The sequence below is a fragment of the Populus trichocarpa genome, chromosome 16 (genome assembly GCF_000002775.5).
Source record: "Populus trichocarpa isolate Nisqually-1 chromosome 16, P.trichocarpa_v4.1, whole genome shotgun sequence".
NCBI lineage: Eukaryota > Viridiplantae > Streptophyta > Magnoliopsida > Malpighiales > Salicaceae > Populus > Populus trichocarpa.
This window is the reverse complement of record NC_037300.2, coordinates 3592415-3733577: the sequence shown is the minus strand read 5'-3', so window position 1 is coordinate 3733577 and position 141163 is coordinate 3592415. Positions and strand designations below refer to the sequence as shown.

The 141163-nt window shown below is 33.9% G+C and overlaps 15 protein-coding genes and 1 long non-coding RNA gene across 27 annotated transcripts; 4 read left to right on the top strand and 12 right to left on the bottom strand.

The window, feature by feature from the left end:
- Positions 1-3483: 3483 nt before the first annotated feature.
- Positions 3484-5130, bottom strand: LOC7484016 (protein DUF642 L-GALACTONO-1,4-LACTONE-RESPONSIVE GENE 2). Its single transcript, XM_002322683.4, has 3 exons — positions 4963-5130; positions 4357-4854; positions 3484-4238 (listed from the first exon to the last, which is right to left on the bottom strand). Exons 1-3 carry the CDS (start codon positions 5051-5053, stop codon positions 3718-3720), a joined length of 1110 nt encoding a protein of 369 aa, XP_002322719.2. The 5' UTR covers positions 5054-5130; the 3' UTR covers positions 3484-3717.
- Positions 5131-6750: 1620 nt separating this feature from the next.
- Positions 6751-10509, top strand: LOC18106161 (cycloartenol-C-24-methyltransferase). The gene is given in 15 exon segments (XM_052448135.1): positions 6751-6833; positions 6933-6993; positions 7073-7081; positions 7211-7275; positions 7401-7470; positions 7591-7646; positions 8062-8116; positions 8301-8348; positions 8510-8593; positions 8725-8841; positions 8919-8941; positions 8943-8979; positions 9117-9242; positions 9471-9569; positions 10253-10509. Coding segments are annotated over 15 exon segments (987 nt in total). The 3' UTR covers positions 10307-10509.
- A 6511-nt stretch (positions 10510-17020) lies between these two features.
- On the bottom strand, positions 17021-17938 carry LOC127904419 (uncharacterized). Its single transcript, XR_008057588.1, has 2 exons — positions 17335-17938; positions 17021-17203 (listed from the first exon to the last, which is right to left on the bottom strand). It is a non-coding gene; the product is annotated as an uncharacterized LOC127904419 (long non-coding RNA).
- Positions 17939-22736: 4798 nt separating this feature from the next.
- Positions 22737-27432, top strand: LOC7468983 (probable glycosyltransferase STELLO1). The gene is made up of 3 exons (XM_002323282.4): positions 22737-24941; positions 26196-26322; positions 26659-27432. The coding sequence occupies exons 1-3, from the start codon at positions 23221-23223 to the stop codon at positions 27124-27126; spliced, it is 2316 nt and encodes a 771-aa protein (XP_002323318.3). The 5' UTR covers positions 22737-23220; the 3' UTR covers positions 27127-27432.
- Positions 27433-27994: 562 nt separating this feature from the next.
- Positions 27995-33605, bottom strand: LOC7484014 (uncharacterized). 5 transcript variants are annotated; one of them, XM_024587237.2, is made up of 9 exons: positions 33438-33605; positions 32599-32817; positions 32444-32493; positions 32288-32357; positions 32062-32167; positions 31782-31848; positions 31357-31432; positions 29806-30104; positions 27995-29373 (listed from the first exon to the last, which is right to left on the bottom strand). In XM_024587237.2, exons 2-9 carry the CDS (start codon positions 32756-32758, stop codon positions 29290-29292), a joined length of 912 nt encoding a protein of 303 aa, XP_024443005.2. In that variant the 5' UTR covers positions 32759-32817; positions 33438-33605; the 3' UTR covers positions 27995-29289. The 5 variants fall into 5 exon arrangements, with proteins under 5 accessions (XP_024443005.2, XP_024443007.2, XP_024443006.2 ...); XM_024587239.2 differs by having other exon boundaries at positions 33407-33588; XM_024587238.2 differs by having other exon boundaries at positions 33423-33588.
- LOC112324545 (magnesium-chelatase subunit ChlH, chloroplastic-like) lies at positions 28054-29037 on the bottom strand. Its single transcript, XM_024587992.2, has 2 exons — positions 28932-29037; positions 28054-28418 (listed from the first exon to the last, which is right to left on the bottom strand). The coding sequence occupies exons 1-2, from the start codon at positions 29035-29037 to the stop codon at positions 28054-28056; spliced, it is 471 nt and encodes a 156-aa protein (XP_024443760.2).
- Positions 33606-34698: 1093 nt separating the features above from the next.
- On the top strand, positions 34699-35669 carry LOC7484013 (NAC transcription factor 25). The gene is made up of 3 exons (XM_024587991.1): positions 34699-34918; positions 35051-35242; positions 35377-35669. The coding sequence occupies exons 1-3, from the start codon at positions 34699-34701 to the stop codon at positions 35667-35669; spliced, it is 705 nt and encodes a 234-aa protein (XP_024443759.1).
- Positions 35670-47252: 11583 nt separating this feature from the next.
- Positions 47253-51503, top strand: LOC7468982 (leucine-rich repeat receptor-like tyrosine-protein kinase PXC3). The gene is made up of 2 exons (XM_002323280.4): positions 47253-50335; positions 50775-51503. The coding sequence occupies exons 1-2, from the start codon at positions 47995-47997 to the stop codon at positions 51098-51100; spliced, it is 2667 nt and encodes an 888-aa protein (XP_002323316.4). The 5' UTR covers positions 47253-47994; the 3' UTR covers positions 51101-51503.
- A 5218-nt stretch (positions 51504-56721) lies between these two features.
- On the bottom strand, positions 56722-59722 carry LOC7468980 (accelerated cell death 11). 2 transcript variants are annotated; one of them, XM_006373719.3, is made up of 4 exons: positions 59279-59712; positions 59010-59182; positions 57251-57396; positions 56722-57028 (listed from the first exon to the last, which is right to left on the bottom strand). In XM_006373719.3, exons 1-4 carry the CDS (start codon positions 59468-59470, stop codon positions 56922-56924), a joined length of 618 nt encoding a protein of 205 aa, XP_006373781.1. In that variant the 5' UTR covers positions 59471-59712; the 3' UTR covers positions 56722-56921. The 2 variants fall into 2 exon arrangements, with proteins under 2 accessions (XP_006373781.1, XP_052303737.1); XM_052447777.1 differs by having other exon boundaries at positions 56958-57396; positions 59279-59722.
- Positions 59723-71802: 12080 nt separating this feature from the next.
- Positions 71803-74657, bottom strand: LOC7468979 (uncharacterized). The gene is made up of 3 exons (XM_002322679.4): positions 74492-74657; positions 72246-72346; positions 71803-72167 (listed from the first exon to the last, which is right to left on the bottom strand). The coding sequence occupies exons 2-3, from the start codon at positions 72337-72339 to the stop codon at positions 72022-72024; spliced, it is 240 nt and encodes a 79-aa protein (XP_002322715.4). The 5' UTR covers positions 72340-72346; positions 74492-74657; the 3' UTR covers positions 71803-72021.
- A 586-nt stretch (positions 74658-75243) lies between these two features.
- Positions 75244-86455, bottom strand: LOC7468978 (protein SEMI-ROLLED LEAF 2). Of its 3 annotated transcripts, none has more exons than XM_024587130.2 (20): positions 86287-86455; positions 85715-86000; positions 84603-84677; positions 83870-83985; positions 83381-83495; positions 83131-83259; positions 82756-82803; positions 81877-82079; positions 81585-81781; positions 81132-81424; positions 80806-80955; positions 80306-80713; positions 79563-79712; positions 79044-79119; positions 77806-77933; positions 77293-77493; positions 77065-77202; positions 76821-76943; positions 76339-76533; positions 75244-76092 (listed from the first exon to the last, which is right to left on the bottom strand). In XM_024587130.2, the coding sequence occupies exons 2-20, from the start codon at positions 85859-85861 to the stop codon at positions 75928-75930; spliced, it is 3057 nt and encodes a 1018-aa protein (XP_024442898.2). In that variant the 5' UTR covers positions 85862-86000; positions 86287-86455; the 3' UTR covers positions 75244-75927. The 3 variants fall into 3 exon arrangements, with proteins under 3 accessions (XP_024442898.2, XP_024442901.2, XP_052304122.1); XM_024587133.2 differs by having other exon boundaries at positions 83131-83205; XM_052448162.1 differs by lacking the exons at positions 85715-86000; positions 86287-86455 and adding an exon at positions 85090-85107.
- A 1279-nt stretch (positions 86456-87734) lies between these two features.
- On the bottom strand, positions 87735-89667 carry LOC7468977 (40S ribosomal protein S2-3). Its single transcript, XM_002322677.4, has 2 exons — positions 88917-89667; positions 87735-88080 (listed from the first exon to the last, which is right to left on the bottom strand). The coding sequence occupies exons 1-2, from the start codon at positions 89592-89594 to the stop codon at positions 87928-87930; spliced, it is 831 nt and encodes a 276-aa protein (XP_002322713.1). The 5' UTR covers positions 89595-89667; the 3' UTR covers positions 87735-87927.
- Positions 89668-94734: 5067 nt separating this feature from the next.
- Positions 94735-101327, bottom strand: LOC7468976 (cellulose synthase A catalytic subunit 3 [UDP-forming]). 2 transcript variants are annotated; one of them, XM_006373718.3, is made up of 14 exons: positions 101024-101327; positions 100174-100354; positions 99866-100086; positions 99712-99781; positions 99439-99640; positions 98930-99196; positions 98483-98828; positions 98254-98391; positions 97765-97890; positions 97483-97695; positions 97069-97330; positions 96501-96703; positions 95917-96267; positions 94735-95647 (listed from the first exon to the last, which is right to left on the bottom strand). In XM_006373718.3, the coding sequence occupies exons 1-14, from the start codon at positions 101051-101053 to the stop codon at positions 95063-95065; spliced, it is 3195 nt and encodes a 1064-aa protein (XP_006373780.1). In that variant the 5' UTR covers positions 101054-101327; the 3' UTR covers positions 94735-95062. The 2 variants fall into 2 exon arrangements, with proteins under 2 accessions (XP_006373780.1, XP_052303908.1); XM_052447948.1 differs by lacking the exon at positions 101024-101327 and having other exon boundaries at positions 100174-100411.
- Positions 101328-103174: 1847 nt separating this feature from the next.
- LOC7468975 (polygalacturonase) lies at positions 103175-106538 on the bottom strand. Its single transcript, XM_024587568.2, has 10 exons — positions 105943-106538; positions 105285-105413; positions 105018-105185; positions 104869-104889; positions 104483-104690; positions 104318-104399; positions 104045-104153; positions 103825-103941; positions 103465-103727; positions 103175-103376 (listed from the first exon to the last, which is right to left on the bottom strand). Exons 1-9 carry the CDS (start codon positions 106249-106251, stop codon positions 103509-103511), a joined length of 1362 nt encoding a protein of 453 aa, XP_024443336.2. The 5' UTR covers positions 106252-106538; the 3' UTR covers positions 103175-103376; positions 103465-103508.
- Positions 106539-114775: 8237 nt separating this feature from the next.
- On the bottom strand, positions 114776-121517 carry LOC7468974 (probable galactinol--sucrose galactosyltransferase 2). 3 transcript variants are annotated; one of them, XM_002322674.4, is made up of 14 exons: positions 121313-121517; positions 119658-119871; positions 119163-119410; positions 118675-118765; positions 118536-118584; positions 118333-118424; positions 118107-118217; positions 117362-117484; positions 116583-117135; positions 116377-116444; positions 116135-116269; positions 115828-116045; positions 115455-115543; positions 114776-115358 (listed from the first exon to the last, which is right to left on the bottom strand). In XM_002322674.4, exons 2-14 carry the CDS (start codon positions 119846-119848, stop codon positions 114996-114998), a joined length of 2331 nt encoding a protein of 776 aa, XP_002322710.1. In that variant the 5' UTR covers positions 119849-119871; positions 121313-121517; the 3' UTR covers positions 114776-114995. The 3 variants fall into 3 exon arrangements, with proteins under 3 accessions (XP_002322710.1, XP_024443572.1, XP_024443573.1); XM_024587804.2 differs by lacking the exon at positions 121313-121517 and adding an exon at positions 119972-121296; XM_024587805.2 differs by lacking the exon at positions 121313-121517 and adding an exon at positions 119976-120111.
- Positions 121518-135438: 13921 nt separating this feature from the next.
- Positions 135439-139658, bottom strand: LOC7468973 (calcium-dependent protein kinase 32). Of its 2 annotated transcripts, XM_002322673.4 has the most exons (8): positions 138603-139656; positions 137701-137824; positions 137404-137547; positions 137105-137257; positions 136841-136956; positions 136499-136666; positions 136148-136378; positions 135439-135852 (listed from the first exon to the last, which is right to left on the bottom strand). In XM_002322673.4, the coding sequence occupies exons 1-8, from the start codon at positions 139107-139109 to the stop codon at positions 135697-135699; spliced, it is 1599 nt and encodes a 532-aa protein (XP_002322709.1). In that variant the 5' UTR covers positions 139110-139656; the 3' UTR covers positions 135439-135696. The 2 variants fall into 2 exon arrangements, with proteins under 2 accessions (XP_002322709.1, XP_024443541.1); XM_024587773.2 differs by lacking the exon at positions 137404-137547 and having other exon boundaries at positions 138603-139658.
- Between the last annotated feature and the right edge of the window lie 1505 nt (positions 139659-141163).

Genomic DNA, 141163 nt, shown 5'->3' with positions numbered 1-141163 from the left:
AAAAATCTTGAGATGTTAACCCGAGTTTCTTAATCTGTGACTTAACCTTGTCTCGAGTCTGTTCCGGATGAATTTTATGACCATGGTTGAACCAATGGAGCATGAGGAACAACGAGACTCCTAGAATGGGATCAGACTCAGTATAAAAGTCTTGAGTTCAATCTAAGTTCAACTTTTCTGGGCCTACGATTGTCTTAGCTAGCTAGCTCATGGGTTGGTAGAGTACAAGACTAACGAACGAGACCCAAAAAGGTTATTTTCTTAATGAGCTGGTTCGAGAATTGTTCCCATTGTTGAGGAGAGTGTCCTCTTGGATGTCAGTGGGCTAACTCCTAGTTTGATTTCTTCTTTATCCACCCCAATTCACTCCAAACTATCCTTATTTTTTATATATTTAAAATGATGGCTGTTTTTTTAAAATATTTTTTTTATTAAAATAAAAAATTTTTATTTTTAATACCAGCACATTAAAATAATTCAAAACATAAAATATTTAATTTTAAATAAAAAAAATTAAATTTCTAAAAAATAAGGCTTCAACCTACAATCACTTGATCTGGACTTAAATCCAAAGGGATGTTAAAAAACAAAGTCTTCACAGACATACAAGTTTAGATAATTTGTCTTACTATTATTGATGAAGAAAGATATAATTTTTCTATTAAAATTAACCCGAAAGCACCTAATAAGCATTGTTATTAAACCCGGACTGGCCTAGCAGGTCGACTTGATGGCTGGACTGGTCCAGGTAAGATAAAAGATCGGCCAGTGTAATAACCTGACAAAACCCGATCTACCCGACGAGTCAACCCATGACCCGAGCGACCTGGATGAGACCCGATGTTTTTTTTTTCAAATGTGATTTTTGTTCTATACCTCTCTTTTTCATATATATTTTTAATCGATTATTAACATATTTTAAAGTTCACTATATAAATACTAGAAAAATATGGGATTTGAAACCCTTTAATATATATATATTCTATATTCTCAAGAAAAAAAATATTTTTTCAATGTGGGATTTGGAGTCCTTTCGTATATACACTCTATGTTCACAAGAAAAAAGTTAAGTTTTTTCAATATGGAATAAAAAACTTTTTGATTTAAATACTTCAACTTCAAAAGATAACATAATATCTTTTCAATACGAGATTTGAAATCCTTTAATATACATACTCTATGTTCATAAGAAAAAAGTTATGTTTTTTAAATGTGGAATAAAAAAAATTAGTTTAAATACTTCAACTTAAAATGATAACATACTTCTTTTCAATGTGAGATAAAAAAAATTTTATATATTCTTTTAAACTTCATTATTTACAACATATATAATCTATATTCACATGAATTGTTTCTTAATTTTTTCATATAAAATATTAAAACTTTAAATTTTTTTTTTAATTTTTTGCAGGTTAACTCATGAAACTTGGGACCGGGTCCCTTGACTGGATCAAACCCTAGATCATGTTTGATAACTATACTTATAAAAAAAAAATTGTTTTGAAAAATTTAGATAATTATTAAACTTTACAAGTGATACGATTCATAAAACTCGGCAGTCGAGAATGGTAATGAGAACAAAGAATACCATTCTTTCTTCTTAAAAATCTTATATTAATATATAAGATTTACTATGAGTATTTAGAAAAATATATTTTTCTGAAATATAAATTAATATATAAAAACATGTTATTAAAATCAATTTTTTTATTTACTACTTATTAAAACACAGAAGTTATAGTAAAATCACGCAAGCAGGTAATCAGCCCACCTAGATACCTAGATAAATTCTATGCTGAAAAGACAAATAGTAGCAATTAGCATATGCACAATCAATTCAAGTCAACCTTGTACTAAATCGCTACCTCCTTGGTCTTGTTTAATCACTTGCATGGGTAGACATAAACATAACGAGTTTTTGTTATTTAAAAATGCTTATAAAATGGTTATTTTTTTTAAAAAATTAATTATTTTAGTGTTTTTAAATATTTTGATATGTTAATATCAAAAATAAATTTTAAAAAATAAAAAATATTATTTTAATATATATATATATTAAAAAATAATCATTAGAAAATAGAAAGAATAGTTCTGCAAGTCACGGTAAGGGACGGGGAGCCCACTTGGGAAATTGTGACTTAGATTTTGAAAATACAAGGATAGACAGACACATCACGCGGCTGATTTGGTGCTACTTTGGCGTTATTTTCCTTTCTTTTCCCATCTTCTTGGTATCCATGCCCGGGAATCATTCATACACGAAGGAATGCGAAACAATCAAGGATCCCTTATCCATTGGTAATGAAATTACAATAAATTTCTAGCCACTCTGAGTTGCTACCCTCCTCGTGGACAGATTGAGATCGAAATTAATTTCATTGCACGTGCTTCGACTATGTTTCTTGTTCAAGATCTTACAGTAGATGCTCCCTGTCATACCATTTTTTGGTTAGATTCGAGAGCAAGTCTAGCAGACACAAATTAGAGATTAGTTTCATTGTTTCTTTGCTTTGATAGTTTCTTAAGTAGAACCTTAACTTGCAGCAAGCAAACCATTTCATTTGGCAATGGCATGCAAGGCGTGATAAGAGGATGATGGGCTGCTAGCTTTTTGGCCATTTCCCAACAACATTGAATCATGTATAGTGTGGAGGACAACTTTTTTCTGGAGCTTATCCATATCTTCTCGATCTCGTGTAAAGCGTGCCTTGTTTTGCCTTTTGTCAAGGAGTACTGGATGTACCTTCCATTTTTATCTTGGCCCAATATTGTTCAAGCGGAAATCTTGTTCTATTTGCTTCAAAAAGCATAGTCAGGAGCTGGTCCATGTAAAGTGTAGTCTTTGATGACTGTTGTTCCCTTTTCATTTTTCTATTTCATGACTTTTAGATAGTGGAAACACCATTTCCTCTTGTTTTTTACTACAAGCAAATGCTAGAAGCAAAGAAGACAAAAAAGGTAGTTCAAACACTCTGTATTTCCCTGAATTTCTGTTGGAAAAACAAGGTCTAGGGGGGCTGATTGCTTGCAGGTTATTGTTTACTCTGGCCTCCTATTGCAAAGCTAAAGGGTGGGAATGTTCCGATCCATCTTCTGACTGTCAACAACAAAGAGTATTCCTTGCAAGAAAAGGGAGCCGTCTACAATGCCTTAAATAGAAAATCTTTGCAATAGGTATTGAGAAATATTGAAGAACACTTGCAAAACTTTGAAATTTGTTGAAAGGAATTCATTTGAATATTGCAACATCCAGAACCCACTATGATTCATACAGCTGTGGACAGTGAGGTCAACCAAATGTTGTTTAATTTTTCTTTGTAGAGCTCTAGATCACGAAATGACATGCTATAGATCCAATGCCAGAGAATAATGGCATTCAAGAAAATGCCTTACTGTCATTTGATTAACCAAAATAGAAAAAAAAACATATCATGCATGTGTAGAACAAGCACAAATACGATCATCCAAAGTAAATGGCTGAAGTTTATAGATAGTAGTATCACTTTTATTTGTTCTGTTTAAAAAGCTTTAAGAAAGCTAATAAGCTTGCAACTCAACTAGCATCCATGTCCTCTCAAGTGTCTCTTTGGTAAAAAAAGAAAAAAAACTAACACCCATTTCACTTTAATAAACTCTTTCTCACGGACAATTACAAACCTCTAATTACCTATAGAATTTACTCATGACAATTTTGGGTTACCACCAAACTTTAACTCGTCAGTGAGTTGGAAACACCCTAACATCATCCAAGACAGGGCCACACATATGACCATAATCGTGCATCTTGTTGTGATAGTATGAACTGTAAAATGTAATCCTTGTCCTTTCTGAAATTGCCTGGAACCTTAAACTTGCAGTCTTGGATCCACCCTTTCCCTGAGAAACATAGGGTGCTTTGACAGTTTCCTTGGCAGCAAAAGCCTCAACCATCATAGATCCATGGCAAGCATTCTTTGCATCTCCAATTGTAAATGTGAGGTTATAAAATTTGTTAGGAATTGTCCTAATGACTTGTGCTATGGCACTCTCTCTCCCAGCTACCATCTCAATCGCGGCAAATCCTGAGGGAACAAAGAAGTGCTTCTTGTCAATGTATTTTACAGGTTTGAGAGATTCAACGATCCAGCCGGGGAGTGGTGAGATTAGATCTTGTTGTTTGGCAGGGATCAAGATTCCAGTTGAGAAGTTCTTGAACACATGTGGACCAACTTCAAAGCCACTATTTTTAACCAGGTTGCCTGTATACAATTAAATGAAAATACAAACAATCACTTCGGTTGTCTAAAGAGAGCACATATATAAAACAACAAATGACTTCAGCAAATTCTAAGAATCCTGTAAAAGCTAGGATCTTACCAATAGTACGCTTGAGAGGTGGCAGCTCCTTGATTGCAATAGCATCCAATAGAGGTCCACAAGAGGGGTCCTCTTGAACACCAGGGTTATGAAATGTGACCTTGACAGCTTTAGAAGTAGCTTTCCAAGCCAAGGAATAAGTGTCACCACCATCACTGCTATACAAGGTCTGAAGAGGGAGGTCGCTTGACTGGCCAGGGACTGAGACCCTTAGCACTTCATCTTGAGCACAGGTTCTGGTGGCTCCAAATGTGAGTGCATAGACTGAGCCTGGTTTGACAGTAAGAATTTGAGAGATAGAGGCCTCATTGCCCAGCCTCACTGCATGGACCCCCCGAGGAATGGCTAGGAAGAATCCCCCTGGTTGTGGCCCACCTGAGACATACTCTACTAAGCCATTGATTTCCCATTTTGGGAGTGAGTGTTTTCCTATGATCACTGTTTTCTTGAGGTTTGATTTTGCTGGTGCCTCTTCAAAATCCCCATTTTCAACAAGTCCTGCAAAATATTTCCATATTACATAAGGTCATATATGATCATCCATATCACAAGAGCTGTAAGAATATCTTACATAAACTATAATAAAAAAGCGAGGCTATTGCTTACCATCAAGAGGTGGAGGTGGAATGGCAGCATTAGCTAAGCCATGGCAAAAGGAGAAAAGGAGAGCAACGCAAATAGAGAGGAACAAAGCCATTGTGTGTGCTTTGCTTTTCAAGAAGTGGCTCCCTAAATAGGGAAGGAAAAGTCCCGAGGTGGGTCTGAAAAATGGAAAAAATCTATTTATATATTCATAATACAAAAAAAAAAAAAAAAAAAAAAGTTGGATGCATCGAAGAAAGGTAAATAACAGTAGAAAACAACCCATGTTAAAGGGGCACCAAATTAGCCGTGCGATGTGTCGGGCTGTCCCTCTATTTTTAAAATCAAAGTCCCAAGTTTCCATGAACCTTCTTGATTCATGTGGATCCTTCATTGGTTGCCGTGATTTGCTCTCTCCTAGGACTTCTTCGATGACTAGATGTCTGATCTCTTCCTAATCTTGACTCCTTTGTTTCATGTCTACACAAGCCGGTGATTATGCAAGTTTGATGCTTGATTTTGCCAAGGAAGTACCAGTTTCGTACATCTTTAACTCCAATTGATCTTGCTCTTCCTCACAAGCATCTGCCTTCCCCACGTCCTATGATTTGTGTTGGTGGGCAGAATGGCAGATGGTATTATTTCACAGAAACAAAAGGGCATGTGTGAAATCCTGAAGGTGACATTATCTATTGCATTTCTTCTAGTAATTAGGGCCATTAAAATGGGTTGGTAAAAATTAATGACGTTGTTTGCTGCCGTTAGCATCCTTAGGGATTTTATGAAGCTTGGTTCTTGTATTACTAATAATTTGAATTTCTAGTCCACCTACAAAATTATAAAACCTAGCCAGGTTGGCCTGGTTTAGGCTGATTTATTTATATAAAAATAACTTAGAGTCAACTTGATTGATCTAGCAATCTAATAATTTATTTTTTTAAAAAAATTATTTCAAAACAATATCATTGTGAATTTTTTTAATACAAATTGAAGCTATGTTAACAAGTTAATCCATTCAACCGTGATGAATTCCTAAACCGAGCGTAGCACCTGGTCTCAATTCTAGAATAACTCTGCTCATGTAGAACTCACAAGGGCATCATGTGTGCATAAGAGACCTGAATTGGGCTCTATGATAGAAAATGTTTAACTGGGATTCAGTCTACTACCAATCCTAACATGATACTCTCCCCAGCTTAGGCAGAGAAACAATTTTGGGTTTTGTGAATCTTCTTATAAGTATTTTGGGCCATGCTCAGTGTTTCTTTAAACCGGAAGGAATTAGGAAAGATATTTATTTTGAGACAATGATTTTTGTTTCGAGTATTTTAAGTTTTTAACTGGGAAAAGAAGATAAGGGAAATGAGAAGAAATTGAAATAAGTTGGGTTTTTAGATTTCTTTTATAGAATTAATCTTCATTAATGTACAAATTGGTATGAGAATATCCCTTGGAGGTCTAATGAAAAAACTGAGAATAATCTCCTAATCTATTAAGAAAAGAAATTATTAATTAAAGGTTTACTTGAAAAATTTCTGGTAAAAATAAAAAACCATAAAATACTAATTTCATTGCTTATCTAATGCACTTGCATGGCACCTTGTCTCCTTTCTATTTCATTTCCTTCACATAATTTTCTTTCCGATCTTTAAACTACCATTAGGCACAAGCTACTATTTCCGTGCAGAAAGGTGGTTTTAGTTGCCTAACGATGATTTTTAGTTGCTGCCCTCCTTGAGGGAGCTTCTTTCTTTCTGTCAAAGAGGTAAAACTCAAACTTAAACAGTGAACTCGTATTGTTTTGGTTGCAAGATGTCAAATTGTGGGGCATTTTATCTAGCTTCCAACGTTGGAGGGAAAATTGAGAAAACCCAAGTGAAATCTGCTGTCAAAAAGCAAGTTCTTTCTCTGTCTCATTTACTTTTATCACATTTCCTTTCTGGGTTTGTCATGTTTTATGATTTGTTACTGAACTATATAGTGTTAAAATGTAGATATGAGAAGTACCATGTTGGGGGAGATGATGAGGAAAGAGAAGCTAATTACACTGACATGGTAAGGCCTTGTAAAACTATTGGCTCTAGTCATTCAATTATGCTCTTGCTCATGTTTAGTTTACTTGGATTTTTGTCAGGGGTTATTGGTAAATGATTTGTATAACGATTTTTGTTGATAGTAGTTGGTTTTGATAAATAGTGATATAATGCCTTGTGGGTTTTCAGGTTAACAAGTTGTTACGTGTGAAAAACTCAGTGATCGGTGTTAACACAAGTACTATGACCTTGTGACAAGCTTCTATGAATATGGTTGGGGTGAATCTTTCCATTTTGCTCCTAGGTGAGGACCGAGGAGTGATTGCCAATGTGAAACTTTTGAATCTTCTATTAGGGATGTAAGCATGGAGTTTTGGTGGGGTTCCCATGTTGGAGTGATGATAGATGATGTTATTTATGTATTCATAGGTGGAAGTGGGAGTCTCTTCGTGAGAGCATCAAGAGACATGGGCAGTTAGGTTTGCAGAAAGGACAGAAGGTGATTTCTTAGTATCATTTATTTGTTGTAATGTGATAAAATCTTGGTGAAATTGGACATTTTTTTAAAGCTTTCTTACCAAACTATTTAATTAATTGAACTTGTATTTCTCAAACTCAGGTGTTAGATGTTGGTTGTGGAATTGGAGGGCCATTAAGAGAAATTGCTAGATTCAGGTAATCGAAAAGGATAAGGGAACTCTTCATTATCGAAGTTTTAGTATCTTCGTTCTCTTAGCTATGCATTTATTAAGTAGTGGATCAAAACCTTTCTTCTTTGTGGGATATAGGAATTCATCAGAAAATAGTTTGAATAGCTCACTACTTGGGCTGTACACTGTAACACCATAACTTCTTTGAATAGCTGCTCCAAACAGCATACTATGTTTTCATTGTTTGCAGTATCTTTAACATGTGATAAGAGTTTGATGTCATTGATAGTGCTTGACTCTTTTCCTAGCTGAGTAATCGCTGTATTTTCTTCTATTATGTTGATTGGAAAAGTGGAAAATTCTGGTACTTTTATGTTGAGTTTGATGCTTAATTTCTAATTAATTTAATCAATGGCCATGATTTTGATGAGATTTTGCAGTGGAACGTTGATAACAGGGGTAAACAACAACGAATATCAAATATCAAGAGGAGAGGTATGTGATTTTGCTATGTGATAAAATGCATGTGGACATTACTTATTTATGAAAAGTTTCAAAGTTCCATAATATTGTGGGGTTTTCAAATTGGGAGTTCATTGGAACTTTTCCATTTCTGCAACCAGAGAAAGTGTCAAATTATTTTTTCAACCATATCTTCAAGATTTTCCTTCTTTATTAGGAGTTAAATCGCATGGCGGGAGTGGACAAAACTTGCAACTATGTGAAGGTTGGATAAATTGTATCTCATGCAAATGTCATCAGTTTCAGCTGTGAATCTCTGTTGTGCTGAGATGTTAATTTGTTCGACACTTCAATTGCTTTATGCCCTCCACATCTGCTTTTGTCTATGTTGGAGCCCTTCACGCCTCATGTTTTATGACGATGCAGGCTGATTTCATGAAAATGCCATTTTCTGACAACACGTTTGATGCAATATTTGCAATAGAAGCCACTTGCCATGCACCGGATGTGGTATGTCATACTCCAAACTTGAATGAACTCTCAATGTGACAAGTTATGATATAGCCTTCATTGCATATGCTTCAATTGTAGACAATCCTTTTTATCTGAAGTTATTTTACTCTGTTTTTTGGATGAAATAGCGTGATTGCTATAAAGAGATTTACAGAGTGTTGAAACCTGGCCAGTGTTTTGCTGCTTATGAATGGTGCATAACTGAATCATTTGACCCTCTGAACCAAGAACACCAAAGGATTAAGGTTTCCTGCATAAACTCGCCCCTTATTCTGATGTTTGCGCGTAGGGTGCGGTAAATCAATTATGCTTTTGGAAACAGGGAGAAGTTGAGCTTGGCAATGGGAGAATGTCTTGAAGCTCTGCAACTTGCAGGTTTCGAGGTTAGTGACATTGTGTTGGTTGAACTATTCCATGAACTCTACTTGTATAGTTTTAAGTTAAGAAAAATATACGGAGTCCATGCTCTGGAAAACATCCTCTACTCTCCTATATGTTTTTCTATTCTCTTGTTTTTTAGGTTGTATGGGAGAAGGATGTTGCTGTGGCTTCACCTCTACCTTGGTATTTTCCTCTTGACAAAAATCAGTTCACACTAAGCAGTTTCCGTGTAACAGCTGTTGGACGATTCATCACTAGGAACATGGTACAAGTATTTTGGTGCTTTCTTTTAAACCAGAAGTTCTTACAATCATATTGGCTTCTCTTCTTTTTTGTTGTTGGCTAAAATATGGAGAGAATGAGATGAGGTTAAGAGTTGCGAGGATGAATAAGATCAATAAATTTCTTTTATGCTTTCAAATCAATCAAATGTAGTTCTATCCCTAACTCCTTGCAAATTAATCCGTAAGTCAAATATTTATTGCTCATTTAGGTCAAAACCTTAGAGTTCTTGCACCTTGCACCAGAGGGTAGCCAAAGAGTTCAGGCTTTCTTGGAGAAAGCAGCAGATGCACTTGTTGAAGGCGGAAGGTAAATCCTCTCCTAATAGTTCAACTGCATCTCTAACTCATTGTGGGCTTACCATTCGTATATCATTTTTAAAAATGGAACTCAAAATATTTCTTTAATTCTCATAACAAATCTTATTCTGCAGGCAGCATGCATACAAAAAATCTTTAAGCACTAAAATTCCGAGTCTTTAGAAAGGATGAATTCTTTACCCTTTTACTTCTCTTGCATCGCTGGCTTCACAGCCTTTTAACATTGCCCCTACCCACCTCCAACCCCCCATTGGCTGATAGATACATGGAAAGAACAAGGTTGGAAATTATGAAGGAACCTCCTCTGTTTCAGGTGAGAAGGAGAAATAGAAGAAGTAGAAAAGGAGAGGAATTTAGTTTTGGTAATCAGGATTTATCCTTAACTTGCTTTCAGTTCCTGTTCTTCATTGATAAACCAGGAAGGCTCTTTCCAGTGATATATAATAACAGGAAATGACAGACTGGTAAAATGTTAGCCTGGCCATTGGATCCAATACATTAAAACACAAACTAGATATCCTGAATGCTTGCATAACTCACCCTTCTAGTCTCATTAAGTTTACTCAGCTGGGTCACAGGTCGATTTGCACATTCAATCTGGTTTAAACAGCAAAGTTTTTTCTTAGCATGCATGCTCTCACTGTATGATCATTCTGCCCTTGATTCATGCATGATGGGAATCTTCACACCTATGTACTTTTTCCTCGCTCGGAAGCCTCTTTTGTAGGCCAAATAAAACCTACAAGATGCTTCCAAGGTTTTTTCACATTTCCCCTGATTCTTGAAAAATAATTCTGGTGCACATTCGCTGCTTGGAAACCAGAGGTGAGAATTGCCTATGCATATTGGACTCAAATTCAGTTAATGTGTCTACTTAACTACGTGCTATTTTTTATTTAATAAAAAAAGGTAATACACATTGGACTCGAATTCTTGCATACTTCTCTTAGCTGTAACCTTGCAAATGCCATGTCAGTTCGAATTTCACAGCTGCAGTATCTTTGATGTTTAATTTTACTGCTATGTATCTGGATGAAGAACAGCAGAAAGATTAGCAGGTTTGGGTTGGAGCTGAGTTTAGGATTTAGATGAAAAATTATAAATGAATATGCTAGAGGATCGTGTATGCGATTAGCATTCGGATTAAAAAATGAAAATTTGACCTGGGGATGGTATTGCCTGACTAGTTCTGATAAAGGTATTATCTTAATAATGCTTTCTCTCGGCGGACAAACGAAGATGTGTTTGTTTTTGAGGTAGATTTTGTGCACAAACTGGTTGAAGAAAATTGAAAATGCAGCGAAGCAACCAAATGGTAGCCTTAGCCGAAGCATAGCAATAAAACAAAAATTCTCCAAGTGATTTTCATGGCTTGGGCACTATTTCCTGCTTATCACTATTGTTAGATGCCCACTTTCTCGTTGCTTTTCGGCTGTCAATTATAGCTTTGGACTAGCTATTTAACCAACGTTTTGCTGTGGTCGGATTTGTTTTTCTTAAACAAAAATATATAGGTTTTTTTAATGTATTTTTTTTTATATAAAAAAGTTAGAAATCAAAAAATTTATGTATATATCTAATAAAATAAATTGAGAACTATTTATATTAATAAATAAATAAAAACTTATTAACGATAAATAAAGATGAAAATTAAAAATAATTAAGAGTCAGATATAGATCAAGATATTTAACCTCACAACTCGGATTTTCGACATGATTGTATTTAACGACTTTGTTAAGAAAAATAGACACATATAAAATTGATTAAATAAAATAAAAGGTAAGAAAATATTATACAAAGTGACGCATATTAAAAATATTATTTGAAAATAGATTTCTTGAACATACAGTCTTTTTCAATATGTTTTTTTTACATAAAAAAATATCAAGTGTAAATAAAAAAAAGCTTCTAGAAGCATCTCTAATTAAATAAATTGAGAATAATTTTCATAAATAAATTAAAAACAAATCATTAATAATAATTAAATACGTATTTGAAAAAGTCGAGAGACGAATGTAGATCAAGATCTTTGATACCATAACATAGATCATTTATCCGATTGTGTTGAATGACTATGTTTATTAAAATTTAATAAAACAATAGTAGAAATAAACACACATAAAATTGTTTGAATGAAATCTAAGGGAAAAAAATATCTCGTAATGTTGCATTTATTAGAAATACTTTTAAAAAATAAATAATTTTTATTTCTAAAAATAAAGTTCAATTATATATAACATAAAAAAATTATATATGAATTAAAATAACTTCTTTAAAAATTAAAAACACACAAAATAAATAAATAGATCACACACCGTTGAACTTGGCCCTTTAAAGGAAGGGCCCGTGTGCTGACTTGTAAGAGCAGGCCAGGCGTGGGCTCAATGTAATTGCATTGCCCCATTATTTTTTGAAAACTCCTAGACAATGTGTCGTCTACTAAGATAGATAATGTGTCGTTTGGGATTCCCCAGGTTCTAGCTATTGTGGTAGCCGAAAAAATAAGTTATATGTTTTTTTATTTAAAAATTTATTTTTAACCTAAAACATTTATAAAAGAGCATAAACACCTTTATAAACTCATAAATGACCTTATAAAAAAAAACCACCCCAAAAAACGAAACAAAACATCTTCTTAAGCCTGGATCTGAATTTTTAGGCCATTTCAAATTTAAAAATATATAAATGATATTTTTTTTTATCAAATGAAACTCTTTAATATCAAGATCGATAATTTTTATAGTTGGAATTAGTGAAATCATTGTAAAGTTCAAGAACCATAGTAAATATTTTATATGAACTTTGAAACTATCACCAGTAGTTTTTTCTATTTTATGTGTGCATAATACTTAGCCCACACGTGTTAGATTATAGGTAATTGCAACTTATATGAACTTGTTTCTTCGCATTGCGCATGAAAGACTGATGTATTTCTAGATACATTTCGTTTCTTAACCGGTAAAACTTAACCTAAGAGCTGGTTAAAAACTTAAAATAGAAAAATGTATTTAATTTTAGACAAAAAATAATCAAGGGAGAACTATCGCTTGTTAAATAAAATAGTGTTGTTGAACATTAAAAAAATATGACAAGAAAAAGCTATAGGTAGATCCTATCTTCAGATTAGAATTCAAGGATATGTGTATTTTTGAAGAAAAAAATTATTATATTTTCTTAATGTTTAACATTTAAGTTATATTCGGAATGATTTTTGCAAATTAATTCAACCTTTTTTATATTTAACTTTTGATTGAAAAAGAAAGTCATAAATATATTTGTTTAGCAATAGTTTTTTACTTAAATAAAAAATTGTTAAAATCTTATTTTAATAGAAAGTTAAAGTTTCCAACGATTATTCTAACTTAGTTACTCTGAGGTGTTTTTTATTGAATATATAATTCTATAACTTTTTTAAAATAATTATTAATTAAGATAATTTTACAGTCAAAAAGTCAGTTTTCAGTAATGATAAACCAAACCTTATTTACGGAATCATTACAGCGATTAGCCAAATAAATAAATTATATGTGTGAGCTACGGCTACCATTAATGCTTTGGTTTGCGCAGTTGAATTCATGCGAGCTGGAGACCTCTGCCCACTTGATTGATCACTGGCTGGTGTTAAAAGCAGCCGTGCCTGTCGCTGTTCGTGGCATGTTTTGGTAGGAGCCACCAGCAAACATGGGCCAACGATGGCGCCGGTGCATCAGGCGGACGCTGTTCCTAGTAGTCATCACTCCTCCATCCTCGGTTACTTTACTCGTGTATTCAGCGGTTATTTTTTAATATTTAATAATTAAAACGAAATAAAAATATTTATATAATCAAAGAATATGTCAAAATTCTATTGAAGCTTTCCAATAAATGGAAGGAAGAACCAATCAATACATCGATCCATCGGTCAAAAATTTGTCTCTCTTTTTAAATCTTTTACATGACTGAATAGAAGGCTAAGTCAGTAGTACCAAAACCCGTAGCCGCCTTGACTCCACAACTGGCCACCCGGGTAGAGTCTTGAGTCGTCGCTTGACTCCCACTGCCGCCGTTGTGGCCATGATGGTGGTGGTGGTGGAGATCCTCGGAGTTAGAGGGAGGATGGTAGTACATGCGAGCAGTTTGTGGACAATGAGAGTAAAATCTTCCAGCTATTCTCACCCCAGCATCTAACAATTCCACGTACTTCCCCATGTCTCTACAAGAAACTCTCCTCCTCCTTTTCTCGGAGTGAGAACTTGAAAGAGCGACAGAAAGAGCGGCTTTAGAAGATGTGTGAGCCTCTGTATGGAAGATGTTGTTAGCAGACTTGATGCAAGAAAGAGGAGGAGACTCTTGCTTTATATAGGGATCCTCTCCTCTCCAATAATTCTGGCTTTTGACTTTCCTAGCTTCCCTTCGATTTCCTGTTCTTTTTTTTCCTGTTAGTCCTTGTAGGAAGTTATATTGTCATTGTACCCCATATTAATTATGCCCCTCTACATATTATTTTATTTTCCATGCCCTCTCGTAAATGGATGCTTTTTTTCTGGCCTTTAGTAGCTGTGAAAGTCTACAGCTGTTTTTTTTTTCGATCAATCTACTTGTTTCTGTGTTATTAATTTTTTTAAAAAATATATTAAAAAAATATTTTTTTATTTTTTAAAATTTATTTTTTACCACAACATATCTAAACAATCTAGAAATAAAAAAAATTAATTTAAAATAAAAAAATATTTTTTTAAAACACGGTCACACCGTTTTGCCAAAGAGGCTCCGAGAAACATACCAATTAGAATTGAGGTTTAGAAAGAAAGATCATAGAGAATTAAACAATGTATTGGATACAAATAAATATATTTTCTTTTCCATGAATTAAATGAAAAAAATTGGATGATTAAGTGTATTAGACACAAGTATCATAAAGTGTTCTTGTTTTATTGTTAGAACCTGAAATTCTTCAAAAATTTAACTATCATTATCATACTTTAATATATATTGCGTATTGCTAAAGGTGACAATCATTAAACCATAAAAAAACCATCTTTACATTCAACGTCTAAGGTAATTTATTTTCTTACACATTTATTTAAATCTTGATTTGAACGTGAATCCCATGCTAATATGCTTATTCCCTCGATTCCTAAACTAGTGTGTACTAATTGTGTTCACCGAATTTCTCAGAATAAAAAAAATTGATTAATAATTTTTATTCATTAATAATTTGCGACTCAGCCTCTCTTTAAAGGTCAAAGAAATGAATGTAGCTCTTGGCTATTTGGGATTTTGACAAGTCTTTTTTTTTCCCCCATGGGTGGACGTATTCAAAGAAGGCACAAATAATAGGGGCTCACATCGAGCGTGCGAAATTAAAGAACTATAAAGGTGAAGGAGCACAGTCTCACGATGCCTTCTTTTTTTTCCTACTTTACCTTTTCTATTCAAAGGTGGTTCAGACGTTATAGTACATTCTCGACCGCGTCAAGCTTCGGCGTTACGCGTTGAATAAGTGCATTCGCCAAGTGGTTGGTTTTGACGGCGTTGTCTAAGACTTGTCACTTCGTATGCCTCTTTTTCTTCTTGTTTTAAAGAACTCTTGACTAAAAGTTTTTAAGAGCTCCCTTGCCTCATGGCCCAAACTACGGAGAATTTCCTCACCTAACTTACTTAAATACTCGAATTGCTAGCCATTTGTTTTTCCTGATTACGGACTATTTGTTTTTATATTTAAAAAAAAACTTGAATTTTTTTTTATTTTTAATTAATATTTTTTGATATTTTTAAATTATTTTAATCGAATGATGTTAGAAATAATTTTTTTAAAAAAAAATATTTTAATATATTTTTAAATAAAAATTACGTTAAAAACCAATTAATCCTATATTTTTAAACAGATAAACTTAATTGAGGTATTACCCGCGAAGAAAAGAAGGATTCGGTAGTGCAAACCAAGAGGCCAAGAATAAAAGGTGAAAAAGAAAAGCAAACAGGTGTTGTAGTTTGTTTTATATTCAACAGTTTTTCCACATTTGTTTTTGAAAAATAATTTTTTGTATTTGTTCTCATAATTTTTTTTACAAGAAAACTAATTAATAAAAAATATTTTAGAGTTAATTTTTAAATTTAGTTCATCTACTAAAAAGTATTTTAAGTTCATAAAATCCGTTAAATATTTTACAAATAACAATCTATTTATAATATTATTTTACTATTTTAACTATCATCTCTATTTCGTTTTTTATCTTTTTTTTTTCATTATCATGACTATTTTCGTCACCATCATTATCATAATCTCACCACTATTTTTTTTTATTATTATTATCACTATAACCACCATACAATCACTGTTATTATCACCATCATTTCATCACTATTTTTTTTACCATTGTTATTAAAAAATATTTTACACAAAATAGTTTTTATTTATAAAATATTTTAAGCAAAACAGTCTGACATGATTTGAAGTTTACTTTGATGCAATTGGGCTGCTGGCATAAGATTTCTAGCTTATTATAAAAAAAAATATATATATATATATATATATATATATATATAAAAATAGATTATGTACATCGTCTAACAAATCACAAACCCCATAGCTGGCCATTCTAATAAACAAAATGCCGGCAGATCGCAGCCCAACAACTGTTCGGTAAGGTTCTTTCCTTGGTGCAAAAAGAATATTGAGGCGAAGAAATGTTTTAAAATACAATTAAAGGCAAAGAGAAGAAGATAATATAAAAACCATCAACAATTGTGGGGAAAAAAAACCATCCTCAGATATATGATTAAATTAAAAGAAGGCGTCAAGAGAGACAGGAAACGAGTTTAGGTTGATTCTAGGATGTGAAGTGTCAGCTGTTCTTTATTCTTTATTCTTAAAAAGAAAGAAACGCGATTATTCTGGCATTCTGCCCAGTCCTCACATCTCAAAACTATCTTAACAACAATTCAAGGGGCATAGATGGCTAGGGCCCCCTCCAATAGTTATCAGTTTAAGCTGAAGCTATGCTCTCAATCTATTAACTCAAGGTATGAACAAAGCATTCTAAAAAATGTACATGAACAAGGCCCCTCTCTAGGCACAGTAAGAAAAACAATGCAACGTATCAACATATAGGGAAAATTCAGTTCACTATAATGTATATATGGATCATGGAGAGGCACTGCCACTGTCATCCTAATGTATTTAGTGTTATAATAGTGTCACACGGTTCCTTGTTTTCACATCTTTACGCGGCAATCTTATGCAGAAAACGCTACAAAGGCAAGACTGTTGCTCTATGTCATGCTACCAGCCTAATTAATCATATACCAACTTTCCCATTTCACTTATATGTTTATATATAGTGTATCGGCTGACCAAACTTTCTCGTTAGTGGGATGGATAAACACTAGATAGATGAGTTATTTCTCATGCCATATGCAAAAAGATAGATCACTAATTACAGTTATAACACATAGCGGTAACTTTTTATGGACTAATTTCATAAATTAATCATTTCAGTGGACTGGGAAAGCAGTAAAATATTTATGAGAAGAGCCCGTTACCGTATAAATGGTCATGACTCCCTCCTTCACCAGATCTTTTCACCGCCTTTTGCTTTAACAGCCTGACATTACACCACAGCAGGTGAAATTCACCGTATTCTATTGACAACAAAACGAACAGGGTTAAAAATTTTCCAAGTAGGGAATGAAATTTACAGATGCATTACTGTAACGCTATTAGATCTAACACATTCCACGTGCCAATCATGTGAGCGACTTCACTCACTCACTTTCTCAAAGCTTTGCTTGTGCTAGGAGTACTGTCGCCAAGCACTCGACGAATCCTCATTTCGGAGAAACAACCACTTGACAGCAGCCTCCATGTTGCTTCGGCTCGGCCGCTCATGTAACGCGAGCCAAAGCCAGATCTGATCCTCTTCGTCTCCTCCTGATCATCACGAGCCGGCCGGCTTCATCATCAATCCGTTCGTCTTCATAAAGTGGCTTTTGCTTGCTTGAAGCCGCGCTGGAACCACTTGAAAAAGCTCAAGCTCAAGCTCAAGCTCTCCTCTTCACTACTGCTCTTTCGCAGATTTCTTCTCTCCATCAACACCGAGCCTCAAAAAAACAACCAAAACGAAATCGTTGGTTGAAATCCGAGAAGAAATTAACAAAAGAAAGCGAGTTTTGATCGATCAAGTAAGTACTTTGAAGGAGGGGGAGAAAGAGGTGTGGTAGTGGAGAGGAGAGCAGAGGCGACAGTGGGTTCAATAGGAGAAGGAAACGAAAGCATTTTTGTCGTTTTGAGCAAAAAGAAACGAAACGATTTTGTGTGTGGGTGGCGGGAAGATTCAAAATATTGGAGTTTTTTACGTTTTTGCTTGGTTTCTGTTACTGCTATTTTGGGGCGCGCTCTCTTTGAAAAAAGAGGAACTGATATGAAAAAGTTGCGAACATGAACATAAGTGGCAGAACATAAATTTCATAGAAGAATATGCATTTTGGTCCTTGAAAATTACGTAAATTATATAATTTTAATTTTGACACAAAATTTTATTTTTTTTTATTTTTTAGTCTTGAGTTGAGAGATGCGAGAGAAATCACCGAATTCCAACAATAAATAAAAAAAAGTATCATTAATACCGATTTAAACCACTAAAACAGATTATATTTGTGTCAAATAATTCATTTTATTAGGAAAGTTCATATTAGGTATTGTTGTACCTTTAAGGTTCGTGAAAAAATATATCTGAGTTTAGGTTGATTTTTGGATTAAGGTTGATTACGATTTTAGGGGTGGTTTTTAGATTATAAATAGGTTTATAACGGTTCCTATGAAAAAACAAAGGATGCTTCAATAGTAAAAAAACCAGGGATAATGTTGAAATATTGAAATGAAAATGAAAAAAAAAAGATTAGAAATTTAAAAAAAAAGGAAAAAAATACTATTGCAGTTAATAGTGTTATGCGTTTTTTTTAATATGAAATAACAATCTAATAATATAAAAATTTAATAGAGAAAACAGCAATTTCATAGAGTAATCCTGCTTTTGTATGCTTTGACCAACACAAAAACGTGTGAGCAAAATTGTTGTGTAGGAAGATCTCGCACTTTTAACAGAACCTATGACAAAACCCAGATGAGTTCTTGGAATCGCAAGCAGAATTTCACTTCTTCTATAAAAATATATAATTTTTTTAAAAAAAAACAATAGCTGATGAGTCAATAATTTTTAACTAAAATTTTATAAATTGAGAAGGACTTAAAACAACATGGGTATAAAGAATGTGTGAGATCCAAAATATTTGGGTTTGACAATCAACTAAATTCAAGGTAATATGAGTTTGGTAAACGTGTCAAACCCAAAATACTTTATTTTAATGATCAGTCAAGTTCAAGGCAAACATTAGTCTAGCAAAACATTCAAAAACCAAAACACTTGAATTCAAAGACTATTATGTTCTACAACTATATGCCGGACCTAAGATAATCTCCTCGATTAAAAAAATTGAAGACATAATAAATCATTATGTCTCTTTATCTAAAACAGTTCTATGAGCCATTCATATATGAGGTAATGATTTTCCTACACTTATAGTTGTGCAAAAAAAGTCTTTTAAGAGATTTATTATACTTATTATTTCATTAATGATATGTAAGCGATATTTGTTTCTTATTAATGTCATCAAAAGCAAAAGACTTTTCAGTCTTTTTCTTCTCTAAAAATGATAAGATTCTGAGGTATAAATACCCATAAACTATCTAGGTAAAGAGTTCATAACTTTTCATCTCTTAAAAAAAAAAAATTGCATATATTTTAGGGTATTAATCATCTTAATTTTTAAAATCCAAGAACGAATATTTTTATTCCTTAAATTTAAAGCTTTTTTAAGTTATTTATTGTCATTCCCATAAAGATATTGACTTTATCATTTAAACATCTTTAAATCTTCTAATTGAAATTATTTTTACATATACTTAAACTTTTATCTTGGTGTAAAGCATCTAAAAAAACAAAGTCAATTATCTAGATAATTGATCATTTTCTCACATGCTAAACAATTGTGAATTTAAAAAAATCATCATTAGCATTTAAATCAAAGTGGTTGACAATATTAGAAGAATAATAAATATAATTACAGGTAGCTCTAACTCGGCATCCTCTAATACATTGATGTTGTTCGCAAATCCACAAATCTACACTCAATCACGAGCAGGTCCACTCTATTTCTCTCTTTCCATCCCCACTTCATTGTCTTCCATTGTCTCTCTTTTCAATGACGATTTTTAATATATAAATAAACTAATAAATTATTTTTATCCTTTTAAATGCATTTATTGGTAAAATAATTAGGCTAAAATCACAATATAACACGACCAAAATAATAACATAAGTTCTTGTAAATAATATTTCCCCTTGTACCATGGTAAATGGCCTTCGTTTATTTCAAAAAACAAGTTAAATTCAACTTTCACGAACTCTTTTTTTTATTGATTTAAAAACGATGATGAATCTTTTATTTCTTTCCTAGATTTTCAAAGTCGTCCCAGCATGTTCAAATCTCGTTCTTCCACTAAAGTTTTTTCTTCTCTTTTTTTCCCTTGATGTATTCAAATCGGCCATGTTAATCTAGCCCATGTTCGAAACCCTTATGCCCACTTCAATTCGGAGGCCCAAAGATTTGTGTTTTAATTTTAGGGCCTGTTTGACAATGCGTTTGAAAAGTATTTTCAAAAAAATTTGAATTTTATTTTACTTTAAATTAATATATTTTTGATGTGCTGATCTCAAAAATAATTTTTTAAAAATAAAAAATATTATTAGCATACTTTTCTGAATGAAAAACACTTTGAAAAACAACCACAACGACACTTTCAAACACACGGCTAAAGAATGATGATGATGAAAAACAAGAAAAATAACAAATTATAATGGTAAATTTCGGAACAAATTGCAAAATTTCATTTACTAATATCTTAGGCTCATTCTTTTTCTTTCTCATCTTAGAATCACTTTATTTTTTGAAGGTGTTAATTTATAATACCTTCTGAACTATTAGATATCTGCGCTTACTTTTATTATAAATTAATTTTCATTAAAGTAATTATCAAAAAATAAATAAATCTCATTATGGTGTATGCAAATTAAAAATAGCCAGCACCTAGAAAACAAATGTATTACTAACATGATTCAATGTAGATCACAGGTACCACAATCTAATACTTTTTTTTATATATATATTTTCTTACTTCGTTTTCAACATCTGCTTGACAAAGAGAGTTGTTAAGATAATAGAAGCAAGAAAGCCCATAAGCCCCCATTGACCTCATTGCCGGGTTTTCAATCAAACCCCTTCGTAATTTGTAGCAAAAGCAAAAAACAGGTGTTTTATAATTCTAACAAATTTTAATAAAAGTTTTGAAAAATAACAAATATTAAAAAAATTTAGAAAAATAATATTGTTTGAACATGACCGCTACTATTGAAAATAACTATTGAACACAACTATCATAGAAAATAATAATTATTTAAAAAATCATGCCTCTTTCTATTTAATCAACATGTATAAAAAGTCAACTTAAAACTCTATAAAAATCCAATGACCAAGAAAAAATAGGTTACTAAGAAACTTCAAAACTTTGTTTTTATATAATCAATATCGTTAAAAAGATCTCGACGAGACAATTCTAACCACATCTTAAAAGACCATCAGATGTTATCGTAATTTGTGATTGATTTGTTTGAGGTTAATTATAATCTTATTTGGTGTTTTTTCAGGGTATAGTTGAAATTTTTTTGTCAAGATCTTTTTTCATGGTACTAGATGTGTAGAAAGCAGAGCTCTAATATGTTTCTATTAACTCTTTTTTTTTCTTTTATTTCTCTCTCATGCCACCTCATTTTATTTCTTTATTTTATTTTAGCAATTAGATCTTGAATCTTATCCTTCGATTATTTTTATAAAATTTTGGGTTGACTTTTATTTAGGTTAATTAATATATAAAATGAATATGTTTTGAAACATAACTAAAAAACTATTATTTGAAATAATGATTATGTATAAAAGTATATTTTAAAACGAGATCATTATTTCAAATATCAATCATATATTATAAAATATGGTATTATTTTTTAAATATTTTTTCAACATGTTTTTGTAACAAAACTTTTAACAAGCTATATTATTTTTTTAAAAAGAAAAATCCGCAAAAAAACATAAAAAGCATTTCGTTTAGCAATGTCCCAAGCTAGCAGAATCTGCCGTACCCGCACAGACTCAAATGGCCATAGCCAAACAAGTTGCTTCCCTTGCCGGCAACTACCGCAACAACACATGGACATTTCTTTCTTCTTCTTTTTTTCTACTCACTGGCCCCCACATGACAGATAAGCAAAACACTCTTTTTTTTTTTCTCAAAAAATCACAATTACAGCTTTAAGTTATTGATTGAGACTGAAGATCAAATCTTACCATTTCAATGGAGGAGAGAAATAAATTTCTAAATGACTTGCTCACAATTAGATCTAGGAGTGATCTAGTTCTTCATACATTAAATTTGCTCACGATTTGTTTTTAAATCTAATTTGAGAGAAAATCATGATACATAAGCAAGATACTTGCGGATTAATATTAAAAATAATAAAAAAAAACAAATCATATTAGCTAACATATTATTAAATTGTTGAGTTAGTTTAACATCAGTATACAATTATTTTTTATAAAAAACATTATTTTGTTTTTTAAATTTTTTAATATTAATTTAATTATATTTTTATTAAATTATGTGTTTTTCGTAAGTTAACGTTTAAGAATACGGTTGAAATCATATTTTTTTTTAAAAAATAAATTTGTTTTTCAAGATTAATTTTTTTATATTTCTAAATCATTTTGATGTATTAATATTATAAATATTTTTTTTTAAAAAATATTATTTTAATATATTTTTAAATAAAAAACACTTTAAAAATAATTATTTTCACATTTTAAAATACCTTTAAATATTTTAATGATAATAAAATAAAAAATAATAAAATAAATTTAAAATCAATCAAGCCGACATGATTAATTGCAGCAGATTGGGAATCTGAAATCATCCAATGACCCAAGCAAAAAAAAAAAAAAAAAAAAATGATTGAAGAGAGAAAAACTAAACAGAGACACTGACACCCCACCCCACTTCAACAAGAGGTAGCAGGTACGTTACATTACACAACATTCAAGCCTAAGCAACCCCGTACCCAACCCTTACCTCGTCGGCAGCCAACAACAAACTTCTTTCCTTTCTTTGTTAGCTGCTAACAAGCAGTCTTCTGTATCATTTCTAGACAGAGAAAGAAGGATAGGAGACGTTATTGTTGTAACTTACTTCTAGAGAGAGACACTGAAAAAAAAACAAGCAGAGTGAGAGAGAGGAGGAGAGTGTGTACTGTGTTGTGTTTAGAAGAGAGACGAGGAAATCAAGAAAACATTTTGACAGTGAGAGTCAATGTTATATTGAATAAGAGAGACTCAAAAAGATTGAATCTTTCAAGTTCAATCAATAACTCGAAGAAACACAGAGGATTGAAACTTTGATCTTCAATTTCTTCAAAATCTAACAATTTCACCACACAATTGAAGCTCAATCTCTTCGAAAAAACCGAAATCAAGAAGTACCCATTTTACTTTTACCAATGTTGGTCCAAGGCCGAGTAACAACAAACCCAAATCCAAAATCTCCCAAATCCCAAATCAGACCCACCATCAACCACAACCACCACGACCTCCACCAGCGCTTCTCAGAGTCAAAATCTTTAGATTTCTCAACATGGGTATCTGAGAATTTCTACAAAATCATCACAATCACAGTGCTGATCGCCACTGTCGCCGCCATCTTCTTCCTCCGGAGCACTGGTGACACCGCCGCTTTTCTCTACCTTCAATCACAAGCACAACCTCTAGACAAAACCCATCATTTCCCTCGCATAGATTGGAACAATATCCCAGCAATCACTGACAAGTCTTCGCCTTATGCGAATTTCCGGTCAGAGAAATGGATTGTTGTTAGTGTCTCTCATTACCCTTCCGATTCGCTTAAGAAGCTTGATAGAATTAAAGGTTGGCAATTGCTTGCAATTGGGAATTCAAGGACACCAAATGATTGGTCCTTGAAGGGTGCAATTTACTTGTCTTTAGAACAACAAGCGAGTTTAGGGTTTCGAGTTTTGGGTTATGTACCTTATGATTCTTATTTACGGAAGAGTGTGGGGTATTTGTTCGCGATCCAACATGGGGCAAAGAAAATTTTTGATGCTGATGATCGTGGAGAGGTTATTGATGGTGATTTAGGGAAGCATTTTGATGTGGAGTTAATAGGGGAGGGGGCTAGGCAGGAGACTATATTGCAATATAGTCATGAGAATGAGAATAGGAGTGTAGTGAATCCTTACGTTCATTTTGGTCAAAGGACAGTTTGGCCAAGAGGGTTACCATTAGAGAATGTGGGTGAACTTGGTCATGAAGAGTTTTACACTGAGGTTTATGGTGGGAAACAGTTTATACAACAAGGGATATCGAATGGATTGCCTGATGTTGATTCTGTGTTTTATTATACTAGGAAAACGGGTTTGGAAGCTTTCGATATTAGGTTTGATGAGCGTGCCCCGAAAGTGGCATTGCCTCAAGGGGTAATGGTGCCAGTTAATTCGTTTAATACGATTTACCATTCATCGGCTTTCTGGGGTTTGATGCTTCCAGTTTCAGTTAGTAATATGGCTTCTGATGTTTTGAGAGGCTACTGGGGTCAAAGGCTTCTATGGGAGATTGGTGGGTATGTTGTGGTTTATCCACCTACTGTGCATAGATATGATACAGTTGGGGGGTACCCTTTTTCTGAAGAGAAGGATCTTCATGTTAATGTTGGGAGGCTTGTTAAGTTCTTGGTTGCATGGAGGTCGAGTGAGCATAGGTTGTTTGAGAAGATTTTAGAGTTGAGTTTTGCTATGGCAGAGGGGGGGTTTTGGAGTGAGCAGGATGTGAAGTTTACTGCTGCTTGGCTTCAGGACTTGCTTGCTGTAGGGTATCGGCAGCCTAGGTTAATGTCATTTGAATTGGATCGGCCACGTCCGACTATAGGTCATGGGGATCGAAAGGAGTTTGTTCCTCGGAAGTTTCCGTCTGTGCATCTTGGAGTGGAGGAAACAGGAACTGTGAATTATGAGATCGCCAATTTAATTCGATGGAGGAAGAATTTTGGGAATGTTGTGCTTATTATGTTTTGCAATGGGCCTGTCGAACGCACTGCCTTGGAATGGAGATTGCTTTATGGGAGAATATTCAAAACTGTGATTATCTTGTCGTGGCAGAAGAATGAGGATCTTGCTGTTGAAGCAGGCCATTTGGATCATATATACAAGTAAATTATCTATATGATAGAAATATTTATTTTGCTTGTTTTGTTACCATAATTTAAATCTAGATTCTTATGCAAACCATCGCCTTGGATATCTGATTTCAATTCATATGTTAGATAGAAAAATCTACATAACTAGAACTAAAACTGTCTCTTATAGAGGCTGGGGAGCTGGCGTGGTGGGAAGTTGTGGCACTCTTGTAAAATGAAAGAGATTTTTTCTAATTAAGTCTGAGGTTAAAGTTATGGGTAGCAAGGGTGCATGGAGAGAGTTTTCATGGAATTGGTTTTATTACTTACATTTAGTTCAAGATCTTTTTGATTATCTAGGATTGATCTCTCTTAGATTGTGGGATCCATTTAATGTATAGATTTTTGCTTATGCCCTATAGTCACAGTATTGAACTTGTGCATTTGGACATTAAAGTTGGAATTTGGATGGCTGTTGGAGTTGCATAAAATAAGGCAGTCAATGTAAACATGTTTGGTGGTTATGTTTCTTATTTCAACTCCTCTTTCTAAAACATGTTTAGGGTAATATTGAAATCCTGGAGAACTTTTGCAATCCTTTTTGTATTGAGATTCTTTTAGTTGGAGACTATGGCCTTGGGAATCATCATATCCTTCAACTTACATTGCCGTTTACTCATGCCACTGGGAATGAGTTTAATCACCAGATTCGAACTTGATATGTAAGCTCTGGTCTTCAAGCCAGGACAGAGTACTTCAGAAAACATCCATCCAGATTGATTGTGCTGATCTCCATTTGTGATGTTTTGAAATATTTGCCTTATGTTGAAGGACATTGTGTGCTGGAGGAAATGATTATGTACTACAATAGTTTAAGCTAGTCTATTTTCAAATTCTTTGGGGCATGAGGCATTGGTGCTTGTGGATAAACCATCCTAGTATTTGCACATGTAAGACCAGAGCGTGAGTTTTCTTGGAGTCTCCAACTTCCTTCTATAATTGTCCATTTCTTAAGGAGGCATTGTTTCCTTTTCTTCCCTCGAATTTATTTTGGAGTTACATCAGTTTGAGTTTGTTGCCGTGTCTTTTATTGCAGTTCTAGAAGCAAACTCTGGTTGTTATCTAGTTGATATATTGGTTTCTTAGGCATGCATTTGTTATTGATAACCATGGAATTGGTGTGAAGTCAAATTTTAACTGTTTGCCTTGTCAAGTGGATATCCCATACTTTTCATCTTAACTGGTGTCACTTTGTTTACTAATAATACTATCTAATAATGGTTATAGGCATCTGCCCAAGATATTCGATCGATATAGCAGTGCCGAAGGCTTTTTATTCCTTCAAGATGATACTATTCTTAATTACTGGAATCTGCTTCAAGCTAGCAAGGCTAAACTTTGGATTACTGACAAGGTAATTTCTTTTTCTTAGTCCTCTACTTTTCTGGTCATCGCAAGGCATAAAGTTGCCTTATTTTACCAATTTCATTTTTCTCTATGCATTAGGATCATGCACATTGGTTTGATATGCTGGAGCTTTGTTTCTTCTTTCTCACGCCATTCACAAAAATCAATATCTTAATGTCTTTTTTAAACTAGCAGTAACGATCTCAATGGTATAAGATGAAAGGCAATACTGCAGTTGGATAAATAGTGTTCATATCTATGTCCATATTGTGATGCTGCATGCTTATTGTGAGCAACACATGTAGATCCCCTTCCCCATCTTTCTAACACATTATGGCATTAGGTATCCAAGTCCTGGACAACTGTGTCAACCAATGGAAACACAGATTGGTATGCAAAGCAAGCAGAAATGGTAAGAAAAGTTGTTGGCTCAATGCCGGTTCACTTCCAAGTCAATTACAAGGAAGCTATGAAAAGTGACCAGAGCCTCGTGATAGGCAGTTCTGAGATATTCTATATTCCTCAGCACTTCGTTACCGACTTTGTAGATCTTGTTGGTTTGGTGGGTGATCTAGATATTCATCAAAAGGTTGCCATACCCATGTTCTTTATGTCAATGGATTCACCTCAGAATTTTGATTCAGTGCTTAGCACAATGGTATATAAGCGGAAGCCACCACCTGATAATTCAACTCTTTATTCTGCTCAAGTACCTGCTGTTCATCCATGGAATGTGTCTAGTGAACAAGATTTCATAAAGCTGATAAGAATAATGGCAGAAGGTGACCCGCTCCTAATGGAGTTGGTTTGAAGGTAAAAACATCTTCTAATACTTACAAGAGCCAGAATAGAGGAAGAAAGCTTCAAACTACTTTGTACCTGTTATACCAAATTCTGTTTTTACTTTTTTTTTTCAATTTTTTTTGTTTAGGGGGAGGGCTCTTTATCTTTTTCCTTAAAATTTTTGTAATTCTTCCTTTTTAACATCTTTGTAGATTTACCTTGTATCATTCATTTACTGATGGGGATCCCCTTCAATGGAAAAATGTGTTAGATCTTTTTCTTTGGCTGAAAAATACAAGAGAAGAAGATACTCGTTTCAGTTTCTTTTTCTTAATTTCTTGATTGAGTGGTGCAGTTCTCAAAATCAAGAAACATTTTTCGGTTTCTTCTTTTGTTCCTATTTCAATGTCTGCCTTCCTGGCTGTGGTGCTTTGGGATATGGTTCTTTGTCGTGGCTTATCTCTTTGTTTGGGGTTTGTTCTGTTGGTGTCTTTCTGTTTTATATTAGGCCTTGGTGTTCAATTCTGTTCAGGCAGCTGCTGGCCTTTTTTGGCCCAGTTTTGTTCTCTCTCTTCAAGCAGGCTTACATGCCTCTGGGAGTATACTTTGTCTTACTCTGCTTGGCTTATCGTAGAGGGAAAAAGGAAAAAGAAGGCATGCTCTGCGTGACTATCATATTCTGTCTTGACTGAGGAACATCCTTGTAATCAAATTCACATTCTTCTTGGGTTTTCATATTTTTATTTGAGGTATAGTAATGGGAGAGAAGATTTTTGTTCTTCTGAGATGCTAACAAATCCCTTGAAAGGGATAGAATTGCAAGAGTGCAACTTGTAGACAAAATTTGCGTTTTGAATGTTCCTGAGAGTCGCATCCATTCATTCAAGAGAAACAACTCAGGAAATAAACATTGTTAACTGATATTTGCAAATCCTTCCAGCAGTACATTTACAATTTACCGATCAATACCTTCAATCTTGTCTTCAACTTCAGAATACAACTGCCTCAACTTCTCAATGTTCTCCTGTGAAGTTTCCCAGTACCCACGTCCATTGGCTTCCAAAAAGGTCTGCACCAACTTCCTAAATGAATTCGGGTTGGTGCTCATGAGTCTGTTCAACATCTCCTCGTCTTGGATGAAGGTTGAGTTAGCCTCTTCATAGACCCAGTTGTCGACTTGACCTGAAGTTGCACTCCATCCAACAGTGTTTGTTAGCCGGTTTTCAATTTCACGAACACCCTCGTATCCGCTAGACATCATTCCTTCATACCACTTGGGGTTCAACAATTTGGTCCGTGCATCAAGCCGCACAGTCTCAGCTGATTGTCACCAAATTGTCACCAGCCTGACCACACATGTCACTCCAGCAACTGTACCGCCATCTAACACGTCGGATGGATGAGACGATTATTGACAGTTTTTAGCTATTAGAATACACCCCACGCACCTCTAGAATGGTGCATGAAACGTTGATGTGCAGATGCGTGAACAATACATGTCAACTTCTTTAATTGATTTATTAATATTTTAATAATGCAAATTATCAAACAAGATCCAAGGATATAAATATTACAAAAAAACCAATTTGCAAAGACAAAAATACCCTCCCAAGCCAGTTTTATTTTACCATGCAAAAATTATGTAAAGACGAATAAACCCCTCTTTCCCAGAGGTTAATATTTTTGAGCTTTGAAGGGTACAATCTTTAATTAACTGTTCAAATAAATGGGAAAATACACAAAAACACTTGTAAGAAAGGCTATTTTTTTTTAGCTTTTAAGGGCAACAAAATATTTTTACTATAAATTTTAAAAAGCAAATAACTAAATTACCTCCAATAAATTTACAAATAACATTTGGATCCCTTATAAAAGATGATTTTACTCCCACTTCCAAAGCAATTGTTAAGTGCAATGAAAGACAAAATGACCAATACATTGTCTGAATCTACTGTTTTTCACCTCACAATACAATACAAAGTAAATAGCTCGTTGAGTCCTTTTAGTATTTTTTGTAATTTGTAATAAAGATGGAAGAAAATGTCATCTACAGCTCTTCATTGACGAGTAATAATTCGCTAATAACTTTTACCTCGAAAAATCTCTTTCAGAATCACTCGTTACACAGTAGGAAGAAGATAGAATGAACATTGTATTTTAAACTGTAGAATTACTCCCTCTCAAATGAAACTTAGTCGGTCTCCATACCAGAAATGGCCTCGTCTAAAATCTCTTGAAGTTCCTTGACTCTCTGCCTTGTCAACGCAACGCAATCCTGCAACCTCAGCAAGCCACTTCTTTGTAAGCATCAAACTAATAAACATCTCACTATTCACCTAGTGCCTAACCAAGAAACAAGTGATGATGCAAACCATATTAGGAGTTCTAACCAAATGGCTAGAAATGTATCCTATACGTTAATAGAAAGTTCCATGGTTTTATTTGAAAGGCTCGAATATATCACTTCCTAGCTATCTGCTCTTGTGTACTGTCTTTAACACATTTGGAACAAGAAAACCCAGCCAAACAGATCTACCTCATTAAACATTGTGTTAAGGATTAGAATTCCTAAAATGATCTGGGCATTTGAAGTTTCTAAAGAACAGACTGTTCTACTTCCTATCTTAGTGACAACTTAAGTGGATGCTTCACCATCAAATTATATTTTGGGAGCCATCGATCTATATTATCAAAAGCACAAACTAACCTTGACAGCTGATGTATAGGCAAAAACTGATCCACCTGGCTTGTAAAAAGATACAAGTCTGGCAGATGAATCCAAAACCACAGTTACAAGAGTTTCCATGATGGACTCTTCCTCTGCAGTGGGGTCTGCCAAGATGTAATTTTTATGAAGTATGCATGTCAATGAAAATGGAATGCTGCTCAGTGTGAGCTTCCTCTTTTCCTTGTTGACAGGCTCCTTCTCCAATTTTGCTCCCTCATCTTCCTCCAATACAAGTACTATTTTTCCATCATCATTTAAGGAAACTATGGGGATTTGCACTGCAACATATTAATTGTCCATAATAAATAAAGACATCTACAGATACAAATATGAATGTTAAGCAGAGTTTAATTTGTACAAAAATCACATCCAGTGAAACAAACTAACATTATAGAAAGTGTTCGAGCTTGGACTGAACTCATAAGGAGAAAAGGCAACAAATTACCATTGCTACTTTGCCTTGGGAATAATTAATAGCTGTATAACTAGAAAAAATTTAAAACTGGGTGTCACCCATTTTCTGTCATTTGTTACTCTAGCAAAGTGATGAAGGCTTATTGTGTACCAAATATATGGGAAGCCATTGATACCATGGAAATTATCTGGAATATAATGCTATACAGAATTCTCAAATCAAATGATTTTAAATCAACAAACCAGATCAGATTATTTCAAATCATCAAAGAACCATGATCTTCATGATCGACATTTTTAGGCCCGTATGATATTCACAAGAAACTGGCTTTCCTTGACATAATTATTTGGACATATAGAAACCAGAGCTACTTCAGTAAATTTCTATAGAAAGAAAACAAAGAACTTTTGGAACCTGTTCTTGCATATCTAAACTGGGTTTTACTAAATCCTCAACTCTTTTGAGTGGTTGAGTTTTGAAGAATACAGGAGCGTTAACCCACTGGAGAACCAAACACATATCCAAACATTAAACTAACAAGAAATGAAATAGAAAAATTTCTAATCAATTTTGAACATAAAAAAAAAAGAACAGATCGGATCAGATAAGAATAGAAAAGATTCTCAAATAAAAAACATTGAAAAAAAATAGATAAAGTTAAATAAAGTCAAAATTTATAGATTATCTCTTGTCTCTTATGCTATCTATTCTTATATTTAAAATTGAAAATAATTTAAAAAATCTAAATATTCATTTTTATACATTTTTCTAATATAAGAATACATTAACATTTTTTTTTCCAATCAAAAAAAGACTTTTGTATCATAGCAAATCCAATACACCTATCATTTAATTTGAATTAATGAAAAAAAAACAAACCACTGGAATAGATATAAAAAAATCTACACATATGATGGAATTTCAATAGCTAATGCAAAATGAATCAAATTCAATCTTCCAGTGTCCATGGAAAGTGATTTCACAGTAAATGAATAGCGGGAAACATGTTGCGGAATGAGGTATATGGGCTTTTGGCAAGTATTCTTGTTAGTCTATGCCTTGTTCCATTTTAACTGGCCACAAGTTATGTGAACATGAAAAGGATGCAGTCTTACAATGAGAGAACGCGGCAACAGCTGAAAGTAGTGCAGCATCAAAAAGAGCACCATCAGCATCCAAACAATAGATGTCCTTCAGGAGATACGACACATTAATTTTTCATTCAACAGGAAAAAAAAAATATCATAGTTGTCAAAGTATGCCAAATCTAACTCTTTTTGGAACAATATAAAGGAAGAAAATCTGATCAATGCCCAATATACATTAAATGCATTTCTTCTTTCGAAAGATGGAAAAGAGAAAAACAGGCAGTGACGCTAACTCTTTTTGGAACAATATAAAGGGAAAAAATCTGATCATTGCCCAATATACATTAAACGCATTTCTGCTTTTGAAAGATTAAAAAGAGAAAAACAGGCAGTGACCACCTTAATTTTGAAGCCAAAAATTAAGAAAGAAGGTGAAAACCAATACCACTAACCAGGTAAGCCATCCAGGCAGCTTTTCCACTGACCAAGGACAGTTCCTTTAGATTAATCATGCCAGAACTGTAACACGTCAATGATAGACAATGCATGAGGAATATTAATGAACAAGTTATGAATCCACTAAAAACAAATAGAGCACGTTGGTTTCAATAGGCTAACAGCTTTTTTTAACCAACACAATAAGCTAAAAGGTGAAGCTTATGTGATACACACATCTCTGCATGCAAAATGAGGCGTTGGGGGGAGTCAATAGAAGCAGAAAACTTCACTTGCCTTGATATGGTATCAGATAATTGCTTCGATATCACTGGTGCTGCCTCAGCAGGCCTACCAGGCCTAACAATTGGAGAACAAATTGGAGGCATGTGGAAATCAATAGCTGAAAAAAACAAGATTCATGTATTGACGTCCTATAAATCAAAGCAAGAGAAAAAGGTACATATGCGTGAAAATTAAAAAAAGAGAAGATAAACAAAATTCAAAGTGCATGGCTAACAACCTATGCAGCCCTCGTCTGGTGACTCTGTTGAAGGGGTCATCACTTCCATTTTTATGGCAGCCAACATGGTCTACGCAAGAAAGAAAGTACATGACTTTGAATAAGATTACTCAAACATGCACATTTAGACACACATAAGAGGGGGAGGAGACTAACAGTTGAACCAATCTTTGCCAATGCTGACCCATGAGCAGACGCAACAGCCCCTACATATTAATAACATTCAGTTCAATCATCAAGATTACATGAGCAATATCTAGCTAGGAACATGAAAATGAGAGAAAGTAAGACTAAAACAATGCTAAGCCAACCAAGGGCTAATGTTGTATCTCTAGCTCTTCCAAGAGGCCTTGCATCTGGGCGTATAGATTCTGAGAGATGACGCTCAAAATAGCGAAGAGGGAAGAGGTGTCTGAAAGCATCCACCTCCATCTCCGATGACAAGTCCCCAGAGGCATCTGGCACCCCCATTCTACTCTGTTCAACTTATTTCTGAAAAGCTCCCTTAGCTCTTGAATATGGAAGGCAACCTATAATGTAAAACCAAATTAACAATCCAACCAAAGTACATTGTTTTAAACACTCCCATATGTCCAATAACCAAGATTTCTATATTTTCAAGCATTCATCCAAGCTAAAATATAAAATAGCTTCTCAAACCCGCTAGATAATTTCACAAAACACAAGAGACTGATCTCTCCTTTATCCACTATGAATTCAAAACCAAACCAAAGTAGCTCATATACACTCAAATTTACACCAAACACAACAAACCCACATCCCAAATTCCTTTTATTTGTACAAACATTGAACAACAATACAAAAGCCATAATTTTTTTTCCTAACAAAACACAGAAGCTTATTTAAGTTCAGGTTCTTAGCACAGGCTGTAGTATCATTGTTAAAGAGCTAAGCAGCAGTGTAAAGTCTGAATGAAAAACAAACAGAAATGGAACAAAAAATCACAACTTTCTCATCTTCCTGCACGCTTCATTTCCAAAAACCAACAAACCCAATCAAACAAAAATGAAAAAGAAAACAAATGAAAACCCAGAATTTACTTTCTATTTTCTAAACATGAAACTAACAGAGAAGAAAAAACGACCAATCAGTGAAAACCTTGACATGGGCTTACAGCTTTTGTTGTTACCTGTTGTTAGCTATCAAGTTTGAAACTTGAGCAGAGAACCAAGTTTATATGTAAAGCTCGAAAGCAGTGTGAACTGTGTACTTCGGCAAACGGAGACTAGAGGTTTAAGCAGAGTTTAGTTTTCCGTCCGGGGTTTTAGCCCATAAACCAAGAAGCCCTAGTTGATCTTTCTATGTCAAAACCAACCCAAAATTTGAGCCTTCATAAATGTTTTTTTAAAATAATAATAATAATAACTAACAAAATTTGAGCTATGTTTTCTTTTCCACAATATTAATATCGAATTTTGTGTAGTAAAAAAATAATTATTGAACACAAATAAGTATTATTATGTTTGAAACTTTAATGTGAATATTGTTTTTATAATTTTCAAATTTCATGTATAATAATCAAAATCTTGTTTTGTTTTATTAAATTGCAGTCCTTTGTTTGTTTTATTTTACTATTATCTTATGGAAATTACTATTTCCTTCTAAACCATAAAGAAAATCATGCTAAATAAAGAAAACCTTTTGGATTTTAGGAAGAAAATTAAAATGATGAAATTAATTTTAAATAAAAAAATAAATAAATTTTAGTCAATTTCTATGTTTGGGCTGGAATCCCAAATAGCCAGAGCTTGGGCCTCATTCAGTTCCGAAGTTCAGAAGCAATGATCTATTTCGGGCCCGAAGCAAATGGCCCGTTCACATCAACTCCTTGTTTGCCTAATTGAAAAATAAATTTTCTTCTTTGAGGGACCAAATTCAAGATTGCTCGCTTTCGGAAGTGAAGATAAATCTTGAATCAAAGCTCAAACCATTTAAGAAAAATAAAAATAAAAATAAAAATTGTGGGCCAAGCCCACATCCAGGCCTATCCTGAACTCATCCGAATTTTAATCAGTTTAAAATACTACCTCCTATATTTTTCTTTAGAGAATATCCTCTCAATTTAACCTGATTGGTTACTTGAAGAATTGTACGGACACATGGACTCCTGTATTTTCGGGTTTTCACAGTACAGGCTGCTAATTTTAGCTTAATGTTTATCTACAATTTTAAAATAAAAGTAATCAAAGAATTCCTGGTCTCTTTTATGCCTTGAAGAACACAGAAAACCTTGTCCATTCCGTATTAGTAATCAGGTTGAGCAGCTATATATTTATATTCCCCTCCCTGCACACAGGTTTCAGCTATGTTCTTAAGCACCTAATCTTCTCTGTATCCTCTAAAGAAAGAAGCTTTTTTCAGCTATGCAGCAAAATAATGGCCAGTCTAGTATGTCTAACTACAACAGCAGTAAGAAGATGAAAGCGGGTGCAAGTGACCGTGACAGCAACGACAATGACATGCAATTTAGTACAAATATCCTTAGCAATGCCAGTGCTGATATGTTTCCTGATCAGTTTAGTACGCCGCCCAACATTGCCATGATCACGGCCTGTTCACCTACTACTTTGGTTAATCGCCTTGACCAGCGACAACCACAAGGATCCTCTAGTGAGTATTAATATTAAATTATGGCAGTACGTAGTTTTATTCCTGTATTTTCTTTGAAACTAAAAGCTTTTCACTCGTATAGTGATCGGTTTGTGAATTATATAATGACATTCTACTGATTGGTTCTTGTAGGTCGTGTTAATGTAGATGATGGGAACTACATTGATCCATATTTTCGTGGCTTCGCACCTGGGATCAGGTTTTTCCCTCATGATCAAGAGCTGGTTGTGGAGTACTTGATGAAAAAGATTAGGAATGAACCATTGCCTAAGAACCGTATTCATGAAGTTAATATTTACGAATACCATCCAAAAACACTTGCTGGTTAGTATATTGCTTCCTTGTGTATATTATAATATATAGTTAATGCCTGTTTGTGTATAAAACAATGTTACATTGATCCATGAATAATGTGTCTAATGGAACAATTTTTTTTTTTTTGGTTTGTGTATGATCAGAAAAGTACAAGCTATATAGCGAAGATGCGTGGTATTTTTTCACTACTAGATCCAAAAAGTATCCCAATGGGAATCGACCTGATCGAGGAGTGCCTGGTGGATTTTGGAAGCCTACTGGAAGTCCAGATACAAAAATCCTTGATGAAAACAGCAACACGATGGTCGAAAGAAGATCACTAGATTTTTATGAAGGGAAAGGGAAAGGTGGTAATAGAACAGACTGGAAGATGCATGAGTACTATCCTACAACTAATAATGTTTCTTCAAGTAATACCAAAGGCATGAGGGTATGAATTAGTTATTCTCTACTTTTAAATATGATTCTTTGTTTTTTTTTCCCCTGATGGACATATTATTTTGTTGCAGTTGAATGATTGTATTTTATGTAGAATATACCTTAAACGAGAGAAACAAAAGGCAGAAGCTAAGAAGACTGGTAAAAAATCAAGAAACGATGGCAACACTGTAAGCCATGGCCCCGCAGATTCAAGAAATGATGCTTCCACGTCTTATAATTATAATTCTCAGCAACCAGCCAATCATGCCGCTTTTACTAGTGATACAATGGAAGTTTACTTTAACGGAATCCAACCTTATGATTCCAACATGAATCAATGTTGTTATGGTGACAACAGTAATCAGATTGCGGCAATGATGGAACCAGCAATGTATACATTGCCTAATTCAATTGAGGGGACTGGCAGAGGATCTTCACAACGTGTAGCATTTGCAGTACCAAGTTCTTCCATGCCCTTGACAATGAATGTCGCAGGATTGAATGGGCTCAGCTCTTCCATGCCCCTGACTATGCATGGCGCGGGATTCATGAGGGGACCAAACTCTTCCATGCCCCTGACTATGCATGGCGCGGGATTCATGAGGGGACCAAACTCTTTGATGCCCCTGACTATGCATGCCGCGGGATTGAATGAACCCAACTCTACAATGCACTTACCAGGATTGAATGGACCCAACTTTTCCATGCCCCTGACTATGCATGGCGCAGGATTGAATGGATCTTCCATGCCCCTGACTATGCTTGACGCAAGATTGAATGGACCCAGCTCTTCCATTCCCCTGACTATGCATGGCGCAGGATTGAATGGACCCAACTCTTCCATGATGCATGGCGCACGATTGAATGGACCCAACTCTTCCATGATGCATGGCGCAGGATTGAATGGATCCAAGTACTCTTCCATGATGCATGGCGCACGATTGAATGGACCCAACTCTTCCATGATGCATGGCGCAGGAATATTGAACGGACCCAACTCTTCCACGCCCCTGACTATGCATGGCGCAGGATTGAATGAACCCGCCAACTCTTCCATGCCCCTGACTATGCATGCCGCAGGATTGAATGGACCCATCTCTTCCATGCCGCCGACCACGCTGCCTATAGATAATATGGAGGGCAATGATCATCTTGTGGAGCCCAATAATGATATTCAATTTAATAATCACCAGGAGTTGAATGACGATCTACGCTATTCCCTTCCAGATAGTGCTTTTAGGGATGATGCCATGGCAAGGATTCACGAAATGTGGGTTAGTTCCAATAGTAGAAGAGAAGGATAAGAGATTTTTTTCGAAAGAATTAAAGTTATGAAGCTTGATTCATTTCTAGATTTGAACAGCAGCAAGTTGTAATGATAGCAGGACTTCTACCTTAACCGAACCTCATTATTTGTCATCCAAAAAAAAAAAGGAGACAAATTTGAGTGCATTAAGAAACTAGAACCTTCTATATATATATATATATATATATATATATATATTATTAGGCTTTAACGTATCGATAATTTATTTGTTACATGTGAATTATTGTCATTGACCTAAGCATTCTCTCTACCGTCAAAAAGAACATTCTCTCTATATTTAAAAACTTAAAAAATTATTTTCAACAATGGAGCAAATAGCGATGAATCTGACAAAAAAACAACAGCAACAACGTGCTGATGGTTATACTCTATGGCCAGTACCATCTTCGGAACCTCACTGGTTAGTATATTATTTCCAGGTTTTACTTCTGCTGTCTTATATACCGAATCTCCATGGTTACACTAGCTGCAGCAGCTGGTTCTGGTAAGCGTTTGGGAAACGCGGCTGGCCATGTGTTTTCAAAAACTTTAATTTTTTTTTTGTTGAAAATTTATTTTTATTTTTATGTGTTTTTGTTGTTTAGACGTGCTGATACGAAAAAATAATTAGTATTCTCATCTACGCAGATGTTCTCATCTATCTAATTCTAAAAAATAATTAGGATGGACAATCCTTATCACATCTACCAGACTACCACCATCATTCACTTACTTACTCCTCTATTGGTCTTGTGCTGATCTTTTCTTCATCTGCCCGTGATGAACTAGCCGTCGCCATGGACCATCTTTGATTCACTCGTCCATTGTACATTTCTGTGACGTCATTTTCCATTTCACGGTGAAGCCATTTCTTTGGCAAAGCTAGGACCCTTTGAGAGCGCCCAGCTGAGATTAGTCTGTGGCCTCAGTAATTTGCCCTCACATTCCTGTGATCTAGCAAATTATGGGAACGTATATCGCGACCATTATGCTGCACACGTGACTTTTTAGCCGCCTAACTCCATGCAAACACACAGCAATCATTACTATATTGGAGTGTGAAATTCATAACACCGCACCCTAGGCCTAACTCAACATCAGCAGCCATGATAGCCAACTGCATTACCAACTTGGTAAAAAAAGGAAAATTAAGCCCAATTAATCTTGATAACTATAAGGCTTCAACGATTCTGCAGTAATTGTCTAAAGGTACCTAGCATTAGCACTATCATAACAATTATTAATGTCACGTTAGTGCAATTCTAGTTAATTTGAGCAAAAGAGGATAAATATTAGGTTGCAGTAATTGAAAGCTTAATTACAAACATACCTTGAATCTTTTTTGTACAGTGCTTCCAGAGTTGTATGTTGGAATTCCCAATTACTCATTCCTTTGAACTTGTCAAAAAGAGTGGAAGCAGGCCCTTTTTAAAGTTATTTTTAGTTGGGTTGGATTTTTGGTTTTTAGATTAAATTCAGGCGTTTCGATTTTGAAAAAGATTTATTGAAGTTTCGAGAATGTTTTTGGGTTATAATATTTGAACCCCACTTCTTTGGTCATCGGAAGTTGATAAAAAAAAATGATAATAGACAACATGTAGTCTGAATTAATTTTTTTAAAAAATAAAAAAGATAAATAGTTGATGAATCTATCCATTAAAAAAAAAGAGAGAAAAATAGGTGTACCTGGGCTTTTATCTTTTAAACTGGATTGCAGCCTTGGCATTCTAGATTAACAGCACTTGATTTTTTTTTTTTAATTTTTTAAAATTTACTTGGAATCTTTTATTATTATTATTATTATTATTATTATTAATATGAATATTCAAATTAATTTATATATATTTCAACTAATCTTACGAATCCTGAAACTAACAAACATGAAATCTTACTTGCAAATATGTTGGCTAATGTATTACCCAATGATCACATGCAAGCATAGATTTTATCCACGTTGTGGCTTAGCTGCTGTGTTGAGGATAACCATTGTGAAACGTAAATGCGATTATGTTTTCTCTGTGTGTTTTTTTTTTTTTTGGATGTATTTTTGGGAGGGATTTTTTGTATTTCTTATGGGACCAAGTAAGACTTTTATTATGTGATTCTGCTTGTAATGCTTACGAATGCTCGATTAATCTTTGATTAAAAGAAAAAAAATGACTTTATCCAAGTGTTCGCGTATTGGATAAAGTAGTACAATTTTCTTCCAAAATATACTTCATATTTAGTTTATTTATTTGTGTTGTGGATTTATGCAAAAATTCTTAGCCGTTACCACTAAGTAGACCTTTTACACATAGCGTAGCAAAAAGTGAAATGTCAAATTTCAGCTTGCCAATGTCCCACATTTCTTTTGAGTTGATGCGTTTAGAAATTAATTTTGAGTTTCATCCAACGATGGCGACCCTGCCTCGCCTCGTTGAGAAATCTGAGTTCATCCTTGCACAGATTTGATATTTGCATAGCCCATGTAGGTCGAGTGTCCACCCACAAGAAAGCACACCATGGGCCAGCTAGCATGGTCCATGGACCATCACCGTCCCGCACTCTGATGTGGTGTGATGTCACTAAGGTTCCAGTGGTAATGGAAAAGGAAAATAACTCTGACAAAAAATGAAAAATCCCTAGAGAAAGAGAGAGGGGAGAGGGGACCAATGATGCCCTAGCAGGTGAGACAATCCATGGCACAAGGGTCATGATGCATGTCTAGTAAAGAGGGAGCCCGATCTCAATCAGTACAGGTTCTCCAATGAAATCCCATTTGCTTTTTTAGTCCTTTTCTTGTGGCCGTAAGGATGACAATCACCAAAAGTGGCTCCCCCACACCATCACCCATGCACATGCTTTTGGTAGAAGATGGACAGTGGAGTCATGTCTGCAGAAAGTGAAAAGAGGTACGGAGTGGGAGGGTAGGATTGTGTCTGTTTTTCTTTATTCTCACCACAACCCAGCTAGGATTTTCTTGTTTCAATCACAGTACATCTACGAAGGATGTTGACAGTGAAGCACCCCTGGTTCTTCTGGAAAATCATGGAGGTCCCATATATCCATCGCTATATGGGTCTCACACATGAAGATTTACATCCATTTTGCAGTATTGATTTTTGCATGCTGGGAATTTCTATGATCTGGGCATGAAAATTCACACGGGTGAAGTTCTTAGGCTCGACTTTCATTGATATAGAGATAAAATAGTAAGTGGTAAAAAGCTGAGACTGGGATCAATATTGTAGAGCAGTTTTTACTATAATCAAGACATACAGGCATAGTCTACAGGGGAGATGACATCTCGCTTTTGAAAAGAACTGTATAAACTTGAAATGCTATTTGTCTTTTCAAGAAAATACATCCTTTTCAGCTCATTGATATCTGCGAAATCTTTATCATCATATCTTACAAACATGTTTTTTGCTCTGTGCAGTGTCTTTTTCGTCCAAAATCATAACACAGCACCGGAGTATCCATGGATTTCTTTCTTTCTTTCTTTCAAAAGGAATTAAAAAAAAAAAACCAATATCAAACCGGAATATTTGACTGCAGAATCGATTTGTCTTCAGGTTCTTTTTCTTTCTGTGGCGAAATCATTGTTGTCGGTAATTGTAGCTCTAGAAGTTTAGCCCTCCTTTCATAGATATAGCAAAAGTTGGGTTTAGGGTTTCGCTTTACAAACCGGCATTCTCTATAGTCAATGCTGGGATACCACTAATGATGCTATCATGAATCCTAAGGATTTTCCTATGACCTTAGATTGCATCTTTGCCTAATCAAGCTTGAGAGTGGTTAATCAAAGCATCAAAAAATAAGACATGCCATTGGACCTTCCGATGGAGTCGAAGCATGCAATAAGCTATAGGGATTGGAATTATTTTATTTTTTTGGGTCATAGGGATTAGGATTTCAAGGTGCTGTATCCGACTCTGCCTGGTATTTAAAGTTACCCTTTTTTTCTATGCAAGCAAAAATTACACATGCCTAGCTTGCTAATTTAATTAAGTATTACTCTAATATAAGTGAGTTTTTCACTATAAAAATCTCTATTCTTTATCCTTTCATTAATACATTATTGTGGATTGGTTGTGAAAAGTTTTATATTTTTTAATTTGATGTTTTAATTTTTTTTCCAGCAATTTAATTATAATTTAATATCAATTAATTTTGATTTCTTATTAAAATATGAGATCGAAAAAAGAACTGAAATAAAAGGGATATTTAACATGAATAGTATGCTATAAGCCTCGTAAAAGATACACTTTGATGAGGGGAGTTCATATTAGGTATTTTTTTTTACTTTTAAAATTCATGAAAAAACAAATCTGAACTTAGATTTATTTTTAGATTGGGGTTGATTTTAGTTTTTGAAACAATTTTTTAAGACCCTGGATTGGGCTGGCTAACCTAACTTGTCAAACATAACAACATTTTACTTTTTTTTTTATGAATTTTTATTACAGTTTATTTGAATTAGATTTAAAATTTTTATTTCAATATCCAGATGTAAAAGTAAGAATCTGTCTAGAAAAAAACTAATGAGTCATAGTTCAATCAATCTCAAATTCGAGCCTTTTTTTATAAAAATAAAAATAAAATTAAAAAAACAAAGAGGAAGAGGAAACATTTGAAATCATTTCTAGGGCTTCGAACCATAAAAACGACATATATACACACACATACTTATTACTAATCACTCCCATACCAATCGTGAAAGAAATTCTGACACGAATTTTCCTTGAACTGAACTTTCTTGCAGAATTTCTGCAGACTTCCCGCCAGAATTAGAGTCAAATTAGAAAATATTGGGACTTGAGAAATCTATCCTCTAGACTATTGCTCTCAAAGGGCGAAAATATTTAGAGTTAACAAAATAAATGCGACAGAAAAGCATTTGACCCCTCAATTGTGGTGAAGAATGCCGCATCGCATGGAAACATAGTTGTCCTTCTTACGTGTCTATCCAAATCCTTGATTCCCGCACAATTCCTGCCTCAATTCAACGTTCCTTGTTTAGATTTTTATCAAGTTTGATTGTATACAGAGTAAGAGGGTGTTTGACGCAATTTTTTATTATGTTTAGATATATTTTTTAAAATTATTTTTTGTTTGGAAAAAATATTATATTAATATATATATTTTTTTTGTGTTTTTATTGTTTTGATATGTTAATATTAAAAATAAAATTTAAAAACATTCTTTAAAGCTAATAATAATCATTAGTTTCAATTAAAAGAAAATCGATTTTAAAACTTGAGGTCTTGGTTTGCCATTGAAAAGGAATATATACTCATCTATGTGTTCTATGTATTGACCACGGTCTTGAGCAAAAGGCACCAAGGCATCTATGATGTTGTCTTTGCTCTTTTTAAGTATAGTCTATGTAAAAGTAAAGATTTTTTTTTGTTATCTCGTTTCCACCATACTATATATATATATATATATATATATATATATATATATATATATATATATATATATATATATATATATATATATATATGGGTGTGTGTGTGTTTATACCATGGTTGTCCCTACTTGTCTGTGAGATGCCACAACTATATATTATCCATTAACAAGGTCCCATGCACCATGTGAAATAATTCTTTTTTTTTCTTTTTAAAATTTGTTCTGGTAGGGGAAGAAGGAGTTCGAGATGCGGAGAAACACTAGATATGTTGCTCATACTTTGCCACGACCGAGGAAATTGTATTTGAACTCCAACTTGTAATAAAATATAAGCTTAATGCCATAATAAAATCGTTTATACTAAAAAAAGAAGAGAGTCATAGATACTGAGATGCAAGCACAATCAATTAGGGAGAGGTCAGCAGAGAAAAAGAGCAATGATGAATTCCCTTAAGTACTTGATCGATAATTATCACTATTTATACATAACGATTATGCTTATTTTAAATTATTTTTATATTTTGTTCGACTAAAGTACCATATCAATAATTATTATCCTACTCTAATTTTTTTTTAGTAAGAAAAAGAATTATGTAAACAGAAATGGGTTTCGAAACACACTAATTTATTCCAATACTAGGTCACTTAACAAACTCTTTTTTCTTGAGATTTTTTTGGGTTCTTCAAGGTATTCCCATGCTAACATTAAAATAATTTTTTATTTTTAAAAAATTATATTTAATACCGGCACATCAAAATAATATGAAAAACACTAAGAAAATATTAATTTAAAGAAAAAAATAAAAGAAATTAATTTTTTTAAATTAAAAAATAAACAAGGCCTAATTCTTTAAAATGAGATTCTCTCCGAGAAAGTTTAAGGTTTATGTTGCTGCCTCCATTACTTTTAAAAAATAAAGGGTGGAGGTGAGCATATGCAACACTCATTACAAATCATTTTTCTTCATTAATGTTATAGTAAGACTATCATCATATTGTTAGACTATTCATCAACAATTTAAATAATACTCTCTTTCATGATTATATTATTTGATGCACATAATGATAGCCAAGTGGAAACAATTAGAGGACAAATTAGTGTACTTTTCAAAGGGAAAGTTTTCAAAAGCAAGGCATGCATAAAAATAACAGGGTGACGGCCGACGGGGCCCTGGAAATTGATGTGAACCAACTCACCACATCAAATTAGAGGAGGAGCTCCCACTTGTCGCAATCCTAATGGGCCTGTCACGTCTCCTCTTGTGTGGCCCTGTCATGCTGCTATTGTCTTTAATACGTATCGCATTGTCTGGTCAGATCATAATAATATGGGTAATTTGCCTCTTCTTCTCTCCCTTCAAGAGATTGCCTTTCCCGATATGTGCTTGGAAGCTGGGATTCTTGGAGGCACAGTGCTTTCCTCCCTGCATTTCCAGGGACAAGGGGGGGCCTAGTTAGAGCCCATTGAAATTTAGTATTTTGCTGGCTGGTTCAAAATATACCATTTCATGATTGACTTGCTAAAATGTTTAATCATTAATCAATTTTCCTCCCTTGTTTTATTCCAACGAGATGAGTTGGAAAAACCACTGCTATTAGACTTATTAAACTCGTATAAAATAGGTAAATTAATTTGAAATTAACCCATTATCTAATCTAGATTTAAAAATATTAATTTAGAATTGATTTAGTTTCATCAAGTTAACTAAACAGGTCAATTGCAATTCAATTTACTTGTCAAGATTATTTTAATTTATTTTTTTAAAAAAAATTCATACCCAACTATGACTCAGGTCTTAAGCTGGACCAGCCTCGAGTCCAATTTAACAACTATATATAAAAAAAACCATATTACCTTGGCTAAAAGCATGCTTGGTACCTCTCTTTTTTATATTTTATAAAATTAAGCTTTCTTGTTTAAATAAAAGTAATTTAATCCCTTGATCCGACTTTGCTTCTAACTAAATGGTTAAATCAAAACCAAGATAATTGAACGTGGGATCTTGAGTTGTCTTTAATTATAAATAAAGGGGTTGATTTGAGCCAGCTTTAATTAGATGACTAGATTGAACCCAATGTGCAAAATAAAGGAGCACCATGCATGATTTTAAGCCATAGTTCTCTCTCTCTCTCTCTCTCTCTCTCTCTCTCTCTCACACACACACACACACACACACACACACGAGAGAGAGAGACGGGTCAAATTAATGGGAACGAAAATGATAGTAACATTAGCAACTCCTGAAGTCTTATGTTTTGCTTTTAGATCCATTAACAAAACAACTTGATCCATAATAAGGGAATGGGAAGGCTCATGAAGTCTTATGTGCAAATCCTTGATTTTTTTTTCTTTTATTGTAAATTACATGAAAGCACAAAAAAAAAAAAAAAAACCTCTTGATGGTTTTTGACTTGGCACTATAATTCTCCAAATAATGTTCAAAATATTGTGTTTTTCTTTTCTATTCCTAGCAATGTTTTAAACTATCAATTTGACCCTAAATTTTTTTGTTCTACTTTAATTTTTTTCAACATAGCGTGTGTTTAGAGTAGCGGTGTAATCACGTTTCTTTAAATTTTAAATTTATTTTTTCTTTAAATAATTTTTTTATGTTTTAGGATTGTTTTGATGTGCTAATGTTAAAAATAAATTTAAAAAGTATAAAAATTATTATTTTATTTTTTCAAATAAAAATTACTTTAAAAAACAATATTTTTACCACGGTCTCAAACAAACTTGTATTTCATTGAAAAACTTTTCTTTATAGTGCATAAAATTGGTTTGCCATTAAATAACTAACAATTTAGAAACCTTTCTCTACATTAATTAATTAATTAAATTCATAGGCGCGGTTTCTTGTTTTTTTTTTTTTTTTAAAAAAAGAACGTGGTATCATGTTTCAGAAGAACCTGCCCCTGGAAAAGAAAATGGCAGCAAGGCAAACAATCAATAGTGCCAAATGGCAAGGAAATGGGGCAGAGCATCTGCATCATGATTTTTGCCCATAAAGTCAATGAAATTAGTCAAATACAAGATCAATAGCTAGCACAGCACTACCATTATTTCCTTTTTTTATTTCCTGTTCTTTTACTTTTATTGTATTTAAATAAAATTCTCATGAACCCTTTAATTTTGACAGAAATATCTTATTTCAAAAATGATTTTCAAAAATAAACTCAGTCTTAATATATGAAAACAAATCCAGGAATAGCTTTAATTGTAAAATAAAAACAAAAAATATGTAGAAGGTCAGTTATTCAATTTATTTATGCCATTAAAATTATAAGTTTGTGTTCCAAACCCAACATTTGATTTTTTCATTTGAAAAACATAATGTTTATTTATCTCTTTGAATTTGTTAACAAATTATCGATAAAATCTAAAAAAAAACAATATCAGCATCCTAAAAGTAAAATATAAATATATTAATTTTGTGAAAATTGATTTTAGATTCTATCCTTTCATATTGTTTTTTAGGATAATCACAAAAAACTTTATGTACTTTGGTCCCTTTTTTATTTTCCATCTAAATTTTAATAAATTACAGTTTTCTTTGTAAAATTTATATATATACTAACACTTATCATTCTAAAAAAACAAATCAACAAAACATATATAATTATTTACATGTTTATAATATCACCGGTATTATTAGAAAGATCTAAACAAAATAAATTTAACAAACACTAATAAAACTCACCAATAATTATTGAAGAGGATCATCTTAAATTTATCCCATCAATATTTTTTTAATAATATTGATAAGATTATAATCAGAATTTTAATACATATTTTAGTTTTTTTTTTCTCTTTATCATAATTTATGAAAGTTTATTTTATATTTTCTTTTACATTTTGAGTTTGGGAATGGGGACAAGTTTGAAAAAAAAGCTTTATATTTTCCTTTTCTCTCGTAAGGTCAAATCCTTCCGAAAATGGAGAGAGAAATAATGAGGTTTGAACGTGATTCTTGACATGTTCATAACATTCTCTTTCTCTGTCTCTCTTGTTTTTTCTTAACGAAAATTACCATTTTACCATTGGGGTTTCAACTTATATATAAAAAAAGTTAAATTAGATTACACACAGTGTTTTTTCATTAAAATATTCTCATATTCATTATTTAAATTAAAATAATGTCATATTAAAATAAAAATCATGGATTGTTTTTCTTTTTAAATAAAATCTCATTTACAACTCAAAAATATATTTTATAAAAAAACTAAAAAAAAATAACTTTCCTTTTCCCTGTGTAACACCAAAATTAATCAATAAGTTTATATAAAAAAAATTTTCATCAAATTTTGGATTATAAATATTGTTATTAAAATTGGTTTGGATTGGTTGATAGACTCGAGAATTGACTAGCTCACCCTAACCCAAGCTTGGTATTAAAAAAATCCATACAAGCCAATTAATCATCATCCAAACTAGATTTTGCATTTTTAAAACGTTGTTATCTTGATTTTTTAAATTAAAAATATAGTTGTAATTGTTTTTTAAAGAATTTTTCGTGTCGAAATATATTAAAATAATATTTTTTTATTATTTAAAAATTATTTTTGACATCAGCGTATTAAAATAATTTAAAAATATATTAATTTAAAGTAAATAAAAAATTAAAAAAATTTAAAGTTTTTTTTTTTTTTATTGACGCAGGTCAATTATTCAATTCCTGAACCGGTTCTTGTACCAAATGGACTTCTGATTAAAATGCAAGTATGTAATTCCATTCAACTCCGTATGTTACTGCATAAAGATTAGTTTTTTTTATAAAAAAAAATCACCAACATTGGGCATTAATTAATTAAAAGAGGGCCAAAACTGTGGGGGCTACTTGAAAGTACTGTCATGGAAAGTATCAAAACCCAGTCCCAGACAACTTACAGAAAGAGAGATAAAAAGGAGAGATTTTTCAATTTTTTTTTGCAGCTTTCATTCTCAATTCACCGCTCATTTCTCGTGAAAAAGCCTTACGTGAGTGAAGAGAAGAACAGAATTCCTCCACTCTTTTCAGACCCTTAAATCTCTCTCTTTCTTCTCTGTCTATAACCCAACTGTTACTGTACTAAGAAGAGAACTAAGAAAGACTAAGGCAAGGAACATAGTACCGTGTACTTTCTTTTCTTTCTCCTCTCAACTTCACACTTGCCTTTCACTCACACAAGCCTTGAGTCATTTTCTTGTTGTTTGGTTCTTTGATATGTATTGATAAATATGAGTGCATTTAAAGCTCATGTTTTATAGTGCATTCCTAATTTTTTGTGCTTCTTTTGCTTGTTCTCTCTTGTTCTTTCCTCTTCCTTTGATGTGGGTCTTTTTGTTTCTAAATCACATTTCTTTGATCACTTCACACTTTGCATTGCTTTGATTCCAAAGAAATCTCAAATGGGGCTTTCTTGAATTTTTAAATTGTGTTTTGGGTTTGCAATTCTTGGCCTTTTCTTGATGAAACTCCTTTAAATTTTAATCTCTAAGTCTCCATTGAAGTTTGATTCTTTGATCAAAAGATCAAAACTTTATTATTGATGAGAAGTGGGGTTTTAGGACATGGTAATGTTCTTGAGTCGGGGGTGACGAAATCTTGAATTCTTGCATGAACAAGTGTTAGCCCAGGAATAAAAGACCAACTCAATAATGACATTTTTTTGCTTAGTGTGTCTTTTTCTTGTTGGGTTTTTATCAAAGTCCCAGTTAGTGACTGCTCAGTTGGATGAACAAGCTATACTGTTAGCCATTAAAGGAGAGCTTGGAGTCCCTGGGTGGGGTGCCAACAACACAAATTACTGCAACTGGGCTGGCATTAACTGTGGCTTGAATCATTCAATGGTTGAAGGGCTTGATCTTTCAAGGCTTGGCCTTAGAGGTAATGTGACTCTGGTCTCCGAGCTCAAAGCATTGAAGCAGCTTGATCTTTCTAGCAATAGTTTTCATGGTGAAATTCCTTCAGCTTTTGGGAATTTGTCTCAGCTTGAATTTCTTGATTTGTCTTTGAATAAGTTTGGAGGTGTGATTCCTATGGAGTTGGGTAGTCTTAGAAACCTCAAGTCATTGAACCTTTCTAACAACATGCTTGGAGGATGGATACCTGATGAGTTTCAGGGTCTAGAAAAGTTGGAGGATTTTCAAATTTCTAGTAATAAGCTGAATGGTTCTATACCATCTTGGGTGGGTAATTTGACAAACTTGAGGGTTTTTACCGCCTATGAGAATGAATTAGGTGGTGAAATTCCTGATAATCTAGGTTCAGTTTCTGAGTTGAGGGTGTTGAACCTTCATTCGAACATGCTCGAAGGGCCAATACCAAAGAGCATTTTCGCTATGGGGAAGTTGGAAGTCTTGATTCTTACTATGAATCGGTTCAACGGTGAACTTCCTGAATCAGTTGGCAACTGCAGAGGCCTTTCTAATATCCGAATCGGGAACAATGATCTCGTAGGAGTCATCCCTAAGGCAATTGGGAATGTTAGCAGCCTCACATATTTCGAAGTGGCCAATAACCACATATCTGGTGAGATTGTGTCTGAGTTTGCTCGGTGCTCTAATCTTACCCTCCTAAATTTGGCCTCAAATGGATTTACTGGAGTTATTCCTCCTGAACTTGGACAGCTTGTAAATCTGCAGGAATTGATTCTTTCAGGCAATAGTTTGTATGGAGATATCCCGAAATCAATTCTTGGGTGGAAGAGTCTTAACAAGCTTGACCTTAGCAATAATAGATTCAATGGCACTGTCCCTAATGATATTTGCAACATGTCAAGATTGCAGTTCTTGCTTCTGGGTCAGAATTCAATCAAAGGTGAGATACCTCACGAGATTGGAAATTGCATGAAGCTTCTCGAGTTGCAAATGGGCAGCAACTACTTGACTGGAAGTATCCCTCCGGAGATTGGTCACATCAGGAATTTACAGATAGCCTTGAATTTGAGCTTCAATCATCTCCATGGAGCACTGCCCCCTGAATTAGGGAAGCTCGACAAGCTGGTTTCATTGGATGTCTCCAACAATCAACTTTCGGGCACTATCCCACCTTCATTCAAGGGAATGTTAAGTTTGATAGAGGTTAATTTCTCAAACAATCTGTTCAGTGGCCCTGTGCCCACCTTTGTACCGTTTCAAAAGAGTCTAAATTCAAGCTTTTTTGGGAACAAAGGTCTCTGTGGTGAGCCATTGAGTTTGTCATGTGGAAATTCTTATCCTTCTGGTCGGAAGAATTACCATCATAAGGTCTCTTACAGGATTATACTAGCTGTTATTGGTTCTGGTTTGGCGGTATTTGTCTCAGTAACTATAGTTGTTCTGCTGTTTATGCTGAGGGAGAGTCAGGAAAAGGCAGCCAAAACTGCAGGAATTGATGATGACAAAATCAATGACCAACCAGCAATAATAGCCGGAAATGTCTTTGTTGAAAATCTCAGGCAAGCAATAGATCTTGATGCTGTTGTTAAAGCAACTTTGAAAGATTCAAATAAGATCAGCAGTGGGACTTTCAGCGCGGTATACAAGGCAGTTATGCCTTCTGGGATGGTATTGATGGCGAGGAGACTAAAATCCATGGACAGAACCATTATTCATCACCAGAACAAGATGATAAGGGAGCTTGAAAGACTGAGCAAGCTCTGTCATGATAATCTAGTGCGACCAGTTGGGTTTGTAATTTACGAAGACATCGTTCTTTTGCTTCATAATTACTTACCTAATGGGACATTAGCTCAGCTTCTTCATGAATCAAGCAAGAAATCCGAGTACGAACCTGATTGGCCTACAAGGTTATCCATTGCCATAGGGGTGGCAGAAGGATTGGCTTTTCTTCATCACGTGGCCATAATACACCTTGACATTTCTTCTTGTAATGTTCTTTTAGATGCTGACTTTAGGCCCTTGGTTGGGGAAGTGGAGATATCAAAGCTCTTGGATCCATCCAGAGGCACCGCAAGCATCAGTGCAGTTGCAGGGTCTTTTGGTTATATTCCCCCAGGTATGCATGTTTAAACTGAATAATTCTAGACTTCGTAGCTTCATCAGTGTAATTGGTTTCAGTATTTTTATATTTCTTTTCTTTATTTTCTTCTCGATGAATGTAAATTCTCTTATCAGAAATAAAAACAGTGGCAGTCTGGCAACCAGTAGCATGCAAATAAGAATTCATAGTGAAAAATTATGACAAACAAGAGATGGTGGCTTATTGTAGACAAATTTATGGCCAACGTATGCAGGTTATTTGCAGTATGATGAACTGCTTCTCAACCAACCTATGAAATTATTGCTGCAAAAGTACTAAGCATTTATTTTCATACGTGTTTAACAGCTTTGTCAACTGATCTTTGCTTTAACACTTAAAGTGTATGAGCTCAGAGAACAAGATTTAAACGTCCCTTTGTTTCTCACTGTCATTCTACTTTTTCTTTGTTATGTAGAGTATGCATACACAATGCAAGTTACCGCTCCAGGAAATGTTTATAGCTATGGGGTCGTACTGCTTGAAATCCTAACAACTCGGATACCAGTTGACGAGGACTTTGGTGAAGGGGTAGATTTGGTGAAGTGGGTTCATGGTGCTCCAGCTAGGGGAGAGACTCCTGAGCAGATTCTTGATGCAAGACTCAGCACCGTTTCCTTTGGTTGGAGGAGAGAGATGCTGGCAGCTCTTAAGGTAGCATTACTCTGCACCGACAGCACACCAGCAAAGCGGCCAAAAATGAAGAAGGTAGTTGAAATGCTTCAAGAAATAAAGCAAGGCTGATGGAACTGCATTCTGCGCTACCTATTCAGCAAGACTGGTTAATGGGCTGTCCACAACACAAGAAGCTTGTTTCTGAAAATATGATTTCGTTTCTGATATGCCTGCCTGGAGGAGAAAGACTCAGATTTGGATTGTTTCAGTCCGAGCTTGGATTCTGTCCATTTGCTTTTTACCAAATTCAGTTCCAATAATGGCAACTTGTAAACTATATGAGTAAGGGAAAAAAAAAAACAGTTGAAGGGTGTATGAAAGAGGTTGCTTCATTAAAAAGACCAGTCTTGAGTTTTTGTTGCATATTAAGCCTACAATTGTAACATTGAAGTTCTGGTCCTGAGATGTTGGAAATATATGTGAACTACAATTTTTCTAAAGAAATTCCAGCAGAGTTGCAGGTTTCCAAATACGTCAAGAATATGTACACGCTACTTGAGTTCCCACTCTCCACATCCCTTCCTTTTTTCTAGAGACAAGTCCTACTAAAATAACATTTAGACTTGTATGCGAAACCATAGCTTCATGTTTGGATGAAACATCATTGGAATGTTTTTCTTATTAATTTTGTCAGGGGAGGAAGCTGTAAGGACTTTGTTGTCGAAAATGTTCGTGCTAAGGACTAATTGGTAGACGTTTTACTTGTGTAGGCTTCCTTTTCACAAGTTCAAGAAGATAAATCCAACCTGAACATTCTTTCAGATCCTGTTCAGCTCGCAGGCATAAGTTAGATTGTGCTAATGTGAATATTGAATGGATGTGTTTCTTGGCTCCCTAGCATAAATGTATGAACACTGAGCCATTCAAGAGCAAAAAATCTTTACGAAGAAAACATCTAAGATAGTGTATTTCCACAACAAAACAGTAAGAGAGGAGAAAGAGCTTGGATTTCATACACTCATAACCTTATTTACAAAAATTGTTTTCAGTGACTCTGTTGCCACTGAAGCAGAGATAAACAAATATTATGTTACAATGCCTGAGAACATACTTCTTATTTAATCATCAAGCATCCAAAACAACCATGTGCTCAATAATTTATTAATGCAATGGCTTCGAGAAAGTACCAAAGAAAACCACGAACAGCTAGCAAGAAAATAAAAACTTGAAGAAAGCAGGGAACACACGTGCAGCCTCAAGCCAATTTCTGCAAGGAACTAGCTTCAATGCGACTAGAAAAACACTCACAGCAGAACCCAAAAATATAGATGACACTTCGATAAAACTCTGAATTGAATAATTTTGAAAGTTAATAATCTTAACATTATTATAAAATTGTTTAAATAGTAGTTAAATCAATCTACTATGTAAAAGAAAAAATAATATGGAAACAACAAGAAAAAAATCACTTCGATGACTTTTTAAAATATAATATGATTAAGAATAAGGATTTTTAAGTGTTTAGATAAAAAATAATCACATGTTTATGTCAGTATTCTCTTCTTTAAAGTTTACAAAGCTGATGATTAATGATAAAAGATTTAATACTTGTAAAACTGTTTCTTTTAATGGAATTTATAGATCTTTTAATGATAAAGTTAATGATTTTTAATAAAAGATTGTAATAAATAAGAGAATGAGCTTTAAATTTTAAAAACAAGAGTGTTTTTTTATTTGTGTATGATAAATGCTCTGAAAATAAAAATATAAATACTTAGAGAATATGAAAAAATAAAAACCCTTTACATGAGTGATTCAGATGGTATATATAGTTTATGAACTTTGTCATGTTGCTTGAATGGAGATGTTGAAACATTATTTTCTCATTAATAAGAGATAAATAATATTTACACAACATTAATAAGGGATAAATATCTCTTACACAATATTAATGTTGATGAAAATATGATAGGCTTTTAAAAGACTTTTATATATTTAGAAATGTATGTAAATGATCATTCTTAATTTTTAATATTTTATATTAAAAAATAAAAGAATAAATAAACAAGTCATTGTGAGCCAATAAACCTTACAAAAATTATTAATTCCATATGCATTTGGGCCTGAAATTATTCCAAATCCAAGAGTAATGGGTCTGACAATTTGCTAGACTCATGTATACTTGAGCTCAGCGCGTAACTGAACCCAAAAATATTGTGTTTGACATCTCATCAGACCACACGTACTTGGACTCAACGCGTAGCTGAACTCAAAGATGTGTTTGATATCTCATCAGACCATATATACTTAGACTCAACGCGTAGCTTCGCATCCTCAATACCCGTCATGCAACTAGGCCTCTCTAGACTAGTTGGAAAGAAAATTGTTCTAACACGATCTAATTTCTCTAGGAATACAGGAAGAGCTTGAAAAAAAGAAAAGAAAAGAAAAGAATGAGGATCAAGAAATGTCAAGTGCCTGGAAGTTCTGGAAATTTGCAGGTTGTTAGAGCTCATAATTGAGCATTCATTTCAAGCCAGCGATAATGTGAGATCATGCATTAAATCATATAAACTTTAAGGGGTATGAAGTTTGATATTGGATTATTTAAGTAAAATGTGAGCGATGGAAATTTCATTTAACTTAGATATTTTATTTAATTTAGGTTAATCTAAGTCAAAAACAAACCTACATCAGGATAACATTCTTTAAAACATTTCGGTAATGCTCTCAGATCAGAATCCAAATAAGAAATCAGAGCACATGGAGCCATTTTCTTATCTTTCTATTAAGAGAATTACGGTAGACTAACTTATTCAGTTAATGGAAGAGCCTAATGCAAAAAAATGCATGTTGGGCTTTTGAAACTTTTCGAATCATTTCGAGAATAATTAGATTTTAAAGAACATCATAAAAGGCTCATCATCAACATCTTGAAGAAAAAACATTTGGAAATCAACTCAGTTGATCGAATCCATGTGCTATCCAAAATTGCACCAAGAAGACATCAATGAATTTGTAAGGTTTAGCAGGAAAAAAAGAGCAATAAAGAAAGCTTCTTTTAAAATGATAAGGCGGTCGCTGATAACTCATCTTTAAAGCAGGTAAAATACCTTTTTTGTTTTTTTTTGAAGAAATCACCATCTTCCTTTGCTTCCTATGTCTCAGTATCTCTTACAGATTTCCCACTATTTATTTCCCAATTTTTACCAGAACTGGATAGTGCTGCCTTTGCCTTTCCTTGAATGCACACTCGTAAGACAAAGACAAACAAGTCCTCTTCATCGAGAAGACTTTACTCGTGATCTCAGCAAAACGTTTAATACGAGTAGTAGCTATAAGTTTGCTGCCAATTGCATCTTTTAATAACAGAGGCTTCAGCAATAACCACTTCCCAGGATGTTCATTCAAAACATGATCCAAAGGAGCAAGTATTTCCTATCATCTAGGATTTCTTCAATTTTCCTGCAATTTTTTCGTATCTGAATCAATACATTTATCACCAATTGGAGATTTAGTCATTTTTGCTACCACTTGTTTTAGATTAAAACCATCTGAAACACACACCCGCATGTACAGTTGAAAATGAGTTTTTACAGTTTCATCATCATCACATACTGATTTAGCGAGAGCGGTCTTCCCAGGGCCCTCAAATCCAACTATTGGAATGAGGGAGGGATGTTTTCTTGATCCTCGTCTCTTCCGGCAAGTCTAGAAAAGCTCTGAAGAATGGCTTTAATTCTGTTTCCCGAGCCAAAACATGACCATTAATAGTCTGCTCGGTGAGATCAAAGTCAGACCTGAGAGATGCAATCTCAGAAAGTCTCTCGATGATGTTTTTATTTTTATTTTTATTTTATATATATATATATATATATATAAAAAACGGAATGCATGCCGATTAGAACTCGAAAAGAAGTCTCTTACCTTCCTGCAATTTTCACTACTTGCCTTCGCAAAGCTCCACACTCAAATTCGTCCAGCACATCCTCAGCATTATACAAGAAGACTTCTTTGAGCTTCCCTAGCTAGAGTTGTATCCTGTGATTCTTTGATCGCTTCTTATCAGCATCTAACATTACTGCATTGATGGCTGACAATTTCTCTTTAACACATGCAAGGTCATCTTCAAGTATCCATGCCAAAATGAATTCCCGGAGGGCAAGGGAGAGGCACTCATAGAAGGTACGTAAAAAAACAAAAAAAACAAATATTAATACTAAGAAAAAGGAAATTACAGCTACAAATACTATCACCTAACAACTCTAAAAGATTCGGGGTGCACACTTCTACACATATAAATGAACAGTGAAGAAGATGATTTTTTTTCTTGCATTTTCCTTTCATTTACGTCGTTAATTTTATTAGTTAACATTTGCTTAATTTTGAATTTGTTAAATAAAAAATACTTTAAAAAATATTCTTAAACCCAATCTAGTCTATCACTTGAATTGTAAATTTAATGGGTTAAGTCATGAAATCCGTATCGATTCAATATATTATTATTTTAATATTAAAAAAAATCATAATCTTAAATTTAACTTTGAAATCCTAAATCGATGGGTGACAATTCTTACATAATTTAATATTAAACTTGATTTAAATAAAAAATCAAGTCAAATTTTTTTTAAATTTAACCTGTTAAGTCAGATTTACCATCATCAGCAAATAATTCCATATGGCTAGGATTCAATTTTTTATATTTAAGGAGTAGCGTAGTATGACCCTATAAACTAGTCAATAATTTACTTTTGCTTATATAATGTTTATACCATAGTTGGAGATCAATATTTAATTCCTCTTTGAAAAAACCATATTTATCTTTCCGGTCACATTTGTCGACCGATAGCGTTTAGTGATGTGGAATGGTTGGTATTTTCAACTTGTTCATGCAAGAAAATTTCCCTAGCTGTGAGCTGGAGTTGCTTACCATCGTTGTAGTTTTCAGATGAAGCATCGAATCGTGGGCCCAAGATGGGAACCCGCTATGGGCACACAATTTGATGGATTTTCTTTTCATGCTATTTCCTCGGAGCCTGGATATGCTACGTCATGCCTTTTCTTTTTCTTCTTTTCAAATCGTTTTTTATTAAAAAAATATTAAATTAGTATTTTTATGTATTTTTAAATGATTTTATTATGTTTATTAAAAAAATATTATTTTAATCTATTTTCAATTAAAAAATATATTTTAAAAATATCATGCGTTGCAATATCAAAAACACAATTGACAATTGACTTGTTTAGATAGAAAAGACTTGGTGTTATTCTTTGACTTTATTACTAAATTAAAAAACACTTTTTGTTTTGATTTTTTTCCATCAAGATAATTTTTTTTAACTGTACATCTCGTTTATGTTAGTGAACACAATATTTTTATTTGGAATATTGTTTATGTTAAAAAAATATATCATGATTTTTAAAGTAAGTTACGTGTGATAAAATTTATATATATATTTGATAAAAACATGTTCAAAATTTATATAAAATTTTTTAAGAATAAAAAGATGATTTGAATAGATCTTTAATGAACAATTTTCAAGCTCCTTTTGGATCATAAGAAAAATTCCTATCATTCGTGGGAGGCAAAGAAATCAAATATGAAGATGGAACTTGCATATCGATAGAAACAATCCCCCCTTTCCTCTTTATATACATAATTATTCATGCATAGTGCAAAGCGAAAGAAGAAAAACATGTTCCTATCTGAATCTAGTGCTCAGAAAATAAAATACAGGCAAGCAACAGAGTAATAAGAACTCAGCACCATCACACTAGCAAGTGCTTATTGTGTTCAGATACAACTGTTTAACAGTGTCTATATCACTGCATGAGGCATTCAATAAACATACATTTGATTATGCCACTTGTAAGTATATTAATGTTTTTGGACCAAAGGAGGAAACTAAAAGACAGTCACAGTACATAGATATCAGTAGAAGTCCATTGTTCACCAATCTATACCCAATCCTCTGGTTAGGAAGAGTTTTTCAACGTACATTATTACCGGCGCCGATGCAGCAACATAACTCTGCATTTGAATACTTGCCGAGCTTTCTGCAAAAAAACAAATATAGAACAAATTAATATGACTTCAATCATTCTAACACACATAAGAGTGCCTGCAGAACAGACATGTTTTTATGGTACACCAAGTCAGATAACAAGTGAATTGGAAACAGGTTTTAATCCTCCAAGCATATTTGCTTGCACACCTTTCAGGAACTTGCGAGATAATGAATTTCATTAACAAGCGTTTGAAATGGTCCAAGCACTCACCATCTTCATTTAGGTTATTTAACAGCTGTGCTTTAGTAGGAAGGGCATACATCCCTGCAGCAACAGCTTTCCTAATTGCCCACCCATGATGGGGAGCAAATACCTGTTCATAAGCCTTCGAAGCAGGGCCCTTCAAAGAATTTCCCCTGACACAGGAATAAAAGGAACTGTTAACCATCTTCTCATCCATAAACACAAACCATTAATTCCAGATCAAGGCCAATCTGATTAAATTTGCAACTATAATTTGCTTATTCTGATCAAGAAGTTCAATGTGTAATTGTGTATAAATTAAGGTGATGAAACGCAGGCATCACCTTCTACACACTGGAGGTTTATTGAGGCATGCAACTTATAACTAAACCAATCTATTGCTTCTTAAATCAAGAATTGAACCAGAGGGGGTGTCCGCCCCTTCAGAGAGACCAATACTTGCATCTTAAAGAGGTTCATTGACTATTCTCACCTTGGCACAAAATGAGTATAATTGGAGTAGATATACAGCAAATAAATGAACGTTAAATACCCAGTGATCCACAGGTGATTCAGGACAAATGCATTTGGAAAAACTAGCATTTATAGATCACTAAACCTTCAAACAGTAATTAAAAAAAAAAACATGTTAGTTTGAACCTAGGTTCGGCAAGAATTAGACTTGTATAGTCTCCAACCTTTGTACCAACAGGAAAAGTAGCTGAAACATTCTTGCTTGTTCCATAACATACAATTGATCTGGTGACAAAAGATGCATAACAGTTTCATCGTGAAGGCAAACAAAGTCATTGGCTGAAGTGGCAAGTTTGAGTGTTAAGTTTACAGTACAAGGAACTGTGACAAACAGACACCATCCATAACATCATCCAGTGGGAGCACTCGCCCAGGCAAAACACATAATTTTAGGAACACGTGAAACTAAAGCCCTGGACCATAACACCCTCAAGTTAAAGAGCTCACCATCACAAATATAAACCTTCAGCCCCCTGTCCCATTGTTTAGTTTGGAATCCTTTAACCCAAACAATCAGAACCCAATCCACCATGAATTAAAAAGTCCAAACAGGGGCTAAAAGATGAAAAGAATCTTGAACCCCACCAACATTTGGCTAAAATGTGGATCCAATTGCCTGAATTGTGGTTAATATCCCTCCTACGCAATTTAAGGATCAAATAAGACTCTAAACCTTTATAAATTCTGTCAACTGAAACATCATACTATATTCTTTGTAAGATTTCAGTAGTACCCTCCTTGATGGAAGTTCAGTCGATTCAAGAGCAAATTGCTTGTGGTAAACTCGCAAAAAAATTTTAAACTAAATCACTTCATACAAGCTAAAGGAAAAATAACAAGAAAAGGAAAATTGACATACAGATATCAGTAAATTAAATTCTTGAAACTACAGGTTTAAAAAGCCAAGACAAACACATCAAAGCCGACAATTATCAAAACTTAAAGAAACGCTACAACCCAAATTGTCAACATTGAGCACAAACCTAATACAACACCTCGCAAGAAATCAAGCATCAAATCAAGTAACTTCTTAACCCCCAGTTTAACCACTGTTATCCTCTAATGAAGACTTAATGATGGCGTTCCCTTATTATGCATAAAAAAACGAAGCAACCCAAAAACCATAACTTCAGCAAGTACAAAAATTTCAGGAAAAAATATTACGTAAACCCTGTCCATGTAACAACTATTTGAATTTTAGCCAGATGGGCATCTTCCGAAACGAAAGGAAAAGGAGTTAAGAAACACCTACTCTGTAACAAGAATCAGCTCAAACAAGACCTTGACCATAACAAGCCCACGCTTTACTCTCAAAAGATTTCTTGAGTGACTCCCGGATTTTCTCACAGAATTCCCTTGTATATCCTTCTCTAACAAACTTTGTAATGTACCAATCGACTTCGATGCCTCTGCAAGATCAAGCACCTGTTCGATTTTATCATAAATAAGGGAAGGATCAAACAATTGTAAATGGAGAAAAAAAACATGGGTTGTCGGTAATGAATAAAAATGAAAGATTACCTTGGCAACATAATCCACTTCAGCGAATTTAAAAGCGATCCCTAAGCAACCAAAGAGAGGAGAAACGAGAGAACAAGCATGAGAGAATGGTGCCACTTCAACTTCTTGGGATTGCGAGTTTATTGTAGCTTCTAGCTCTTTAAAGGCTTCTGCGATCTTTCTTAGTGGCTTTGCAGTATCTAAATCGCCCATTTTTTTGAACCCTTTTCGTCAAAATCTAAATCTAAATCTCAATCTCTCTCGATTAATTGATAGGTGAGGTTTGGATTTGTTGAAGATGGTGAGTTGTTTTATTAATTCTGGGCAATGAAGAGACTTTCAGGGATGGGAGAATAGTAAATTAACATATTTTGAAACTATTCACAGATATTCCATTTTGATTCTTATAGTTTACGTTTTCTCAATACGAATCCTGTAATTTTGAAAACGTTCCAGTCTAATTCCTAGCCGTTAAATAGATAATGGAGCTAACATTTTGCTTATTTGGAGTTAGGTTCTAGTCGGCAACTCGGCATTGCGTGCATGCATGTTTTCGAAGATTTTAAATATTTTTTTAATTTTTAAATTAATTTTTTTTATAACGTTTTAATATGTTAATATAAAAAATAAATTATAAAAACATAATATTTAAATATTTAAAAAAAATTTGAAAAAACAATATTTATCACAATGTTTTAATATTACCTGATTATTTTTGTATTTTAAAAGTTTTTTAAACAATTTAAAATCTTTTTATTTGTTTTTTATATCAAATTAATTTTATTTGTAATTTCAGATTATTTTAATAAATTAACATTAAAAATATTTTTAAAAAATAAAAAAAATTATTTTAATATAATATTAAATAAAAAATATTTTTAAAAAATAAAAAAAAATATTTTAATATAATATTAAATAAAAAATTACATTCCCAACAACCTTTAAATATTCTATGCCTGAGGTAAGGCTTACAGGGAACACGGATTCACAATTATGATGGATCGTGAACCTTACATGTGGATCCTAGAACCCTCCGATTCACTACTGGAACAGAATCACGGATTTTAATCCCTAAGTCTATTAAAGGCCCAGCAAGCCTAAAATATTATAAAAATATTATCATGGTTATTTTTTAAAATAATTTTTATTTGAAAATATATTAAAATAATATTTTTTATTTTTAAAAAATTATTTTTAATATTAATTCATTAAAATAATTTAAAAATAAAAAAAATATTAATTTGAAAAAAATAAAAAATAAATTTTTTTTTTAATTTTTTTATAATATAAAAACACACATAGCCTTTACTCGTGGATGGATAGGAAGAAAACACGTTGAGATCCCATGTAAGACGACCAGACACGCTCCAAAGCCACCTGTTATCCCCAAATACATTGGTCAAATCCGCCGGTCTACTCACCATCAATCATGGAGACTTGTGAACAATTCACAGCCCATAAAAACCAAGACTCATCCAGCTTTTACATTGGTAAGTTGTTGTGTAAGAGATGTTTATTATTTTTTAAAATATATTGTATTTAAAAATATATTAAAATAATATATTTTTTATTTTTTTAAAATTAATTTTAATATTAATACATTGAAACAATTTAAAATCATAAAAAAAAAAATATCCAACTCCATCCAAGTACAATACCAAACAATAGCTTAGATATTTATCACCAAACAGCCCAAACTGTAGGCGGCAAATGCACTGATCACCTACCTCTTACAAGGACACATACACAAGTCTTGAACCCCATTACAAAGTGATTGACATTTTCTCTGCGGTCCTTTTCTTGAGAAACAAACATGTGTCTTTTTGTATCCCTTTCATCGGTGTTGATTTAACCACCCGAAGATCTTTTTACAGGTGTTTCAACTACCCAGGTGCAGTTTCATCAACCGTTCATTCCTTCCACCATCTGGTCCACGTTATGCCACAAGTCGGCAAGTATTCTTCTAGCCTTAAAATATATATATATAAAGATGCCAGAAAGAAAGAAATTTGATGCATACTGAAAGAAAAACTTCCAAAATATTGAGATAGTAATATATTATCAAATCAAAATCAAAACAAAATAAGTAGCTCAATTCTAATTAAAAAAATATCATGAAATGAACAAATGATATTTATATGTAAACAATTAATTTAATTTAATTAATTTTTTTTAAAACAGCTGAATCTAAAAAAGAACGAATGACAAATAAAAATATACGAGATAAATGGGTCATTTTAAAATTAGCAAAAGATTCTATAGAAAGCAAATAAAAAAAATATAATCCAATGTTAACTTTTCAAACTCGTGATCTAGGTCATTAGACTAAAAGCATTATACATGAAAAAATCGTGAAGCCTAATCTCCAGCAAATTAAACATTGAAGGATAAAATTGAAAAGATAATCAATTACACAAAGGATAAAAAACAAAAAAGTAGAAATTAAGAAAATGAGGATACAAATCAAAATAAAAAATAAATCAGAGGACAATTATAAATTTTTGATTGAAGGGTGAAATTGAAAAGAGAAACAATTTTTATAAAAGGACAAAAAGAACCAAAAGAACAGGGATAAAATTCAAAAAACTAATATACTATAAATTTAGATTGAATGATGAAATTTAAAACCAATAAAACTTTTAATGGATGGGAAAGGATGGAATTTATCTTCATCCATGAAAAGTTTGAATAAGAATATTAACGAGGGTTGCGTATTCTTCATGCAAGCAAAATGAATGCTTTGAAAATTGGTTCTATGAAACCTTTAAATTGAAGCTTAAACCGCTTTGATCAATAAAATATCATTTCACCTTTTCACCAAAAGCAAAACAGAAGTTTTCAACACTTATGAAAACCCTGACCATAAAAATCACTTGAATTTCTTCGGAACAAGTTTGCTTTAAACCAATGTCAATATGATTTATGTATTTGGAATAGCTTTGAAATTTCAAAAATTCTCCATGAAAATAACTCTCTATAAATAATCAAATCTTCTTTCACATAGCTTTATCCCTAAGAAAAACCCAAATTGAACACTTGGGGGCATGATCAAGCTGGGGGGTAATCCAACAAACACATAATAGGGTTGGCTTATTGATTCTCTTTCTAAGAAAACAGAAAATGTTGGACAGAGCTGACAACCTTTCAGATAAAGGTTGTAGGAAAAGAAGTATGCTGATGTCATATCCCTTTCAGAGGTCAAGATCACAAGATATGACTCGAGTAAGTAAGAACAGAAAGAGTCATCAAAGCTTACTATCAGAGACTCAAACTTTTGAGAAAAAGGAAAACTCCATGAAGAAAAGGGAACCTATATTTCTCAGGTAAGTATACATGTATTTTGATCATGATGCATTGCTTTCATCATTGACAAATTGGTGTTTTACCATCACCTCTCAGGCAATACATTTTCGAACTCTACCTCTTTTTGAAGTGCGCTTTTAATCAATTATCTCTCAGATGGTGCGCTTTAAAAGCATATCTGCCTCCTTTTAAGTGCACTTTACTGGCTTACCTTTTTTCCCTTTGAGTGCGCCTTCGAGCCATCCACCATCTTAGGTTTTGGGCCTTATAACCCTACCTTTTTCCATTTGAGTGCGCCTTCGAGGCCTGCACCATCTTAGGTTTTGCGCCTTACTACCCTACCTTTTTTTCCCTTTTGGTGCGTCTTCGAGCCTTCCACCATCTTAGATTTTGTGCTTTAGAGCCCTACCTTTTTCCCTTTGAGTGCGTCTTCGAGCCCTCCACCATCTTAGTTTTGCACCTTACACCTTACCCTTTTTCCCTTTGAGCAGCCTTCGAGCCCTGCACCATCTTAGGTTTTGCACCTTACCGCCCTACCTTTTTTCCCTTTGAGTGCGCCTTCGAGCCCTTCACCATCTTAGGTTTTGCACTTTACTGCCCTACCTTTTTTTCCTTTGAGTGCATCTTCGAGCCCTTCATCATCTTAGGTTTTGGGCCTTATAGCCCTACCTTTTTTTTTTAAGTGTGCCTTTGAGCCCTTCACCATCTTAGGTTTTGCGCTTTACAGCCCTACCTCTTTCCCTTCAAGAGCGCCTTGGAGCCCTCCACCATCTCAGCCAGTGCGCTTTACAACCTTACCTCCTTCCCTTCAAGAGCGCCTTCGAGCCCTTCACTATCTCAGCGAGTGCGCTTTATAACTTTACCTTTTTTCCCTTTGAGTACGTCTTCGAGCTCTCCTCTATTTTAGGTTTTGCGCCTTGCAGCCTTACCCTTTTCCTTTTGAGTGCACCTTCGAGCCCTGCACCATCTTAGGTTTTGAGCCTTACTACCATACCTTTTTTCCATTTGAGTGCGCCTTACAACCCAACCTTTTTCCTTTTAAGTGCGTCTTCGAGCCCTGCACCATCTTAGGTTTTGTGCGTTACTGCTCTACCTTTTTTTCCCTTTAAGTGCACCTTCGAGCCCTCCACCATCTTATGTTTTGTGCGTTATTGCCCTACATTTTTCCCTTTAAGTGCACCTTCGAGCCCTCAACCATCTTAGGTTTTATGCCTTACAGCCCCACCTTTTTCCCTTCAAAAGCGTTTTTTAGCCCTCCACCATCTTAGATAGTGTGCTTTACAGCCCTACCTCTTTCCCTTTTGAGTGCGCCTTTAGGCCATATCATCCTCCTTTCGAGTGCGGCTTTGAGCCTTCACCTCTCGAATAGTGCGCCTTTGAGCCCTCACCTTTCGAATAGTGTGTTTTCTAACCCTACCTCCTTTCAAGTTTGTTTTTGAAACCTCATCTCCCAAGTAGTGTATTTTCTAACCCTACCTCATTTTGAGTGCCTTTCTAGCCCTATCTCCTTTTCGAATACGCCTTTGAGCCATCATCTCCCAGGTGGTGTGTTTCCTAACCCTACCTCCTTCCGAGTGCGCTTTTCAGCCCTTGCTTCTTAGATAGTACGCTTTCTAACCATATGTTCCTTTCAAGTGCGACTTTGAGTCATCATCTTTCACGTAGTGCGTTTTCTAACCCTATCTTCTTTTGAGTGCGCCTTTGAGACCTCATCTCTCGGGTAGTGTGCTTTTTAGCCATATCTCTATCTTTATATCTCATCTCTTCTTGAGATTGTCTTTGAACCCTCACCTCTCAAATAGTTCGCCTTTAGGCCCTATCATTTCTCTTTTCGAACGATCTTTTGAACTCTCATCTCTTAGATAGCGCGCCTTTGAGCCTTATCTTGTCATCCCTTAAAGGCATCTCTGGCCAAATCTTTTCGCAATGCAAATTGTATTTTTCATAATTTCAAAAAATCATTCGCATTTTTCACCTGGGCATGTCGTCTATTACAATAAGACCACTTTGAAAAATCATTCGTATTTTTTACCACTTTGAAAAATCATTCGCATTTTTCACCACCTTGAAAACTCTTTTTCATTTTTTCATGGGTAGGTCACCCATGACAATTCGATCATTTCAAAAGTTTTAAATTTTACCAGAAAGACCTTTCTGTTTTTCCTCTGAATGCGCTTTCTAGCCCTCACTTCAAATACTTTCAGAAGGATTCATCATTTCTTAATATGGTGAGTCTGTTATCTTTCTGTTTTTTTTTTTTTTTTTTACAATGCTTACTATCTAAAGTCTATTACGACACTTTCTATCATGAGCATTGTAAAGAGGGGGACAACTGTCATAACCCAATTCTGGATTAATCCTAAAAATTCACTTTTTTTCCAAAATAAAAATAAAATAAAGGCTGTCAACGTGTATAAAATAAGCTGAGGAGGATTTCAAAAATACATAAAAATCAAGTTGAAATTTTGGGGGTATTGTACTCCATTATGCCAAAAAATAGAAAAACAATGCAAATTTAAGATCAAATTAAATGATTATTGGAAGAATTTATATAAAAATTAAGTCCAATAATATAATTAATTTTTTAATAGGTCAATTTGATTTAATCACGGGTCAAATTAAATTTTAATTATGTTTGAGAATTAATTTAGATTCAATTGAAAGATTTAATTAAATGTAAGAACTTAGTTATACTTTAAATGAATCAAATTAATTTTATTAAAGGTTTAATTGATAAAAAAAATTAAATTTATGTATCTAATTTGAATTTAATTGAAAAAATTAAAATTTTAAAAAATCAAATTTAATTTTACCAAGTTAATTAATTAAAGTTAGGATAAAATCACAAGAGCATTAAAATTTTGATATCAATTAAAAATTAATTAAAAACATTTCACAGTCAAAAATCAATTCGTGAAAGACAACAAACTGAGGGACCAGTCGATTAAAAATAACTTTCTTCACTTATAAATAGATTTCCACACCACATTTTTATGTAGGGGGGCAATTTTGAGCGGAGAAAATTTAAGGAAGCATAAAAAAAACCGTAGATATATTTTCTCTGCACAGAATCGCCTCCACCTACGCTATAAAAACCAAACCGGTCGCCACTCTCGCTTTCTTTTCCTTTTCTCCTTTTTCAGCCGTCCCCGACTTTTCCCTCTCTCTGTCGCCCGATTACTCCTTCTCTTTTCCAGATCTATTATTCACCTTCTCCATCGCTAGCTTCCCCCTCTGCCACTGCACGCTCTCTCCTCCCTCTCACAGCCCTCCGTCTCCCAGCCTCTCAATCGTTCCCTTCATCTCCCTCGACCAGAACCGCAGCTCGCCAAGACAAAAAAAAAAAAACTGAACCAACCATACCCCCAAAACCAACGCCCACCGTGATAAAATTAGATGTTGACTTAGCCATAGCATTGCAAATAAGTCTCCTGTCTATTAGGGAGAAGATCACATTTTCTGTTACAAGACTTAGTCATTCACCACGATCTTAGGGCATGAACTTCGTGGGTTGTTATTTGATTTTATCCTGCATTGTAAGGCTATTTATAGCCACTGTTTCTATTGAATATAGATATCAATTACTCCCAGTGTTCTAAGTGCATCAATTTATATTTTCTCAAATATAACATTTGGTATCAGAGCACAAAAGAACTAAACACAACAACCTGCCAAACACCAAAATCATGTCATCGGAAAGTAGCTTTGTTCAGCCTGCCATCCCAAAGCTTGATGGTCACTATGATCACTAGAGTATGCTGATGGAGAATTTCTTACGCTCCAAAGAATACTGGAGCCTTATGGAGATGGGGATCACTGCAGCAGCAGAAGGAGATGAACCAACAGAGGCGCAGAAGAAATTGCATGAAGAACAGAAATTGAAGGACCTGAAATGCAAGAATTACCTGTTTCAAGCTCTCGACCGATCGATCTTGGAACCATACTGAAGAAGGACACAACAAAGGACATCTGGGATTCTTTGAAACAGAAATACCAAGGAACTGCACGTGTGAAACGTGCTCAATTGCAGGCTTTGCAGAAGGAATTTGAGGTACTGCACATGAAATCTGGTGATTCAGTCAGTGATTATTTTGCAAAAACACTCATTATTGCTAACAAAATGAGAATTCATGGGGAGCACATGAAAGATGTGGTGATTATTGAGAAAATCCTAAGGTCCATGACTCCGAAATATGACTATGTCGTATGTTCAATCGAGGAGTCCAATGACCTGGACAATCTGTCCATTGACGAACTACAGAGTAGCTTGCTGGTTCATGAACAACGAATCAGTCGTCATGTCATAATGGAAGAGCAAACATTGCAGGTCAGTTATGGAGGTCAACAAAGAGGTCGTGATGGGGGACGCAACCCCTATCGTGGCAGAGGAAGAGGAAGAGGAGGAAGAGGCAGAGGCAGGTTTGTCTTTGACAAATCAACAATAGAATGCTACAATTGTGGTGACTTCGGACATTACCAATGGGAATGTTCCAAGACACTAGGTGATCAGAAGGCACACTATGTAGAGACAAGAGAAGAAATGTTGCTAATGGCACACATTTCTTCTCAGGATGATGCTGCGCAACACATATGGTTTCTTGATTCCGGGTGCAGTAACCATATGTGTGGTAGGAGGGATATATTTTTTGACTTTGACTGCAATTTCAAAGAATCAGTGAAAATGGGGAACAATTCCAGTCTTAGTGTGCATGGCAGAGGACGTATTCGAATAGAAGTGAATGTAATTTACCATGTCATCACAGATGTCTTCTTTGTTCCAGAATTGAAGAACAATCTTCTAAGCATTGGTCAATTAATGGAGAAGGGACTTGCTGTGACAATGCAGCAGGGCAAATGTAAGATCTTTCATCCTGTGAAAGGTCTAATTATTGAAATTGCGATGACCCACAATCGGCTGTTTACTGTCATTGGTCACTGCAAGTCCACACAAGATCAAGCTTATTTTTCAACCATCAACACTGATCAGGCCACCCTTTGGCACCACCGTTATGGACATCTCAGCTGGAATGGCATCAAAACATTACAACAGAAGAAGATGGTAAATGGGTTACCACCATTCAAAGCAACTCAACAAGTATGCACATGATGCTTGATCGGCAGACAACACCGAGACCCATTTCCTCGGGAAAGCGTGTGGAGGGCCACTGCAATTCTCCAATTGGTGCACACTGATCTCTGCGGTCCAATCAATCCCAGCTCAAACAACAATAGAAGGTATATCATAACGTTTATTGACGATTATAGCAGGAAAATCTGGGTTTATTTTTTGGCAGACAAATCAGAAGCTTTTTCAGCCTTCAAGCAATTTAAGGCTCGGGTCGAAAAAGTCACTGGAACTTTCATTCAAAACCTCAGATCAGACCGAGGGGGTGAATTCACCTCAACCGAATTCACAGCCTTCTACAATGATAATGGCATTCACAAGCAATTGACAGCCCCATACTCGCCCCAACAAAATGGCATCGCCGAGAGGAAAAACAGGACAATCTTGAATATGGTGAGGAGCTTGTTGCTGGAGAAGCAAATTCCCAAAACCTTTTGGCCCGAAGCCGTTAATTGGGCGGTGCATGTGTTGAATCGCAGCCCCACTCTTGCTGTGAAAAATAAAACACCACAGGAGGCATGGGATGGTGTTAAACCATCGGTGGCGCACTTCAGAGTATTCGGCTGTTTGGGGCATGTACATGTTCCAACTCAAAGAAGAATTAAACTTGATACAAAAAACATCAAGTGTGTTTTTCTGGGGGTAAGCGAAAATTCTAAGGCCTACCGTATGTTTGATCCAATTTCAAACAAAATTATCATTAGCAGGGATGTGGTTTTTGAGGAAGAAAAACAGTGGAATTGGGGAGATCATGGGCAAGAAAAGGAGGCAGATTTCCAGTGGGGAGATCATGGCAGACCAAGAATTGGAGACGAGTGGGAGCCATTTCCAGAACAGGAAGGAAATGGGTTTGCAGTTGCGGAAACAGAGGGGAATGGGTTTGGTAATAACGAAGGGTGTGCTGAGCAAGATGATGGTCAAGCCGAACTGGAGGAGCTGGTGGAAGACCAAGCTGAGCTGGGGGAAAATTCTGAAAATTCTGAGAATTTGATTTTATCTCGAGGAAGAAGAAGAAGACAGCCCCGATGGATGAGAGAATATGAAATGGGAAGTGATTTTGGTGATGCAGACGACATGAATTTGAATGATGCAGACGACGTGGCAGACGACGTTCATTTGAGGAGAGCAGACGATGTGGTAGTCGATTTGCACTTTGGAAATCTGGCATTGTTCACCGACAATGACCCATCATCCTTTGATGGTGCCGTGAAAGATGACAAGTGGAGGGTGGCTATGAATGCTGAAATCTATGCAATAGAGAGAAACCAGACGTGGGAATTAACTGATCTGCCACCGGGGGCTAAAACTGTAGGAGTCAAATGGATTTTTAAAACAAAATTCAATGAGCTCGGGGAGGTTGATAAATATAAAGCACGTCTAGTTGCTAAGGGGTATAGTCAACAATATGGGATTGACTACGCTGAAGTCTTTGCACCCGTGGCACGGCTAGATACGATTCGCATGGTAATCTCTCTTGCAGCGCATAAAGGTTGGGACATTTTTCAGCTTGATGTCAAATCCGCTTTCCTGCATGGTGAAATTAATGAAGAGGTGTTTGTAGATCAACCTCCAGGCTATGAAAAAAAAGGGGCATGAATCAAAAGTTTATCGTCTAAAGAAAGCATTGTATGGACTAAAACAAGCTCCCCGCGCTTGGTATAGTCGCATAGAGTCATACTTTGTGCAAGAAGGCTTCAACAAATGTCCACATGAACATACCTTGTTCATTAAAATTGGAGATGGAGGTAAAATTTTGATCAGTTGTCTTTATGTTGATGATCTCATATTTACTGGGAATGATGAAGGTATGTTCAATAAATTCAAGAAATCCATGATGACTGAATTCGACATGACTGATCTTGGAAAAATGAGATATTTTCTAGGCATCGAGGTATTGCAGAAGGATGATGGCATATTTATATGCCAACGCAAATATGCTCATGAAATTCTTGAGAGATTTCATATGGGTCAGTGCAACTCAGTGAAAAATCCAATTATTCCTGGATTTAAACTGACAAGAGATGAAGGAGGAGTTCAAGTCGATAGCACCCTTTACAAGCAAATGGTGGGGAGTCTTATGTACCTTACTGCCACACATCCTGATTTGATGTTTGCTGTGAGTTTGATCAGCAGGTACATGGAGCACCCCACAGAATCTCATTTTATGGCGGCAAAGAGGATTCTAAGGTATATAAAAGGCACAACCATTTTTGGGATGTTCTATAAGAAGGGAGGAGTTGCTGAATTGTTCGGTTACACGGACAGTGATTACGCGGGAGATCAAAATGATAGAAAAAGTACTTCTGGTTATGTTTTTATGATGAATTCAACTGCAGTATCCTGGTCTTCAAAGAAACAACCAGTAGTTACCCTTTCTACTACATAAGCTGAATTTATTGCCGCAGCATCTAGCACTTGCCAAGTCATCTGGCTGAGGAGAATTCTAAAAAGTCTAAATTATACACAATCCGGACCGACGGTTGTATATTGCGATAATATCTCGGCCATCAAACTTTCAAAAAATCCAGTTATGCATGGACGTAGCAAGCACATCGACATTCGTTTTCATTTTCTCCGTGATCTGGTCAAGGACGAAGTTATAGAACTAACATATTGTTCTACTCATGATCAAATTGCAGATATCATGACTAAGCCTTTGAAGATTGAAGCTTTTTTGAAATTACGAGACTTAATGGGTATTTGTGAATACACTGAATAAACTGCCTGCACATGCAGTTTAAGGGAGGATGATAAAATTAGATGTTGACTTAGCCATAGCATTGCAAATAAGTCTCCTGTCTATTAGGGAGAAGATCACATTTTCTGTTACAAGACTTAGTCATTCACCACGATCTTAGGGCATGAACTTCGTGGGTTGTTATTTGATTTTATCCTGCATTGTAAGGCTATTTATAGCCACTGTTTCTATTGAATATAGATATCAATTACTCCCAGTGTTCTAAGTGCATCAATTTATATTTTCTCAAATATAACACACCGGACAGACCTCCCTCTTCTCCATCATTTTCCTCACCAGATCTTCCCCTCTCTGTCCCGATCTGTCTTCCTTTCCTCTGCCCCCACAGAACATCGATAGCTCCTCCATCTACCCCGATTCTCTTCACCACCAACCGTGGCAACGCCACCCTTCAAACACCAGCAGGACCATCGCCCTCCTCCTTTCAACCGTGACCGACCCACAGCCGCTGGATCTGCTACCTGAAAAGGAAAGAACAACGAAACAAAAAAGAAGAAAACAGATCTAAAAAAAAGTAAAGAAAGATTAAAATCGACTGGCTTGTGTTTTTTTCTTCTTTTGCGATACATTGTACCATTGTCCTACCGTTGACACGCGCCGTACCAAGATAAAGAAGGCTCGATGACTCTTACATTGAAGCAAGTTTTGAAAGATTAGAATTTCAAGGGTTAAAAATTGAATTCAGGGTAACAAAATCAATTCATTGTGTTGATTGAAGTAAAATCTAGAAAAAAGCTCTTAGACTTGAGTTAATTAATTAATTATTTTAAAGTTTAATCAAGTAATTAAACTATTATAAAAAAAATAAAGGGAAAGACTAAGATGTCCTTGATAATTTTTCATAATAATAAATAAACCATAAGATGACGCAATTACTTCTGAGTGACAGATGATTTACACAGTAAATGAAGGGGCCGTATCTTTTATGTTTTTAATTGTTCTTCGTGCGATTTACCTATATCCAAATATTTGAAACCCTGACCTAGACCATGAGAAAATACAATTTACATTTTGAAATTCATCCACGAAAAGTTTGAGGTGTTTTTTTTTGTTAATTAATATTTTTTTAATATTTTTAAATTATTTTGATATATTAATATTAAAAATAATTTTTAAAAAATAATCATAAAAACACTTTCAAACACGGTTTTAGTAAATCTTATCCTGGAGTACTATCATTTACTTTTTAAAAACTCATATACAATGCATCGAGATCCGATTCATTGTCATGCTATTTGGTGTAATAAGAGATATTTCCCTCAAATGTAAGGTCATGGATTAAGGCACTATCCTTGATCGCTGCTCCAGTCACCTTCCAGGAATCTCATTCAAACCAAGAATCAAATTGAAACAATGAAATGCTCTGAATTCTGTCACTTTGCTTTTATTTGGATTGAAACATGACAGCATTGCTGACGAAACCCATATCCAGGAAAAAAAAATAAAAAGGCACGAAGGCCATTGTCATCAGAGCTAAAAATGGCTGTGTTCAAGTATTGGAACATCGCTAAACATTGTCAATGGCAGAAAGAACACCCCAATGAACTGAAACTGACTTCTCACAAGCTAAAATTGGATTCAAGAATCTTGGGATTTGACAATGAAATTCTGGCGAGTGATGGGATTCATCACCACTGGTGGCCCTCCAGTACGAGGCCATGCTTGAAATTTCCTGTCAGTCTCCTCCCACCATTCCTTGTTTGAAACTGTTCTTGGTGTAGTGCCTGCGTTTAAGAAAAAATATGGCCTTAAAATCATAGCAATAGAAGATAACTAAAACTACAGGACAACTAAAAGTTTACCTCCAAATATCTTCTTGTCTGAAACAAGATGGTCACAAACATATGCTAATGCAAATGATCCCACGATAGCAGATGCTATGTACGTGGTTGACATACTCAAACTGCAAAGAAAAGAACTCATTCATATGAGAGGGAAGTATTAGCACCCTAAATGACACCTCACAATCCATTACTCCAGCTATGAGCCTGTGCTTATTTCAAGAAAAAATTCAGGTAATTCATAAATGTGCACTTTTGAAAAAGCATCCATGCTGCCTCCAAGGATGGAAGCAGAAAAGGTCACCGATGGACTACTCAAGATATCCCCAATAGAGGTATCTATGTATAACGTGCCTCCATGGCGAGAATACAAGAAAGAGGATTGCAAAAACAATGTTAAGGAATTTGAATAGAAGCACAATTTTCAAGTGAAATATTTCTTTGGAGAATTTTAGAGTGAGTTGAAAATTTTATATGTTTGTGTCCTTGATAAAATTTGATATCTTTAGTTTTTCCAGTAAATATTTAATGTCCTTGAAAAGAAGTCAGCACAACCACACACAAACAACCTACGAAAAAAATCTCAGGCTCTGCTGCTGTTTGCTAATAAACAAACTTGGTCCCATAGAACAAAACTGTCCTATCAATGATTTTGTAAACAGAACAAGCACGTAACTATTTAAAAAAAAAGAGGCATGTATGTCATGACAATTATGTGCTTACTTCAAAAACTAGACTCATCGGTTTCAGTGCAGAAAGATCTGACAAACAACACAATACAGTAACACATAGTAGCATGGCATCAAAGTGAAATATATCCCCAATGCAAAGTCATATAATGCCAAATGCAGTTCTAACTGTAAAAACAAACTACAACTAACCCTATGTCATTGAAAGTGATATTGACAATCTCATAGATACATGAGAATAACTCATCCTGATGACCAAATCAACAAATAGGCCAAAAATGTCATTGGGTGTAAGACCTACTTTCCTCAGTTCCCATGCATGGTTGTAGACAACCTATCTAAGACTTTCAGCATTGTTTGCATGCTTAAGCTTGCAGGTTGCCTTCACCTCTAAAAACCATTATGCCTTCCCAAACCCCACAGAAAAAAAGAAAAGAAACCAAAAGGGAATCCTCTCTCAAACAAAGGACAGCATGGCAAGAATGTCAAGAAAAAGAAGCAGCTTATAGCGGAGCCCAGATGAGGTCAATGTGAAAAGATTGCAACGCTAGTTATGTAACAGCATCCCATGGGTACATGTTATACCGAGAGAACATAGTATATATACATCATATAAAATAACATGATCACTCATAAAAACATAACTAGACAGAAATGATTCCAAGCATATTAGCTAGTTTTATAATTCCTCATTTTCAATCTAGTTTCTGACAAAAGACCTAACCAATCCCCTCTATTATCTCCACATCAGAAACAACCATTACAAACAATCACCTACAACAAATGAAAGTATCCCTACCATTTCAGGAACTACAAACCCTCTCTTGCAATCGCTTTTATCCCTTACAGCATTAACATAGAATCTTCAAAGCAAAAAAAAAAACTAAACTGGAACAAATACATACATAAGCAAACCTTTTATTTCATAGAAAAAACCAACAAACCCATATCACATATTCTTTTGAATCCTTCTAAACCCTTTTTTATTATTATCTTGTCGAGCTAGAATCCAAATCAATAAAAGACCCACGATCCAGTTGAATTTTTCGAATTTCACACACTAATTCCCTTCCATTTAAGTCCAATCTTCACATAAATTTAACAAATTTCTTCTCGAGCTGATTAAATTACCAAACTGATTCAAATGTTTAACAAGACCCACATCGTCAAAATCTATTTACGAGCTAATACAGCAACAATTACAAGACTTAACCAAAACCAAAATGAACCAAGAATCAAAACGTTGAGACATTACCCCTTTTTTTATGAATAATGGTTCAAATTAAATTTTTTTAATGACCAACAATGGTATTTGCCATTTCAATTGGAGTCTACAAATAAGTTGGCATTGTTTAAAAACCACAAAGCGGTTGGAAGCCTCTCAGCTGGCAATGATTGAACATTAATGGTGAATGATATCGATGAGCGCATCGTTAGACGCTGACAATAAGGAGGAGGGAAACTAGATTGTCATGAAAAACATTACCCCAAGACACTGATACAGTACCTTTATTTACCAAACAGAGGTTATAATAAAATCAGAGAAATGAAACCCACAAGAGAGAGAGAGAGACTCACGATGGTGATTGATCTGCCAAAGGCGATTCGGGTCCCCCGCGGTCTGCTTGAAGCTTCTGAGAGAGATGTTGCCTGTTCCTTGTTTGTTTGTTTTTTTTATTTTTTATTTGTGTGTGCGCGTGTGGAATAGGAAGGGTTTTCTTTTTCTTTTTCAGTTTTTTTCTGAATGGGCTTAACTTGTCTAGGCCAAATTATCAATTTTATTTTTATAATTGGTCTGGGCTGGGCTCTACATCGAAATTATTTTAGCCCATCTTAGAACTACTGTGTATATATTTTTTATTCTAAACAATTTAAAAAACTTAAAACAGTTTTTTTAAAACAATAAAAAGTGATTTCCTTTTTTTTTTTTTTTAATATATAGGACATTATGTTACAAACATTATCATCAACATACTGCTATAAATACTATTTTACCAATAATACTGTCAGAATAATTATAATTATCATCATCACAATACCACCACTATTATCATAATCATTATATCATCTCGACTTCCAACATATTAAAAATTTTATAATTACTATTCTATTATAGTCACACCTCTATCATATTATTATCTTTTATTGTAATTATTATTATTTATTATTAAAAAATAGATATTAATTTGATATTATTATAGTCATTATTATTGATGGATTGTTATCACTTAACATCACAACTACAATGCCGCCACAAAGGTGATTAACCAATAATTTTTTATTTTTTTTAAATTAAAGGGGTATCACTTGTGCTGCAACAAGTACTCGAGTTGAAGCCAACCATGCATGGCTAATCATGCTATTAAATTTATAAGATAAAAAATAAAAAATGATGCTAAAGAGCATTCATACACAATAAATGAAACTAGTAGAAAACATTCCTTCAAAAAACATAAAGAGAAAGAGAGAGAGAGAGAGCTGATTGTCTCCGGTTCAAGTCGGGCTAGGAGACACTGCAATCCAGGAACAGAGTTTTTGGTATCTCTTACTATGAATACATAGAAGAACAAGTGTGGGTGACTTCGTTCAATAGGCTTCACATCTCAAAAAAGCATACATGATCAAGTATAGAATTTACTTGCACATCTATCATCATTCAGCGATGGACATTTAAGATATACCAGTTCCTTAAAAAATCCAAGCAGTATCCGAACACTCTTGCAGGACCACTGGACAAGAAGCAAATGGCAGGCACCTTCCTCTTACAGTCACTGCCAAATATATGGAGGTAAAAGAAACGAGAAAGGTAAAGAATGAAAGAATTGAAGGTGACTAAAAATAACCAACATCAACCAATCTTGTTGGCATCTCGGACTTGTAAAAATTAATAGAAAATGCGATATATATACGCTGACAAGATATTCTTGCAGATGCATGGCCTTCGAGCTCCGAGCAGATTTAACAATTGATTCTTGACTGTAGACAGAAAACATGCTTCTCTTACTTCTTTACGATCAACAACCAGCAGCTTTTAGAAAGTTATCAAAGGGGCTTGATGCCGGTAGCCTGAAGAAGTTAGGATGATGTTGATACTCTGCCCCACACTGCATTTGAACAGTGCCAACTAGTGGTAATTGTGGGCTTGCAATGATATTTTGTTCAAGGAAAGGATTGGTAACCTGCATAATTTTCATTTAGAAGAGGTGAGGGAATCTCAAGCTGATTAGTTCAGCATGCAAACACAATGAAAACTTTTAAGGCTATGCTTCGGAGAAAGTAATGATATTACATTTAGAATAATCATACCATGCACACATGGATGATACGTGCAAAGAAATGCATAGCGAGTATGTCCAGGTTAAAATTTCATGCAGTAAGAAAACACGACCATCCGAACCCAAATCAGCATACAATTAAGATATTACCTTCCTTATTTCATCATCATGGTTCTGGAGGGAGACATTCATCAAACTCTCCTGTTTCAACTGGACACTCATCACATGAGACATCTTCTGTTGCTTTCCCATCAGAAGGGTTTCGCAATGATGAGCCATTTCCTTATAAGACACATCAGGTGCAGTTACAGACAATCGTCCAACTTGTTGTGTCGTCTCCAAGACCTGCACACATAAAGCACCTCTCTGTAATCATGTTTTTTGTATTATTTTTTCCTTTACCGCATAATTGGAAGATTTTGATGTGTTAGATTGAAGACAAGTCCCAAACCCAAACCATTAGGGCCAGGCAAGCAAGGCCTCAAGAGAAGAGTAGACTGGATACTATAAATAACTTGGAATGAGAAACCAGTCCGCATTAAAAATTTAAGTTACAGCACCAACAAAAAGCCTTCGTCAAACTTCTAAAAGCAAGTAGCACTTAACAAGAGAGCATGGTATAGGCAACATACTGATTCTAGAAGTTGATTGACGCTCAATAGGTCAGTGTCTTGGAAGACAATTTCTGTGGTCTGAGTGGTTTGATCTTCCAATGAATCTAGAAAAACATCATCTAATGTAAAAAGTGGAGTGCCCTGCAAAAACAAAAATAAGATGATGAGAGTACCAAGAACTCTCTCTCTCTCTCTCTCTCTCTCTCTCTCAGAATGCGAGTCCCAAGTATTAATAAAAGAGAAAATAGTGAAAGGCATTTACCTCCATTAGAGAGTTATCTTCGGAATCAACCTGATCTATTTGCATTGGAGTATCCATAAACAACTGGGCTCCCAAAGGACACACATCATTGGGTAAGAATTCGTTGAGGAGTTTCTCCTGTATAGTGGATGCTTCAAACTGTAGAGAACAAGTCACTGTTTAATACGCACTGTATAATCATCAAATGACAGGACCAAAATACTGAAACAATTCTGATAAATGTTTTACCTTTGCCAAATTTCCCAAGCTCTTAGCAATCTCAGCAGCAAAGAATTCCCTGCTTTGGTTCCCAGTAACATCTATCTCTGAAAGGGATTTTAAAGCTGAGCAATCATCCTCCTTAGATCCATAAACAATTGCAGGGTGGCCAGATTCAGTACTCACAGCCTGTAACTTGCGATCTTCAACTAAGTGCAAAAATGGATCGATCTGATACAAGCATCAAACCCCATAAAAAAACATAAGGTTAATGGTTATATATCACAAAGCACGTGAAAGTAAGCAGAAAAGGTCATTTGCTTGATATATAGCTATATATCACAAGCATCAAACCCCATAAAAAAATATGAAGTTTATGGTTATATATCACAAATAACATGAAAGTAACCAGAAACAATCATTTGGATGTAACAGTAGAAAGCATAATCCCCACATAATATAGAACCTTCAACAAGCTAGTGAACAGATGTTTACAATTGTAAACCAATGCAAGTACAACTTAATTAGCAATGATACACTTACCATTTTTTCTGTCAGCACCACCTTCGTACAATAAATAAGCGGAATAATATTGTACGCTTTCGATGTAAAAAGAATCATTGAAGTTGCCAAGGCAAAGAGGGATCTGCGACGTGATGGTGGGAGTGGCTCTGCAATAACAGCAAGATTATGGCTTCAATTAAAGAGGTGATATCCAAATGCAAAATTTTAACATGTTCGTTCTCTGCTTGACATGCTTATTAGCATGAAAGTAGTTGGAAAATAGCAAGATAAACTAAATGAGGTTGAATTTAATTGCATCTCAACCACTTATTCAAAGGAGCTGTGATATAAATAATTGACAACTAAAGATGCAGCACAGCTCTGCAATAACAGCGAGATTATGGCTTCAATTAAAGAGATGATATCCAAATGCAAAATTTTAACATGTTCGTTCCCTGCTTGACATGCTTATTAGCATGAAAGTAGTTGGAAAATAGCAAGATAAACTAAATGAGGTTGAATTTAATTGTACCCCAACCACTTATTCAAAGGAGCTGTGATCTAAATACTTTACAACTCAAGATGCAGCACATACTTATCAGCAATACATAATAGGACTCAATATTCAACCTGTATGCGCTAGAAAAATTCATGCACCGCCTAACCTTCCACCCTATTGTATTCAGTAATCAAATTTGAAAGTTAGGGCACAACTCAAGTTAGCTTTCCATTATATGGAAGTAATAAAGAGGTTAAAGATTTTCTTGGATGACCTACCAAACGGATTTATTAAATTTTTGGTAAAGTAATTCAGATCAAGCAGCCACATATCGTGAAAGTTTCATTCGAGCTCCTAAGAACCCATCAACCTTTCTTGTGCTTAGTTAGCCATAATTATTGTCACTAATACCCTTCATCATTAAAAATATTCAACTATTGTAATGAATGACTCTAATTGGTATTGGTTCTTTATGAAAAATTGAAAATAGTATATATACCCCAATTTGTGAATGAGCTAATACTACAAAAACTAGAAATCCTTTACCAAGTCATACATCTCAACCACAAGCCTCATATTATCTAGGACAAATTCAGTTTTAAATTCAAAAGTTTAATCTAAGTTTCCTCTACTTATTTTCACTTCATTTATGCAACTTTGTCAATCATGAATATACATAATACGCAAAGCAAGCCATCTTCTAGTTTTGATAGAAAACTCAGCCCTGGTTCATTCACAAGAAACAACTTTCCATGCAGTAATAACTTTGAGATCTTACCTTCTTGCTTAAGAGCAATGTTTCTCAAAGAAAATGCAAGCTGAAAACTTCTAATCAAAGCCTCGTCACTGGAATTCTGTGAAAGAAGATAAAATGTAATAGAACTCATAAACTAACCAGAAAAAATAGGAGGGGGAAAAGGACAAGATAGAGCATTTGTAGAGATAGTCAACAGAAATATTCTGCGCAGCCATTCAGGATCAATGAGACATAATTGGTGAATAGATTTGCATCACTTAACTTCTCACAGAGCCTATAAATGATTAAAGTTTGTGGATGTTGTATCTTCTAAACTAAAGTTCAAGAAGAAATTGTGGTGCAGTTGTGATTAGAGTTTCATTGCAAGGCGGATAAAATACTCTAGGAATTTTTTCAGATGCAGTTAGAGAAATGACAAGCTTAAACATTGATGACAGACACAAAAAGAGATAGCAAAATAGATTAGCCATAGGTCGAAACTGTTATTACCACCAGTGCCTGTTAAAGAGCTACCGTCAATTACATTAACTGAGAAATTACCTTGGCTCGAGAGAACAACAACACCAGGTTATATGTATGAGAAATTGCTTCATAGTTTTGAGGTGTATTTGCAGGAGAAATGGACTGTGTCCAAATTGATGAAAGCAAAAGAGTGATCTGGCGGCTACTCAGCCTTAGAGAACCAGCCTCCTGAGGTTCAACGAATGCAGAAGATTCAGATACAATGATAGACTAAATTAAGACAATTTTTTATAACCAATTGAAGAGTTCATTACTTTTGGTATTCAAGCTATTGATTATATATAAACTACACGCTGCAATTTCCTGCTTCGGAAAGCCACTTTTTGTATCAGTCATAATATACATGTATAAAGCTAAGGCCCACTTTTTGTGAAAGATGTATCTAAAGATTATGTCCATGCATGTCCAGAATACAGTATTATGTTGAATTGACCCATATTCCTTAGGGTAACATTTTAAGCATCTCCAGCAGACTCTTACACTCCTTTCTTGATACTGTATTGATGTCTCAGATGAATATATTAGCATATTTTAGAAGAAAAATGCATAACTGGAAACTCTTCTGCACGAGCAGTAAGGATCACGCAGAATTCTTTGTGCATAGTTAGGATCTCAATTAGAGGATCAGACTATAGTGGTTACCTAAGGAAGAGAATTATAACAGATGCAATCCCACTGAAGTTAAGCGAGTACTAAAAAAATTTAACCCAGATGGACAGCAAAAATTTAGATGATAAGAAGTTGACATTGCCAGAACTTACGGTTTCGTTATTTAAGTTGTTTACAGGATTCTCATCTGATGTTGAAGGTACAAGAGGATTTTTCAAGCTGTATACTCGACTGGTAGATGACTTCAATCTAGCAAGCATCCCATTACTGATTTGTTCACCTTCATGAGCATTATTTTTGCTGTCTTGAAATACATTTTCCCTGGTGGAAGTTTTATCCCTCCGTTGCTTGTCAAAAAGGGCAGCTGAAGAAGAAAAGACAGAGACAGTTCTTGACAGAGTCCGTGAAAGATCAGAGCCTTTATTATTCGAGGATGGACAAGGTGAAACTGAAGATGGCACAAGAACAACAGAAAAGATGCGGTGAGCTCCAACTCTTGTTTCATGGTCAGGATGGACCATTGCTGGAAGTAACTGATGAAATAGAGCTTCAGGGAATGCCTGCAAGAAATAAGAAATGTAGAGTAGATAAATAAAGGAATGAAGGTAGTCAACAATCATAACATTAAAAAAGACCACAAGTTTGGCTTTGCCTTGTTTTGATATGACAAATTTGGTAATGAGGCAACAATTTGAGCAGTACGATAAACAGCAGAAATAGTAGTTCTGGCTATAACAGTAATATTTGAGATGTTCTCCAGCATCACAGCCATAATGTCAAGGATAGGGCCAGCATCTCCGACCTGTTCACCAATAGCAACCAGTTTTTATCTCTTTGAAAATCCTGGAGTAATTGATCATAATATATAAAACATTTACAGCACACATAAAATGAAATTGAATTACTTAAAATAGGAACACTATTTTAAAACCCAAAGAAGCATCGCTTTATGTAAGAGTTAATGGAGATGAGTGCCACCTTATATGCTAACTCAGTAAGGCATTTATCCACCACTTCTCTCAAGTTTTTGTTCCAATTTTTTATTTCAGCACCCAGATTTGCATCATCAAGTGAGCAGTGTATGCTTTTCCGCAAATGACGCATGACATCACTTACAGCACCAATTATTGCCACAGAAGGGTCGGCCTTCACATGCTGAGCAAGGGCAGTGGTAACCTCAACAATATCGAGCTGCATGCTGGGTTCTTTAAGGACATTTTTGTGATCGAGATGCTTAATCAATATGGAAAGCAAAACATGTGTATTTTGCCCTATAACATGTTAAAATTAAAGAGCACAATCAGTCTCCCATCAAACCACAATTAAAATTGGAAGAGCACAAAAATAGCACGCTTCATGAAATTAAAAGACAGGGAATAAAATAATGCCTTAGGAATACCAATTGAACAGGTAAAAGAATTGCTTATATACCAGAATTATCCATTAAAAACTGCATATCCTTTAAAACTGGGAAGGCAAGACCATTTTCAAGGGACCATAAATTTCCATTATCGAAGTATCGGAACAACGATTCCAGAACACGCCGAATTGTTGTAGCCTCCTTCCCTAACTTGGCCATGTTATGCAAGCAAACCCTGGACCAAAAGCAGGGGTTCTGGGAGTCTTCTCTGCCAAACCAGAAGAATGATAAATATCTAATAGTTGATGATTGAAATACAATAAACTATGTCTTCACCAATAAAATCTTGTGCCAAGAGATTACTCTGTCATATTTACTTCGCCTCTCTCATTTACAATTGTCCTCCAAGAAGGAACCCTTGTAATGACCTCTGGCAAAGGAGTGACATGCCCCTCATTTTTCAGCACTTCTTGCACCCACCGACTCTGAGGACCTTGCTTGTCAGTATCTAGGTTCTCTGAACTCCTCATAGGACCGCCATAATTTTCCAAGACTACTGAAACTACCTGTTTAATTATATGGAAAGTATTTTAGAAAAAAAAAGGTAAACAACTATTTATCTTTGTACTAAAAAAATGAATGATTGATTGAATGAGCTGAAATGCAGGTCATATTCTTTAAATAGTGGTAAGAAAAAAGGAAAGATAAAGCATGCAGATTAATGAGATTTTGTTAAGATGCTCTACTGCAGAGACTGCCTTGAATAGCTTCCATGGTAAACTGTGTCCACATGAATGTACCTATAGGTGTTGTTACATTGCATAAATGGTAAAAATCTTGTTCTTCTAAGAGCAAGCATGCATGTTCATGTCTTCTTGAGGGCAGTCACTTGAAGCAAAGATGTTGAGTGCAGATCTGTCTGGTGAAATAGGAAAGTTCATGCATGGATTTGAACTGCCTCAGTTAGCACATTTCTTTTTTATTTTTTAATTTCTTTTGTGCATATATGTCCATATATAAGACTTATCTAATGAGCAAAATATTGGTCAAATAAGCAAAGCAACGGCTGGCAGACTAAACGACTTGGTCAAATTATGGGCAGGTTGCAAAATACATTTGGATATGATTGATTATTTTTCAATTCTCAGGTAGAAATATGGAGAGGATGATAAGAAGTATCAAAATCTGTCATGCACAGGTAAACTTGCAATGTGATCCAAGATGGTCCGAAAATCTGCTTACATTGTCAAACTCCACTGAAATATGAGAATGTTGACCCATAAACCAAACCTACAAATACAGAAGGGAAAAAAAAGAACCACTTGGAATAAGAATGATTGAAATGAAAAGTACTAATACTAGAGAGTTTCTATTTATATGGAAAACAAAAAAAAATCATTTCCCTCGGATCATTGGCACTTGTTTGCAGAACAATTTGGAGCAAGAAAGACTTACAAAGCAGTCAGGCAAGATGCATTTAGAAGTAATCACATTTGCTGGCTACAGTAAGATCCAAGGTAGGTCTATTTGTTTTATGCCCATTGTTAACCACCAATTTCAGAAGAACCATAGTTCCAGATTTTGAAGAAATATAGGAAAAATGGAGGAAATGGGTACCATTGAAGAAAGGGCTTGCAGCCCAGCTGCCCGTAGACTTTTTGCCCTTTCATCCTCTCCCTCTTCTTGAGCAAACTGACAGAGTTTTGGAATAAATCCTTCTAAGTTAAACATGTAAGTTCCATCCTTCTGCAAAATTCAGCTATGAGAGAGAGTTTGAAGGTTCCTCTGTGCAGAAACCTGGAAGCTCAACAACAAATTACCCCCGATGATGATGTTGAGTTACTAAGTAACAACCAATAGCACATACCTGATTATTTACAAAGTCAAACAGAGTCTCGCATCCTATAACTTGGATGTCATCCTGCCGTGTTTGATCCAATAGAGTATTAATGATGCCCAGTAAGCTACTTGCAAACAAAGTCCTGTGAAATGATCCCCAATCATAAATACACCACATACAGGAGATGAGAGCAAAGAAAGCAAATACAGATGCTACACTATTTACTCAAGGTGGAGGGGATGAAATAGCAAGTGGAGAGAAATGAAAACTGGCCTAGTTCTTGAGCATACAAGTATGGTTAAAAATACTTGGATTCTCAATAGGGAATGATGTCCCTTGTTTCTACAAGTGTGATTTAAGAAAACTTAAATGGGTATTATTGGTGGTGTATATAGTACAAAAGAAAGTATGAAAGAGACCATAATCTAACACTATAAACAATGGGAAAACAATGAGATTTTAAAAATGCAAATATTGCACAACCCACAAGAAATCATCACGGAAGAATAAACTCACATTTGCTCCTTGCAGGTGACCAGCAATTTCCTGTAAATGCACATCACAATTTTTGCAGATTGAAAGTTCTCAATTCTCAGTTCCTTGTAACACCTTTGCTCAAGAGAACATGTGATCTGATTACCAAATTTGCAGCTAATCACATAACAATCATAACGCCCGTGGGGGGGTGAAGAGAATCTATATGATTTTTCAACCAGTAAAATAGTCTAACTTGAACAGCATCAAAAACCCAATCTCGTTCCAGCAAAAGAAAAAGGGAATGGAGGTGAAAGAGGTTAAATAAGGCCAAAAAGTTTCCTATCTAATTAATCTGGGCGTACTTCATGTGTGCTGATAGGAAATACAATCATTTATGTGTGTATAGCATGTTTTATATCTCTTGACAAATAATAATTTAATCAAACAACTAACAAAAAGGGAGCAAGAAGACACACAAACTCTCACAAATATTAGTTCCATAATAAACAAACAAAAGAAACCTGGCTGATATATGTTTTCTGACTTCTTGATTTCCCAAAGAAATAACACTTGGACAGCAATTTTAGCAGATATTATTTCCAAAAGGTTTTTTCAACCATACAGAGAGAATAAAGGCTAATATCAGGCAAATTTCACCCTATTTCATTCAAGAAATAAATATATACATGACATATTGGAACTTTCCAAAATATCAGACCTGTATCACACAACTATTGCGTTAATTTGAGGTTTTATATGAAACAAACTATACCTTTGGGATACGGAGAGGATTTTTAGCAGCATATTCACATAGTTTTCCAATCTTCCGGTCATTTGGTCCTTCCTCCTGTCGTTAAATATTCCATTAACACAAAATTTCAATGAAATGAACTGGACATCAAATCACTTCACCGTTGAACAGAATGAAAATTTTCAGAAGCATCATGCGTGCTTGATTAAACCATATTTTCAGATTAAACCATATTGTCAGGGAGGAGTCCGAAACCCTAGTGGCTTAAAATTCATCATTTTCATGCAGGAATAGCTTGATAGGGAAGTAAACCAGAAACAAAAAAAAGACAGCTACATAATCTCATTTGCAATATAATAGAAAGAAAAGAAAAAACAGATGGTGTGGAATCGAAAAATTCAAAAATAGAACAAAAGAATGACATAAGACCGAAAACAAAGAACAAGGTTTTCTAAAACGGACTTATGGTGGCAAGGAGAAAAACAGGAAGCTGAGTCTTAAATGGTACCTTAGAAGCTATTTAGGGATTCAATAGTGTCCCAAGTCACAAAATTGCTCCAGGATCAATTGGAACAAGATCTTAATGAAATTTTCTTTGTTAATGCATAATGATGGCACTTGTTTCTAATACCTAAAGAGAACACAGACCATCTAGGAGTTGAAAGGTAAAACCTCACTCTCATATTCCAAGTTTTTGTACAACCTATTTCTATGTTTAGATTTATCAAGCAATGATACATCATTTGCAACCCCGGTGACATAATACAAGGTCATTGTTCATCTTTGATACACTGTCTGTTTTTCATTACATGAGACCATGTGCTGGCAGTTGCAACATTGACATCATATGTTTTCAGTCAGTAAGTACAATATAACTACCTCAAGATGAACATATTCTGTCACTGGCAAAGAAAATCAGCTAAAAGAGGGGGAAAAGAATATGTGTAATCCAAATTGGATTGCCACATTATAAAGTATGAACTAGCTTATTTTCATGAAATCGCTTTCCTTTAAACCCGCCTTCACATAAATTAACCAACAAATGCAGAAACAAGAAATTATTAACTTCTTGTTATGCATACCAAATGTGATAAAAAAAAATGTTAAAAGATAGGAATTTAAAGAGTGCTAACCTGGTTTCGAGGAAAAATATCTGCCATGAGCTTCTTATACCTCTTGACAGGCTGTCTGGACCTTGCCCTCATTGCAGGGCAAAAGAAACAAAGGCTACCACATGCAGGCATTACTTGCCTTGAAACTAAACCCGAAATCGCGCTCATTTTGGATTCCAAATATATTTCCCTCAATTTTTTTTGCTTTCTTTCCCCTCTAAACCGAACAGAAACTCAAGATTTCGGCAACAAGAAGGGAAAGAAAGACTCAAAACTCAACTGGGTACCCTCAAATTCAATGGCCAGCCTGTGTTGAAAAATTACAAATTTTACAAAAGGGATTCTTAAAGGGGAAAAAAACACTCAAAATTTCACCATACAGAACAATTTCGGTAAAGACAATGTGGAATTCAGATTCAAGAAAAGGCGTTATGGGGACAGGAAAACAGAATCAAAATCATATAACTAATCACAAAATTGTGAAGAAGTATCAGAATTCTTAAAGATAAATATAACTAACAAAAGGGGTTATAATAAATGAAAATTTTAAAAAAATACCAATAACCAAACCATGAAAATACGATATATTTTACCTCGGATCAGAGCCAAGAAACAGCTGAACAGAGGCTGGAAATCTCTCTAAACCATGTAAAAAAGGCACCGATTTTCCAGCATTGTCCAGACCACTCAATTCAATGCCTGTCCTATACCCCCCCCCCTCCGTCTCTCTCTCTCTCTCTCTCTCTAAAACCTGTACTAACTACTAAGGAAAAAAAAATTGCATTATGAGCAGGCGCCATGTCAAATTAAAATTAAAAAATGATTGGAAAGTTCCACACCTTCAAAAAATGGAATTACATGCGGACCCCATCGCATCACCTGAAATTGAATTATACCAACAGATAAGAGTAAATTATAACTTAATCCTTAAACTTTTATAAACTACTAAGCTAATCCGTATAGCTCAGAAAATTATATGTTAACCCCCTGATCAGTGTCGACCTAAGAGTAAAAATACATTGGTCTTGACATTCTTTTATTAAGATATTTTTTTTTTTTGTTAATGTATCACTTATTTATTTTAACCAACACAATATTTATAACTGAAATTATTAGTTTTATTAAAAAATAGTTTATAATTATTAAAGCAAATTAATAAAAAATATATCATATTGTTTTAATAAAATTGATTCCTCTAGCACCGTAAAGGGTTTCTTTAATTTAAGAAGCAAGATAAGGCTGTTGAGACTTGAGAGGTCAAATACTTTTAGTCCCTCTAATTCTAAACACGAACCTAACTCATCTTTAGTTTACGAATTCTTCAGCATGGAAGATAAAGGTGTTCGTTGATCTATTACATCTAGTCCACCTAAATACCAACTTAAACTTAGGGCATGGTTCAACATGTTTATGAACTTTAAATTTGAAAATTAATAAATGTGCTTGATTTAAAGGATAAATTCTGTTCTATCATGCATGTATTGTTTCACTTTCAAAAATCATTAACTATTTTCACTTAAATAATATTTAAATTGATTTTTTTGAAAAACAAATCGCATTTTTCTTTGGTTTTTTAGATTTAAATATTAGGATGAACACAGAAATTTATTAAATTTCATTGGGGGTATCAAAACACTTGCAATGCACTAATGAGAAGGGATCAAATCTTCTTGGACAAGAGACAGTACATATCATCCATAGACTGGTTCTTAACGAACACAGTAGATTTTCCAGTTCAAGGGTAAAAGCAAGCTGCGCTAAGGTGATGGCTACGGACTTTTATTATAGACAGCAACAATCCAGACTTTTTCCAGAGTCGTTGCAAGCAACATAATTATCTGAATCTAAAATCGACGATCAGCTCATGTTGTCATCCAGTCCGAGATTAGCACCGGCCTTCCTCGTTCAAGAACAACAGAGGGTGACATGGTAATGGAGAACGAAACTACCGCCTTAAACACAATGATTCAGTGTTCAGAAGATTGTTAACCTAAGTGCTCGGTTGGGGAGCAGCACATCAGCAAATAATGATTCAAGCAAGTATTAAAACATGCATAATATTGCAAATCCATCCAAAATAACATTTAAAAAATCCGAATCAAAACTTGGAAAGGAATCCAAAACAAACATGGCTATCCTCAGGGAATACAATAATCATCTTTTGACTACAGCCTATACTAGGGAAAAACATTGTCTTGTAATAATCTTCCATGGCATCCCAGGCAGCATGAGAATCAATCTTCATGAACCTCAGTGATGAGAACCTTGCTAGTGGGTTTTGCCAACAGATCTGTGTACTCTTGGAATGGTGACCTTATGAAGCGAGTCTCCTTCCAGAAGTCAGGTGTAAGGAACCCATAAGTCTTCAGCAAGCAGTCAAATGTGGCCTGCAGATGAACAAACAATTCAGACATCCGCAATGATACACATCATTAATTTTTACATATTAACACTCAACACCTCCGTCGCACAAGAAGAACAAGCAATTAAGTAGTGAAGTGGAGATCTTACATCAATGCTTAATAGATAGAAGCTAAAGTTCTAACATCATTAAACAGAAGTGGAAAAACAAGCGGGTAAGTAAACATTACTTGCTTACAATGGCAACTCAGCAGCAAACAAAAGATAAAGACACATAGGATCAACTAGAAACTGACACAACAATACTGAATAGCAAACCAAGGCAACCCAAACTAGACAGATATCCTCAACATACATGGATTTACTTTCTACTTCAGTGGAGTTGTCTTAATCATCTCCTACTAATTATAAACTGTTCTACAATCAATATAGAAAAAAGGAATCAAAAGAGAGGATTTACAACGGCGTAATTGTGCCCGAAAAGGAGTTTTAAAAAAGAAAATCATTAACAATCAGTGCAGATTACATTTACTTCCATTTCGAATCCCAGAAAAGCATCATTCAGTAATGAGAAACATGACAACATGAAATTTGGATCAAAATCCATAACCAACATTTCGTGATAAGGAATGCCTCAACTTTCTCAAACAAACAAATCAATCCTCCAGTCTCGTGAGTAAAAGAAGACATGTACGTGGGCAAAGCAAAATAAATTCATCAAGAAAAACATCTCCAGATCAATTCATAACCAAAGATTTAAAAAACTATACATTGCAACCCATCACAACAATAAATCACTTCAAAGTTCTGAAAATAAAAGCAACCACAAGCACACAACAAAATAAACATGTCGAAACCGAACCTTAACAAAGTTTCCAAGAGTCTTAGTAGATCCTCTGGAAGATGTAAAAACATCATCAATTCCAGCAAACTGAAGCACCTTCTTAGGAACCCTGGCAGCAACAATCCCAGCTCCACGAGGGGCGGGGACCATTCTCACAGTCACACTGCCACACTTCCCTGTAACCTTACAAGGCACAGTATGTGGCTTTCCGATCTTGTTCCCCCAGTACCCTCTCCTCACCGGAATAATAGAGAGTTTTGCCAAAATAATAGCCCCACGAATGGCAGTGGCCACTTCTTTAGCACACTTCACACCCAAACCAACATGTCCATTCCCATCACCAACAACAACAAAGGCCTTGAACCTGGTTCGCTGACCGGCTCTTGTTTGTTTCTGAACTGGGGTGATTTTCATCACCTCATCTTTCAAGATAGGACCAATAAGGGTGTCTATGATTTGGTACTCTTTGATGGGTAGTGAGTGGAGGTAGATTTGCTCCACGGAGGAGATTTTGCCATCTTTTACAAGGCGGCCTAGTTTTGTGACTGGTACCCATTTCTCTTCCTCCTCTTTGCGGCCAGAGCGGCGTCGGCCTCGTCCACCGCGATCTCCACGTCCACCTCGGCCTCCCCGGTCTCCACGTCCACCGAAGCCACGACCGAAGGATCCACGTTCTGCAGGGGGGCGCTCTTCCATGGCTGCTGGTTTTGTTGAAATGTGAGAGATTAGGGTTTTGAGAGAGAGGCGCAGATGTAGAAGGAGTGTTGAAAAGGAGGGATTTATAAGAGGAGTGGAGAGCTAGGGTTCGTGTGGGGGTTAAGGTTTGAAGTAGTAGCTAGAGAGTTTCATTTGGATCACTTTGGTACCTTTACTTTATTTGTGTTTAATGAAATTTCTAAGCCTATAAACTCTCAATTTGGTGGTTTTAATTAAAAACATTTTATAAAATCGAATTTTCAATTATTATAATTAATAAAGATTAGTTTTCATTGAAACTTTCATCTCAAGCAGCTCTGAATCGACGAAATTTATTAAAAATAAAATTTATATACAAATTTTTTTATCAAACTGTTCACTTACATTATATTATTATATTATGAATTAATTTAAACACTTTGTTTGTGTACTTATATATATATATATATATATATATATATATATATATATATATATATATATATATATATATTAATTTATCTACTTTTTTGCTTGTTTTTTATTTACTTTATTTATTTAATGAAGTTGTCCTACTTTCTTAATTATTTTTTCCTTTTTTTTTACAAATATATTCTTTTCTTTTACACATCACTACAAAATCATCAATGGAGTTGTTATTTTTATGAGTGCTTGAAAAATAATCATTTTTTTCTTAATTGTATTTAAATTAATTCAAAATATGAAATTATTCTTAATTTTTTTAGATTTGGACAATAGGAATTTAATTTTATCCCCAAAACTTGGATTAAAAAATAGCACGTGAAAGAAATTTGACGCCCGAACAGGTGAAATTCAAAATCAAATTGAATCCAATTTAATTGCAATTAAATTTAATAGGCAATTGTTTTCAAAGAATGCTTTTATCAATCAGGTGACCTGAACTTTGGTGTTGTTCAATTTAGTCCCTAAGGTACAAACTTGCCCATCAGTAGTCTGAGACAAATGGCGTGAGAGCCTACAAGCAGCCAGACATGGAGTTGGACCAAATCAATCAAATCCCGGGTCCTCTCACAGCTACTCTTTGGGCTTATATTGGGCCTATAATAGGTAAAAAAGGCTTCTGAATTGTCTTAAGATAATATATTCGGCAACTGGTGGAAGCCCATTCAGGCCCTTAGGTAGATTTCAAGTACAATTTCCTTTTTTTTACATTTGGAAAAAATATCAAAATAAAAATCGTCTTCAAATTAACTTGTTTTACATGATTTTTTTTTTTACATTTTGACATATAAAACATTTTTTTTCTCATCTTTCGGATATTATTAATTTTTTAAAAAGAAAAAAAATTCAATGTAATTAAAAGGCAAGAAGAAAAAAAACACAAGAACAGTATAAGATTTGTACTATCAAAATGTTTATTAATAATTGATCAGCTCAATCTTCTATCCAAATAAAAACATACAATGTTGTACAACAAGTAATTGGAATTAATTTTTATCATCGTAATGGATAACTTCGAACAAATGAGTTCCTCTTTGAGAAATCGACACAAAACTCAAATCCTCATTTGCTTTACAATAAAGTATTTTCAGAATAACTTTATCTTTATTTTATATTCATTAATATATATATAAATATTTAAAATAATTTAAATTTTTATTAATAATAAATATATATTTATATAAATATAATAATATTACATGTAATCAATGATTGGTTATAAAGTATCTAAAACTAATGAAGAATTTTAAAGGCAAGCATTCTACCAAAGTTCATTTTCCTTTGGAAAAATGGAGTAAGACTCCATTATTGAACAAAGCCTAAACATCTAGAAAAAAAAAAGTATGGGTAGCAGATAACTAAGTGCCCGTTTGGTATTATGGTTGTGGCAACAGTAAGAAACAAACATTAAATTAAAGTGTTTGATTAATATTAATTATATTTTTTTTTTCACATGAATCCCACTCAAAAACTGAGGTCGAACCTCAGTTTACGAGAAGCAATTTTTATCTGCTCCTTCTCTTCTGCGTGGAGACTGAACTCTCCACTGTTCACTTGAACAATGGATACTGTCTCTATTGTTCTGGTCGGACCGGGTCTGGTCTAAAGCTAAATACATTGAACCGGGTCCGACCTTGTAAAATAAAATAAAAATTTTATTTTATTTTTAATTTTTAATTGTGTTTTATTCGAAAAACTAGTGTTTCATATTATTCAATGACACTACATAAATTAGAAGGATATCGCTTGATGACATAACATTTGTAGATTTGATTGCAATCCCAATTTTATTCCTGATGTTATTGCGCGCTTACGAAACCAATGAAATTATAGTCCTTATTGGATGTATTTCATACGTGATGGAATTATAGATAGTTTAATGGAACAATAAAAAATATTTTATATTAAGTATTATTTATTTCATGATGTAATAGCAATAGTTAATTCTACAATATTTAAATTAAAAACCATCAATATTAATATTTTTTTAAAAAATTATTTTATAACTTCAATTTGAAAAGCATTCTTAACCAAACACATTAAACTACTTTTTGTTTAATCTCAATTTCAACCACATTTTAATCAAACATATATAAAAACCAAACCAACCTCAACTAAAAATATTTTTTATAAAATAATTTATTGTTCCTAGATAGTTTAATGGAACAATAAAAAATATTTTATATTAAGTATTATTCATTTCATGATGTAATAGCAGTAGTTAAATCTATAATATTTAAATTAAAAACCATCAATATTAATATTTTTTAGAAAAATTATTTTATAACTTCAATTTGAAAAGCATTCTTAACCAAACACATTAAACTACTTTTTGTTTAACCTCAATTTCAACCACAGTTTTAACCAAACATATATAAATACTAAATCAACCTCAACTAAAAATATTTTTTATAAAATAATTTTTTTCAAACCACAATCGCAAACAGCTACCACAATACCAAACACACTCTAAATTAATTATTTTTATTAAAACAATAAATAATGTTTTTACAAGGTATTGACTTGGCTAAGCTTGAATTGAGTTTGGTCAAATTTAATCGGAACACTATAAACTAGGATGAGTTACTAAAAACTCAGTCAAGTGAGTTTTACGATGTTAATATTTAGCTTGATTTAACTAAAAATTCAGCTCAAACCAAACTCTATATCTCAAATTTCTCAAGTTAACCCATAATAGTGACTGTCTTTATTCCGAGTTACTAAAAACTCAGAACAATCACTAACCTTTTTTTTCCCCATATATTTCTCCAATGGCATCTAGTGTTAGGATAGAATCAATGATTACTCGAAGACAACTATGAACAATTTAGAGTTGATACTTGAATTCAAATAGCACATTACTGAATTCAACTTATTAATTAAGCACTAAATTAGCAAGTTGTACTTGCATCTGCTTATAATAAGGCTAAGACCTGTGGCTAGATCGAGTTGTCGTAGTCAGTAACTTAGTTTCTTTTTTTAAACTTTCTTTTAAGAAATACTTATATATGGTTTTGGGAAGATGAATTATGAACATGCCATGAACATCATCCTTATTTTTATTACCTCCCTCCATGAATCACACATGGTTGGTGGGTGTAAAAAGCAGATCAGGGTCTACAGCTTGCCCCCTGAAGTTTCAGTACTACGCATGGACGTTTAGGCTTTTCATCCATGTTCTGCACCTCAAAAATACATATGTAAAGTAATCATCATAAGATAAAAGAAAGATAATAAAGAAGAAATGTTTCAATTCAGGAATCCCATTTCAGTTCCTGATACCCTTAAAAGCAATGCCATATTCCCTTCTCTCTTCTATTTTTTCTTGCCATTAATTAGGGTATTTTTCTTCTGTTGCAACTTGCAGACATAAATCTTCTAACTTCCTCATTCTTTCCTTTTCAGTCAAGGATTTTTTTTTCTTTTCCTCAGGCTATATGCGCAAATCTTTTCTTTGTTACTTGGTCCTTGTGCATGCCTGTATAACATACTCATGTTGGTTATGACTCTCTCTCCCTCTCACATTTTAACACTGAAAATATTCGTACTCATTTTTCAATTCATGGAGAGAAGGAGGTGGGTCGCAGTGATTGGTGGTTTTTCCATGGGAGAAAGGACACATGATGATTGTTGGTTGGTGACTCTAGGTTTGCTTGAGAGAGAGAGAGAGGTGACTCTTGGGCTGCTGGCAGCACTACATGTGGGAGGCTGTCTGGCAGCACTACTGTCAATGTGGGAGGCTGTCTGGCGCTGACGATATGGAAGCTACCATGAGTTGCTGTGAATGACGGTGTGATGGTTGGTGACAGTGGGAAAGAGGGAAAATTAGAAGAAAATGGGAGCAAAGGGGGGTTGCCATGTTTTTTTAAAAAAAATTTCTTCACTCTTTTTTTTCTCATCTCTCCTTTTCTTTCTCTCTTTCTCCCTGTAAACAAATTACTCTCTCTCTCTTTTTTCTCACTCCATCTTTTTCTTCCATTTTTTTCTTTCTAAAAACTTTCCCCTCGTTTTTGCTTGCACGAGTCTCTCTTATTTGTACTTATTTTTCTCTTCTTATCTTCTCAAACCTTCCTTCATCTCCTCCTTTTTTTTCTTTTTTTTTCATCCTTATCACTTAATTTCTTGGGGAGGGGGCAAAACTTTATGTTTATTTTTATCCATCTTTCCTTGCATGATTATTATTGTTTTACTCAACAATCTTTTTTTTTAAATATTTATCGATATAAAAACTACAAGCAAAATGGTTGAAAATTATAAAATAATTTTTTTTTTTTGAATTCTTAAGAATGTGATCGAAATGGGATCAAAATCGAGTTACAACACCTTTCTCAAACAAAATTTAAAACCAGGAACTTAATATTGATTCTCTTTTTTAATTCAAGCACTCATGTTGGATTTCCAAACCCATTATTCTACTGCTTGAAGAGTTCCAATCATTTCAAACTGCCATATAATTTATGAATTATATCATCATTTATCCTTATATTTGTACGTGTAATTTGTTATTGCTCTTCATTCTGCATTACCTGATTCACTCCTCAAATAGAATGAACCAATTTCTGCGAGAGAAGGGAAATTTAGCTATGCTGTGCAGGTTGTCATTGATAACCTGCAATTGTCTCATTCCATGGCCTCTGCTAGCTACTTCTGAAGGCAATCTAGCCCACTTTTAGGACGATAAAGCAAGAGTATTTGTGCCCTACAAGTTTAAGAAATTATCTCATACAACATGGAGGAGATGAACAGTATCATTTCTAGCGGCCAAATACTTTGGGATTGGGATTACAAGTTTATGAGGTGAATCGACTCAAGAGACTAAAGAACTTGTCGAAAAAATGAAGGGGAAAAAACAAAAAAAATGTAAAGAATAACACAGAAATGAACCTATATTATTTTTAGTCCGATTATTTAGACCCGAGCAAAAGGTTATGATTTTCCGATTGAGGATATCTGCATAAATCTTCAGGAAAATTTATTCCTTCTGGTTACGATTATGTTCTGTTCCTCTAGCAGTTGATGCCACACTGCGTAACGTCTGGTCCAGTCACCTTGGTTGTAAAAGGGTCAACACGTACCCACAGTAAGGAGAAGATAGAAGCAAGGAGAACTGACCACACCACAACAATCGTAGGTGTTCGGTTTTGGCGTCCCATCAGACCCTTGAGGAAAGGATAAAGATGAATAATCACCCAGAAAGCAAAGAAAAGCTTGCCAAAGAGAGGACCCCAAGATTGATAACCACTGTTTATGGCGTAAGAGACTCCTGCAACCACTCCAACCAGATTGATTATGAGGAGAGTAGTTGGTGGGATAAGTAAAGTGGTCCATTTGAACATATATAGCTCGGTAAAATCACCATCTTCATCAGATGCTTTTGAAGTGACTGTAAAATTTGTATCTATTCCAGCAAGGACTTTCAGCAGGCCTTGGAAGACAGCAAAGAGATGAGCTGACACACCTCCAATAACCCAGAACTGTTCATTCCTCCACCATTCATCGATCCCAACACCACTCCATCTCATTTCCAAAATACCAGTTGCAAAGATTGAAAGAAAGAGGGATATGAACCAGATACTGGCAATGTTACTAATCTGCAATACCACAAAACACAAACCAGGCATGTAAACACCACGGAATATTACTTTTCAAGAGAAATACCAAAAAAATTGTTATTTTCTGCCTACAAGTTCTTTGCACTTTAATTCGAGTTAAAAAAGAGAGGAGAAAACTACATTTCTATTTAGTAGTCAGCAACAAAAATATTATTCTCAGGTCAGGATTCTGTTGTTCCATAATTTCAAAACTTTCATACAGGCTTACAGCAATCTAAAGTAGAAACAGCAAGTGCAACTATATTCACCTGTGGAATAATGAACTTTCCCGTAAGAAGGCACACGGCAGGCAATGTACAATAGGCAAGAAGAGGAATGGATGTGATTGGATAAATGGTGGTGTTGATATAAGCAAATCTCTCGAGCCATTTTAGCCTTCCACTATAGCCATACCATATGGGGCAGTGACGACTGAGAAGAATTTCAACGGAACCCAAGGCCCACCGAAGCACTTGATTTAGACGATCAGAAAGATTAATGGGAGCAGATCCCTTAAAGGCAGGACGCTTCGGCATGCAATAGATTGATCTCCAACCACGAGCATGCATCTTGAATCCTGTAAGGATATCTTCCGTAACAGAACCATATATCCATCCTATCTGCAGAAAGAAACAACAATATGTTTATTAGAAATACAAAATTAATGTGTCAACATGAGCCACTGGTAGGGATGCATATAGAATTCTCACCCTCCTTCACTCCCTCCCTCTCTCTTTGTGAGGGATGAAGAAGTGATAATCTTTGGCTTATAGTACATTCGCCCATATTTACAGGCTAAAAAAACTGGGAAAATAATTGTACCAGCATTAGAGAAAAGAAAAGGTTAACATACTTCACTTCCCCAGTCTGACTTGTCTTCATATCCACAGCTGATGACATGAATAGCTTCTTTGAGAAGAGACTCTGGGGTGGCGGACTCCGGAACACCACCGTTCTCCATAAGGGTGGAAGCAACAAACACGGTTGATTGGCCAAATCTTTTCTCAAGTGTCATTTGAGACATGAGCAATGATTTTTCATCATCGAATCCAGTACCTTTTGAAGAAAGTTGCAGAAATATCAGCATTGCAAGCACAAAGGAGAGGTAACCAATAACTATCCACAGGACAAGTGACTATCATCTATTTAGCACCACTAAACCACTATCTGAAGTAACTTGTTTGTTTGTCAATAATATTTTTAAACCCTATCCTGAAGACAAGTTCCACCAAAATCACTCTCATTTAGAAAATGGATATAAGTAAAAAAATTCAAGCTATATTAAATGAAGTTTGAATCATTAAAGATAGAAGACCCATGTGTTATTGACTAGTCACCAACTAATGTAAGTAGATATCTATGTCTGCAGAATGAAGATGTGATAGATCAGCAGCTAAGGAAAAATAAAACGCCATGCTTACCTTCAACCCCTTCTTCTATATCTTCTAAATTGAATACCGGCAAAGTAGGGTCTACAAGCTTGCTTGATTTTTTCTTACTATCCTTTCTACCCGATCTAGAACTCTTCTTTCGTGATCCACCAAAGCATGAAGACAGAAACCCTGGTTTCTTATGCTTAGGCTTGAGAGGAGGCTCATAGCCATACAAGGCCGTTCTATTGAAAACACACCCTGTACCCACGTATACAGGGCCTTGGATTCCATCCAATCCTCTTAAATTTATCTAACATCGCATAAGCATCAACAAAATATCAACAAGGAAAATGTACGAATTTTAGTTTTTTGTAACGTGTAAAATGAATAGTTCTGCATGGCACTTATATCATGAAACTACAAGGGGATAAAATTGTGCCAAAGATTGCTGTGAGCACTTACATCAAAGAAAACAGTGTTACGGTTGGCATATCGATCGTTTCTATCAATCCCATCAAATCTCTGAGGAAACTGGACATAACAAACTGTTCTTCCAAGATTAGGATCCATTAGAAAACACATAGCTTCTCTCAATGCCTTGCTGTTGTTTATGTAATGATCACAATCAAGATTTAACAAGAAGGGCCCATTGGTGAGGACTGCTGAAACACGAACCTGCACAATCCACAATAGTTAGTAGTAAAACCTTAATAGGTTCCATTATTGATAATACTGAAAACTTACAAGTGCATTCATAGCACCAGCTTTCTTATGATGCTGAAAACCAGGACGCTTCTCACGGGACACATACACTAGCCGTGGAAGTTCATTACCCTCAGTGTCAAGTCCTCCACTATGGCCCAAGAAAACCTGCAAATTATGATGTAAATAGGATTAGACACCATGACATGTGTTGATTTTAACACAAAAAAATTGATCCAAGAGAAGTATCAATAAAAAAAAGGCAAGGTTGCTTAAAACAGTAGTTTCCGTGTTGTGAAGCCCAAATAACAATCAGCAAATAGAATAAAAAGGTTATGAAACGGAAGGATAAACATAATTATTCAACTGCAAGCAGAAAATTATAGATTGGGAAATGAAAAGCCAAAAGCCATTTACAGGAGTGCAGTACACAAAAAATATCAACGTTGTGAATTTTGTGTGGGTTGTAATTATCCTAAGAAGGCATTTCTGACTGAGGAAAATCTTAGTTTAGTTTGAAAATGGACAAACCTGGATCATTCCTGGGTGATCTCTGATGTTATTTCCAGGCCAAGGTGTACCATCTTGCATGACCCATCCTTCATCAGGAACCTTTTGTGCCTTTGCAACAAGCCCATTGACACGAACTTTAAATTCTTCATATTCTCTCTGAAAGAAAGTTATTTGGAGTAAGATAAGTAATATATACATGCTAAGTTTATGAGTAACAAAATCATTCACTAGAACCTCAATTTCCTACCTTCATAGCTCTGCGTTCTTTGACAAATGATGGATGAACCTTGTCTTTTAAGTAGTCAATCTTCTGTGAAAAGTACCATTCTGGAGCTCGGGGCTCAATATCATATCTCTTGCAGAAAGGAACCCATTTTCTTGCAAATTCAGACGTTTCAGACATAGTTTCAAATGTCAACATAGCAGCTCCATCATCTGAAACATAACAAGAGACTTTGTCTACTGGGTAATCAACTGCAAGAATAGATAGTACTGTATTGGCTGTGACCAGTGGAGGTTCCTTTAAAGGGTCGACTGTACTGACAAAAATGTCAACAGCAGCCAACTGAGACGGCTCTCCTTCTTTCTCATATCTGTGAGGCACTCAAAAATCCAGAAGTTAAATCTTTTAAGGATTTTATTAAAATTTAAAAACATTACAACTTACAAGATTATAGGAAAAAGGAAAAACTACCTGAGAGATAGCCTGTCAAGATATGTCTCACGGTTCACAGGAAGCCATTTAGGGAACTGATCCAATATCCATGATATTGCAAACCATATCTCACAGATAACAGATATTAGCCACAAAGCGTAAGCATTCCTCACTGGATTTGTTAAACGGTAGTGTAAGAAAATGCAAAGGACAACAAGCCGCAAAACTATGACCATCCTGTAAGGGTTAATCCTAGAGGAAGGAATAGAAACCTTCCTTGAGAGAGGCTGGCGGGCTTCATCATTTCTGCATTACAACAATGGAATGAATACAAGAAAACAACGAGGAAAAAAAAAACAAATATGATCTCAATTAAAACTACTGGATTTGCAAAGCCAAAAGGGAGAAACCGAGAGAGGAAAAACTGGAGGAGGACAGGGAAGAAAAGTCACAGTTTCACATAGGTAATGTGTGAATGCTGTTAGGCAGATGATAAAGAGACAGTGTGCATAAAAGAATCAGTTTTACACTGTGCTTCAGGCACTTACAGTAAGGAATCATCCATGAGTACATCAGTGCTGGCATCAAAATCTCCGCCACCCCTGCCTTCAGATGGTGCATTACTAACACTCATCGGAGCAGTATTCTTTTCTGGCTTCATCTTCCAACCATCAATCCTCTCTCTCCAGGCTACATTGCCAAACCCCAATGAGCCAGAATCCCTTGTTGGATCCACCACCCTTATATTAGCTGCAGAAAGTCCAATACAAACGTTAAAATCTGAACCCAGTGATATTTTATTAGTACGTACATATTCATACCTCTGATGCCACTTTCAGGAGAAGCCATTGAGTAACGCTCGGGAGATGCAGCTGAAAGATCCCCGGAAACCTGAAATATAAATATTATCAACAACTATCGTTGCTATTAAAGGGAGAAGAGAAACTATAAGCAACGAATTGCTGCATCACCTACCGAACGTCTACCAGCCAGATAAGGAATATGGTTAAGAGAACCATCTTTGTCATAGTTTGTGGTTGCAAGATGCTCTTTCCGACCAGAACTCGAATCCCAACCCAGCATACGTTCTATCTTTTGTTTCTCATCTTGAACGCCTGATATGTGATGGTTTGACTTGTTTCCTACATCTTCAGAATCAGCATCTCCCATTTCTTCCCCTTGAATTGGAGGGCTTCCTGATGATGAAGAACAAAATGTATCACAGACACATTATCTACCTAAGCATAAATTGAAAAGGCAGCGACAAATGGTGCTGGACTAACCTTTATGCCTCTTGTATTTAGTCTTGCATTGAGGACAAGACTGGTTACCATCTTTCCTCTCATACTCATAACATGGACGGCAAACTGGAAATGCACATACATGGCAAGCAACAAAGGGCTCTCCATCTATAGTCTTGCCAATATCATCACTGCAGATCTGGCAGACCTGGATTTTTTTTGGCTGAACAACAAGCAAAACACCCAAAGTCAAAAGTAAATTCATAGATAAAAAGCACCTAGGAACAGATTTCATAATTGCTCCCGCAAAACACAAAGACAGCAGAATTTCCAAGCAGTTCAAATATATTAGATTAAAAAAAGAGGAACTATCTTCCTTGATTCTAAGTGCAGCAAACCAACGGATTTTTCCATAGGAACAAAAGAGAGAAATTAAGAACCACTAACAATCAAGCAGATAGATTTAGATTATTACACAAGCAAAAGTTTCAGCTGTTTGCATCTAAAATATAGCTCATGATCTACACTCAACCAAAGATACCTGACAAACAAGCTAAACATATTTAGAGCTATACATTAAATCCCATTTGGATCTGTAGACTGAATATAAAATTCATCGAAGTAGTTTCATCTACAATAATTAATCAAAGGAAACAAGAACAGCAACAAAATCCCACTTCCACTTTCCCTCTCTATATTCTTTCAAGAATCCAACCATGGCATAAAGAACAAAAATTTCTTCCCGATTGGATCACATTAAACATTTCACCAAAAGGTACTGAAAGCGGCAATGCACAACACCCTTCATACATCGCAATCCAACCAATTGAGTGTCTACTCTCTATCTATCAATCCCAGTAACACTAAGCAAAGTTATTAAAATGTGACTAACCCCGGCAGCATCATCTCCTTCTAGATCCATTACTGCCCCTTTAAGCAAGCAAAATGCTCTATCCCTGGTCACAAAATCTTGAAAGCAGCTATTTTTAAAGGCGCCCCTCCATTGATGACCAATGGAGTTCTGATGATGCGACACACAAATAATTAAGGCCTAGTAGACTATAAAAGCTTTAAATCACACACCGACACTTTGAGAGAGACACGACAAGGGCCGACACAGATCCACACTGCCCGTCCCCCTCCATTTCTTCGTGTATTTTTTTATAAATAATTTAGAGAAGAATAAAAAAAGCTGCCAAAAGAGAAAAACGTGCAAACTGGAACTTGTAGAGGTGCAAGGTTGGAGATATTTAAGTTACAGTACTTGCTTCTTTCAGAAATTGCCACGTAAGCATAAAGTGTCGGACGTTTTGACGTGGCAAAACATGAATGGATGTTTTATCATGTAGTTCCTCGTAGTGGTCCTTTTCTTTCCTCTGCAGTAACCGGACAGGATCCAAACAAATGACTGTGGTAAGTCTTCGCGTTTAGGTAACTCTGGATATGTGAATTTACTGATATGCCACGAGTTTTGGACGGAAAATTGAGAAATGGAGGGTACTGGAGTTAAAGTAAACGCTTGGAACTGTGTAAAAATGGGTTTGACTAGAGAATGATGAGCTGGCAGAAACTGTTAAAATCGGTAAACTTTCAGAAATTATTTTCTTTCAATTGGAATTTTTTTTTTTTTACTGTGAGGACTTGATTGAAGGAGTGACGTTTACCGAGGGGTCAAATGGTCAATTTAAACGACCTTGAATTTCACAAGAACATATACATGAAAAGAAAATAATTATCAAACTTTTTTTTTTTTTTATGGGGGAGGGGTCAGCCTCATTGTTCGATGGTTCTAATAATGACACTAGGCTAAGGCCAATGATTGGTATGACATGAATGTTTTTTAATTTTACATAATAAATATCTTTAAAGTAATTTGTACATTAATTAAAATTAAATATTTATTCTAAACAATTTTAATATTAAATTTATATTAATTTGATATATTTTAAAAAATAAAATTAAATGCTAATTTCAAGGTTAGAATTAGAAAAATAAAATAAAATAGCAAATCTTTTTTAAAAAAATATTATTCAATAAAAAAATATTGAAGTTATCAAAATATTTCACTTGATTACTTTTTTAAATATCTAACTACTAGTTTATTACCTGCATTTCATTGCAGGTTAGACCCAAAAAATTTTAAATGTAAAGAAATAATATATAGATTGTCAAAAACTTTTTTGATATTATTATTAAATTCAGTATAATAGTTTAAACTTGAAAAATCTCGACCCGACCATTTACTTAGCTTGAGCTTTAAATTAAATTGTGTGAAAGTTATTTCGTCATGATCTTATTCACTAGGTAGGTCTATATATATAAAAAAATCAAATAAAAATAACATGTCATTTTCATCATAGTCAACCCGCAAAACTTGCAACCCATGTTATGAACTTTATTAGGTTAAATTATTTTTTTATTTTATTATATAATAAAAATTCAAACCACTACTTAATCATAAAATTAACTAAAAATTCAACATTAAATGATGAGATTGAAAAAAAAAATTAGAGAAACTTGTAAACCGAGCTATGAACTCTACTTAGTTGAATTATTTTTTTATTTTATAATATAATAAAAATATAAAAACCAATTAACAATGTATAAAATACTAAATGATAAAATTTTATAAAACCTAACATTAAAGACGAGGATAGAAAAAAAAAACCAAAAGGCTAATTAAAAAAGATTAAAAAAAAATACTCATTCTTGCATGAGCTAAGGTGGGCTGGTTAATAAGACCAAAAGTGGGAGCCAGAGACAGGCCCGTGCCCATGTGATTGTAATTTTTTTATTCTTTTAATAAGGGGCAACCCGATAAATGACGTCGTTTGTCGTTACTATGCTGTCTATGCCCCCATTCTCAAACTTGCAACCTCAAGATAACTCTGGTTAACAAGTTACAAGACAAAATTGTTAATCAAACGATTAAAAAATAAATTAATTTGGTTAATTGTTTATATGAACAGTTAAATATTTAATAATTTGTGGGATTACTTCACTAAATAAATGAGATTTTTACAAAAGAATAATACTAAAAATGTGATCAATAAAAATAATTCATGGAATTAAAAAATACAAATATTTGTTATTAACAATCAACTTCTCTAATATACATACATATGTGCGTATATACACACACAAAACAATAAATTATTTGTTTCTTCAATTATGTACACATTAGTTGCTCAATGATTGGCTAGCTATCATGTACAATAAACAATCCATGGAGGTCCAATTGAAACCTGAGAAAATTAAAACAAAAGAAATGTCAAGATAAAGTAACCACTTGAAAAGGTTCGATTCTCTAACCACTAGGAAATTCTTTCATACCTTGTTCTTACTCTCTCCCTCTCTTGAATTTATTTATTTTTCCATCAAGAACATTTTGGATAAACAACTCCCAACGTAGCTAATTTAACATTGTTGCACAAAGCTTTGGCCGTTCTATCTCCTGCTCTTTCAAGATTAATATCTTGTAATAGAATCCCTTGACATGGATAAGCCTTGCTGCAATCAAATCTCATAGCCACTTCAGAAGCGCTAGTCCCCTTTATGTTCTTGTACATCACATTTTTCACTTGAAGAGCTGACTTCTGCATGCCGTGATCAAGAAATCATTTTAAGAACTAAATTAAGGGTAATGGGCAATGTTAATTAGTTGTGAAGATCCTGTAGGATAGAGTTCTTCACCTGTTGTTTGCATGGTTTATCCTGGTCACAATAGTTTTGATCTATTATAATGGGGTTGGTGACCTTGTTCATTTCAATATTCTGAAACTTGATGTTGCTTACATTCCCAGACCCTCCCTGCATATTAATTACGATCATAACTGAGCTTAAATTTTGATTAAATGGCATACGATGCACATCGATATTGCTGATAAAGTGAATTAAGGATAGTAAATATTACCTGCCATGTTTTGATCCTAACACCATTTGCGGTGCCAGAAAGCTTGGCACCCTTGACAGTAACTCCTGAAACATGGTCTTTTGAATCATGTGCTCCTAAGCTTCCAATACTATTGATAGAAAGGAAATTGAAAGAGAAATATTAGATAATATATACTTTCAGAAACACACACACAAATATATATTAGCAAAGGAAATAAGTAATATACCAGAAAGAAAAATATCAGTTCATATATAGAAGGTTAAAGTTTGGTGTTTAATTAATAATTCAGACCTGATTCCATGACCTGGTCCACAAGTTATGCCCGTAGCCTGCACATTATGTGATCCACTTACAATGGATATACAATCATCACCTTCATTAAAGAACACAGGACAGTCAAGAAAAATGCGATGAAGGAATGAATCTGGAAAGAGAGGGGGGGTAATAACAGCATACCTGTTCCAATGACTGAATCAGTAATCTGGATGTTTTGAGTCTTTGTGATATGGATGCCGTCGGTGTTAGGGCTCTCTTCTGGTGAAATTACTGTGAGGTTGGATACTAGAACATGATTGCTTTTCTTGAAAGTAACATGCATTTGTTGTGCATTTTGGATTTTGAGGTCCTTCACAATCAAATTCTGGCATTCAAAGAAGGTGACAGCCTGCATGCAAAGCATACATATAGTTTCCCAAATGACAATTTCTTAAGTTCATACTCTTACTTAATTCTCAAAGCTTAATTTAGGGGAAAATACACTGCTTTTGATTAAATTCACACACGCACCGCCATAAGATGAAAGCCAGAAAAAAATTGCAGAACTATACAGACAAGGAACATACCGTAGGTGCCTCTTTGCAAGGCTGCAGGTAATGAAAGAAAAAGTAAGAGATTCAGTTGCTCTTGGTCAGGAGAAAATTGAGAAGATGAAAGAATTACTCCTAAAATTATCATTAAGAAACACTGAGTTTTATAAATATATATGGCTTACAAGAGATTTATTGACTTTGCACGAGTTTTCCCACCATATCTTCCCATTTCCATCGATAGTTCCACCACCTTCAACTAGTAAATTGTCAACACTATCAAAGAGTAGCCAATGTCTACTATCCTTTTTGTAGTCCGATTGATTACAAGATGCTTCAATGGTTCCATGTACCTGACATCAGTTTCTCAAAAACGGTCAATTATCTGTCTCACGGAGGAAGCATCTTCCCAATATTTATGCATTTATATCTATATATGCAGTTAAACTCACCTGCAATGCAATATTAGATTTGCAAGGACCCTGGAATCTAATCGGCTTAAGACGATAAGTGTACTCGGGCACAACAATAATAGCACCTTCAGGGGAAGAACAAGCTTCCTTCCAAGCCCTTTCAAATGTCTGAGAGAATTAATAAAGTCTATATTAATACTTGCAGGAAATATAAATAGAAGGTATGCAATTTTCCTACAAAGCACGTGAAAGAGAATCAAGCATTCTTTGGAAAAAAAAAAATTTAATTAAGGCCGTGGAAAAGGAATATTGGTAGGAGACAGAGCTAGGGAAGTGCTGAGAAATTAAGCATGTCTCACATTAGGGTCCAGTTCTTGTCACCAAATTAAAGATTTAACAGTAAAATAATTAATGCTCTACGAGTATTATCTCGAAATTAAGTTGCTAATCAGTACTGGATTAGAATATATTGCATGAATTCCCAGTGCATTAATTTGCACAAATGAAAAGCAAGACTATTTGAAATCTTAATTAATGCAAGAACAAATGGTCACATGTACACATGCTTATAATAAAATATGAATAAACATGCATGCTATAATAATATTAATGGATTATAGTAATATAATCATGTAATTTAATTTGTGGAATATATATATATATGTAAAGCTAGCTTGACTATCTGAGAAGAAAATACCTCTGTGTCATCTGTATCATCTCCTCCATCATCTTTAACTCCAAAGTCCCTTACACCAACTGTTATAACTGGAGTTGATTTGCTACCCTCTTTGCTAAACGTCTGCAAAACTAAAACATCACTTCGTAGCTTAATTAAGTCCTTAAACCCACCATCTTCAATATACGAAGGATAAGCTTGAGAATCATAGCCAGATGCTTGTTCTTCAAGGTAATTATTAAGTGGGTCCTCTTGCGAACAACTATAGGAAGAAATAATGGAGATGGAGATTATGAAGAATGAGTAAAGAAGTGCCCTTTGTAAGGCCATTATAACTAGATATTTCTTCTCTTGCAAGAAAGAGGATCGATAATCTGAAAGGTATAACAGAAGATTGTTACATGGGAAATGAAATTTTAGAGGTATGGAAGTGAAGAAAATGTCATGATGTTTTTCGTATATTTATAGGGAGAAAGGAAGGAGAGAAATGATGGTTGTGTGTCCTTGAGCATGACTTTTGAGGCATGGCTTGTGACACCAGAGATCACAGAGACGACGAAAGGATCTCTTGGCATAATCTACATGCATTCTTTTGTATGTTGTCCATGTATTAAAGTTAATAACAAATTATATTCTGATCAACACAAGATAAAAATCCAAATTCTGCACTTGGCATAACCTATCTTTGATGGGTTCAATGCCCAACTTTACTAACTATACAGGCATCCATTATTTGGCATAACCTATCTTTGATGGGTTCAATGCCTAACTTTACTAACTATACAGGCATCCATTATCTTATCCTTTTCTTTTCGTATGCATGTGTGGATGAAGAGAATAATATAAATTATATATTAAAATTTTATTTAATATTTTAAATTTTTTAGTTGAATTGATTATTTAACATAGTATCAAAGCCTTAATGATCAAGTGGTCACGAGTTTGAATATCATCATTCCATATTTATTTGATAAAAATCACCACCAGAAAATTGATAAATACTAACGGAATATTTCCGTCAATAAATTACAGTGAATTTTACCAACGAAAATATTCTCTTTGTATATACCGAGAGAATTACGGTGGAAAAAAAAGAATTAAAACAAAGCAAAAACAATACGATAATATGTCATTTATACTAACAGAATTACCAACAGAATTAATTTCATCGGTAAAATCGTTGGTAAATTGTTCACTTCTCCCTAACACTATTCATCATGTCAATTACAAAGGGAATCACCGACAGAACATTTTGTCGGTATTTTTCAGAGAGCACTGGAACTGTTCACTTTCTAATTGCATTGTTAATTATTGTTCTTTACAGACAAAATCATAGACAGATTGAAAAGTCATCGGTGTTATTTGGCGGGTTTCTAAAAATTTTCGAGTAAATTGAAAATTTAAATTAAATATTATAGACGAAATCACCGACGGATTGAAAAGTTGTTGGTGATATTTGGCGGATTCTGAAATTTTTTTATTAAATTAAAATTTTAAATTAAATATTACAGATGAAATCACCAATGAAATTGTTAGAAATATTAATATTTAATTATCCGTCAGTAAAACCATCGGTAAAATACCCCAATAAATAGAATCTCTTATTTCACAACAAACGAGCATGTTCTTCTTGTTCTTCCCTTCATGTAAAAAACATCAACATCCTTTTTTTTATTTTTCTTCTCTTCTGTCCTCAACCTCTTCTCCTCCACTCTCAGGTATGTCTTCTTCTCTTTTTTTCTTTTCTTTTCTCATATTTTTTTTAATTAACATACTTTATGAATTTATTTATTTTTTCTCTTCTCAACTTCACTTGCAATTACATTAAGGTAAGATTTTTCTTTCTTCTTCTTTTTTTTGTGTTTTTTTCATTATATTTGTTTTTTATTTTATTTTTAAATTTTTTGTTCTTAATAATTGTATGAATGTTATCGTAGGATTTTTTTTGTTTTATTTTTTTGTGTTATTTATTTGTTTTAAATTTTTTGAGTTGATTTTCTTCTTCTTTTTTCCAAGCAACTCAATTATGAGTATTATAGACTGTTGATTTATATTAATTTAATTATTTTCTAGTTTTCTTAAATAGATTTTTTAAAAATATATTTTTAAATAATCACCAACAGAATTGCATATGGTATTTTTTTTTTTGTTATATGACAATTTTCCCGAGAAAAATACCGACATAATGAAATAAGATTTTTTTGGCACGCATTTTTTGTCTGTAAAACCATCAATTTTTTTTACCAACAGAATTAACAATAGATGATGGAATTACCAACAAATGTTATTCCGACGGACGTATTCCGTCAGTAAATTAGTCGGTAAAATTTTCACCGACGGAATGAAAATCTCATGCCGACAAAAAAATTATGTTGGTAATACTGTTAAATGTTGTAGTGAATTAAGCATAAAGTAATATGGACCTATGCAAGTTTCAAACTCAAAGTTTGAGGGGGTATATTCGAAAATAATACAAATTATATTTTAAAATATTACCTAATAGTTTAAGTTTTTTGGTTGAATTGATTCTTTTATTGTCATTAATTTAATTTGGGCTTGTTATTAATTTGCAAGAGAAGATTAATTAAGGTGGGTAATCATGAGAATTAATTTTCAATCGATCATGGCTAAACATGTTGCTCATATAGCAGCAGCTTCTAGTTGGTTTTCAGGAAAAGCAAAATAAAATTCTTACAAGTCTACTATTTCTCTTTTGGACCCTGTATTGGACAAGAACAGTGTCCATATAACTCATTCCCCCTTTTTCTTTTTTGTTTCAAGAAACCATGAAAATCTATCTTGATACTTGATACCTTGCGTGTGTGCACACACAAAAGCGATGATTATTAATCAATGGCGTCACAATTAAGAGTGTACAGCAGAGACAAACTGAAACTAATTCACGATTGATTACAAGGAAATTGCATTCATATTAACATCTATAATTAGCTTCTTGTACATATTTGCATGGTTACAAGCATGCATCCCACCTTGCGTACTCAGGATTCTACACGGGAGTCTGTAACATTAAGAATTATATATAGAATTCACACTTTTCAACATGATATCAAACTGCTTAGAATTAGGTCACGAAAGATTGCTGGTAATTATCCATAATTTTTCTCATGTGCCCATAAATATTCCTCATACTACTCGCTCTGCTGCTGCTGCTGCTGCTGCTGCTGATGGCACTCACATGGTTCATTGCATATGTTGTTAGTTCTTGCAAACAAGGTTATCAAGAGGAGCTGGGGACACTGAGGGGTGTATATTTCGTGTGTGGGTGTACATCAACCCGATATGATTCTAGCTAGGGTTTGAACTGGGAGTAAATATAATTGTCTCTTGCATGTGGGTTTATAGGATGGGTACGTGTCAGATTTTGATATGGTCGTCATCTGACCTTAAAATGTGTGTAGATATGGCTAACTTAATGCTTTCGTACTCCATTTGTCTACAGTAGTGGAGGGGAATAACTTTGGTGTAGAGAACATTTGTTGATGACTAAACTTTCTAAGGTGTTAGTCTCCATGGAATCATGAAATGCAAGACTTTAATACCAGCGCCCCCATGTTGAGTTCTACACACTTGTAATCGTCTCTCTTATTACCAATAATGACCAGACAAATTATGGGAATGATTTTCCAGATAAAGGGCATGTTAGGTTAATGGAACACAGCTTAGCATCCCATCTGGGATCGCCATCTGTATTAGTGGGCCCTCGAGCTAGTGAGCAGAGGATGATTTTTTAGACACAGATGCAATTGGGAACTTGAACAAGGTAAGGCACTGATGTAACTGTATAATGATCATACTTGACAGTTTAATCAATTAAGAGCATAAACATCGACTTTTATCAATTACTAAGCAATCCACATGATGACAAACCAGATAGAGAGAGGGTTAATTGTTTATTTACAGGAGAAAAGGACTGGCCGGGAAAGTTGAATGCAATGCATTTTTCTTACATCATCCAAAACCTGTTTCGTCATTGGATTCGTTTCAACGTCAATGAAACTTTCACTGATAAGAAAACATTAAGAAAGAGAAAACTTACCTAATTTAACAACCATTTAAACGTACTTATGAAACCATACAGAGGGGCATAAATACAAAAGAAATTGTATCAACATTGATCATCATTCATAATTTAGAAGAGACTTGTTGGACCTCGTTACCATTAATGGAGCCCATATCATTTCTCATGCATAGTTTGTCATAGTTATAAATTTGGAGTGGCTCGGTAAGTCGACTCGACCTAGCCTAAACTAGTCTAAAGTTGAAGAAAAGTTGATAAAAGAAGATAAAACCAAGGTTTTTCAGAGGAAGATTAAAATAAAAAATAGGTTTATTACGAGAACAGAGTAAAACCAAAAGAAGAAGAAGGAAGAAGTATGATAACAGATCAAAAAGAGGAAGATAAAAAAATAAGAGAATAAATGAAGTATCGGAAGCAAAAGCAGAGAGTAAATTTGCAGAGGCACCTTCCTAGTAAGGTTTTATAATGAAAGGGGAGCCGAGAAACGTTGATGAGAATTGAGAAATTTATTAGGGTTTTGTTTGGACTTTATGTTATAGAGTCCACGAGGACATAAATGGGTTGGCATTATAAGCCTGTGTTCAGCCCATAAGCCTTTTTTCTATAATTTTTTTTTTATGAGTCCACCCCTGATGCTTGTAGTAGGTTTAACAACTTAAACACCTCTCCAAGCTTGCATGACAAATATGTGACCCGGACCGTGAGGTCAAGTTATCATCATAGAAATTAAAACAAGAAAAAATAATAAAATTTTTTAATTTTTAATAAACTCAATGTTAAATGATGAAATTGAAAAATAAAATTAGTGATAAAAAGACATAACAAAGATCGATATTGATCTGGGTTAAAATTTTGTACTTGTAACTCGAGTCTTGAGACCGGGATTACTGTGTCGAAAAAATTAACAAAACTCAATTCTAAATAAATCAAATATTGAAGGAATGAATTCAAAAAAGAAACCAATTCCAAAAAGAAACCAAGAAAAAAATAAATTAAAAGAATGAGTGTCAAACTTGACATAAAAATTAAATTAAATCAAATGATAAGGGATGCAATTGGAAAAAAAAATAAAAAAACAACAATCAAAAGAATGAGGACCAAACTTGATATAAATACCAAATATGATAAAATTCTATGGGATGAAATTGAAAAAAAAATAAAAAAAATATTCAAAACAAATAAAGAGCAATCAAAAGAATAAATGACACAATTGGAATAAGAAGAAAATGGAGGACAACTATTATTCTTGGTTGGGCTAACACTTTTTCCGAGGGGAGAGAAAAAAAAAGGGGGAAGAAAAATTCAAACGCCGCCTAACCACCACAAGAAGCTTAACATGCGTCACCCTCATGGATGCACCTCTATATGAACCATCAGTGGAGATAACAGTTGTCTATTTTTGTCACTGAAAGGTGTTGCACGTGTTGTTCAAAAGGCACAGGTGCCTCCTACACGCTAGCGTGTGCATTGTATACACCAACAATTTTTCTCTTTTTTTTATTTAATTTATCAAAATACCTACGTGTCCCTAACCCTATATGATATTGATAGAAAAACCATAACAAAAGGACCGAAAAGCCCTTGACCTAAGCTATAGTTTTTTATATTTTAAGGGTACTGTAGTAATTACATTGTGCTAAAAAAATTTAAAAACCTAAAATGCTCTCGTCCAAAGAGTTAAAAAAGTTTAACTTTCAAGGGTATTTTGTACATTATACTATGCAAATAAAAGGCTAAAAGACCATTCTATCTCTATTAAATCTTGTAATGACAAATGGGTTTCACGAAAAAGACAATTTTACCTCTGAAAGCTAGTTATATGATTTCAATTGTGGAGGGTAAAATGGTAAATTTACAGTGTGAATCCACAGTAAATTATGAGTGTATGGATATTGTATTCTTGATCTCTTATAGATTTTGTTTTAATTAATAATTATGGGTAAATTAACAAAAATATAGTTTAGGTATCACAATATCTAATGAACCGAGATGTTTTGAATCTATTATAAAGATGTAAGATCCTTAGTAGATGGAATTTGTTGAGAACCTAAAAGGCTAGCCTTATAGGTGTGATTTTTTATATATATAAAATTGCTAAATATACTAAAACCCCTAGGTATTTTATTGTAGCTCCACTAACCAATTGTTTTTCATCCTAATATTTTTTTTTTCAATTACAACATTTAATAGATATATTAATAACTAATATGTCAAAATTTGTTAACGAATGACAAAACTAAAACAAATGAGACAAAAGTGTAAAACAAAGAGAAATCTATTGGCTAATAAAAAGATTAAAGGAAAAGTTCATTTTAGTCCTCTTACTTTTTCTCACTTGAAAATCCCTATAGTTTTTGTGATTTCAATTTTGGTTCAAAAGCTTATTTTCCTTATTGTTTTAGTTACTAGTTTTGAGAGAAGAGAGAGAAAGTTATCGAATTCTGACAATAAGAGATAAAGTATTGGTTAACACTAATTTCAGCAACTAAAACAGTTGATTTCAGTGTCAATGAGTTCCATTTAACGAGAGGAGTTTGATGTTTGTTATTTTAAACTTCAATATTGCCTAAAAAAACAGATAAAGGTCGAGAAAGAAAAATATTACCCAGTTTGATTTTGTGTTTTAAACCATTTTATAGGTCGATAAATTGTTTTTTTTTTAAGTTCTAGAGGTTTTTATTAGTTATTTTTAGGGGGAAATGAGTTCTTAAAAGAAAAGAAGTTGTTTCAAAATGAGTTCTTAAAAGAAAAGAAGTTGTTTCGATTTCCAGTCACAATTGTTGTGGCTAGAATTTGTGCAAACATGTGACGTGTCGTCTCTTACAGCAAGTAGACAACACTCCTCTTTTAAAGGCTCAGACACATTTGGCCACTCAAGTCAAACCCATGCATTTGGCCTTTTTTTTTCTTTTTTTTTTATCATTTTTACTTTAATTTTTCTTTTATTTTTTTTAAAAAATCTTTTATATCTTTTTTATTATATATTTAGGTAAAAAATAATCTTTTTAAATTATTAAACTAAATAAAATTCATAACCCGAATTATGAGTTTTGTTAGTCAAACTATTAAACTAATATCATCAATATGTTGTTAAAAAAAAATTCTATGTTTTCTAACTTGGGATTGTGGATTTTCTAGACCCATATCCACGTCGCCTCTGTTTTGTCACATTTTCTTAGCAACGAATGGGCTAATTGCAGTTAACATGGCAACTAAGAGTATTTAGTTTTAAAATATTTTTTGTGATCGTGGTTTTAAAAAAATTTCGTTAACTGTGATTAGTTGGATTTAAATACGTGTTTGATAAAAATTATGGTTGAAGTTTATGTGTAGCAAAAAAACATGTATAAAATATTTGTTGGAAGCATAGTTTTGAAACTCGACCCGGTCAAGTGATCGGGTCACGGGTCAGATGGGTTGACCCGGGTCAACCCAAAAGGATAAGCTGATGCCAAACAGCCCATCCCTTTCCTTCTCTCCCTCAAAAATCCTCCATTAATGAAACTCTTCAATCACTTCATATCCATTAAAAAATCCCCGATTCTCTTCACCACCAAACCACCCTTCTCCACCAAATCCATAACAAAACCCTTTGATTCACACTCGCCGAAACTCACTCCTCCTGCTCGCTAGTTTCAGTAGTTTCTTAACTGAAAATGAAAAGGTTAAGCTGATGCCAAACAGTCCATCCCTTTCCTTCTCTCCCTCCAAAATCTTCCATTAATGGAACTCTCTAATCACTTCATATCCATTAAAAAATCATCGATTCTCTTCTTCACCACCAAACCACCCTTCTCCACCAAAGCCCCAACAAAACCCTTTGATTCACACTCACCGAAACTCACTCCTCCAGCTCGCTCACTCCAACTCGAAACCCTTAAAGCCTTAGAATGGAGTTCCCTCTGTAACCAACTCACTCCCTTCACTTCAACTTCGATGGGCAAATCGATCACTCGAAACGCAAAAATCCCAATTGACAAGAGCAAAGAAGAGAGCCAGAAGCTTCTAGACCAGACTGCAGCTGCATTGGTTGTGATGGAATATTTCATTAATTAGATTTGCTCTGTGATCAATGTGTCCTCAATTCTGCTTCGTTATTCTTCATCGTTTTGAAAAACAACGTCGTTTAACGTCTATATATATATATATATATAAGAGACCTGGTTTGACCGGGTGGCCCGGGTCCCGGGTCGACCGGGCCAACTCCCAAGCGAGTTTTTGCCTCCACCCGGACCGGTCCCAGGCCCGAGTCATTGGTTGTGATGGAATATTTCATTAATTAGATTTGCTCTGTGAACAATGTGTCCTCAATTCTGCTTCGTTATTCTTCATCGTTTTGAAAAACAACGTCGTTTAACGTCTATATATATATATATATATATAAGAGACCTGGCTTGACCGGATGGCCCGGGTCCCGGGTCGACCGGGCCAACTCCCAAGCGAGTTTTTGCCTCCACCCGAACCGGTCCCAGGCCCGAGTCGGCGCGTCAGGCCGGTCCGGGTTTTAAAACTGTAGTTAGAAGTGTGGTGCCATTGCTTTTCAAAATGTTTCTTACTTGAAAATGCATTAAAATAATATTTTTTTATTTTTAAAAAATTATTTTTGATATAAGCACGTTAAAGAAAAAAATTTAAAAATTTTAAATTTTTTTAAAAGTACTCAAATACAAATAAAATTTTACAAAACTCAATTAAAAAAACATTAAAAAAACATCAAACTTAATTTTTTAATGGCCTCGCAGTACAATAGACAGTTTACCTTGCTGTTGAAAATCAATCACAGCCTAAGATAATAAACAGGAAAAACAGTGGAAATATAAAAAGAAAGGAACTTCTATTATTGATAAATGGAATACAGCAATAATATAATGCCCATTGGTTATTCATCAATGCAAGGGGGTCTCTCTCTCCATGCTATGCACACCCATCACTTTTGCAAGTCAGGCGCCATCATCCCTACCTACATGCAGGGACACCCTCCTAAGAATGGTGATATTCCACTTGATATTAATAAAATATCATCACTTCAATCTGCTTAAACCTGTATCTCCACAGGCCATCTGTACATTTCCTCTTCTGCTACAGGGAGAGTCAGGGTCAGTAGCCCAGTGGCAGAGTCATGATTGAAGTCTGTGTCAACATTGCCCACAGTGCATTTTAGAGGGCGCTGGGAAGAGTAAGCACCAAACCGTCCGCAGCCCCTGACTCTCAGTGCAATGGTTGCAGTTGGAAACCGGTTCTCACTGAGAGAAGTAGTCAGCTCTGAGGAGACTTCACCATCAAAGTGCTCTGGCGCCTTGTCAGAAGTCATATGGATTTCAACCTGCTCCACAGCACCGCCTGAGTTGAACATGTCAAGCAAGCCTATTGGTGCAAATGAAATGTTGGAAGCGATATCCTGCATCATTGATAGTATGATCATTCAGTGAATCATAGTTGTCTAATTAAAATACAGCAACAGCGAAGAAAAAAAATCTGTTTGAGAAAGACTCACATCGATAGGACAGAAATGGAAGAGTTCATATTCAAGAACTTTTAGTGTCACTGGCACTGAAGCACCTTTAGGCAACCGAACCAACTCCCCTGTAATCCAAAAGGCACAGGAACACGTTAACATGATTTAAACCCGGAAGTTTCAAAGACATTGTTTACCAACTCTGAAGAAAATTGAGCCTTGATCTACCAGAAATTGAAGATAACCCTTTCCTGTCATGTTCTAATACAATTCATTCAACATTAGGAGCTCACTTTAAGGCTCAATTTCCTTTCATATAGAGAGGGCCAAGGCTAGCATATTAAATTGCATAGCTGACATTTAAACTCTTTAGGAGTCAATTTATATTAGGAAGGACAAGTCGAGTAATTACCTGATTTGTAGGCATACACCACGGTTTCCCCATTCCATTTTGCACCAGTAACTTGAGCAATGCAATCAACATCACTAGCACAAACAGAGCCCGTGAGAGTACCTGGAGTTTCATCATGAATGCGGGTCTTCTTCTCAATCTTGCACCACCCCGCACCTTGGCAGTTGAAGACACCTACTACACCGGTGCATTTGTTCACATTCCAGATCTTGAGTAAGCTGCAAAAATGATATCCAGGATGAGGATTTTAAATGAAGGAGCATGTAAAAAACAGAGATGACCATCATGCAAAGAAGAAACAACACACCTAGTTCCATCTCTTGCTGGGTCAGCAAAGAGACTGTCAAGTGTTGGCCGGCCTGGAAGTTGGGCACGGAGGACAGATCCATCAGGGAGGACCAGCTTCTTCAATAGGTCAAAGTTGTGGTTCCCTGGTTTATCACTGCACAGGATCGCGTGAGAGTACATTTCCATGTCAGAATTTTGTGATATGTTTCATATTTTCGAATGATAGGCAACAGATGATAATTTTAACAACAAAATGAATACCTGACATAGATTGCACATCCACCAATAGCACGAGCAGCCCCATGATACTCTGCAGCCGGGTGTAAACTCTGCAAACCATGGATTCCATGTTACATAGATGAAAACTATATCAAAACTAATTGCAGCCCCTCTAAGAGTGATATATAAAACAATCAGGACAAAAATTGATGACCTCACAGGAACAGAATTGATTCATTTTCACTTACATGGAACATATCCCAGTCTGGTTGCATAAATTCTCCAAGGAAAAGAGTGTTGTAAGCCACAGAGGAGATATGGATGGTGTGGGAAGCAGGGTCCCGAGGATAGAAATCATCAGAAGCTCTCACTACAGCAGTCTGCTTGGCACTATAGATTCCATCAGTGTTATGACACATGCAGGCAATGCATCCATTGTCAGGGAAGTTTCTTGCAATTGAGGCCTCAAGAGCTTGGTGATAGCTACGGGTGAGAGACACTCTTCCACCATGGCCAGCACCAAGTGTTTCAATAATGTTCTGAGCATCAACTTTTACTCCATCAACTCCACATGATGCTAAATAGGCATGGAGCTCATTGTAGAAGTTGAAAACCTTCTTTGGATGCACTAAACCAAGGCCATGAACTGATAGGCTGTCCATAACAACGTCAGGTTGGTTGCCTATAACACCAGGAGATTGAACCGGATAAGCCAGTGCAGTGTCATAATGCTCCATACCAGCAGCCGCTGGTTTAACTCCACCCCAGTAACCAGCCAAAGCATGCCATACATAAACACACCTGTAACAGAAAATAAAGCAAAATGAGATGAGAATTAAAAAAATTATACCCTGCTTTCAGCTAATCCTCTTCCCTTCTTTATCTTGTGGATGCATGAAACTAACATCCCCTGCATCAAAGGGAACTGTAGACAACCCTTCTTTATTAAGGTAAAATTTTTCATGAAAGTGCGCCGCTGGTACAGTAGCAAAATAGTTGATACAGAAATAGAACTAAGATCACTCACTTCACATTATGGCATTGCTTAGCATCGTCCACAACATGCTTCAGTCCAATCACCTGTTCATTCTTTTCACAGTTCTTCTGGAATTTTGAATTCTCCTTTATTCCAGTAAGCCTACTTGCAAATCTTCAACAAAGAAAGTTGCATGCACTCAAGTGATTAGATATTATCAGCAAAATCACGATAACATCGAAATGGGTAAATATTATTCTAGAAAAGTTTCCCAGCTAATGCGCATTATGCCTAAGAGCATCTCTCATTGAAGATGCTATTTAGAAAAGTAAAATTAGTAATATATTTGATTTAATAACTTGATATGACCCGTTGTCAAAGAGTTGATTGGTTTAAAAATAACCAAATGATTCTCAATTATCCCAACATTAAAAGATAAATTTTTTAAAAAATTTCAAATAAAAAAAACAAAAAAAAATAACCCAGTTAACTGAAGTGAACTTGCCAAACCTATAACGGAGATCATAAAATCAAGATAATCTCATAAAAAAATTTAAAAAAATCAAAGAAAAAAAGCATTATTTCAATAAATATTATTTTATCATTTTTGCAATATATGTAGGAATGATATTTTTGTAAGAAAAATGAAAAAAATAGCATTTTATTTGTAAAATAAGTTTTAAAAGCTAAATTAATATATATTTTTTATTATTTTTAACTTTTCATTTAGCATCCCGACACTTGGGCCATCTCCACGGGTGTGTGCCTGTGTAAGAGAGAAATATAGAGTCCATACTGTGCTCCTTCTTGTACAACAACATTAGCATCCTCCTTTGCTTTATTTTCGATCTGTTGCCAACCATCATCAATGATCAAAAATCGTGGGGGAGTCCCTCCTTCTGACAGACTGCAGTCACAATAGGAACCAATTTAGTCATTCAATCTCAGTGTTGGTAGATCTAAGTCTCTATGTCATGTATGATCAGGATCTAATTCAATCTCCCATGTTATTTCTGAATTACCTCTCAAGGCCTTCCCTAACACCCTCAGCGGTGACATCCGTGTAAAAGGCATCCCAGGTACACCAGCCAAACCAGTCAAGAAAAGAGGGCAGCTGCACAAGATCAACAGAACACAACATAAGATTGAAATGATGAACTTACAACCGAACTTCTTGATTAAAAATTGAGTTTAACATACTCAAAAAATAAAAAAAATCACTTACCTTTTTCTTTTCCCGATGAAGAAAAGTTTGCATATATTTTTCCACAGCCCTGTTTTCATAAGTTGTTAGGAAAATGGTGATTACAAGCTAAAATTGAAACTCGATGCAAGTTTGGATTAAGGTAAAGTCGAGAGCTCACATGACAGCCTGGTTTATGACTTCAAAGGGGTTAGTCCCAGCATGCATGTAGACCAGGTTAAGTCCTTGATTGGTTTCAACAGCACTATCCCCTGCAAAACCAAACCAAACCACGAAAAAAAAACATGTCGTTTCGGCTCTTTCGAACTCGTTCCTTTCTATCTATTTCTTCCAATTGAAATGTACTCCGTAAAATTGATTCATTTGAATGGAGTAATTGATTGATTCTCCAGCCTGATAGTGTTCGCATCCATGAGCTCCGACCCAGAATTTCAGAATTTAGTCTGCTTCACTAATGGCCAGCAGGATGGGACTGAACTAACAGTAGTTTTTGCCATATGAAATATGGTGACTAATGACAGGTACAACCCATAAGTCTGTGTTGTGGTCTCATTCAATACCAGCCGATGGAATGAGACTAGATTAACAAGGATTACACTCATGGGCAGGTGCATATAAGTTTACACCAGACACTTTTAATCAACTCACCGCTATCAAGGCAAATCTCCATCTCATTCCTGTCGCTGCCTTGCAGTACAGCACGGAACTGGCCTTCTAGTAGGGGAAGGAAGACGGTGTAGATTGTCTGTGCATCATCTTGATCAACTCCTTCACCGCCATTCCTGCTTTCCACTAGCATGAATTGAGTCTCCAGAGGAATATCTTTCCCACATTTCCCCATTCTCTGGGTCATCCACCATAACTTGAATCGGAAACAACACATAAAACGAAGATCCCTGCCACCAAAATTGAATGTGAGCGTCTCCAAGAATTCAAAAACCATCCGCATATCCATCATCAAACTATTTACTTAAGTCTTAGTCCACGTGACTAAATGTAAAACTAAAACAAACCATCCGCAGGCATCAAGCCATTATGTCTTATATTCACCAGCAAAAATTTAACTAAACACAACATGTTTTCTAATTTATTGCAGGATTTTTGAAACGAAATTAAAAATCAGCAATGAAAGGAGATGCTTACTCTAAAACCCCAACAGGAAAAACATGGAGACTTTGGCTATGAGAAGCGGTGGCACCAATAAAAGCACCAGCAACAGGTCCAACACCAGAGCCAGGAGTCAAGACAATGTTATCAGGAACTCCAGTTAAAATTGTCTTCCCATGAACCAGAAGGTTCCCATCATTGATTGAAATCTTTGGTGTCACCGTCATTGTTGCTGTCTTGCACTTAGTTACTGCATAGCCAAAAAAAAATAGTAAGAAGAAGAAACCAAACCAACCCAAATCCAAGAAGCTTGAGTGACCTAAAAATTCAAAAGGGTATAAAATGGTTGCCTACTAAATATGATCCTAAAGGGGTTGGGTGATTCTTGGATTGGAAGGTAATGCGAGGAAAAGGGTAATTTCTAAGGATGCTAGTTTGAGCATTTCGATGGTTTCTGCGACAATTGTTGAAAATCCTTCCACCCCACTTCCACAAAGGTATCCACTTCAGTTGCTGCTGTTGTTGGATTCTTGCAATCCTCATCATTTCTGTCTTTCCTTCCTTCTCTCACTTACCATAAAATATATACAAACTAGAAACCAATTAATCTTTTACGTTACTTTCCAAAGTACTGATTCAAAAATACAAAGAACCAAATCTAATGGGATGTTTGAGTATCTCCGAAAAGAAAAAATAGATGTTAAATCAGTACTAGGAAAAAAAAATTACATATAAATTTATATTTGGGGATAGGACAGCGAAATAAATCTAAGTTTTTGGAGTTTTCGGTTAGTCAGGGTTTTAGCCTTTTATGCTTCGTGAACCTGTGAAAAAGAACAAAAGCATCCCTCTCGGATTTCTGTGGGGGTGTTGTTCGAAAATTAGATAGAATTCAAGGAGTTCTGTGAAAATACACAATAAAGAAAGGACTACAAAAGGAAATTAAAAATAAAGGAAAGGGTGGATTTGTGGGGAGCAGTAAAGACAGAGGACCACAACGGTTTCATACTTCCATTTCTGTTTGTTCGTTGTTCACTTTTAGCTGTTAAGCCTTTTTTCCTGTGGATTCAAGAACAAAAACAATCTTCAAAATTTCACATCCAAAAGCCGAAACAAAACTCTTGTATATAGTTTTAAAAAAAAAGGGAAAAATGAAGTTAGTCAAAAATTGGGTTATGACAGTGACAAAGTTGATGATTATGATTTGAGAGCAAAAGGAGCTCGAAGAAAGCTTCAAAATGGCAGTATTGAGGCAGGAGAGGAAAAAAAATAAATAAAATAGGTAGAGAGTTAGTTAATTAAATAACTTAATTTAACAAAAGCTTAAACAAATTTATCGAGGCAGGAAAGGAAAATAAAAATAAATATGGTAGAGAGCTAATTAATTAAATAACTTCAATTAACAAACGCTTAAACAAATTGAAGAATCGTGGTGATTCTTGATTTCTGGTTCATGAATGTTTTAAGCTTAATATAGAGTTAGTTTTTGTTCCAATTTGATCACCAACGCCAGATTAAGCAGATGTAGATGAGAAATTAAGAGAACTTCGCCGGGAAGCTATCATGCCTCTTCCAATATCAGAGCACTGTGAAAACTAGCAATGTCTATTATGATAGAAACAAACCGACTAGTTTCTCCGAGAGCAAAGGAAGTAAGATAAGTTCCCATCAAGAAATTCATAAAAACTCACCAATAAAAAAAAAAAAAGGATCCTAGACGAGCAAGAAACTCTGTTTTCAAGCTTTGAAGACCAAAAGGGCTTTAGCAAGCAGGGTTTTCCTTTTCTTTTCTTGGGATCTCAAAAGAAGAGCATTCTACGAGGAACGCTTTGTTCTTGGATAGGAGCACAAAGCAAGCTCAGTGATGGAGACGAGTTGAATATTAAGAAATGGAGTGAGGGTAAAAGTGAAGGACGGGAAGTGGGTTTTTATAGCATGTTAGGTGTTAAAGATCGAACAAGTTTGGTGTCCTAAATGGTTAGATCTTGACACGTGGAAACCATTGTCGGGTGGAATTAAAATAATTGAGATATTTTTCTTTCATGCATGATAACTGGTAGGCCAAGGTGGGAGTCTCGAGTAATTTAATTCCTGGGAAAATGATAGGCAAGGCGGTGCTGTATCGGCGGCTCCTGCAAGTTCAAGGGCTTGATTTTACATGATCATGCCACTCAATTCTGAGCTGTATTTATATATTATTATCGAACCTTTACTTAATTTGTTGATTTAATGTTCTTGAGAATGCTTGGATCTTTTCTTTCTTTGACTTTTTCTTGATTTGGGATGGTATGGTGGAGGATGGAACAATATCTATACCATAAGTACGTCGGAATTCATCAAAATCAGCTAACATCATAATCAATTCTTATGCAAATCTTTAAGGTAAAGTCTAATTGCATGAAGCTGAAGGGGGTGATAGTTAATATACATAATATATTAGGTTATTATTTAATAGTTTAAGCTGATTTATATCGATTTTGCCCTGGTACTAAATTTTCTAGAGATGCTATTTTCATCTGCTGCATGTATTGTTTGTTTATTTGTGGAATAATTGCAATTAAAATAGATAAAATACTTAAACTATACGGTATAAAAATTTGAACATATATCAACATCCCACCGTCTAATAGAAAATTGATATATTTGAATTTTATTTTTGTAAATATACCCTAGTAAAAGAAAAGTTTTGATAAAATAACACCGTTTCAAAAAGATTCGGTGGAATAACATAGTTTGACCATGTCACACTTTAAAAACGCGGCATTTACTAAATGTCGTTATTTATAAAAGAGACAAGATATCGCTATTCTGAAGCACGACAAGATAATTGTCGCGCTTAAAAATAACGATATTTAATAAATATCGCGCTTTTGAAGAGCGGCATGGTCAAACTCCAATTTTTTGCCTCAACCGGTCAACCAATTAGATCTAATTGTATTAATCGGTCAACTGTTTTGCACAAAAAACATATTTTTATGAAGTTTTTCTTCAAAATATGTTTTATGAGTTGAAATTGTCTTTATCAAACCTGTAAACTAAAAAATAGACTCTAATTACAATTTTAAAAAGTTATTGTTCACGCATTAGTGGATGATTCTAAGCAATTAGGTGTGAGTCTGCAATTATTAGATGATGACATGCTCCAAACAGATTACATGGATGACCTAGTAGATGTATTTATGGACCAATGAAACATGTTCAGGCTCACGAGGAGGTCTGGTCATGCCAGACCATAATAAATAGCTCAAAAGATCATAACCTTTGATCCGACTATTGGATCACACTTAAATTTTTATAGGAGTTTCTGGATGTCATTTTCTCTCTTGTAGCCACTATATCGCTACGTAAAACGTCAGATCTTTAGATATCAAAAAATTTGTTAGGATAGGTCCCCTGGTTTTGGCAATTTTAAGATTTTCCTTGTTATTTTTAAAACCGGTAGACTAGTTTAACTAATCATTACAAACCGAATGACTGGTTGAGCTAGAAATAGCACAGCTTGATTATATCACGCTATAAAAAATAACACATTTTGATCATATCACGCTAAAAAAAAATTATACTTATTAACCATATCACACTACAAATCCCCAACATTTACTAAATATTATTATTATAAATTGCGTCAACTATTATGTTGCACTTAAAAATAACAAGATTTACAAAATATCATACTTTTAAAACGCTAAAATATTACACTGATATTTCACCTAAATGTATTTTTTGCTTCAACATCAATTCCTCATTTTTAATTTTAATTTTAATTTTAATTTTGTGTGTGCTTGTGTGAGAGTAACGGAATAGCTGAAATCCTATCCTTGACGCGCGTCAAAAATGCGGACGCCGGAATCTGGATTTCTGAACCAGCACGTAGGTAATGGTAGATTGGCTATGTATTTGAAACTTGTCAGATGATGTAATAACTAGGCTTTTACGAAGGAGACTGTAGGCTTTTCGCTTTCTGTAAAGGAGATAATATATCATGTGATTTTGTTGCATCTTTTAACCTTTTGTTGGTCAAAGTTAGTGGGTAGAATTTAGCCAGGCAGCTCTCCAATAGCCTGCAACGGAGCATCAATTTCATCGGCCTAATTCACAGTACTTATCTTGACTCTGTGAGAGAAGAAATCCATGAATTTGCACATGGACGGTCCACATATCGAACGTTGTTATGCCACCCACCCCACATGCGCATCTTTTTTTAATTATTGTTATTTGTTTTTATGTTTTTTAAAATTAATTTTTTAAAATATTTTAAAATTATTTTGATATATTAATTTTAAAATTAATTTTTTTAAAATAAAAAATATTATTTCAATATATATTTTTTTAAAAATGACTTTAAAAATCATGTCACGAACTCTCCAACTATCCCTGCTCTATGATGGCTTGCAACAGTGCTTTCTGCAAGGGATGCAGCCGATGCAAAAGGTTGATTGAAGCTATATCATTGGTTAATAGAGAAGAAAGAAAGAAGAGACGAAGAAAAGAAAATTGAAGCGAGAAATTTAACGCTTCTGCATTTCTCACTCCGAGGCTGCTTCTCAATCCTCGGTTTGCACGCTTCTGTGACCGATTGGTAAATACCTCGAGAGGCTTCCAATTAAGCTTGACGATGACATTTGATGGCCACTCGAAAAAAGTACATAAACAAAAGCAGAGTAGTTGTTTATGCTAAATAGATCCCAAATGATGGGATTTAGATGCTCACATGAACACTAACACAACCTTTTGATGGGAAATCGCCAGCACAAGATGTCATTATTCTACTATTTAGAAAGTGTTTGGAACGCGTTTCAACTTGTGTTTTCAAAAATTTGAATTTTTTTTTGTTAAAATTTAATATGATTTGTACGTTTTGGATCGTTTTGATGTGCTGATGTTAAAAATAATTTTTTAAAAATAAAAAAACATCATTGACATGCATTTTGGCACAAAAAATTATTTAAAAAGCACCCGCAATCATACTGTCAAACACGCTCTAAGCGAAGTATGTACTAATTGAGGGTTAGTTTAATTTTCTACATGAATAATAAACCAAGTTTATATATTTTTTTAAAAATTATTTGATTAATAACTTTATTTTGTAACTCAAGTGTTTAGTGCGAGGGTTGAAGTCGAGGTTCTAAGTTTAAGCGGTGAGTAATTTATCATATTTTTATATATATAAAAAAAAATACTGGGCCAATTGAGTGGGCTTGGTTGTTTGTAGGCCCATGCATGTTATTGGTGGGTGGTGTTAGGCATGATCCCTTTCTATATTTTATTTTTTTTTGGTTTTCTTGCACTCAAAATACAATTACTAGATTCATTTATGTTTTTGGTTTGGATATAGTTTTTAAATACTATTTTAAATTTTTATTTGAATTTAATAATTTATTTTTTAATTATTATGTATATGATACAAAAATAATAATACTAATAATAAATTGTTCATGAAAATTCAATTTTTTTTTAAAAAAAATAAATTAAATAGATTTTGAACATGATTTTATTACATTTATGTTTTTTATAGCTTTCAATAGAAAATATGAAAATAATATTTTAATATTTTTTAAATTGTTTTAACAATCATAAAATATTTTTCTTTAAAAATAAAAACACTGATTTCAATTAAAAATCTTGAGTTCATTAAGACACGTCAATAAAATAGAAGAAAATTCAAAATAATTTTATTTTTTAATTTAATAACAATTAAAAAAAATTCTCAAATATTTTTGTAGGAAATTTAAGCCGCTCGTTGAAAAATTATGACGGTGATATTAGTAAAAGGAATTTATGAGGTTTCTTACCATGAAGGTGATGTTACTTGGTCGATGTACCTTTCATTCGAGAGGCTCACGAGGCTGTCTTCATACTTGTGACGTGCATAGAAATATCTGCGTCAAGTTAGGGCACTTGCCAGAGTATAGACACTACTTCATGTGGCTACGAATTAAAGCTCTTTATTTTTTAGCAAATATCTGTTTTTTTTTTTTTTTTTTAAGACTACTGTTTGTTCATTCCCATTGGTGAGCCAGCAACACATGCTTTCTGGGCCTCTGGCTTCGTCGCAGTACTCTTCAAAACTAATTCCTTTTCATTTTTTTTTTATTAAATAAGAAGAAGTTAGTTCGTTTTTATTGGCTCCAGATTTATTCCCATTTTTCAATGGAGACCAGTGGGCTTCATCTAGACGATGGAAACCACCTGGCTAGCATGAAATGAAGCCATGATTTTCCAAGGTTTAGGTTTGGATTCGTGACCATTTGCAATGCATTGGCCATTTGGCCTCTATCCTATCCATGTTCTTTTTATATTTGGAGTTTAGTTGTGATTATTTTTTAAAATATTTTTTACTTAAAAATATATTAAAATAATAATTTTTTTATTTTTAAAAAGTTATTTTGATATCATTACATTAAAATAATCTGAAAACACATAAAAAATTAATTTAAAAAAACAAATAACAAATTTTATTTTTTAAAAAATACTTTTGAAATTTAAAAATAAATAAATCGTTGTTGGTTGGTAGCAAATCTTTAAAGATTCCTGTCTTGATGCATGACTTTGCAAGATGGTTTGGTTGTTTTTGAAATTAGGAGTTCGTGAAAAGGACATATACCGATAGTAAGTATATTTTAACTCTTCGAGGGGAAAATAAACAAATTTTATTTTTTTAAAAATACTTTTGAAATTTAAAAATAAATAAATCGTTGTTGGTTGGTAGCAAATCTTTAAAGATTCCTGTCTTGATGCATGACTTTGCAAGATGGTTTGGTTGTTTCTGAAATTAGGAGTGCGTGAAAAGGACATATACCGATAGTAAGTATATTTTAACACTTCGAGGGGAAAATATTCAAGGCATGATTAATATAATGGACCCTTTAAATTGATTTGAAAATTTAGATTGAAATGGTTTGTTTTTCATGTTCGAGTTTTGTAATTGCTAATATAATAATTTTTAAAAATTTATATAATTATTAATTTCAGAGCTCATGAAATTAGTCGAGATATCGGACATTTACAGTAATAATAATAATAAAAATTTGGAAATAACCGATTTATTCGGACATTAATTGCATTCATACATTCTATTCCAGGCATTTCGGACACTTTCGAAGGGGTGACCTCCCGTTTTGTACGTGGCACAAGGCGATGGCCTGCTTGTGTCCTAACAAGGTGTCCTCATTTTAAGATGTACCTTAAAATGATGAAAGAGATTGATCTAGAAGGACACAGGATATGAATCCATATATCACAGGTCACCATATCAAGACAAAATTGAGTGGCAGGTAAGGTAGGACCCGTACAATCCATGGGTATGGTTGTGCTATATTTATTAGTATGAAAATGACGGGGTAATTTGTAAATAAATAAAAAAGAAAAACTATTTTTTTATATTAAAAATAAATATTTTTTTAAGTGTTTACAAGAATAATTTTTATTATATAATAAATTAAGACCCTATTTATTTGCTGGGAAGTAGTTTCATTTTGGAAAGTGAAGTCCGAAAAAGTGAATTATTTTCTGATCTTTGGTAGTGTAATGAAAAATTAGTTGGAAAATACTTTCCAATATTTGGTTATGTCATGGAAAATGAGCTGGAAAATAACTTATTAATGTTTTATTTTTCTCAATTTTATTAAAATAATGAAAAACAAATCTTACAAATTAAAAAGTTGAATGAGAATGAAATTAAATTTTTTTTATATAAATTATCTCAAATAAAATAAATAATAATCAAAATAATAGAGATCAAATCTAAAAAATAAAATAAAATAAAAGATGATAAAATTAAAATAATAATAATTAACATTTCATAAATTATTTCAAATAAAATAAGTAACAATCAAAAGAATAAGGATCAAATTTGATAGATAAAAAATTTCAATAAAAAAATGATAAGGAAAAAGCAAATAACAATTATAAAAATACCAAAGTTAATATAAAAATTAAATTTTAAGAGATGAAATTGAAAAATAAATATTCAAAACAAAATATATATAGCAATCAAAAGTTTGAGGACCAAATTTGATATAATTAACAAATAATATGACATTTCTAAATTTTCACAACTTTCAGAAAGTGTTTTCCGCCCAAATTTTTCAAGAAAACACTTTCCTGGAAATCAAGCCAAATTTTTCTTTGACTGGAAAGTGTTTTCAGTTGACCAACTTTTCTAATGACAAACAAACACATGAAAGTTTAGAAAGTGATTTTCCGGAAACCACTTTCCGGGAAACAAACATGGTCTAAGTGAAAGTTATAAAACTCAAATTATATATATATTTTAAATTTTATAATTGATTTTGATATTTATAAATTTTGAGATAAAATTAAATAACAACTATTTAATTTAATTAAAAATTATTTAACTGTCATAATATTTTTTTATTATATTTTAAATCTATATAAACTTGTTTGTGTATATTAATTAAAAAATATACAAAATAAACGTATTTATTTAGATATTATTTTTTTATGTTTATTTTTTTTAATTTAAGTAAAAAAGAGAACGCTGTCAATAACCTTCTCTCTCTCTATCTATATATTATTCTGCCCTGTCCATTTTAAATAACAAATGGGATTTTCATAAAAAGCCATGAATTCGGTTAAAAAAGAAAACTGATATTTACCGATTTCCCTAACCGAACAATCTTGCAAACATGATATGATATATTTATTTCTTGTGATAAAATAAATATTAAAAGAACAAAGGAAATGTAATGAAAAAAAATGGAGTTTTTTTATTTTTTTCTATCAAAACCAACAAAAAATTTATTAATAAAATTAAAGACAAGTACAATTAAGAGGAGACATTTAAAACAAATTCTACGTCATAAATTGAGTCATGCAAGCGGAGAAAAATGATTTTTTTTGTCTTATTATACTATAGTGATTTGAATTTACCTACATAACATAACGTGTCCAATTAAGAAAAATCAGGGTAAGAGCTTGGCCCTGCGCAAGGATGACAAGCACAAATGGAGAAATTATTTAAGTTTTTTAATCTCAGTAAATTACTAGTGATAAAAATTTAGGATTAAAATATTTATTTTTCATGTGGTTTTAGGTTCGAGTCATATGATTGTTAATATGATAACCACTGAAAGCTTACATGGTCATTAACTTCAGGGGCCGTGGGATTAGTAGAAGTACGCACAAACTGCCCCGGACATCCACATTAATAATAATAAAAAAAAATCAGGATAATTTTTTTTAAAAATCCATCTAAACTACTATGAATAAGTAAAATAAAATTTATCCAAACTCAATAAATAACATGTAATTTATAAGATAAATAAAGAAGGTCTTTCGTTTATTCTCTTATTCTGTAGATATTTTAACAAACAAAATACTTCTAAATCTTAAACAATTATGTTTTGAATTTGAGATTTTTTTCAAACCTGATGCATATTGACTTAATTTCCTCAAATATCTCAATAAAAAACAGACTCATTAGATGTATCATTCTAAGAATTTCAAAATTATAAAGTAAAAAAAACACAAGAAACTTTTATTTACAGACTAGTTTAGCAAATATGCAGTTTATGAATGAGATTTTTCATGATTCCCATCTAATTTTTCCTCGAAAGATTCACCGATGCAAATGGCATAGAAGCGGCTGATTCTGATGGGTTAGCTCAATAGCTTTGCCCTGGGTTTGATGGATATTTCTTGACCCAGTTCCAGATGGGCCAAAGTGAGGGTGAAATGTAATTTTCAGGCACATCGTAGATCTTGTTCTATGAAATATAACAAGTCTTTCTTGGTCATCAAATGTGAGTCCAAAAATAACAAGGAATTATACAATATTTTCTTAAGGAAAAAAACGTCACACGTATATCGAAATATGAGTTTTCTAAGGCCTAGGCATGCGATTATTTGTTTGGGTGTAAATATTGTTAAATAATATTTATGTAATCTTATTTATTAATGGTAAAATAGTATTTTCAGTGTAATCTATATATATTTTATTTGTATTTAGATTAAGACTAAACACTTATAATATATAAATTATTTATAATTTTAGTTTTTTTTGGTGTTTGATCTTAATTATTTTAACAAAAATAACAATCATGGTATAAAAAAAATCACAGAGAAGCTTAAGGGGAGAAGCAATAAAAATGAAACAATTTAGCAGTACAATATGTGAATTCTCTCTCGATTTCTTTTCAAACTCTCCCATCTGTTAAGGAAAATCTTCAACGATTAATATCGGAGCACATATTTACCACCAAGTTGGGACCCTACAATGGAGGCTGGCTAGGTTTACCACCGAGTCTATACCCTACAGTCAGGCTGAGAAATGAGTTGTGGCGGCTCCGACCGAAGGCCCAAGGAGAGGTTGCTGAGGTTGTCCCATAACAGCTGAGGAAGGAGCTTATGAAGGAGTTTGTAAGTGTAAGAGAGAGCCTCGTCCCTCGAGCTAGCTTTTGAGAGGAGATGGACACAACACCACTGCAAAATAAGGATTTTCACGTTATATATTCAACAAACAAAATACTTGTGAATCTTCATGGGGTCATTTTCATGTAAAATCCCACCACTCCAACATTTTAAGCAATTATGTTTTGAATTTCAACCTTTTTTCTCAAACTTGCATATGAACTTAATTTCCTCAAATAGCTCAATATGAAAAAATAGAAAAACAGGCTCATAATTAATAAATTAGATATATCATTGTAGGAATTTCAAAATTATAAAAAACACAGAAGAAACTCTTATTTATAGAATAATCTAGCAAATATGCGGGTCATATTCATCACATGTCACATATTCTATTCATATTAAACACACCTACATGGCAGTTTATGAATGAGATTTTCATGATTCCGGTCTAATTTTATTTTGTTCATTTGTGTGATTTTCTATATTACTTTTCCCTGAAAGATTCACCAATGTAAATGGTATGTTAAACACACCTATATTTTATTTTGTTCGGAATAACTGGTATATTCAGATTAAATTTCATCTTGCTCTGAATTTTATTCCATTTCAGATTTCTCGATCAAAATTCAGTTAAGATGTTTAGGTTTTATTCTGTCATGTGAATATTGTTTTTTTATCTTTTTTTTTAATCTATATTTTTTTTAATTTCATTTCTTTACATTTAGTTTATTGGAGACTGGATTTCATAATTTGTTGTGAGTTGTTTTTTTTATCATTATCTCAGTCTCATGATCCATGTTACGGATTTGACAAGTTAACCTTGTTTACTCGAGTTTTTTTGTCTATTATTTTGATTGAATTTTTTTTTAATTTCATCATTCAACATCTAGTTGATTATTAATTAAACTTTATTATTTATATTGATTTATTTTCTATGAAGTTATCCTAATCTCATGATTTGATTCACGAGTTTTGCAAGTTAACTTGAATAAACTTAAGTTTTTTTATTGTGTCCTTATTTAGATTGAATTTTTTCTAATTTTATCATTCAACAATGGATTTATTGAAAATTAAGCTTCATAATTTGTTTCAATCTGCTTTATTTGGGGTTATCATAGTCTCACGATCCAGATTGCGGATTCGGAAGGTTAAATCAAGTTGATCTGACTAGATCCAATATGTTGCGTCTCAATATTTTTTTAAAAAAGATGTTGTCTTGAACTTTATTTTAATCAAATTAACTATGCTTTTACCAGTCATCTAAGTTGTCTTTAAACTTGTCGAGTTGATCAGGTCATATCGAGTCAACTCCTATATTTTTTTTTATAGTAGAAAAATGTTAGCTATGCCTCAAAGTTTCTTTTTATGTTAAAAAAATTAATCTAACCCAGCGTAGCGCTGCTAACAATCTAGTAGTTAGTAAATATGAATATTTAAATTTTAAAATTGTGTTTAGATACTTTACATTGTATTTAAAATTTAAATTAATTTATTTTTGTATTTAAATTGTTTATATATTTATATTACAACCCAAAACGGACTCTAAAATCAAAATGTATCCTTCCGATTAAAAAAACAAAACGAAATTGATACCATTGATAGAAGCAGCTGATTCTCATGGGCATACATGGGCTAGCTCAATAACTTTGCCCCGGGTTTGATGGATATTTGTTGACCCAATTTGAAATGGGCCAGAAATGTAGTCTCAAATGAGTCCAAAAACAAAGGCTAATTAGGATACACGGAGGGTGCAATAAAACATATTGTCTCACAATTTATCATTTTTCTTATAATAATATTCATGGTTTTAAGCTACTCAATAATTGAAATTGATGGTGATTTAATCGTAAATTAAATTATTTTTCCGAGACCTATATTTTCCTAGCCATCAATTTCTTGTCGAAAAACAAATTAAAAAGAAAAGAAAAGATGTTTAATCTGAGTTATTTTATGCGTAAATTATTACATGTACACTGCTTTAAAAAAATAAAATAATTATAAATGTAATTTGCTGTTTTTTCCTAGAGCACGGTTAAAAAAAATGAGCCATCCTTTGCGTTGACATTAGCTCCATGACTCTCCTGATATTGCATGACACAGTCGAAAATGAACCAATTTAACTTGAGCAAAGCTTTTTCTTCAAAAACAAATTCTTATTAGAATGACGAGGTCTTGTCTCAGGGAGCACCGCTCTCTCCTTCACCCTTAAATGGGCTAGTTGGGCCAGAAGCCTTAAGTTTGCCACTCAAAAAGAAGGGCCCAGGAACATATCACAAACACAAAGAAACCTCGAATGTCATGTCGTTTTTATGTCCATCACATATCACAGGGTCACATTTATGAGATATGCCTTAAACCTTTGTTCAGTCTCTAAAGGAGGATGAACAATGTTTTATAAAAATTTAATTCTTTTTATCTAAAATTCTTTTTTTATTTTTTTAATATATTAATATTAAAAATAAAATTTAAAAAATAACAACTACTTGATATGACTTCTCACCATTTCTTTTTCATCAATAATTGAAACCTGATGGTGCCGTAATTGTATACTAATTATGATTTCAGGACCATTTCTTTGCCATTAATATCTTGTTACTTCAAAACAAATTAGAAAGATATATTTTCGAATAAAGTAATTTTGAACATTTATTGTTTCTCTAAGGCATAATTATTTATATTATATATTTTTTTTAATTCTTAAGATTTTCAAGTTTTCGAAGAATTCTAAACAAGTCCAACATATGGTTTGAAAAATAGATGTACATAACGTGAATGTTGTGCTCAAATACAAGTGATTAATTAAATTATAATCTACAAAAAAAAAATTAATGTCTATTTAATTTCCTAATACTTTGTGAGGTGCAAAGTTTTTACCATTTTGGTTTTTCATGGATTTGAATTATACACAAAATCAACTTATTTTAATTTAGTTTCCCTCCATAAATCACACAAAAACAAATACTCAATAAGTATAATTTTGACAAGATTTCCAAATTGATTTAATTTTAATATGAAAATAACAAATTTGCAGTAAGAGAAGCTCAATGTCATATTCCTGTATTAATTATAGCTGGTGTGATTGAGAATGTGGTTGCGGTTGTTTTTCAAAGTACTATTGACTTGAAATATATTAAAATAATATATTTTTTATTTTTTAAAAATTATTTTTGATATTAGTGCATCAAAATGATCTAAAAATATCAAAAAAAAATATTAATTTAAAATAAATAAAAAATGAAAAAAATTTAATTTTTTTTAAAATTCAAAATCAAACAGGCGGATGTTACTCTTCGCCACGGCATTTGTACGGTAGGTATAACATGTAGAGCTCGTAGGCATTATTAGCCTAACATAACTGGTCAAAAAAACTGCCTTTTGTTTGGTCAACCACTTTATTGTACACAGTGAACGTTGGCAGGAATTTATTTTTCTCTTATAAAAGAAAAGGGGTGGAAAACAGCATGCTAGTTACATGCAAATATTAAAATTAATTCTTTTTTGAAAAGAAAAAAAACTAAAAGAATGAGGGTTTCATGGTACACACAAATTTATTATATCATGGATTGGAATAGAGTCACGATGCTTTTATCCTTGAATAAAATCGTTATCGTAGGGTAATATAATTTTTTTTTTACATGTTTTATTAATAATTATCAAATTAATTCAGGATAACTTGATATTTTTATATTTTTAAAGCACATAAAATAATTAAATTTTTCTTAAAACAAAATTTATTTAACTAACATCTAGGGTTTTTTTTTAATTTTCATTTTTTTAAGTATATTAAAATGACTAAATTACCCTTAAAGCAAAAAAAAATAATCTAGAAGCTTTTTCCTAATTAAGTTGATTGAAGAATAATTTTGTATTTTAATAAATATAAAATACTATTTAAAAGACAAAAATAGTTAGCGTGCATTGATGCTCCATTGAGTTTAGGCGACGTGAGTGACGGATTCTAGCGACCAAAGATGATCTACCATAACTTTGTTGGAATCGTCTTAGTAACCCCTTCTTTTCTAGATGACACTTGTAGTTTACTAACATTTGGTTTGACGCCAATAATTTTTTTCTTTTTTTTCTTTTCTTTTCTCGCTCCTTAATTTTTGTGTCTAACCCTCCAAGTTTTCAAAACATCACTTCAATTTTTTTTTTAAATTTGATTCATGTTTTTTTGATTAATATTTGTTTTATCTAAAATAATTTATAAATTAAAATTTTCTCAATTTCATCTATTTTTTTCTTCAAATTTGGTCCTTATTTTTTTATTGCTATTTGTTTTATTTAAGATAATTTTAAAAATTATTATTTTTTTCAATTTTATTCTTTTGATTGCTATTTTTTTTACTTCGGTAAATTTTTTAAATTAATATTTTTTTATTTTATTATTCAACATTAAGTTAGTTGAAAATTGATCTTCTTGATTGAGTTTGAGTTTAGGATTTCATGAGTTGTGAGTTTGGGAGATTAACCTAGGTTTAAGAGACCCGTCAGAGTTTGCTTTTTTTCTTTTTTCTTTTTTAAAATGTTTTTTTCTATTTCATCATTCAATATTTCTTTAATTGAAGATTATCCTCTGTTATTTTTTATTTGATTTCTATAAGATTATTTTTTTCTAATTTTAGAAATAAAGCAGGTTATCTCAAGTCTCTTTATTTATAGTTCTTTATTAAATTTAGTTTTCTTAAAGAAATTTTGTTTTCGAATTCAATTCAATTAATTGATTAAATATAAATATAAAATGTTCACTTCATGATATTTTGTTTAGTTTATTTTCTGGGTTGTTGCTCTGAAGGGGTGTGTGGCCTCTTTTGGTATTATTGTGCAGACTTTCAAAATGGTGTTAGAACCATAGTTTTGAAGTTCGGCCCGACGGGTCGACTTGGGATCTGGCCAACCCGGGACTGGAACCAGGTCGGGTTGAAGAAAAATTAGGAAAATTAGAACTGTTTAACTTAGAACTGTCTCAATAAGCTATTTTTGGTGATGTGACAGTATCCATGGCAGAACGACAATGAATCTCTAGCATGCTTTTTTTTTTTAGTATAACATTGACAGTTCATTTTTTATTATTATTCATTGCTAATTTTTTATCATTTGGTTTATTTATTGTTGATATTTATTTTAATTATATTATTAAATTAATTAAATTTATTAAACTCGATGAATTACATAACACGACCATTATATTTTTCTTCTTGAAAAACACAAGCATCTCCTGGATATCTATTTTGCAACGTTCCTATGATCTCTTGCCACCTCTTGTTATGATTTTTAACCTGAATACAAATCAATATGAAAGAATGGGTTGCGAGATTCGAGTTGCAATTTGCAAAGAAAGAACATACCGACCATGATGTTGCTATGCATTGAGAATATAGTTGCAATTTGCAAAGAAAATACCCCCTTGAAGCGTTTTGTAACATGGAAACAAAGATTCACATGGTTAAATTTACACCCAACAATTGCTAGATGATGAATTTGATAATGGTATTAACAGTTTAACACTATTTACAACACAGCTCCTTCGATCTCTCACCACCGCTTTTTTTCTCATCACTCCCACAACAAACAAATAAAACATTGCAACACCAAAAAACCACAACTAGGGCACGAGTCCTAGTTAAATATAAAGATTTTTTAAATAATAAAATAAGATATGGGGAAATAACACAGATTATACAGTTTAATTCTTGTTGAGTCATCTACCCTCACTGGTCAATTTTAATGATCCATCCTTCATTAGTTTCAGGCTCAGATTGTTGAACCGCTCTCGTGAATACTGCCTTGATGCTTTCCGCCAATCTGTGCCAGCCTTCATCATTGCGGCAAACTCCTCGTAACTTATTTTTCCATCCTGCAAGTTCACAGAAGGGGGCTCGGGTTAGATTCCATGCATGGCAAGGGGAATAAGCACTGATGGTTATGGGAAGCATTACCAGTTTACAGAGACATTTCCGGGTTTCATTAGAAAGTTTCAAGAAAGGAACACATTGTATCTTTTGCTTGCAGGCATGATATAAGTTTTCTTTTTTCATAGAAGAAAGATGATAAACAGGTGTATGCAGAGGACTCGATTTCCATCAAATGTAAAACATGCATGCCGTTTATAGATCCAGGAAAAAAACACAATTGAAAGAAAAAAGACTGACCTTATCTGTGTCCACATCATGAATTATAGCATTAATAACGTCTTCATTACTTCCATCAACTTCATCAGCCAAGGCATCTCTTAGCTCATCGATTTCTATGTGCCCACTTTGGTTTTGATCAAAGAATTCAAAGGCTTTGCGAAGGTGTTCGTCATTCCCCATCTTTCTCAGGTGAACAGTAATAGCCACAAATTCTCCGTAGTCAAGATAGCCATCTCGATCTGCATCACCCTGTTCAAGAAAACTTGTTAAGCTCATGGCACAAAATGGCAGTTGATGGTATAGAGGTTTCTTTTTCCCATTCAAGATCAATGTGTAAAAATGTAGAATACCTAAATTTTGATGACTTACCACTTCCATTAAAATTTGAAGATCAATCTCAGGAACCTGTTGGCCAAGTTTTTGTAATCCAACTCTTAGCTCATCAATGTTAATCTTGCCCTTGTTGCCAGTATCCATCAGTTGGAATCCCTCCTTTATGCCAGCAACTTCCTCCACTGACAAATGCTCAGCTATTACCTGTTAATTTGACATTGTAAAGAATGGAAGATAATGTAAGAGAGACAGAATTTGGAATAAAACAAATACCAAATCCAAACAATTTAAAGAGGCAAAACCAAGCTTCCTTGAACTGTTAAGGAAAAAATAATCACTAGATTACTTATTCTACCCAGCAAATGCTTAAGACATTACCCTCAGAGCTCTTTTCTTGAGTTTGTTCATAACAGAAAATTGCTTGAGCCTTGTTCTTACTGTTTCACCTAAAGAAACATTAGGAGCCTTCTTTGCATTCTGCAACCAAGGGTGATCTGCATTTCAAGAACAAGCAACTTAGAAGACCTGTGTTTCCAAGAATTTCATTTTGGGAATTTCCCAAGCAATCTCATCCAATTAACCAAATAATAAAAGATCCAAAAGCATAAGACAACAATTCCATTAATTAGTAATGAACATTACCTAGCACTTGCTGTGCTGTAAGCCGGCGCTTTGGGTCAGGATCAAGCATCTTTCTCACAAGGTCTTTGGCATTTTCAGAAACTTTGGGCCAGGGATCCCTCTTAAAATCAATAACTGACCTGATAATTGCTTGTGCAACTCCCTGTTCAGTTTCTGCAGTGGAGGCAGAGTTTTTATTAGTGGAAAATACCTATACCGGCATATCATGCATGTATAGCTAGGAATTGTTCCTGAGCACCCAATGAAAACAATAATTATGCATAAAGTAGGATTTTCTTTAACCAAAACAAAATACCAACCTGCCCAGAAGGGTGGAACACCACAAAGTAAGATATAAAGTATTACACCAGCACTCCAGACATCCACTTCTGGGCCATAATTCCTCTTTAGCACTTCAGGTGCCATGTAGTATGGACTTCCGACTATCTCAGTAAATCTTTCACCTGGAGAAAGTAAACCCTCAGCTAATGAACATAGAAGGATGAAAGCTAAAAAGCAGAAATGCAAAATGAAATGGGATCGTTCGTAAGAAGAAAAAAAGAAGATGAAGAAAGAGACCAAATTGCACTAGGTGATAGGTAACAATAAGACATTACCAGGTTTGAAAAACACTGACAATCCAAAATCAATTGCCTTCAAAGGTGCATTCTCCTTCTTGTTTCCGAACAAAAAGTTCTCGGGTTTTAGATCCCTATGCATCACCCCATGTTCGTGGCATATCTGCAACATGACAAAACATATCTCAGAAGCATTAGGACTCCGCTAATTGAATATAATGTGTGCAAGATGGGAGGAATAGTGTCGTTTTAGGAATAGCATGCTGTATGATAAAAAGGAAGGAAATCCCTACAAGCCTTTCCATTGATTTTGGACAACACAGAAGTTAATACAGTCAAATGAATTAACATTTTTAAGCAAATGAATTATTTTACAGTCAAATCTTCATTGTTAGCAAAAGAGTTTCGAAACAGTGGTGAGAAATCAAATTAAGAAAAGAGGAAACTGATAAAACCAAGAGGTAATCAAACATTTAGGTACTAACTACACAGTTACTCACGAAGCTAATGACAAGTGTGTCAGGGGAGGAATCAAGATATGATGAACCCTCGAGCTTACTCAAAGTAAGCAGCAGTAAGCACAAGAAGCCAGGGCAAAAGGAGGAAATCAACAGAGAGAATCCACACGGTAAAAAATAAAATTTTCAGATCACCAGAATCAATATCTGCCGCATCTACTCATCAAGACAAACTATCCCATAATTCTACCAGACAGTATGCACCAATCACTCCCAGGAGATTAACTTTTTACCAACAACCTATGGGTCCTAGGCTTCCATACACCAAGTATAAAACCATATTTCCTCAGCACTCAAATAGCACCAAGCACCATTTCAAGATCCAAAAGCAAAATTCACGTACAAGCGTTTACAATCAACACATGGAATAGATTCGACTCTGAATTTTTTTTTTAAAAAAAAACCCACAAGAGTGTTTCTTACCTGAACAACCTCCACAATGGTCTTCGTAACAGCAGCAGCAGCCCTCTCAGTGTAGTGTCCTCTAGCCACAATCCTATCAAACAACTCTCCTCCTTCACACAACTCCATCACCAAATGAACTGCACTATCATCCTCATAAGTATCCTTCAAGGTCACAAGATTAGGATGCTGAGGCATTTGTTTCATGATCTCCACTTCTCTCCTCACATCCTCTATATCAACAGCTGTCCTTAACTTCTTTTTAGAGATAGATTTGCAAGCAAAATTCTCACCAGTCTCCTTATCAGTACACAAGTATGTGATTCCAAATTCACCCCTGCCTAGTTCTCTGCCAAGTTCATATCTTTGCTCAATTTCTTTTCCCGTTGGGTCTCTTAACACAATCAGCTTGTGATTCGTGCCTCTATTATGGTGCCCAAAATCTAAGGCAAATGGGTTTTGTTTCTTCTTGTGCTTCTTTTTCTCATGATCAGGGACTCCTGGTGGTGTTACACAACAATTACCCATGATTCAAAAAAATAAAAGAAAAATTATAAAGAGGATGTTTCTTCTGTCCCTTTGTGGGGTACTTGAATTTCAAGGGAAAAAAAAAACGGAATTGGATGATTAGATCAATCGAAATCTGATCTTTAGACGAAAACAGGAAAGGGTATTTGAAATTAGCTTGGAAGATACAAACTTCAGCTACAAATGATCAAATCTCTCAACAGAATTTAAACCAAAAAACAAAGGATAAAGCTTGATTCATGAAGAAAATCTAGATTTCCAAACAAGCTGTTGCCTTTCAAGGAAAAATAGATCAAGAAAGAAAATTTATAAGGATTTCAAGACAAGAAACGAAAGGTGTAATATTCACGGGATGGAAGGGGAAGGTAATGCGGTTGATAAGAGGAATTTATTTGCAAGGCAACATCCACTATTGTATCTTTTTATATACAAACTAAGAATTCATTCAACAAAACAACACGGGATTGGATTGGATTGGTTCAAAGAGAAGAACAAAAAAGTCAAACCTCTTTTCCATCTCATGCACAACTACACTTCCCTTCCCATCTCTTTCCTTGATCTCTCTTTGACAATTTTATATCACTACAAGTCCCCGAGAGAGATGGAAGGCTACTCTGTTGTTTTCCCAAAATATCCAAAACAAAGCTCAACTCATCTTTTTTTTTTTTATTTTTTTTTCTTTTAAATACTCAATTTTTTTTTATAAATAATTTTATTATTATTTTTATTATTAATATGTGTATCCAGATTTATATGTATTTTGACTAATCTTATAGTCCTAAAATTAATGACAATATAAGTCTCCAATGATTTTAAAAAAACTCAAACCCGTGAGTTGTGACTATTAAAGAATAAATCTAAAATCTAGTTAGTTTTATTTTTTTTAATAATAATAATAATAATAATTATTATTATTATTATTATTATTATTATTCTTCGATGGTGTAAGAGGACCGATATTTCTTGGTCTCCTTGATAAGCGAATATATTTCCTTACTTAATAATTATAATAAACTCGATTGAAAAAAGTATGTTTGATTTCGATTAGTATAAGTAGTTTTACAATATTACTTCTCATCATCAAGTGTGTTTAATTTCCATTACTATAATTTAGCTTGATAATATTATTTTTATTGTATAATAAGATAATTATATTTTTTAATTACCTTTTGGTAAGATTTTATAAGTTGATATAGTTTATTTTTATTTCCAATAATGAGATGAAGATTTTGAAAATCTATAACCTGTTTATTTTTATATTTAAAAAATTTAGTTTGTTTTTATGTTTTAAAAGTGTTTTTTAAAAAATAATTGTTTTTAAATTAATTTTTTTTAGTGTTTTTATATTATTTTAATATCTAATATCAAAATAAATTTTTAAAAAAATAAAAAAATATTATTACCATATATTTTCAAACAAAAATTATTTTAAAAACAATTATCATAAAAAAAAATATCAAACTAACTATAAAACAAGTCTCGTCTATCAAGATTTGCACCGAATCTAGAAAAAATACGACAAAGCACGGTGAACTTCATGGTGTGTATATATATATATATATATAAAATTAGTTATGGTGTGTATATATATATATATATATAAAATTCATGGTCGTCTTCAAGAATCAATAACACCACCACCATCATCATCAACATTGGAAGAATCATTGTGGTCACCTCGTTCATGATGAATCCCACGAGCCTTTGTGCAACACTCATCAAACAAGATAAAGAACGTGAAATCTCATATCATTCCATCCCATGTGATTCTCCAAGTTAATTCGGGGGAATGGAGATAACGTGGGTGGGTGCCATAAAAAATTAACTACCTTACTGCCCAGCTATTTTTTTATGTGTTTTCCATGTATGGATCCTTCATCAATGTAAAAGGGGGTAAAATATATAAATTTAGTAATACTGTTAAAAAATAATATAAATTATATTTTAAAATATTATTTAATAGTTTAAGTTTTTGGATTAAAATGGTTCTTTAATATGGTATCGAGTCTTAACAATCAATCGACCACGAGTTCGAATCTCACCATCTCCATTTA

Excerpts from the sequence above, each read along its gene's own strand:
- LOC7484016 (XM_002322683.4), bottom strand. The coding sequence starts at position 5,053 with ATGGCTTTGTTCCTCTCTATTTGCGTTGCTCTCCTTTTCTCCTTTTGC. Across the intron at positions 4,855-4,962 it reads TCCACCTCCACCTCTTGATG|GACTTGTTGAAAATGGGGAT; the intron begins GTAAGCAATAGC and ends AATATTTTGCAG. Across the intron at positions 4,239-4,356 it reads ACCTCTCAAGCGTACTATTG|GCAACCTGGTTAAAAATAGT; the intron begins GTAAGATCCTAG and ends AATTGTATACAG.
- LOC7468983 (XM_002323282.4), top strand. The coding sequence starts at position 23,221 with ATGTTGGTCCAAGGCCGAGTAACAACAAACCCAAATCCAAAATCTCCC. Across the intron at positions 24,942-26,195 it reads CATTTGGATCATATATACAA|GCATCTGCCCAAGATATTCG; the intron begins GTAAATTATCTA and ends TAATGGTTATAG. Across the intron at positions 26,323-26,658 it reads AACTTTGGATTACTGACAAG|GTATCCAAGTCCTGGACAAC; the intron begins GTAATTTCTTTT and ends TTATGGCATTAG.
- LOC112324545 (XM_024587992.2), bottom strand. The coding sequence starts at position 29,037 with ATGTATTGGTCATTTTGTCTTTCATTGCACTTAACAATTGCTTTGGAA. Across the intron at positions 28,419-28,931 it reads TATTTGTAAATTTATTGGAG|CTGAGACTGTGCGGCTTGAT; the intron begins GTAATTTAGTTA and ends GGTGACAATCAG.
- LOC7484014 (XM_024587237.2), bottom strand. The coding sequence starts at position 32,758 with ATGGGGGTGCCAGATGCCTCTGGGGACTTGTCATCGGAGATGGAGGTG. Across the intron at positions 32,168-32,287 it reads ACCAGACGAGGGCTGCATAG|CTATTGATTTCCACATGCCT; the intron begins GTTGTTAGCCAT and ends TGTTTTTTTCAG. Across the intron at positions 29,374-29,805 it reads CCTATACATCAGCTGTCAAG|GATTGCGTTGCGTTGACAAG; the intron begins GTTAGTTTGTGC and ends CTGAGGTTGCAG.
- LOC7484013 (XM_024587991.1), top strand. The coding sequence starts at position 34,699 with ATGTCTAACTACAACAGCAGTAAGAAGATGAAAGCGGGTGCAAGTGAC. Across the intron at positions 34,919-35,050 it reads ACAACCACAAGGATCCTCTA|GTCGTGTTAATGTAGATGAT; the intron begins GTGAGTATTAAT and ends TGGTTCTTGTAG. Across the intron at positions 35,243-35,376 it reads CCATCCAAAAACACTTGCTG|AAAAGTACAAGCTATATAGC; the intron begins GTTAGTATATTG and ends GTGTATGATCAG.
- LOC7468982 (XM_002323280.4), top strand. The coding sequence starts at position 47,995 with ATGACATTTTTTTGCTTAGTGTGTCTTTTTCTTGTTGGGTTTTTATCA. Across the intron at positions 50,336-50,774 it reads TTTTGGTTATATTCCCCCAG|AGTATGCATACACAATGCAA; the intron begins GTATGCATGTTT and ends TTTGTTATGTAG.
- LOC7468980 (XM_052447777.1), bottom strand. The coding sequence starts at position 59,470 with ATGGGCGATTTAGATACTGCAAAGCCACTAAGAAAGATCGCAGAAGCC. Across the intron at positions 59,183-59,278 it reads AAGTGGATTATGTTGCCAAG|GTGCTTGATCTTGCAGAGGC; the intron begins GTAATCTTTCAT and ends AAAATCGAACAG. Across the intron at positions 57,397-59,009 it reads GAGCTGATTCTTGTTACAGA|GGGAAATTCTTTGAAGGGCC; the intron begins GTAGGTGTTTCT and ends TTCCTGTGTCAG.
- LOC7468979 (XM_002322679.4), bottom strand. The coding sequence starts at position 72,339 with ATGTCAACCACGTACATAGCATCTGCTATCGTGGGATCATTTGCATTA. Across the intron at positions 72,168-72,245 it reads AGACAAGAAGATATTTGGAG|GCACTACACCAAGAACAGTT; the intron begins GTAAACTTTTAG and ends TCTTAAACGCAG.
- LOC7468978 (XM_024587130.2), bottom strand. The coding sequence starts at position 85,861 with ATGAGCGCGATTTCGGGTTTAGTTTCAAGGCAAGTAATGCCTGCATGT. Across the intron at positions 83,260-83,380 it reads TTGACTTTGTAAATAATCAG|AAGGATGGAACTTACATGTT; the intron begins GTATGTGCTATT and ends TGAATTTTGCAG. Across the intron at positions 77,494-77,805 it reads TGGTGCTGACAGAAAAAATG|ATCGATCCATTTTTGCACTT; the intron begins GTAAGTGTATCA and ends TGCTTGTATCAG.
- LOC7468977 (XM_002322677.4), bottom strand. The coding sequence starts at position 89,594 with ATGGAAGAGCGCCCCCCTGCAGAACGTGGATCCTTCGGTCGTGGCTTC. Across the intron at positions 88,081-88,916 it reads CTCTTGGAAACTTTGTTAAG|GCCACATTTGACTGCTTGCT; the intron begins GTTCGGTTTCGA and ends GTTCATCTGCAG.
- LOC7468976 (XM_052447948.1), bottom strand. The coding sequence starts at position 100,396 with ATGAATTTACTTTTGACTTTGGGTGTTTTGCTTGTTGTTCAGCCAAAA. Across the intron at positions 98,829-98,929 it reads CTTGACAGGCTATCTCTCAG|ATATGAGAAAGAAGGAGAGC; the intron begins GTAGTTTTTCCT and ends AGTGCCTCACAG. Across the intron at positions 96,704-97,068 it reads TATAGAAGAAGGGGTTGAAG|GTACTGGATTCGATGATGAA; the intron begins GTAAGCATGGCG and ends TTTCTTCAAAAG.
- LOC7468975 (XM_024587568.2), bottom strand. The coding sequence starts at position 106,251 with ATGGCCTTACAAAGGGCACTTCTTTACTCATTCTTCATAATCTCCATC. Across the intron at positions 104,691-104,868 it reads CTTGCAAAGAGGCACCTACG|GCTGTCACCTTCTTTGAATG; the intron begins GTATGTTCCTTG and ends CTTTGCATGCAG. Across the intron at positions 104,154-104,317 it reads GGACCAGGTCATGGAATCAG|TATTGGAAGCTTAGGAGCAC; the intron begins GTCTGAATTATT and ends TTCTATCAATAG.
- LOC7468974 (XM_024587804.2), bottom strand. The coding sequence starts at position 120,167 with ATGATGAGGATTGCAAGAATCCAACAACAGCAGCAACTGAAGTGGATA. Across the intron at positions 118,218-118,332 it reads GTTAGGGAAGGCCTTGAGAG|TCTGTCAGAAGGAGGGACTC; the intron begins GTAATTCAGAAA and ends TTGTGACTGCAG. Across the intron at positions 116,046-116,134 it reads CCAGCAAGAGATGGAACTAG|CTTACTCAAGATCTGGAATG; the intron begins GTGTGTTGTTTC and ends TCATTTTTGCAG.
- LOC7468973 (XM_002322673.4), bottom strand. The coding sequence starts at position 139,109 with ATGGGTAATTGTTGTGTAACACCACCAGGAGTCCCTGATCATGAGAAA. Across the intron at positions 137,825-138,602 it reads CCATTGTGGAGGTTGTTCAG|ATATGCCACGAACATGGGGT; the intron begins GTAAGAAACACT and ends GTCATGTTGCAG. Across the intron at positions 136,379-136,498 it reads TTCAAATTTTAATGGAAGTG|GGTGATGCAGATCGAGATGG; the intron begins GTAAGTCATCAA and ends TTTCTTGAACAG.